At 38.8% G+C, this 118861-nt stretch overlaps 3 protein-coding genes and 1 pseudogene across 9 annotated transcripts; 2 read left to right on the forward strand and 2 right to left on the reverse strand.

Annotated features, from left to right (window-relative positions):
• The first annotated feature begins 4433 nt into the window (after positions 1 to 4433).
• Positions 4434 to 71231, forward strand: CCDC158 (coiled-coil domain containing 158). 6 transcript variants are annotated; one of them, XM_019623478.1, is made up of 24 exons: positions 4434 to 4709; positions 10110 to 10152; positions 17431 to 17572; positions 22534 to 22751; positions 26171 to 26280; positions 26395 to 26722; positions 27601 to 27677; positions 28517 to 28627; positions 29325 to 29439; positions 35199 to 35318; positions 37265 to 37462; positions 38608 to 39090; positions 42418 to 42607; positions 44520 to 44672; positions 47035 to 47147; positions 49138 to 49296; positions 50259 to 50351; positions 52765 to 52890; positions 58506 to 58666; positions 61183 to 61242; positions 64890 to 64957; positions 67374 to 67532; positions 68727 to 68834; positions 70969 to 71231. In XM_019623478.1, exons 3-24 carry the CDS (start codon positions 17503 to 17505, stop codon positions 71043 to 71045), a joined length of 3297 nt encoding a protein of 1098 aa, XP_019479023.1. In that variant the 5' UTR covers positions 4434 to 4709; positions 10110 to 10152; positions 17431 to 17502; the 3' UTR covers positions 71046 to 71231. The 6 variants fall into 6 exon arrangements, with proteins under 6 accessions (XP_019479023.1, XP_019479028.1, XP_019479024.1 ...); XM_019623483.1 differs by having other exon boundaries at positions 68735 to 68834; XM_019623479.1 differs by having other exon boundaries at positions 50271 to 50351.
• A 4666-nt stretch (positions 71232 to 75897) lies between these two features.
• STBD1 (starch binding domain 1) lies at positions 75898 to 79003 on the reverse strand. 2 transcript variants are annotated; one of them, XM_019623477.1, is made up of 2 exons: positions 78809 to 79003; positions 75898 to 76853 (listed from the first exon to the last, which is right to left on the reverse strand). In XM_019623477.1, exons 1-2 carry the CDS (start codon positions 78927 to 78929, stop codon positions 76003 to 76005), a joined length of 972 nt encoding a protein of 323 aa, XP_019479022.1. In that variant the 5' UTR covers positions 78930 to 79003; the 3' UTR covers positions 75898 to 76002. The 2 variants fall into 2 exon arrangements, with proteins under 2 accessions (XP_019479022.1, XP_019479021.1); XM_019623476.1 differs by having other exon boundaries at positions 78749 to 79003.
• A 20375-nt stretch (positions 79004 to 99378) lies between these two features.
• Positions 99379 to 118858, reverse strand: FAM47E (family with sequence similarity 47 member E). The gene is made up of 7 exons (XM_019623485.1): positions 118475 to 118858; positions 115786 to 115925; positions 113593 to 113740; positions 111448 to 111648; positions 104743 to 104898; positions 101977 to 102051; positions 99379 to 99796 (listed from the first exon to the last, which is right to left on the reverse strand). The coding sequence occupies exons 1-7, from the start codon at positions 118856 to 118858 to the stop codon at positions 99734 to 99736; spliced, it is 1167 nt and encodes a 388-aa protein (XP_019479030.1). The 3' UTR covers positions 99379 to 99733.
• On the forward strand, positions 106413 to 107654 carry LOC109371152 (histone acetyltransferase type B catalytic subunit pseudogene; annotated as a pseudogene).
• Positions 118859 to 118861: the final 3 nt, after the last annotated feature.

Here is a 118861-nt window from a genome sequence, read left to right on the forward strand (position 1 = left end):
ATCATTGCGCTCTTCTCTGGCGAGGCAGATCAGTCGCCGGCTTCTGGACGGCCGCTCACTGCGGCTGCTGGCCGCTCACGCTGGCTGCTGGCCACAAACGGTAGCCCATGGCAATCCACTGCCACAGGGACTGCAGCCCACGCCGTCGCCGGCGACTCACGGCAGCCCAGCTCCAAGAACTTATATTTTTAAAAGCTCAACTCATATCACTATTGGGGGAGATTGCAAAGGGATGCAAAGGAACTTTCTAGGTAGACAGAAATGTTCTACATCTTGATGGAGCGCTGGTTAATAGGTGTATACATTTCTCAAAAGTCATCAGTCTGTACACTTAAAATGAATGAATTTTATTGTAAGTGAAGTATACACCAATAAAGTTGATTTTAAAACCTCAATCAACTCTAAAGAGTAGAAACAGTCCTGCACTTAGGATGGTACATGAAAGTCTTCTTGTAAAACTAGTTTCAGAAATAACCTCAAATCATTAATAGAAATTGCTCATTTTCTTAGTCCACCCTGCCAGGGAATATTCCTAGAAATCTAAACACAACTGCTTCTGGAAAGCAGGTGGGTCCTTTCCTGCTCTATTTAAATTTCCATACATCCCACACTCCTTCCCTACTTCATTTGTCACCATAGCACTTACCACCTGAACGTTTAGACAGTTAATTAGGTCATAACGATTATAATCTGTCTTCTCCAAATAGAATATAAGTTCCATGAGGGCAGTATTTGATCTGTTTTGTTCACTGATGTTCCTGTATATAGCTGGTATTTAATAAATATTTGTTGAATGAATTAAAACTTTCTCATTAAATATACTGTATTTCGCTTCTTATGTCCTTTGTGGAGAGAAGAATGTCAGAACACGAACTATATGGTCTTTATTATTTCCTATCCTATCTATTTGCAAAAATTACTGGAGATGATTTGTCATTTGTTTCCTCTACAATATTTATTGAGTCACTTTTATATGTCTACTTTGTACCAGGCATTGGAAATATGGCTGTCATGTAAGACATAAAATAGAAAATTTTAAACCATAGTCAGAAGAAAAAGTATACCAAAAATACAAGCTACTTTGTAACTCTGGTTTAGTTTTGAAGATCTTTGGTAAAAGATCTTTAAGGTCAAAGTTATAAAAGAAACACAGTGGTTAAAAACATATTACAGGGCCGGCCGAGTGGCGCGATGGTTAAGAACTGGCTTGGGATGCCAGAGGACCCCGGTTCGGAGAGCACATATGAGGGCCAGTGACACTGCCCTCTGCAGCTGAGATGCTGAACAGCAGCTCAAACTGGAGCTGGGCAGCTGTGAGTCGCCAGCAATGGCGGAGGCTGCAGCCCCTGTGGTAGTGGGTTGCCATTGGCTACCGTGTATAGCCAGCCAGCAGCCAGCAGCCGCAGTGAGCAGCCATCCAGAAGCCGGCGACTGATCTGCCTCGCCCGGGAAGAGTGCAATGATGGTGCCAACTTGGGCCAGTGGGGCGACGTCCTCCACAACTAGACTGAAGAAGAAAATGACAGCAACTTGTCTGTTCCCCTTCCCCCAATTCCCCAGCACTGTTCCCATCCCCCCAATTCCCCAATAAAAATCTTAAAAAAGAAACAAAAACATATTACATAATCTATATGTTAAATGAAAATGTTTTTTCTAACATTTACAAAATTGATTGCATCCAGTGAAATAATATATTTTTTTAATTAAGCAAATCATGAATTAAATTTTAAGTAATCCTACACATATATTTTCTACATGATGTCTAAAGTGATTTTCTGGTACAATTTTAATATATTTTTGTACTAAGATTAAGTTCTATTCTTTGATTTTATAGAACCATAGTTTGTTTTTTTTCAGTTAGGAAAAACCCTTGAGATAATTTCTACATCTACCATTTTGCAGATGAAAATGTTAATGCTCCTAAAGATTTAATGGTTTACTCTAGGTCGTAAAGCTAATGCCAAACTTCAGACCAGATCTGTGTTTCTTATTCCTGAACCATCCACAAATCAACTGACTCTTCTTGATTGCATCCCCATAAAGGCCAGCAACATTTGAATTGACAACACTAAGGACACTGGATCCTAGCACAGGGCCTGGTCCATGGTAGGCATCCAATGAAGGGATACAAATAACGACCCTGGACCTAGGCATGGGCTCTTACTAAAAAGCTCTTGGCAACTTGGGCTCCCAACCTCCTCTTAGTGGTCCACTCTGCTCTGGCCTCACTAGCCTTTTGGCTGATTCTCAAAACACACGAAGGACATGCTTGGGAAGCTCTGCCCCAACAATGTCTTCACGGCTTTCTCCCTCTCGTCCTGAAGGTCTCTGCTTCATGTCTCTTTATCCATGAGGCCTTTTCCGACCACCTTATGAAACAGCACCCCATATTCCCTAACCTCCTTACCTTGTCTCCATAGAACTTATCCCATCTGACATATTTGAACTTGTTTCTTTCTACATTGCTCATTTTCCTCTACAAGAATGTCAGCTCCAATGGTGCACGCCTATATTTTCAACGCCTACACATGGCAGGTGCTCTATGAATATTTGTGAAATGACTGAATCAATGGTAAAGGAACTGTGGACCCCTTTATTAATTCTAAATCCCTTATCTCTACATTCTTTATTTTAATAGCTAAAAAGCTCTTTTAAATTCAATATAAAAAGAAATATCATGAAAATGTCAAGACACTGAAAATGCAAAGGATTTTATAATAAAATTAATTGCACATAACTTGCATACATATATGTGGATTTAAATAGGTTTATAGTGTCTTAAGTGATACATTATTTTAATTAAAGACTTCAAAAACTAAAGAAAAGGAATTTTCTTTTTATTTTATTTTATTTTATTAAAGATTTTTATTGGGGAATTGGGGGGATGGGAACAGTGCTGGGGAATTGGGGGAAGGGGAACAGACAAGTTACTGTTTTTTTGTTCTTCAGTCTAGTTGCTTCACTGGCCCAAGTTGGCACCATCATCTAGCTCTTCCTGGGTGAGGCAGTTCAGTCGCCAGCTTCTGGACGTCCGCTCACTGCGGCTGCTGGCTACACACGGTAGCCCATGGCAACCCACTGCCACAGGGGCTGCAGCCTACGCCGTCGCCGGCAACTCACGGCAACCCAGCTCCAGGTTGAGCTGTTGTTCAGCATCTTAGCTGTGGAGGGCAGTGTCACTGGCCCTCATATGTGCTATCTGAACCGGGGCCCTCTGGCGTCCCAAGCCAGCTCTTAACCATCGTGCCACTCGGCCGGCCCGAAAAGGAATTTTCTTAGTATCTAGGGTCCAGGGTACAAATGCAAACATGAGATACCAATGGAAACTTCATATTAGGTAACCAAAATATTTTCTTACCATAGGACCACACTCAAGATTTGGTAGAGTTAAAGAATAAAACAAAATAATCAGAAATTGTTTTCTGTCTAGCCACAAAACTTAAGCCATGTACCTTTTCGTTTAATACTGATGGTTTCATTCCCTCTTAAAATGCTTGATTCCATAAGCAACCTTAGATCTCGCCAAGTCAGTAAATGGAATAAATTAAATTATAGTATGATAAAAAAGCAAACTTTTGTGGCATTTAATACTATTTTTATTAAAATTTATAACAACATTATATAATGTAGGATTTATCAGTATTTCTAATCAATTTAATACGTAGTCATTTGCTGTGTCTTTATAATGTGACTGCTAATAGTATTAACGCCAAAGGTTGCATCTGTCATACTCAGGCCTTTCTGCATTCCTTCCATTTCAGCACTAATTTGGGCAGCACCGAGAGGTGTGAGTGTGTAATCACATAATCTGATAAATTCTATATCAGAGATGACGACAGAGAGCAACTGAAGTACAGCAGAGGAAGCAACTCTCCGGAGGCAAGAGGCCAGCTATCCTGAGAAGAGCATATTTAAACCTTGAAAGACATTCGGACAGAGGATCAGCATAATCAAAGGCAGAGCTGCAAAATGTGAATTCTGGTAATTTGAAATGGTCAAACGGTAATTCAAGGGGTGGCGGTAGAAGTGTCAGCAAGTGAGGCAGGTTGAAGGTCTGACGGGCGACAAGATTGGGCCAGACTCTTAAGGAGCAGGTGGAGAGATAGGACTGGTGCTGTTCCGTGAGAATTTGGGAAGATCATTTGGGGGACAACTTCGAGAATTGCTTGGGGGTTCGATACGGGGCAAGAGTATAACAGGAAGACCGGTTAGGAGGCTGTAGAAAAAGTGAGAAGCGTTGAGTGGCAGTGTACGGGGAGGCCCGAATCCAGGGTCGCTTCTGGGGTAGGGCTGGCAGGATTTGATGCCTGGCTGAGTGCAAGCAGCCCTGTTAGTCAGAGCTCCTAGCGGTGGGGGCGGGGAAGGACAGGTTCCCGGTTGCCCGGGCGACGGCGTCTGGTGGGCGGAGTCGAGGGTGGAAGCGATCCTGACGGCGTGGCAGCCCACCACTGCTCACCCCTACCACGACGCCTTGCAGAGGTGCCCAACTGTCGCCAGTGCGGCTCGCGTGGAGCGGGCGGCGGCCGGAGACCGAGCGCCGCGAGGAGGAGGTGCGGGGGTGGGCGGAGCGTCCCGCGCCATCGCCTACCTGGAGGAGGCGACCCTGCCGCTGCCGCCGTCAGGTCAACGCAGGTGCGGCCGCCTCGGCCGCCGGCCGGCCCCCCGCGGGCATGCGGCTGGTCGCCTAGGATGAGAGGTGTTGGTTGCAGGTACAAAGGCGGGGCTCGGCCCCGGGGACTGGGTAAGGGCTGGGCCATCCCCCGGAGGATCCGGAGCAGCGCGCCTTTATTTCTGGAACCTCCCATATCTTTGTGTTTTGCACATGGTAGATGTCCAATAAATTGTTTCTTTACTGGAATGGACTGCTGTTGTTTTCGGGGATCGTAAGACCTCCGGGGACGGTGACTGTAACTCTGGGACCACAGGACCCTGTGCAGAGCATTCGGTTTGGGGGAAATAACCGCGGATCCTGTCCCAATATTATGGCTAACTCCTGTTCCTACCCTGCTTCCGGAGAACAGGGTAAAGGGATGGGAGAAGACAGGAGATAAAGAGGATGTCTAGCCTTGGACAGAAACCAACCTCTCATCCAAAATGAGATTTTATTAAATGTTGTGAAAGGACCCTTTCAGTTGGAGCCTTCCCTGTTAGTGACATTAAGAGTTTGGCTCTGTCCCATTATCAGCATCAATCAGAAATGAGTTCTCAAATGAGTTCTTCCTTTTCCACAAAGCTCTGCTCCAAGCCCCCCATTCAGGTTGTTCCAGGTTTTGTAGGTGTACCTTAAGGTCAGGGAAAAGTAGAAGAGATGTGAGGTTGGCCATTTCTCAGGGCTTTTGAGTGGCAACCACTTCTGGCTTCCTCTTTCAGCAGCTGATTCAGGAAAGACAGGGCCAGCGCCAGCTCCACGTATCCCCAAGACCAGCCAGGCAGGACTGTTTCTCTGTAAAGTCATGGGGTTGGGGTTGGGGAATGGTGGAAGAGGTCTGGTCCCACCTCTGTACAACACTTTTTGTTTTTAATCTTATACAGTTTTCTATTTGTGTTGTGGATAAAACAGTTTTTATGCTATAATGATATTATTATACTCCGAAAATAAAATGAGGATAGAAATTGACAATTTATTCTATATGTGCAAAGCCCTTACTATTGTGTTTTACAAAGAGGACACATTGTTGTCTAGTATGTTTGGGTCACTCACTTTAAAACTCCACGATTTATTAAATAGAGCTACTTGTGAACCTGTTCCCAAACTAAATGACCCCAAATTATATGGTATGTAGTAGGTTGAATAAAGGCCACCCCAAAATATCAGGTCCTAAACTCTGGAAGCTGTAAATGTTATAACGAAAAGGGGTCTTTGCATGTATGTTTAAGGCAAAGATCTTAATGGCGAGATTATACTGGATTATCTGGGTGGGCTCTAAATGCAAACACAAGGGTCCTTAGCGGGGCAGAAGGAGATTTGACAGAAGAGGAGAATACAGTGTGACCACAGAGGCAGAGAGTAAGAGTGATGAGGCCACGTATCAAGTAATGCCAGCAGCCAATAGAAGCTGAAAGAGGCAAAGAATGGGTTTTCTAGAGCCTCTGGAGGGAGTGCAGCCCTGCCAACACCTTGATTCCATCCCTGTGAGACTGATTTTGAACTTCTGGCCTCCAGAACTGTTAAGAGAATAAATGGCTGTTTGTTTTAAGTCACCAAGCTTGTGGTAATTTGTTATAGCAACTACAGGAAAGTAATACATATGGTCATGTATATAAATCATAAAGTCAACCCTGTATTGATGAATGTTTTAAAGCTCTCCAGTTGGGGCAGTGGCAGGTGTAATAGTGGAGACTGCTAAATATTTTCCTGAACCCTGTAAATCCTAAGGAAAAGATTTGAAGAAGGGATTTGGTAAGAAGAAAGAAAATAAGTGCTTAGGAAAGAGGTGGTCTAGCACTTAGAGCAATTTTTAAACTTTCAAATGTATTTCTTTTAACATATGACTGTTTGCCCTGATTAAAAGAATAAAGGTACAAAGTGACTTAGGCTTGGTCCTTAGCTAACATTATTGGATATCCATCTTATGTGTGTCAAATAAGAGTTGCAGACACCTGGGAATGGAGTTCCAGGCCTGGGGAAAAGAGGCAAAGCTGAAGTGCTTACATGTGAGGGGATGTTAAAATCTGGGTAAAGCAACCTCTAGTTATCTCGAAATGAAGATACTTTGGAGTTTTCAGGGTGCAGGAAAAGAAAAACCAGTCTGCAGGTTAACTGATTGACTTCGGGGACCCAGGCGGCTAATTTGCACCCCCATTCTTACCCCACAAAACATCAGGAAAATGTACATACAAAGAGTAGCCAATCCACTTTCTTTTTGAGCTGCTTTTTTTGAGGTATAATTTACATACCATAACAATCACCAATTTTAAGCATAAAATCCAATGATTTTTAGCAAAAATACAGAGTTGTGCAATCATCACCACAGTTCAGTTTTAGAACATTTCCATCACCAAAAAAGTCCCTCACGCCTATTTGCAGTCAATACCCGAGCTCCAATTCACTTTTGATCACTGGCCTACTATAGAGTAACGCTCTAGTCCCTCAGCTGGGCTACTCCAATGGCCTTATAATTGGCCTCTTCTACTCGGTTTATTTTTCCACCCAGCTTCTGGAGGAATATATGCCCCTCATTAAAATCCTCCAATGGCTTTCCATTGCAATTAGAAAAAATTCGAAAGTCCTTAGTATGGCCTTTTCAAGGCCTCATGAGCTCTACCCTCTTCTGCCAACCTCACCAACAACTTCTCAGGATAATTTAGGAAAGGAAGTGATAACAAGCACAATGTTGCTTTGGGCACGCGACAGTAAGCTGTCCATAAGCAGGCCTCTCCTCCTTTCTTGATGACATGCAGCCTCACTAGCCTCCTTCCTCGTCAGTCAGTGAACACTGAGCCCTTCTCATCTCAGGGCCTTTGTTTGTGGTGTTTCTTCTTAGGATCTCCAGTCTTCTGCGGGGCTGACTCCTTTTGTCATTCATTTCAAATATCACCTCCTGAGAAAGTCCTTCCCTGATTTATCCTAACTAAGCCTCAACTCCATCACTGTGCACGGCTGACCTGCATTATTCTCATTATTGCACTTAGCCATGCTCCAAAATTATGTTTTTGTTTCTTTTGTGTCTCTCTTCCACCATTAGAATATAAGATCCAAGAGGATAGAAACTTGATTGGTCTTGATCTTAGCTCGAACTCTAGTATTTATAGAAGCATTAATCATAGTAGCAATATATTGTAAGCCAGCAGAATGCCATAAACAGTAATTAATAATTATCAAATGCTTACTATGGGCCAGGCCTTATGCCAAGTGCCTTATCTGTATGAATGATTTAATTGAAGCTTACTACTTTTGTGGTGGGAAGAGTAAGGGGAGCGTGTTTTCAGAGGCATTGAGCAGTTTTCTTTTTTGTTTTATTATTAGAATGTTGATTTTAAAGACTGGGTCATTGTGCATTGCTACCAGTAATATAGTGTTGAACCTCTTTGTCCACATCCCTAAATACTGAACCGAAGAGGTTTTGCAAGGAAGGAAAGGAGGAACAGAAAGAAGAGTGTAGATAACAGCAGAGTCCTAACAGAGCAGGACACACTCAGGACACAACAAGTAGACCTCGATTGGGGCACAGTGTGTGTCAGGAGAGAGAAGGTGAAGGAGATGAAGCTGAGAGGTTGGTGAAGCCAGATCATAAAGGGCTTTGAGTGCTAGTCTTAGTTCAAACCTTAGTCTTTGAGCAAGATATGACAAAATGGCTCTGATTTGAAAGGAAACTCTTACAGATTGTAAGAAACTGAAGATGCGAAGATCATTTTGAGTTATTTTGTAGTAGGTCTGACAAGAGTTGGCTAAAGCATGAAAGAATATGGTGGGACCAAAATTAACTAAATTTCATATTCAAGGATTTCTTCATTATGAATTATGACCATACTTAAGTCTCCTTCACTGAGTTAAAAGATATTACAGAGATTGACTCAACAGAATGTGGCAACAAATTGGATACGGAGCTTGAATAGCTGAAGAGTAGATGAAGACACTGAAATATCTAACTTGGGAAGTTGGGTTTATGATGTCATTATCTGAGAACACCCTAAAAGCATGTTTGGTGGGAATGCAAAAAGACCAGATTTGGGATAAGACGAATTTAAAATGACTGCAAACATAATGTGCAGAGGTGTTAAAGGAACATATATTTATTAAAATTTATCTAGAGCCAATTGTTTTTAATAGCATGAAACTCGATGGAAGCAGTGGAATTGTCCCTATCTGGCTTTGCTGTTGACCGAAATCACCTGTGAGAAGTCATCATATTTTTGGTCATCTTTTTGCTAAATGTTTTCCATTGGAAATTATAGAATGTCAAAGTTAGAAACAATTTTAGAGATCTTTTAGTCTAACATTCTACCCAAGAGAGGACAACCAGTGACAGTTGTCATCCCAACAAATACTCATTCACTCTCAACTTGAACACCTCACAAGGAGGCCCACCATGTATATATTCAAGGTGCTCTAGTTTTTAGAAAGCCTATCACCCTGAACTAGAACCTACCTCCCTTTACTTCTGTCTGTTAGCCCTAATTCTGCACATAGAATGTTGTCAGCCATTTTTCCAATGTGACAACTGCTCCCTTAGAGTCCACTGGGATATTCCAAAAACCCTAGTTGTTTATAATTTCAGCTCCACTGCTTAAAATTTACAGACCTATTTCTGACCTACCAGCAAAAGTTCCTCTACCTAGTAACTTTTCTAACTAAACACGAATTGCTGCCTGGTCAAAACATCTCCAAGCATGAAAACCAGTTTAAATGGTCAGAAGACATTCAGGTGGTCTATTTATGTCCATTTGGACTGTACCTAGAGAAATGTCAGTTCTGGGAATGGACACATGGGAAGTCAGGGGCATGGGGGGAGGCATGTGCCTATAGATTTACTTGCTGTGTTATCTTGATAATGCCAATAAGGTCTGTACCAAAAAAATTAGCATTGAACCAACAGGGAGCATATAACTGAATATATTCTGTTGTACAAACATAGCATAGATAAATGCTTGACAATTTATTCTGTATGTGCAAAGCCCTTACTGTTGTGTTTTACAAAGAGGGCTCAGTGTTCTCTAGTATGTTTGGATCACTCACTTTAAAACTCCATGATTTATTACTTTTTATTTATTATTTATTTTTATTTTATTTATTTATTTTTTTAGCTGAGCCATCCTGCCACCTGTTGGCAGCTCAGCAGCAGCTCAGCTCGGGCCAGGACTCGAACCATTGTTGCTCAGCGCTCTCCATGATTTATTAAATAGAGCCTCTTGTGAACCTGTTCTCTCATATATAAGATAAACCCAATGGAAAAAAATGTAAAGGTTTATGTTGCTGGTGTGTGTGTTTGTGTGTGTGTGTGTGTGTGTGTGTGTGTGTGTGTGTGTGTGTGTGTGTGTTTCAGGTATTGACAAGATCTTAAGGGATGAAAATTAACTTGTGAATTAAACTTTTTGAAAATAATAAATTTTAGATTATGAAGTATTAATATATTAATAAACAGATTTTAAAGTATTTTATTTTGTTTCAGGTGTAAATAGGATAAGTGAAAATAAGAATATCCAGATATTAAGGTATCTCTTGTTTTACTTTGACTTATATTTAAGAATTGTGAACGTATACTAATTTATTATACCTACATCTATATCTAATCCACTTTAGAAACTGAAACCTTCAACTTGATGAATGCCTAGGCTGGAATAGCTAAGATAATAAAGTTACAAGGGCTTTATCTGTGGTATTCAAACTCTGCTGAGTCGAGCCTTGTGTACTCCAAAAAGGTGTCTCGGGGTAGAGATGAGGGTGAGTAGTTGGGGCTCTGAAGATTTAAAGAAAGGCTTCTACTTCTTAAAAAAGAGTTTGGAAAACACAACTGTAATCTTATTTAGTAATGGTGGAAATTGAGGCTCAGAGCTATGAAAAGATTTACCTGTGCTCTCACAAGTAACCAATGACAGAATTAAGTCCCCTGATGCTAAGTTCTGTGCTTCTTTCGTTCTGCCTCCCTACAAGATGATATTATGTACTGGTGAAGTATGATCTTAAATAGCTTAATTCTATATTACATTATAATAGTCCCTATGTTTACTCAGTGCAGCCTAAACCCGCTTTCTTTCCTCTTAGTGGACCTATATGAAACTTGCATCTTCTTTCTAGATAAATAGAAAGATATAGCCACTTGTTATGGGAAAGTGAGTTAGTATACACTGCTTAAATTATAAAGACATTATTGTTCATGTTTTACTATCCTATTATATATCCATATTATATATGTGTGGTATTATACACCTATAGATTGAGGCAAGTACTATATGTTAAGGCTATGCCTGAGTTATCTCAGTTAACTCTTATTCTTTTGAGGTATAGACTCTTTATCTCGATCTTATAGTCTTATAAACATTAAATTTTGTTCTCAAGGTCATATAGCTAGCAAATCACAGAGGTAGGATTCGAACCCTAGCAGCCAATGACAACATCTAGAGAGAAAGAATGTGATGGAGAAAGCAGACACTAAGAACCACAGGAATAAGCAGTTAATTAACAGTAACTCAGGCAGTGAAGTGCTGTTCAACATTAACTGTTCTCATTCTGTTCCTGAGACTGTACCAGCCCAGTTATATTATATTGGGATCAGTTATGGGGAACCCTAGAACTTCTGAAGGAAAACATACCTGCAGACTGGTTCTAAGAGAGTCTGGACCAGCTTTTTTTTTTTTTTAGCTGAGCCATCCTGCTACCTGTTGGCAGCTCAGCGGCTGCTCAGCTCGGGCCGGGAATCAAACCGCTGTTGCTCAGAGCTCAAACTCTTGAGCGAGCTCTTAACCAACTGANCTCCTCCTTCCAGCCCCTCGCAACCACCATTTGACTTTCTGTTTCTATCAGCTTGACTACTTTATTTTTCTATTTATTTTTTATTTATATATTTTTTAGCTGAGCCATCCTGCCACCTGTTGGCAGCTCAGCGGCTGCTCAGCTCGGGCCGGGAATCAAACCGCTGTTGCTCAGAGCTCAAACTCTTGAGCGAGCTCTTAACCAACTGAGCCACTCGGCCGGCCCTTGAACCAGCTTTATAAAATCCCCAGTCTCAGGCGTCTGTGGAAGATAGAATAGTTTGGCATCCTAGAGGCTTGAGTCATTAGTTGATGAATCCAGGAATCCAGTTATAATCTGTACCCAAACGAAATAGAGCATAGATTCTAAATCAGCTTACTATGGAGACAGTCATGGGAGAGGTCCACTTAAGTAGCCACAAGAAAAGAAATTGGGGTAAAGGCTGTTCCCATTAGGAAAAGTATAGGCACACAGCCACCATGGCCTTTTGGAAGCCAAAGAGCAGGAATAAGCACCCAGGAGATGCTTTAAAGCCCTTTAGCTCAACTGTATAACAAAAACTAAAGACTATAAACTGTTATCCTCCAAAAGCCCTCTTTCTGTGGTTTGTGGTTTTTAAGGCCTTTTCTGCAGCATTCCAATCAAATAGCCAGAGTAGAGTCTTTACCTAGCTATTACTTGTCAGAAATGTGAGGCTCCTTTCTGTGTGAACATGTTTGTAATTTTAAATCAGGCAGAATTGTTCATAATAAATCTTATGCTTACCAGAAAAGGCCAAGATCTCATCTTTGTACTTTACTCAGAGATTTAAATCAAGCACACGTAAGTTCATGTTATGATTCCCATTTCAACAAAGTACAATGTTTTAACAATTTATGATCTACTGAGGCAAAAAAACAAAAACAAAAACAAAAACAACTTCATTTTACCAGAAATCCTTAATAATTTATAAGCTTTATGCCTGAAAATAGGAATAATGTTCCAATTTTTTTTTTTAATTGGGGAATTCGGGGAGGGGATCAGTGTTGGGGAATTGGGGAGGGGGACCAGCCAAGTTGTTGTTCTTCAATCTTAGTTGTGGAGGGCGCCAGTCGCCATCTGGCTTCCGGTCAGCAGCTTGTGGTCTCTAAGTTCAAGGCGCTGTGTTACAATCTTTGTTGCAGGTGGGTGTAGCCACCATCCCGTGTGGGAGTTGAACTGGCAGCCTCGTTGTTAAGAGCACATGCTCTATATCCACTGAGCCATCCAGGTGGCAGCTCAGCTCAAGGTGCTGTATTCAGTCTTAGTTATGGGTGGGCATAGCCACCATCCCATGTGGGAGTTGAACTGGTAGCCTCGTTGTTAAGAGCACATGCTCTATCCACTGAGCCATCCAGGTGGCAGCTCAGCTCAAGGTGTCAAGTTCAGTCTTAGTTGCAGGCCGGCATAGCCCACCATCGAACAGGCTGTCTTGTTAGGAGCATGTGATCTCACCAGCTGAGTCATCCTGCCACCTGTAGGCAGCTCAGTAGCAGCGCAGCTTGGGCAGTGTCACTGGCCGATATGGAAATCGAACCGGCGGTCGTGTTGCTCAGAGCTCACGCTCTTAATATAACTCTTAACCAACTGAGCCACTCAGCCGGACCTGTTCCAATTCTTAAAGTGTCATGAAAGTAGAGGAACGCTGAATGATTTGATCAGAGTGAATATATGGTTAATCTAAAATAGAGAAAAATCTGAATTCAAGTACTTTGTTAAAGACAGATTTCATTACTCTAAATTTCACAAAATAACTAGAGGCAATGGCAAGTACAATTACTAAGTATCTCCTTTCAAAATAAATTCTTAAGTAAATAAACCTATACTGTCTTCTTTAAACTATTAATTTTCTATGAAAAAAATTTCCCTCTGAAGGACTGCCACTCTTCAATGGCCTACCACCTATTAGTGGATACTGAATTAATGAGTCTATTGCATTCATCATCTTATGCTGGAGTAAACTAACATTTTTATATCAGAATATTTTCAAGTCAAACCTTCTTTCTTCTTTTCTCTCTTTTCCAACTTCTAGTCCCAGTTCTGCTTCCCTTGCTCGTAGGTTCTGTTTTCTGCTTGATACAAAAACGTTGGTACTAAGCAGAGTGGGCTCACATGTGATTGCCCAACACTGAGCTGTGATTCTACCTGCCCTGCCCATTCCTTCATGCTTTTGATCTGTAATTTACGATCATTTGAATTTTCTTAGTGTCTCTCATCATCCTGAAGAACCCCCAAATGCATCCTTTTAGTGTGTAAGTTAAATTATACAGCAAACATTCATGATAAAACTTGTTTAAATAATGGGGTGTTTTTTTTTTCCAAATAACAATCTCTTCTATTTAGAACATTTAAATTGCCTAGCAATCTTGACTAACATTCCATTTGTTATAATTCTTTATGGAATGTCTCTATACCTACTACTTATTTCTTAAAGTTAATAGCACAAAATATTAAGGTAGAATTTATCTAATTATAGTTTTGACAGATGACACCTCAATAATCAAAAGGGAGAAACTGTGAGTGAAATAAAAAGGAATTCTGTTCAATACAATTTTCTTTAGTTCACAGGTTTTTTAAAAAACCAAAAAACTTTTAACACTATGCTTATAATCATGAATTAATGTAAAAAATGATAAGCTCTGTGTTATATGTGATATTCCTCTTTCCATCATGTTGATGGTTCTTGCATATATATATATATATGTTTTAATCATGATTCTGATTTATTAATCTAGTTTTCTTTTTTCCACCTTATTAATTTCTGCTTTTTATTATTTCCTACCATGTGCTTTCTTTTATTTTACTTTTTTTCCTACCTTTTTGGGTTAGAAATTAAATAATTTATTTTCATTATTTCATTTTTATTGAAATAGATATTTAAGGCTAAGAACTTTCCTCTTTTCACTGCTTTAATATATCTCAGATTCTGATGTGTAGTGTTTTCATTGTCATTTTTCAGAAATTCTTTAATTTGTGTTATATTTCCCTTATCATACAATCCATGTTTAATCTAAGTGGTTGCTATGTTACATGGTACATAATGTTAGGAGTATTATATCTTTATTGTGGAATGTGGCTTTTATCTTCTAAGTGCCCTATTTCTTATTTAATACTCTTTGGATTGAACACTTCTTGGGCTGGTATCAGGATTTTAACCTGTGCTTTCTTATTGTTTTCATTTGCCTGGTAAATCTTTGTCCATCACTTTATTTTTATCAGTGCCTTTTAAATGTCTTTTTGTGTACAATACAGAGTTGAAATTTTTAGAGTCAATTTGAAAATCCTTTTCTTTGAATAGGCAAGTTAAGTCCCTTCACATTTTTTGACATGACTATATGTTTGGTCTAAATTCTGTCATATTATTATTACATGATTATCTTATGGTATAATTATTGTATTATATTATGGTGCTCATTTGGTGTTTCTTCCTTTTTCTTTTTAAAATTATTTTGCCACTTAAGAAGGCTTGTATTTTTATTCTGGTGGTTACCTTGGCATTAATACTTTTTATAGTGCACCTATAACCCCCTTTTTTCCTTAATTTTTTGCTTTTTGTCAGTTTTAAATGGTATCTTTTGACAACCAGTGGTCTTCTACTTTCCCCCTTTTTTCTCTCCTCTTCGCATTTTTAGTTAACATCTTTTCTCCTTGGTCACATATATATTTATATATTATTCATCAATGCTATTAACCCAGCCAAATGTTAGTCTCAACTCTACAATTGAATATTTAAATGTTCACCATCAGTCCATTTGCAAAGTTTTCCCAATCATCTTTTTTTTAATGTCCGTCTTTACCTTTTCCCCCAAATTTTATTTTGAAAAATGTAAAACCTACAGAAAAACCAAAAGACGTTCACCAGTAGTAGTTAACACTTTGCCACATTTGCCAGTTATCTTTTGGTTGGATGAAACTTCACTCTCTCTAGTAGATTCCTTAGAAGGGACACATGTGTACAGTGTTCATTCAAAACTGTTTTTCTCTGGCTTTGAACCTTTTGAAAGAGATCTTGGCTGGATATAATATCCTTGGTTTATACTTTCTTTCCTATTTCTTGAAAATGCTCTATTGTTGCCTTGCTTTGTATCTTGTTTTCGAATAATCTGATGCCATTCTAATCCTCTTGCCTTTGTAAATTAGTTCATCTTTTTTGCCTGAAGATCCTGAGAGTGTTTTAAATAATCTTTAAAGTCTTAATATTCTTTTGTTAGGACATGTTTCAGAGTTGATCATTCTTGGTCAATTTTCCCTAGTATGAAAAATGTGTGGATTCAGGTCTTTCTTCATTTCTAGGAAACTTTCTTGAATTATAGCTTTAAATAATAGTTCTGTTTCATTGTTTTGATTTTTTTTTCTTCAAAGACACTGGTGGTGTTCAACCTCCTTGTCTGTCTTCCATTTATTTCATTTCCTTACCCATTTTACTTTTTTATCTCAGTTTTCATTCTTTTGGTTGTTCCTGGTCTTCTTCATGCCTTTTTAAAGTTTTTATTGCAATCTATCTTCCTTGTGTACTTTGTAATTTGTTCTTCATTTCTGATATACTTTTGTCTTTTTCTTCTCTTTTTGTCCTGACTTCAACCAACTCTCATTTCATTTCTTCCTGTTTATTGGCTTATTTTATGTTTCTGGTCCATTTCTGTTCTTATGTTTTACATTTCTGATTCAAGAGTGATTTTTTTTCATAGCCCCCAAAATGCTTGTTTGAGACTATTTAGTTCAATTTGCAGTGTTGTGTTACAGTTTTCTTTGAATTAATGTTTTTCAGTGGGGCAGCAGAGGGTAAGGTGGTGGGGACAACTTTTCATAAGCAGAAAAGATTTTATTCACATTTTCTGACATTTTGTAGTAGTTTTGTATAGGTATGGTCTGCTTTTATCTATCTTTATTTCTAGTTGGAGAGTGCCCTCTTCTGGGCAGTTTCCATTATGATGGTGATGGTGTTGGAGTGGGAGGGGTGGAAGGAGAGTTGGCATATCTTGCTCCTTTTTGTTTCTTCTGGTTCCTGAATTTTCCGTATTTCCTCCTTTCCCTTTACTACCCTGTCTCTAGTGGAGATCACATCCTTACTCCATATCTGAGTCTCACCCAGAAACACTGCTTCTCTGAGGCTGCTACTTCTGGCCCCCACACACTTTGAAGCCATTTAAGGCATAACCAGGGCTATTGGATTATCAAGTTCCAACCTGTGCTTCATATCTTGGCTTTTATTTGTCACTTTCTGGGGTGAATTTGTCGTCCTTCCTCTCAGCTCTCCTCTCCTTTTCAGCCTGAGCTCTCCCGTTCTCCATACCCACAGGCTTGCAGTGCTGGTAGGTAGACTGAGGGAGAAACTTTGGAAAAAATTTTCCTTCTGTTTATAGATAATTTGAAGTTTGTGGCATTTTCTGTCTTCTAGGGATACTGGAGGTGTAGAGTCTATGTGGTTTTATTTATTTATCTCCTTGTTGATTTTATGGTTATTTACAGAGAACGAGAGGGAGATTTGGAATCAGGCCATGGCCATTGTTCTCTAAACCAAGACATCCCCTGTTGGCCTAATGTAAAATTATGGTCACTATTTGATAGCAAAGAAGTTTTTCAACTTTTGTTAATGATTTCCAATTTGCTGATTTGTGGGGGTTTTTTCCTTTCTTTACTAATTGGTGACTTTTTTACTAAGGAGATAATTTTCTTCCATTACTTGACAATGTAACTTTATGAGAAAGACTTGAAAAGAGAAGAAAACTCTGCTCCAAATCAAGAATTTTAATTATAATAATAATTAAAGTATTTTTTATTTTAAGGTTGTTTTTAATAAGCCAGTTGGCCATCAAAATCAATAACTTTTACAATAAGATTGTATTCACTTATTTTATATAATAATGAAATATTTCTGTATAAATTTTTTCCTGGTGAAAAATTATTACTACATTTCAAATATGAACAAAGTCAGTTCCTCTTCACTGAATTTTTTTCACAAAATACATTGTTATTAAAGATTGACTCCCTATCTTTTATAGATAAGAACTAGAAGGACCAAACAGGGAAGTATTCATATTTTGAGACTCTGAGAAGAGGTAGCAATATTTAATATGGAACAAAAACCTTCTGAATCAAATAATGAAGATCATTTATCAAGTAGTGGCGTCACATCCAATGGAGGTATGTGTTCTTTATAAAACAAAATGGGAAAAAATTAGAATTAAGCAGTCTTCCTAATATTCATTCAAGCTGCTGTTTTTTAGTATGTTTTGGTTTTAAGTGTGCAGGGTACAGATCTTGGCCATGAATGTTTACCATGTTGTTTATAATTTTACTTTTTGAAGAAGAAATTGTTTAGTCTTTTAAAATTTACCTACTTGGTTTTTTTAAAGCATATGTTTACAATACTTTTTTGGCTTAAAAATTGTTTTCATGGGCCGGCCGAGTGGCGCGACGGTTAAGAACTCGCTTGGGATGCCAGAGGGCCCTGGTTCGGATCCCACATATGAGGGCCAGTGACACTGCCCTCTACAGCTAAGATGCTGAACAACAGCTCAACCTGGAGCTGGGCTGCCGGGAGTCGCCGGCGACGGCGGGCTGCAGTACCTGTGGCAGTGGGTTGCCATGGGCTACCGTATGTAGCCAGCAGCCAGCGTGAGCGGCCAGCAGCCACAGTGAGCGGCCGTCCAGAAGCCGGCGACTGATCTGCCTCGCCAGAGAAGAGCGCGATGATGGTGCCAACTTGGGCCAGTGAAGCGACATCCTCCACAACTAGATTGAAGAACAAAACGACAGCAACTTGTCTGTTCCCCTTACCCCAATTCCCCAGCACTGTTCCTATCCCCCTAATTCCCCAATAAAAATCTTTAAAAAAAATAAATAAAATAAAATAAAAAAATTGTTTTCATGTTCAGGCACTTTAACACATTCCATGTTTTCCTACAAGCCTTCTCTCCCTTCGTCTACACTAAGCCAGAATTCTGTATCACTCTGACTTCTTTTCCCTTATCCACCCCACACCCACCGGGTACTAAGTCCCGCTCCTCCTATTCTCAGAAATACCTCTTGAATCCATTTCCCTTCTCCATTCCCATCACTACCATCCTAGTTCAGGCCCCCATCACCTCTGACTGAAATTATTCCAATCCAAAGATAGCAGTCAGGGAAACAGAACCAGGTGGAGCTTAATACAGGGACTTGGTAAGCAGGATATTGAAAGAGCTGAGAAGCCTAATGGGATGAGACAACCCAGAGATTAGCAACAGCAGGAAGCTGCTACCAGTCTTAGGGCGAGAAAGACCGTGAAAAAAGGAACTGCTGTTAGAGCACAGAAGCGGGAGCTAGAACCTGTACAGGTCTGTTGTCTTACTGATCCGCTTAAAAACCTTTATTTTGTAAAATCTTCTGCTGCTTAGGATGCTCATGCCATCCTAAAACATTATTGTCACCTCTATCATGCTATACCTATCACCACTGCCCACTTTCACGAGTGCACTGCATATCTCTGTATCCCTCCAACTCAGCATGGACACTTAGCTCTTGGGGTATCTCTCCCTCTTCAGGTACATCGTCATCCTGTAATATCATTGTCCTCATGGATCATCCATTTAACATCTTCGACTCACAGCTTCTTATCATTTTGACCTTTACTCTAGCCACCCACTTCCCTATGCTGCTTTTACCAAGAACTGTTGGACTTTTGCTGTCCAGCCTCCTTCCTATGTTCTAGGGCTATCATTCCCTTATTTCTCCCATGCCTATATTTCTGCCTTATTGAAGGTAGTAATTCTCAACCATGGCCCCATGTCAAAATCATTTTTTGATATTTTTAAACATTTAAGTGGCTTAGATCCATGCCTGGAGATTCTGATTCAGTAGGTCTGGAAGGGGGCTCAGGCACCACTGTTCTTTTTAAAAACTCCCAGGTGACCCTGATTTACAACAAAGATTGAGAACAACTGCTTTAGATTCTGCCTTTTTCTGCTGAATTACCAACTTCTTCCTATCTTCACTTTCTTTTGTATCATTCATTATTCCAGCCAGTCATTTGCCAGTGTCCTCAGCTTCCTTTTTCTCTTCTGTTTTCTCTTACAGGAAACCCCCAATCCTTTTCAGGCAGACTGTCTTCTCTGTTTTTTATACTGGGTGGTGGGAGAGTCTGCTAGAGAAAATACACAAACGTGGATTCCACTGATTTGCCACCTCAAAGTCATAGTCTCCCATCTCATCTGGGTCTTTGATGCTGCTGAGGAATCTTTCTCATGATCTTAGCCAGTTCTCTCTCCATTTTCCCACAATATTTATTTCAAAATAATACCATTCTGAAGTCCTTTACTCTCCCACCTTCTTTCTTACTTTCAGATACCATCATTTCCTAATTGCCAGAGAAAATAAAGCTGTTAGGCTCATACTCCCGTACCTTCTCATATCCTGCCCCTAAGAGCCACTGTTTTTCACAGTCCATGCCTCTTTCCTTCATAGCTCAATGGACGAGGCAGCTTCTCAATTTGCTATCCAGGCTTTATTTCCCATTCCTGCTCTCGCCTCCTCAGCCTCATGGATTTGGCTCCAGAATCTCTGCAAAATCTTTCGCCCCACTCACTCTGATATCTTCAGCCTCTTCCGCCATTTGTATTTATCCATCAATGTAAACATGTTAAATCTCTCCCAACCTAACAACACTAACAAGTAAATATAACAAAACAAAAATAAAATCTTTTCCTCAACCTATGCTTTTCTCATTTCTTTTTTCCTTCATAGCCATGCCTTCTGAAAGACAAGTCTGTAGTCACTGTCTTCATAATTCACCAGCCATTCACTCTGCAAACTACTGCCTTATGACTTTTGAACCCAATATTCCAATGAAGTCACCCTGGCCAACGTGACTAGATTTTTCCCTTTTTAGCTAAATCCAGTGAACTGTTTCCTTCCAACATTTTATTTTGAATTTTTCCATAATGGTAGAAAAATTGAAAAAATAGTACATCAAATAACTTATATACCCTTTGCTTGGATGTACCAATTGCCAGCATTTTATCACATTTGCTTTATCTCTATACCTATAATTTATATTTTGGTGAAGTTGAAGGTATCATGATTCTTGCCTCAAAACCTGAACATACATCTCCTTAGACTAAGGTTCATTTCCTACATTCCCATATTATTGTATCTAAGTCACAAATTACTTACATTTCTCTCACTTGAAAAATACATTTACTCTCTCCCAAGAAGTCTCCTAATAGTCTGATCCCATTACAGCATCTGCTTAAATCCAGAATCACGTTATCTGAATGAGATTCAGGTATGGATGAAACTCTTAATTGTAATTCTTTAAATGCAGTTTCATGAGTAGAGTCCCGCTTAACATAAGCCCTGTGATACCCAACATTCAATGGTAGGAAGACATAGGATAACCACTATCCACAATCCAATTCAAAAAAGGGGAAAACAGGAAGTATATGTGTCCATTGCAATTCTGAAATCCAGCTAGGCACAGGTTGACCATTCCCTCAATTAGGACTCAGGCCTGGGAATTATTCTCCATGGTTCTTGGCTCTATCCTCTGGACTCTTGGGTCTGACTGTGAGTCCTTCCTTTTGTATGAAAGGTAGCATATATTTTCAGCTGAGCAGTTTTCTCAGACTGCTTATGGAAAGGCCTCTTTTCATTTCACACTGTCTCTCTCCCTCAGTCCAAGCTGATGTGTCTTGAATATAATTTTCTAAAATCTGTGTGGGTCTTCTGTGAATCTTCCTGGGTTTCACTTCTTTTGTCTTTCCTTTAAATATTGATATTTCCTCAGAGTATACTTCTTTTTTTTTTAAGATTTTACTGGGGAACTGGGGGAGAGGAACAACATTGGGGAATCTGGGAAGGGGAACAGACAAGTTGCTATCCTTTTGTTCTTCTGTCTAGTTGTGGAGGACGTTGCTTCACTGGCCCATGTTGGTATTACCATTGCACTCTTCCCGGATGAGGCAGATCACTTGCTGGCCATTGGACGGCCACTCACGGCGGCTCATGGCAGCTCACGCCGCCTGCCAGCCACTCACGGTAGCTTACGGCAGCCCACTGCCACCCCACTGCAGCCTATGCTGTCACCAGTGACTCACGGCAGCCCAGCCCCAGGTCGAGCTGTTGTTCACCATCTTAGCTGTAGAGGGCTCAGCATCACTGGCCCTCATGTGGGATCCAAACTGGGGCCCTGCTCAGAGCTGGCGTCCCAAGCCAACTCTTAACCAACGCGCCACTCGGCGGCCCAAGAGTACACTTCTTGATCCTCCTCTCTATACATTGCCCCTAAGTGATCCCATTGATTCCAAAGATTCACTGGAATTTATATGCTGAAAATTTCCAAATGCTAATCTCTGAAGCAAAACACACTCCTGAACTTCAAGTCCCTGTACGGTATTTGTAAATCAAACATCATTACTTGGATATTGCTGAAGCCCAACACTTTGCACATATATTTCTCAAATCCATGCCCTTATGGCCATCACCACTGCCTCTGATTTAGGGCACACTCTTGTTGTTTCTTGCCTAATTTGTTGAAAACCGTCTCCTACTTGGATTCTCTACCTTCAGCTTTATCCCCATCAAATGCATTCTCCACACCAAAGCCAGAGAGCCTTTTCAAAACACAAACCTAGTTATGTATATTAATCCCCTACTTTCAAATCCTTTAATGGTTCTCCAGAGCTTTCAAGATGAAATCCAAACTCCTTGGCATGACCACAGTGCTCTTCATGAACTGTCCTGCAGTTTCCTTCTTATATATGGCCACTGCTTTCCTTTCACCCAGAATATATGCGATGCTGTCTCAAGCCTCCTTGTCAATAAATAATTACGGTGCTCTTACTACCTGGAATACCTACCTTTCCTCTTCTTCTGTCCCAAGACTAGCTATTTTTATTCATGGATACTTCAAGGCTCATTCAGCCCAAGTGTCACTTGATCACTATCAAGTATAATTCCCTTGTCTCTAATCTGCTACTCCTGTTTATGTGGTGAGACCTTCACTTGTCTATTTGCCCTATGAGACCTTGAGCTCCTTCTTGGTTCAATAAGGGAATCACCTCAGATAATGTTTGCCACAAAATTATTTTATCAATAAGTTAATTAAGTAACTCTTTAATATTTAGGTTCTTCAAGTCCATTTTTTATGTCATCTGTTCGTGGTACAATAATTGAAAACACATCTTCAACTGGGACTTTCACACAAATCCCTTGTTTCCCTAAATATGAAGTAGAACTTGATTCTCCCAGGAAAGTCATCCCTTACCCTGGAAAAGAACACATTGAACGTGTTTTGGAAGAATATTCACATCAAGTCAAAGATTTGCAGAAAAGACTAAATGAAGTGAGTTGCATTCTTTTCTTTCTGTACCTGGTGCCATTTTGGAAAGACAGTGAGGCACAGTGCCTTGGAATAGAACCCAAACTTTCTGGAAGAAAACCCTAACAATGGGTTTATTGGTTAAACTTGTTAATTTGGCCTATGCCTTCTATTTCAGTATTAAAAATGTAGCTGATGAAAAGTCTACATACTATTTTCTTTTTTAGTCATAATGCCTTGCTTTAATGGTATATATTTTTTTCAATTTTATTGAGATATAATCGACATTACAGCATTGTATAGGGTATACAGCACAATGATTTGACTTATCTATATCACAAAATGATTACCACAATAAGATTAGTTAATATCTATCATCTCATGTAGGTACAAAAGAAAAAGAATAATTTTTTTTCCTTGTGATGAGAACTCGTAGGATTTACTGTTTCAACAACTTTCATATATACTATATAGCAGTATTAACTATAGTCATCATGTTGTATATTACATCTCTAGCTCTTATTTACCTTTTAACTTGAAGTTTGTACCTTTTGACCACTTTCTTCTAATTCCCCCTCTCCCCACCCTCCTGCCTCTGATAGCCACAAATCTGATCTCTTTTTCTATGAGTTTGGTTGTTTTGTCTTCTGTGTTTTTAGATTCCACATATAAGTGAGATGATACAGTATTTGTGTTTCTCTGTTTGACTTATTTTACCTAAAATAATGCTCTCAAGGTCCATCCATGTTGTCAGAAATGGCAGAATTTCCTCCTTTTTATAGCTGAATAATATTCTAATATATATATATATGAATGAAACTTCTTTATTCATTCATCCATCAATGGACAGTCAGGTTGTTTCCATGTTTTTGGCTATTGTAAATAATGCTGCTATGAACATGGGGGCGCACATACCTCTTTGCTATAGTGTTTTCATTTATTTTGGATATATTGCCAGATGTGGAATTGCTAGATCATATGGCAACAATTTTTAATTTTTAAAATTACTTCTAATTTTTTGAGGAACCTCTACTAGTAGCTATACCTGTTTATAATTCCACCAACAGTGCACAGGGGTTCCCTCTTCTCCACACCCTGGAGAGGATTCCAGCAGACTCATAGATGTGTGTTAAATTAGATGCCTACCCCTCAGGCTGATGCTTTAATATAAGCAGGTGAGCCTCCTTCATTTTAAGTCTGGGCATGATGGGCTGCCTCTGAGCTGTGACCTGGCGTGGGTGAGTTTGAGCACACCAGCCCTTTAAGAGGTTTCTTAGAAGGTCTCAGGACTTGAGCCTCGCTGGTTTTCAAAGTTAGATGTTTTAGGGATTTGTCTCTCAAGCGTATGTCTAAAGAGTTGGGATGCCCAATGTGGGGTTTGAACCCTTCACTCCCTAGGCAGAAGCCCTGGGTTTTGAGTTCCCTCCTGGCATGTGACACTGTGCCAGGGGTGGGGTTTATGGCCAGGCTGTGTCCCAGCCTCTTCTACCCGCTTCGATGTAGGTTTCTTCTCATTTGCACAATGTGTAGTCTTTATTCAGCCAGGCTTTAGGTTTTTTAAGAGGAAATTATTCCATATGTAGCTGTAGACTCAGTGTGTTCATGAGAGGAGGTGAGGTCAGTATGTCGCCATCTTGAATGGGAACCTGTACCCTCTTGTCTTGTTGATGATAGCTATTCTAATAGGTGTGAGGTGCTATCTCATCGTGGTTTTGATTTGCTTTTCCCTAATGATTAGTATGTTGAGCATCTCTTCATGTACCTATTTGCCATCTGTATGTCTTCTTTGGAAAAATGTTTATTCAAGTACTTTGCCCAATTTTTAATTGGATTATTTATTTGTTTGTTTTTTGCTATTGAATTGTATGAGTTCTTTGTATATTTTGTACATTAACCCCTTATCAGATATATGATAAGCAAATATTTTTTTCCCATTCCATGGGTTGTCTTTTCATTTTGTTGATCATTTCTTTTGCTGTGCTCATGGTGTAATTTTAATGAAACTTGAATATTTCAAAATGTTATAATTAATGACATTCATCTGTAATTATAATTAATAATTGGTTTAGGTCTGCTATCATGATACCTGGTTTTTCTTTACAAAGCAGTTGTTGGGGGTAGGTTTTTAGATGTATACATGATAGTTAACTAGGGTATAGAAGTGGTTTGCTAAAATCTTCAAGTGGATCTTATGTAGAGTCAAGCTGGTTTTAGTCAGCTATACAATTGCATTTTGGGTCCTAGTAGTCTGTAGTCTGAAAGTCAAATTTACCATCTTCTACAAAGGCAGTGATCTAACTTCTCCCTGTACATTGCAGCCTCTTCTGCTTTCTGTCCCCATCTGTACCCTCCATTCCAGCAATATCAAGCTACTCACTCTTCCGGAGATGTATCATACTATTCTAGCCTTCATGCATTTGCCCAGGTTATTTCCTCTCTTCTACCTTGACTGCCTGGCAAATTCTTATTATCCATCAAGACTCAGCTCAAGCATTTCCTTCTCTGAAGCCTTTCCTCTAGACAGTAGTAGATGTGTTTTCCTTTGTACAGTTATTGCCCTTTGTGCACATGTCTGTTGTAGTATTTATTGTAGTACATTTTATTGTATTCATTAACACGTTGTTCTACCTCATCAGTCTGTGTGAGCATTTTTAGAAAAAAAACCATACAACTTTAATAAAGTGCTGAAAAAAGAAATCCTGTTCTTTATAGCTGTAATATCAAATTTTTCTGCAATACAAATTTTTGGAAGTGTTCTATTGCTGCATTATCTGTATTTGTTTCTTTGGGTCTTTATTTCTGGTGTTTTCTTATTTGTTTAATTTTGGTCTCTTATTTATTTTATAATCTTTCTGTTCAGTGGTTTTGGCTTTTTGTTCACACCCAAGGATGAACAATAAAAAAACCCTGATGGCAAGAACTTCAGGGCTTCGCTTTGGGATGATTAGACGGGCATCAACTGTTATGCTGGGAGATCCCTCAGTGCCTGATTTTAGAAATCTTTGTGAGTTTCTTTGTAGTAGAACACTGATTTTTGGGTGGTAGTTGTCTGCTGTCAAGTATTTTAAGTGGGTTGGAGTGGGGGTTGACTTCTCCATACAGAATTTCAACCAATTCTCCTGTTCCTAGGAATGAAACTTATTTATTTCTATCTTTGTCTTGAGCCAGAAGTAAGATTTGTTTTAGAAATAAATCACACACAAAAATGTTTTGGTTGTAAAGTAGAGAATGAATTGAAAAAGGGCAAGCTTGAGACAGTGAGACTAGTTACCATATTCCAGTAATCTAGGTGAGGAATGATTAATCAGGCCCTGAACAATGGTGAAGAGGGAAGGAAGCACACATAAAAATAAATTAATAATATATAGTTTTTGGAAATTATTCGCTATAAGGCAATATGTTCCTCTAATGAAGACTAATTTGCATGGCTTTTTTTTTTTCAGAGCAATGAATTGCATGAGAAGCAAAAGTTTTACTTGAGACAGTCAGTCATTGATTTGCAAACAAAACTTCAAGAGATGCAAATGGAGAGAGATGCCATGGCCGACATCAGGTTGGGATTTGTTACCTGAAATCAATTTAAAACTTTACTCTTTGTAGTATAAAACTACTTGTGTGAATATGAGTTTTATTAATATATTTTTTTTCTCTTTCATTTGTTTCATAGACGAAGGGAGAGTCAGTCCCAGGAGGATTTAAGAAATCAGCTTCAAAATACAGTTCATGAGCTGGAATCTGCCAAATGTCTTAAGGAGGACATGCTGAAAGATAGCAACTCACAGATAGAGCAGCTGAGAAAGATGATGCTTAGTCATGAGGGAGTGCTTCAAGATATCCGATCAATCCTAGTTGACTTCGAAGAAGCCTCAGGCAAGAAAATATGTGAACACGACAGCATGTCTACTATCCACTTCCGCAACATGGGCTCAGCTATTAGTAAAATCCTAAGAGAATTAGACACAGAGATTTCTTATCTTAAAGGGAGGATATTTCCAGTAAGTGGTGAGAACACTACTTCAATTTTATATTAGAATTCATTAAGACAATAGTATTAGGTGTATAATTTAAATTTTTTTTTAAAGTTCTCATTTTTGTTCTCTAAAATAATAGAAGTTATTTCCACAATGATCTCTCTTAATAAAGGGAACTAACTTGATTGGCCTGTATAGCTTCATGAGCGAATATAGCCAAAGTAAAAGTGTTGCTGACATTAGGATTCTTGGGTTTCCCAAGATAGAAGTCAAGAAAAAAATCCCAGAAAAATTTCCAGACAAATTGTATTAAGCTTATGCTTGAGCACAAGGGAGGCAGCACAGAGGAAAGGAAGGTTCATGGGTGGCTCTGCTTGGCTGCCTCTATAAACTGGGGACAAAGCAGGTTTGAATGAAAAGGTGGGGTTTTTGAAAAAAGGTGGGTTTACCTGTTACATTGCTTGGTAACTATGTTGGCACCTGTGCTGTGGGGGCAAGATGGCAGACTGCTCATTACTGCCACCCCAGAAGGTTGTGTAGCTGTCAAACCTTGATCAGCTGCACGTGCGGAACAGTGGTTTTCGACATCCGCAAAGGAGTAAGTGGTTAGAAGGGAGATGATAATCAGCTAGTTTTTAACTTTTGTGTAGGGAGTGAAGGGGTGGTGGCATTCTTGTGGTCAGCTTATCCCATGTTCCTCCTGTCTATTGGACATTCCTTCCACCCTGGGCCCGAGTCTCCATGCTGTCTCAAAAGATCTAATAAATACAGTGGTAGAATGTATCTGATTTAAATGTTCTGTTTGCATCTTTCTAAAGCATTCCCTTGGTTGGAAAATCTCTAAATTTCCCAAGCTTTGGCTTTCCTAGTTCCTAAATCAACATCTCTTTTTTTATAACAAGGTAGAGGATCAGCTTGAAGCACTGAAAACTGAATCACAGAACAAAATAGAACTGCTTCTCCAACAACATCAAGACAGGTAAATTTCAGACTTTTGGAGACCAAAAGTCTCCAATCTCTCAGCAATTTCAAAATCTAAAAAGCTCTGAAACACAGTTTGTTCATTGTTTTCCACCATAGGTTTGTGGCAAATTCTTAAAGAAAAAAATTATCTGACGCTTGTTAAAACAGTAGGAAAGGCTTTATTCAAGACTATTGAAATAGGGGTTTGCATTAGAGAGAGATCAGGCTCGACTTCCCAGTATAACAAGGACAAGCCAGGATTCATAACAAGGAGCAGGGTGAGGGGATCATTGGATGGAAAATTACAAAGAGGAAACATCAAAGATGGGAGGGTTTTCACTGAATTGACTTAGCAAGGTTTTTACAAAGCCTAGGCTGTTTATGAAGGGGTTGGAGGAAGAGCACCAAGGTCAAGGCCTAGTTGAGAAGAGGGCTCAGAGGAGCCTGACCAAAGTTTGGTCCAGAGGGTCTTTGTCATTCGTTTATTGGCAAAACCTGACCTGGGCTAATGTAAAAAGCTTTTTACAGTCTGTATGATTTAGTGTGCATATTTTAAAACCTATTGTTACATTAATAATATGTTTGGCTTAAGGACACTTCCCTACATCTCTCTGAGGGGTGTCATATAATACATAGTACCTATAAATTATGAATTCCAAAATCTAACTGGCCCCCAGAGGATTTGGATAAAGGACTCTGGACCTAAGATAGACACTTGTGAAACAAAGAGGAGCATATTCAAAGCCAAAACAAAATGCTAAATTTGAGAGTGTTGAAAATCATTAATTTTTGGAATAATTCATAGTGAGGCAAAAATCTTCTGTATCAAATAACAATCACCACATTTTTTTATAGGATTGAGCAGTTAATAAGTGAACATGAAATTGAAATAACAGGACTGACCGAGAAAGCTAGCAGTGCTCGAAGCCAAGCCAGTAGTATCCAAAGTCAACTGGAAATCATTCAGTATGTGTGTCCTGGGGGGTTTGAAATTGATAATCATTAGTCTTCATTTTATTTTTTATTAATTTCTGTTCTAAGATCTTTTGTAAATTGCTTAATAATTGATTTTACAAAAAAAGTAAAGCTTTCCTAACATTTAAATGAATAGAAAAGATTACTTAACATATAGATAATATTATATGACCATGTCAGAAATATTATTGCAAGTATTTGGGCCTCTTGGGATTGGATATTTTAAATATTGTTTGTATTTCAACTGATAGGTTAAAACAGACCCACACACTATATATATGTGTATGTATAAGTATGTATATGCATATAAATTTTATTATTTGAGCTTGTGTGTTGAAGCTTTTTAGATGGACATTTTTAATCATACACAAAAGGAGAGAGAAAATAGTATGATGAACTCACGTGTACACATTGCATAGCTTTAACAGCTAACTTTCTTAAATTAAAATTTGTTGGGGTGACAATAGTTAGAAAAATTGCATAGGTTTCAAGTATGCTATTCTGTAATACATCATCTAGCTAACATTTTTGAGCTTTAAAGAAGCAATTTTGAAAAAGAAAAGACTATTGACCTAATTAATGCCATGTAAAATAACAGGTGGAAATATCTAAAAGCGAGAGTACCCTTAGTGTCACACTTATTCTTAGTTTGCTATTTGCTTTTACTCCCCCTTTAACCCCTTCTTAGAGAACAAGCAAGAAACCAAAATTCAATGTATATGCGTCAACTCAGTGAACTGGAATCTACTGTTTCTCAGTTACGTTCTGAATTAAGGGAAGCCAAAAGGATGTATGAAGACAAGGTGAGTTTAGATTTTGCTGCTCTGCTTCCAGAGCTTGTTATGCACAGAATCAGTTATACAGTTTTTAATACTTTATTCGAAAATGAGGAATCAAAGTAATCATTTCAATATAAAGCAGTTTATAAGATGGATGCCAAATAATTTTTGTTTAAATTATTTGTTCGAATTAATTCATTCTTAGAAAAAGTTTTCTGCATACTTTAAGTTTCTAAAAAATGAAGAATGAGGCCATTTAAATTCTTTTTACAATGCTTAGCTTTAGCAAATACTTCAGTATCAACTGGTCTCCTCCTACCTCTCAATACTTTAGGAGCCTTCCTCCTCTCTTACTTCAACTCCTACTTATAAATCATTGTACAAACAGCAAAGTGAATTAACTTTAAGATCAGTTTAAATACAAAAATTAGGAAGCTAAATCTTTATCTCTCATAATTTCTCTTAAAACCAGATATTAATTAATATTTCATATTCTGTTGCTTTTTTTGTTCTTTAACTTTCCATAGCTAAAGAAAAGCTGTTATCATTATCATTATCAACTATTTTTCTAGAGCTTAGGTTTTTGTTAGAGTTTCAAGCATTTATAAAACAATAGAGACCCTAAGAAACAAGCAAAGAGCTACCATTCAGAGGAACTCGGCTTCCTTTTTCCCTGTGAAAAGGATGACCAAATTCATGCCTGTTTGCTTGAGACAGACTAGTTTACACCTGCTATCCCAGTGTCCTGTTTTGTGGATGCCACCTTCATATCCAAAGGGTCCCAGTTTGGAAGATAAGTTCCATACATAGTCATCCTACCTATAAGAGAACCTACAGTTCCAACTATCACATTTAGCCTATATATATATTTTTAATTTTATTGGGAAACAGCCATGGTCATTGGTTATACATTGTTTTCATGCTACAATGGCATAGTTGACTCTTTTAGGGAGGGTGCAGCCCACAGTGGCCCATGGGGGATCAAACCGGCAACCTTGGTGTTGTCAGCACCATGCTCAAGCCAAATGAGCTAACCAATCACCTCCACTTTTAGCCAATTTCTGACACCCTAGCTTATTGGGAAGAAATAGAGATAAGGAAGCTGCCAGATTTCAAAATGAGCTTTTTCCCTTAAAGATTGATAGCAGAAATGTCCACCCCATTCTGGGCAGACCAAGCCTACACAAAAGTTCTTGACCTCACCCTACAGGATGGTCATGATTTCAGTGCAGCATGGGGTGGAAGGATGTTCTATTATTACCCATGTCTAGTTTAGGCAGGAACATTTGCAGAAGTGAGCACTGACAACCTGACAGCAAGAAAGGAAATAGAAGAGCTGTTGTTTTCTAGTCTAATACAATAACTGATATTCATAATTACTCAAACCATTTTGAAAAGGTTAAATATTCACTGTTTATTGACAAATTAAACCTTTTGAAAAGCCATGAAGTACTAAATAAAACTCAACTCACCTATTTGTCTTACATAATTTGAAAGTGTTATAGCTTTCTATTGTAATGTTGCTTGGAAAAAATGATCCCTTCATAAGCTATTGTTTGTTAATTTGCCTGTAGTGTGTTTTATAACATCATACAGATCAACTCTAAATTTGGGCATGGTGGGCAATTTTAACAAACACTGAAATATCCATCTAAGCAATACAAAAATAGTTTTTGAGTTTTTATAAACATTTATCTCTTTGGCATTGTAGAAGTGTATGCACCAGATGAATGACTGCAAACTTTTTGTATGAATGTTTTGAGTTCATATAAATACACAGTATTAGAATTATTGTCTTAATTTGCTCTGATGTAAACAGTGGATCATCAAAAATTTTGACAATCTTGAGAGAGAGCGTCGAATCCTAACCACTAGACAACCAGGGAAGCGAATTTTGACAATCTTAAACAGTCAACATTAATAGAAATAAGGGGGGGCATATCTGATTAATTAATTTCAGTCCAGATCACTGAAATTTATAACAGCATATTGAACCTAATCAACTTGGCACCCAGTTGGTGGTTAGCTAGGTTCTCCTAATAGTAACTCCCTTTACTCAGGGAACACCGAGAGATGATTGTCCTGTCATGTTAATACAGATTTGAATATATTCTGGCCTGAAAGGCATTAATATGTGGTATAACTGAGCAAGGAAGATCAAGCAAGTTATCAACAGGATTGCATTTTGGGGTCATGAAAAATTCCATTGTTATGAAATGTTTTTGTTGTAATGAGTATAGAATCTAAAAAATGCAGATTCTTCTGTTTAATGTCTTTCATTTTCATGTACCTTGACTTTACATTGCTAAAGCCTGTTAAAACTTTAAAATCTATTTTATCTTCTACTGTTTCAGTGCATATTTTAGTATATACTGTCCAAATAACAAAAAGGATAAAAGCATCAAAGAAAATAATACATAAAAGCTATGATCTGAAGTGAGATTTGTGGGAAAAGAAACTTATAAGGGTGTGTTGATATTACACATCAACATATTTTATGAGAGGTGGCATTACTATTTTCTCCTGATACTAGATTCCTTCAGAAAAAAGTATTTATTCTCTTTAAAAAGTTGATGATATGACAGGCCTGAACAAAACTTTTCCAACTATAATGAATAAATTAAGGGAAAACTCATTTAGGTGGGCAGTATTTCTCTTCAGATTAACAAAAGTATTTTCATATTGATGAAAACAGAAATTGTGTTTCAAAGAAAATTTTAGTCATAGCTTTTATAGCTTATAAAAGTGTTATACTGTAATACTTTTTTCTATTCTTCTTTTTCCATTTTAGGAGAACCTCCAGAATTCCCCTTTAAGAATTTGGACCAGTAGAAGCTGTCACTATTGGCTCTGTAGATTTGGCTTTACTCTTAACTTTCGCTTTTTGACAACAAAAATATCTCATGCTCTTGATTATAAGTTGATTTTTCCTACTTTGAAAGCATTTGGGGCTGAATTGCATACTCAAAGCGTGAAGATTTAGTAGCACTGGCTGGAGCTATATACTGTGCAGGAAGATTCTGTGCAAACCTCTTTGCATAGTTCTGCCAATGCACCTCATGCTGACCTGCAGCATCCCTTGTTAGCCCACATCTGTGTCTTTCTGAGCACAGAAAACAAAGGATACAATTTGGTATGATTGGTAATATCTCTAAAACATCTCTAATCTGTAAGATTAGAATGAGATCCCAGTACTTACTTGTACAGTGATCCAAAACACAAAGTAGATTTATAAATGGTGAAAGGGAAAACCAGTGCTGCTATTTAAAAAGAAAAGAAAAAGAAAAAACCTTTAATATATCTCAGATGTCAGTATTTTATTCTGGACATTTTAAAAGGCTTTTCTTTATAGTGTTTTTTTACAGCTGTTTATATCAGCTCAGCTGCTACTTCAATGGTTTTCCCTTTCACTCTCCATTTATCTTTTCGATTGATTGATTATTTTAAATATTTTTACTCCAAAATGTGAAAGGTAAAAGCAGAGCTATAGCAGCTGAGTCAATACTGACAACTACAAAACAAATGTTCCTGCAGGGGTTTGGAGGAACTTCTGATACTTAAACTTAGATGGCAAGATAAGACTTGGCTCTTTTTTCTTTTTCTTTCTTTCTTTTTCTATTATTTTTTAAAATTTTGGTCTCATAGATTTTACCATCAAATTTGATGTTATCAAATGGTCATCCAGAGTTTTTTACAAAATGAAAACAGACAAAATAGCAAGTCTTCATTTAAGCTTTTAACGCATGCATACAAATATTTTGCTTAACAATAGAAATGGTTTCATTCCATGCTAGCAATAGAAGATGTTTTAGTCACATGAGTAACTTTTCTAATGGAAAGTGTTCTTGTTAAATTTATAGCTCAAAATATGGTTTCTTTGATCATATTTTGTTTCCAGAGACAGGTGGAAAATAAATAGTTTCAGCTTTGTTAATACTGTTCTCATGTAAAAATGTATTAGAAACAGAATTGAAAGGAATTCAAATCATTATTGAGAATACTCTTCAAATTGTAGATGAAAAAAAAATGAGACGCAAAGAAGTTATATGGCAGAACCTGGACTAGAACCTAAGGTGTTTGACTCTTAGCCTGATTATCACATTTGTCTACCCAAAGTACAAGTTTGTGGGGTTTTTCTCTAAGTATTCCTAATGTCTTTACTGTATGCTGCCTTAGTCTTGCCCAATAATAATAGGGCTGAAAAGATTATATCAACTGATATTATTCATTCATTTTCCTGAGGAAGCTACTTGTGCTACAGAGGTTGAGCTGTGTGGGGCTTTTTTCTATATGTGCTCCCTAAGGAGCAAAAGAGTGAAAGTACTTCTTTAAAGTATTCTTAGAATCTATGAACACATTTCTATTGGTAACCTAATGTTTTATGTATATCTAATTACTTTTTAAATGTATATCTAATTCTTGTGAAATACTTTTTTATATATATATCATACAAAGTTAAAACAAAGTTGCTTTTAAAATATATCCAATGTAAATTTATATTTGGATCCAGATAGGCTGTGATACTACTCTGTAGGTAAATGTGAAACTGTTTGATAGTCTTATATTAGTATTTTCTTAAGTCATATATGTATGTGTAGGTAGAGATATATAAGTTCTATGTATTCACACTTATCAAAGAGATACTTGCATGTATGTGTGTATAGAATATGATTAATTACTATGTGTAGAACTCATAAACGAATATCTTAAATGAACCTATTCCAGGTAAAAGTAGTCATCATGAAAAAGTCTTGCTCCTCATATGCTCTCTACAAAGATTTAATCACAGCTCATCACCCAAACCAATTAAATTGTATTCTTGACATAGAAGTTTTGGAAGCCTGTTTAGTAAATGCTTTAGAAGTAAGAAGGAATATGTAGCATTCGTGCAGACATGAAAGATTTCTTATTACTGGAAAGTAGATGATGAAATAGTATTGTAGGTATCACATTAAAGATCAGATATCACTACATAACACTCAGTATCAGCATGTTCTCATTAGTGTGATATTTCAATATCTAGATTATGAATTTGTGTGGTTCAGCAAAAATCTAAACCCAGAGTCTCCATTGTCTGAGATCTTAACCTCTTTGCCTACACTGCACCTACTGGTTAGGGTTTAGGAATGCTATTAAGAGAGGTGGCTCTTCTGGCATATGTCATGGAAATGCATAGTCACACAGCTCTAACAGCTGCCCTGTCTGTGAGAGAAAAATACATCTATAAAAATCCTTTAAAATCTTTAAAAATCCTTTAAACAGTTAAAGAAAATGAGGATTGGAATATATAATATGTATATAAATATATTGATATATTTAATACACATATAGTCACTCATCCTTTCAAAATAGTGACTGTATAATAATGACAGTAACTAAAAACTTGTCCTTACCATTCTTTTATAGTCAAAGCCTTTTATTATTGAAACTCTGATATTCAGAGACAAAAATACCTCATCTAAGTATAATACAGTTTGTTTGTAAAGGCTCTGCAGAACGTATTTATGCCACATCAGACTTCCTTAAGTACCAAATTATAGAACACATATTCAAAGAAGATAAATCTTTAATAGTTTAAAAATGAGAGAGATGTATTACAAACAATGCCTAAATTTAACAGCACCAAACATTTTGTTTGGCTAATTTCATTTGGCTAAGGTTCTACATAGATCTCAAGTTTAGAAAACTTTTCAAAACACATCATAATAAAGTTTTATTTTTACCCCCAAATAATATTATATTACCCACTGACATAGTCAGACTGATCTGTGCTTTCATTTTAGATAGAAGAGCTGGAGAAGCAGTTAGTCCTTGCCAACTCAGAGCTAAGTGAAGCACGGACAGAACGTGATCAGTTCAGTCAGGAATCTGGAAATTTGGATGATCAACTTCAAAAGCTGTTGGTAAGATCATGCTCTAAAATATAAATGACATTCATTCTGGGAAGTTTTTCACCAAAATACTTCACAAAATTAGTTTCATTTATAAAATTACAAATTTTACAAAATATTTGTGCATACATACACAATAGAATACCCTAGACATTGCTCAAGTTTTGCACATAAAATATAACATTCTGTACCTGTTTTTTTTTTCCTTAAGCAGAACTCTTATGGCGTAAAAGTTAGGTGAAGCCAACCTTCAAGGAGCCATAGTCTTTCAGTTAGATACTGTATTTTGCTAAATGGAAGTAGTGTTGAGTGTTCATTTCAAAGCAAAAGAACATTGAAAACACATATAAATTAAGTGTATAGAAAATCTGAATGGAAGTTTAGGTAAAATTTTTTTTGAAAGAAAGAAAATAGGATTCTGATAATCATGGACCAGCCTCTGCCCTCTGTTAGAGGTACTACAGGCTGAGAAATTTAGGAAAAGGAAATATTGGGTACTTCTTTTTGTGATATTACTGGTATAGTAGAATAAATTTCTCAGTACCAAATCCCATTCTCGGGTATAGCGTCCTCTGCTGGTAGTTAGCGCCATCCGTTATAGGCTGACCAGAGCCTTAAGGAGGATGCACTGAAGGTAAAGCGGGCAACTCCGTGTGAGAAGCGCCAAACCTGGGGGTAATCCTTCACTTCTTTCCCTCCCATTGCAAGTTTCCCAATGTTTCATTCTGATTTGAAAATGTTGGCGATTAAATGTCTGAAAGATCCTCAAACCCATTCCCTCCTTTTCATCCTTACCACCACTACCCCTTCATCCAAGCCCCTCGTTCACCTGGAGCACGACACCGTCTCGTCTCCTTACTAGGATTCCTCGCTGCAGTTTCTTTCCTCCTCATTGTAGTCCATAAGTGCTGCCGTGTTTATCTTTCTAAAATATAGCTCTGATTGTGTCACTCTTTGACTGAAAAATTATTTTCCCTATAGTCAGACTCCCTAACTTTCAAGAATGTTCATGATTCGGCCCTAGCTTACTTTTCCAATCCTTCCTCTACACATACCCAGCGCTCCAAGCAAACCACACGCCCCTTCCAGTCCCTTCTTCCTAATCTCTGCATCTCGGGGGCCAACTCAAATGCCTTCCCGAAGCATTTTTATCTCCTTCGTGATTTCTCTCTGCTATTCCTTAGCTCTGTCTCTTTAGCGAAAAACCACTTCCGGTTATTTGAGTCTGTGTCTTCTTTCTCTCTTTGGGTAAGTCCTCTGAAGACCTGTCTTTGTTTCTCCTACTCTATCAAGTTTTTACTAACAATAAACACTCACTACAATATGTTGTTTTTTTGTTTTTTGTTTTTTTTAGTGACTGAAGAGGGAGGTAAATCTCTTCACAGCCCAACTGCTACTCCAATCCCAATATTGGCCACTATTCTGCCTTTCTGAAGCAGTAAAACAAACTACTATTGCTATTCCTTCAACCCTTTGAGCATTGCTTAAGGAGACACACTTGATGTGAAACATAATGCCTTTGTTAGGAAATTCAAAACTTAAAAAAAGCATGACTTTAAAAATCTACTGGATTTTCCTTTTCATTGTATATTCTTTGGGGACTAGCCCATTGAGATTTACTTGTAATGCTAGAAATTACACGTAAGCAAAAGGTTAGTTTATTTTTCTAGGAAACAATTGTATTTTTTTGTTTTTTTGTTTTGTTTTGTTTTGTTTTGTTTTTTAGCTGAGCCATCCTGCCACCTGTTGCAGCTCAGCGGCAGCTCAGCTCGGGCTGGACTTGAACCGCTGTTGCTCAGAAGGAAACAATTGTTTTTAATCAAGCCATTAAAAAGGAATCAAATTCCAAAATCAAAACCTTCTCAAATCACACAAAAATTCCAAAGATGATATAAGGAAAATAAAGTTTTATGTTAACTATTTAATACTAAGGGGTAAACATACCACACTTCTTATAGGCTGATCTACATAAAAGAGAGAAGGAGCTGAGTCTGGAGAAGGAGCAGAACAAGCGTCTGTGGGACCGGGACACTGGCAACAGCATCACCATTGACCACCTGCGGCGGGAGCTCGACGACAGGAACATGGAGGTGCAGCGCCTGGAAGCCCTCCTCAAGGCCATGAAGAGCGAGTGTCAAGGCCAGATGGAGCGGCAGGTCAGCCAGGACACAGGGCAGCTTCTCCACGTGGTCTCTTGAGGGGAGATGTGTTTTATATCTTATTGGTAGAACTTTTTTTTTTAACATGTATGGGCCTAAAATAGCTCTGAAGTAGAACTATGGGTTCTATGAGCAAGTTATAAAAGCATGTTATTGATTTCTATATTTTTGACCACTTATTAAATTAAAAATGTTAAGCTTTATCTCATTTTTGTACATTGTTAAGTAATGAAACTCCCATTCAATAGCCTGTTCATTTTCACCTAGAAATTGGTAACCTAATAATTGCTTATTTCAGAAAAGAATCAAACCATAGGGAGACCTGAGGGAACAGCAGGGTCGAAGGTTTCCAAGAGATGTTTCTTTGGTTTTGTTTTTCCCCCAAAAGGGTTGAGATTGACCTATACACTGGATGGATGCACTCCATTTCAGTGCACCAGTTGTGAAATGTGGAACACTCTGTTAAGAGCAGTGTGCCTTTAGCACTGGAAGGGCATGGTTCCATTGCCACTAACTGCCACAGAGACATAAAAAGCATCCACAAAAGAGTAAGCTTCCTAAATGTGAAAACAAACCAAAGGGACCAACCAGTTTTGGCTTAGACCCAGGCAAAGCCATTTTCCTGTTCTCTGGCTCAAACTGGGAAGGAAGGAAGATAAAAGGATCAATTGCAAGTTAGAATCTTACTCTCTTCCTAACAAGGATGAGAGAATGTGAATGTATGTTGGATAAAAGCCATTACTCACTTTTCCCTCAGATGTAGAATTAAGGAACAGATTGGAGGGATATAGAGAGAAAGGGCAGTTGTCTCTAATCCTGCCACACTTCCCCCTATTGCCAGTGTTATCCTAATTTAAATTGGTACAGAAAACATCCTTAGAGGACTCTTCCTAAGATCCCCACACTAGAAAACCATTTTGGAGAAGTATTATTGTTTAATAAAGCCTCTCCACCTTGGTCTAATTAACACATGTTAATCTATGATCTATATAGAGTTCTGACAGCAAAACTATTTGAGTCAGTCTAAGTAGATATTATTCGATTAATGATTGTTATGTTTTTGAGCTAACTTGTTATATGTCTTGAGGTTGTCTCTACCTATCTGCCCAAATCCATCAGATTCTTTTTTCTGTAACAAGCAGATGGCAGCCATTCAGGGAAAGAACGAAAGCCTAGAAAAAGTGTCCTCCTTGACGGCTCAGCTTGAATCTACCAAAGAGATGCTCCGTAAAGTAGTGGAAGAGTTGACAGCCAAGAAAATGACTCTGGAGAGCTCAGAGAGGACTGTATCGGACCTGACAGCTTCCCTGCAGGAAAAAGAGAGAGCCATCGAGGCCACCAATACAGAGATCACGAAACTCCGCTCCCGGGTAGACTTGAAGCTGCAAGAGTTGCAGCACTTGAAAAATGAAGGGGATCACCTCAGAAACATGCAGACAGAATGTGAGGCCCTCAAGCTACAGATGGCTGAGAAGGACAAGGTGATCGAGATCTTGCGACAACAGATTGAAAACATGACGCAGTTGGTGGGCCAGCATGGACGAACTGCTGGTGCTATGCAAGTAGAAAAAGCTCAGCTCGAGAAAGAAATTAATGATAGGAGACTGGAAATACAGGAATTTAAGGTCTGTAGTGTTGTGGGGTTTTTTTGTTTGTTTGTTTGTTTGTTGTTGTTTTTGTGGTTTAACTTCTGAAATATCTTTTCCCCATAAATATGACATCATTTACTGAAAAGAAGTTTTGTAAAGAGGCTCTGTGGACACTCTGAAATTGTTTGAAAGTATTTGTATCTATGTTCATATTATATTTTTGTGAGAAAGCATCCATACTTTTATTAGATTCCAAAAGGAGTGGCCCAACAATGGTTTAGAACTATCGATACAAAAGAGAAAAAAGAATCAGAAAATCCACAGCTTCTTTATGAAGCCTTTCCTGGTCCCATAGTTTGAAGTATGTTCTCCCTCTTCAGACAGACCTAAATTTGAACCCCATCTCTCACCACTGAATAACTGAAAAACACTGGACTGTTTGCTGAATTTGGCTTCTACGTCTGTAGGAAAAAAAACAAAAACAAAAACAAAACCCAACAACCTTATTGGGTTACTTGAGGCTTAAAAGAGAAATTAAATATCAAGGACTTAGCCTAGTGCCTGGCCTGTAGAAGATGTTTACAAAATATTAGCTCCCTTCCCCCATTCCATTCTCTGTCTAAACCTTCTCCTGCTTATGTGTACCTGATAGAAGATGAAGATGGATCCCATTCTGTATTGCAGTGTGTGTGTGTGTGTGTGTGTGTGTGTGTGTGTGTTTAAACGGGACTGTCTCCTCTGCCCTATAAGGCTGCAGACTTCTTCAAGCAGAGTACACATCTTACTCATTTTTGTACCCCTATACTATGTTTTTGTGCCTTTCACCCAGCGGGTACTCAATAAATATTTATCAAAATTTCAAAAACTACTGAATGAATTTTTTAAAAATTTGATTTCCCAAGTGTTATGTCACCTGTATCTCTGCCTTGGTAACTAATAGGAGATGAATCACATACAATTTAGTTTTTTTTTCTTTCAGTGTTATTGAGATATAAGTGACATAAAGCACTGTATAAGTTTAAGGTATACAGCATAATGACTTGACATATATATATATATATATATATATATATATATATATATATATATATATAGTGCAGTGATTTCCACACTAAATTTAGTTAACATCCATCATCTCATATAGATCCAAAAAACAAAAAACAAAAAAAACATAAAAAGAAAGAAGACAATGTTTTTTTCCTTGTGATAAGAACTTTTAGGATCTATCCTCCTAGTAACTTTCAAATATACCACACAGCAGTGTTAACTATAGTCATCATGATGTACATTACATCCCAGTACTTATTTATTTTATAACTGGAAGTTTGTACCTTTAGACCACCTTCACCCAATTCCCCCTCCCCCATCCTCTGCCTCTGATAATCACAAATCTCATGAAAATGTTAGATGCCTGAGTTTCCTCATTCTAAAAATAGGGCCAACTATAGATTATTATCCATCTTCTGGAGACATACAAGTTTATTGCATAAAGAACTACAATATTCTAGTACTCAAGTTTTTACTTGATTGTATCATAATGATGTTTTTTTAATGGTCAAACTCTCTATGAAAGAGACTTTCAAAGGCTTCCCAATGCCAACCCTTGCAATGAAAACCTTAGAATAGGTTTACAGAACATATTAGAGGAGAAAAGATGACTGTTTCATCTTGTTAAAGGAAAGAGATGGATTTCTAGTATTGTTAGGAATACAAATAAATTGAGTCTTACACTTTAAAATTTAAGTCAATTTAATCTTCACAAAAACCTTACAAGGTGGGTAAGTTATTATCCCATTATATAGATGAGGAAACTGAGAGGAGAGACATTAAATAACTTGCCTGAGAGCAACAGTACCTTGGGATTTGATCCTAAGTAGTGTATGAGTAAATATGACAGCCATACCTTGAAGATATTGTGGGTTTGGTTCCAGGCCACCACAATAACGCAAGTACCACAATGAAGTGAGCTGTTATCTTCTTGCTGGTGGAGGTTCTCCTCTTCAATTTGTAAAAAATGCAACTTCTGTGAAGTGCAGTAACGTGGGCTTTAACGCCACCCGTGTCCACTTCCCTCCACAATGCAGCGAGGAAGAAGGAGGGGAGTCCTAGTGCTGCAAGATAGGGTTTCTCCCACTTCCTTAGACCGGGTCCTGCACACACTGACAGCAGAGAAGCATGGTGAGCTTTCTCCCATTAACGCAGGTCTTTAAAGCTGCCCGTCAGCTGGCCCCATGAGGTGGGACAGGAGTAGCACATGCCCTGTATATGCTATGAGGCCTCATGCTTTCCCAGGGAAAGCCTGTTTGAAACAGCTAAAGGCTTGTCACATGTTTACAGTTCAAATATCGCATTGGTCTGTACATTTAAACTGCCATTATAGAGTCAAACAGCTAGGACAGGCATACCTCAGAGATGTTGCAGGTTCAGTTCCAGACCACCACAATAAAGCACATTACTCAATAAAGTGAGTTGGAGTCTTTATGCTGGTGGAGGCTATAGCCTTCAATTTGTAAAAAATGCAACCTCTGTGAGGTGCAATAAAGCGAAGTGCCTTAAAATGTCTATATTATATTTAAGGCCAACAGGCCTTAATTTGAAAGGACTATCTGATAACCAAAAAAGTAAGTTTGCTTTCAAATAGTATTTGCTTGGAAGAGTCTAGGCTGGCTCCATTAGAAAATGTAATGTGAACCACATATGTAATTCTAAATTTTCTAGTAGACATGTAAAAAGAAACAGATGAAATTAAGAACATATTTTACTTAACATATCAAAAATATGGTGATATTTTTACATTGTAATCAATATAACAACTGGGATATTTTACATTTTAAAAAAATATAAAGTCTTTAGGGCTGGCCGGGTGGCTCAGTTGGTTAAGAGCTCGCTCAAGAGTGCAAGCTCTGAGCAACAGAGGTTCAATTTCTGGCCCAAGCTGAGCTGCTGCTGAGCTGCGAACAGGTGGCAGGATGGCTCAGCTAAAAAAAAAAAAATAATTAAAAAAATAAAAAATAAATAAAAATATAAAGTCTTTTAAAACTGGTGTATTTTATACTTTATAGCACATCTCCACTTAGATTGGCCACCTTTCAGGTACTCAATAGTCACATGTGGCTAGTGGCATGACTATATGGCATGACATTTAAGCTTAAAAGAAAGATCAAATATTCCTTTTGTTTTCCCACTTACTCTATTGATGCTTTTTATAATAAAATACAAATTTAATATCCTGGGAAATAGTGAAAAGACATTTATATAGAATACACAGAAACAGATAGGATACTAAGACAACATCAATTATAACTATATATGTACATAATTTGTATTTCTTACTCTACCCTTTGTATTTATCCCTATATTTAGATTTTAAAAGATAAAAAAGATGCAAAGATACGAGAACTTGAGGCCAGAGTGAGTGACCTGGAGCTGGAAAAGGTGAAGCTGGTGAATGCGGGCTCTGAGCGGCTCCGTGCAGTAAAGGACATCAAACAAGAGAGAGATCAATTATTAAGTGAGGTGAAAGCTAGTAGAAGTGAGTTAAACAGTCTTACAGGTATGTTACTTCCGTTCAAATTTTGCTAAAAATAACTAGTGTTATCACTGAAGCTCAACGTGGATACTAGGACTATTGCAAAAGAATGCTTCCCCATCCCACATTACAAATAAGGATTGATTATGCTGCCCCAGTGGAGATATTTCACCTGAAATCCTGGTACTTCTACTTGAAGAGCTTCCATATCTTGCATTTAGTCACTGTCAATTTTAGTCAGCCCTCAGAGTCCATGAAATTCTTTACCAAGTTTCCAAGAGAAGGGTGAGGGAAACCTTAAGTCCTTTGAGTCAAATACCTTGATTAGAGGTTTAAGAACGAAGCAACATGTGCAAACAGAGTTATGCAAATTTCTTGAAAGGAAAAACCCAAGGCCTTAAATTTAAAAGTGAAATACTTCTTGTTTACCATTAGCATGGTACAGGCATCATTTGCTTCAAGCACACCCTACACACACCACATAAACACACCACATGCACACAGTCAATGGTTCCTGAGCATTTACTATGTCGGATAGTGAGACGGGTCCTTGAAACACAACAGTGAGACTCCTCGCTAGTTGGGAGCCAGACTATACAGAAAGGTTTGCAGTACAGTGAGCAAGGCCCAGTAGACATATATGCTGGATGCAGATGTAAGCGAGGGTAGAGAATCAGCCTCCTACAGGAGGTGACATCTGTATGAGGTTTGAAGGAGAACAAGGAATTTGGCAGGTGGAAACGAGGTGGAAGGGCAATCCAGGCAGAGAAAACGCAGGCAAGACCATGAAGCCATGAAAATAACATAGTGTGACCTCAAAAGTGCTTGCTGGAGTAAAAGTGCAAAGGAATGAGGACTAAGAAATGAGGCAGAATAGATAGGCAGAGCCAGACAATGTGGAGCCAGCCAAAGATACTAAGTAAGAGATTGTTATCAAATTTACGTTTTAGAAGGACAGTATCAGCAGATGAATAGAGAAAGGCAAAACTAAAGGGACAGAGGCCAACCAGTTAAAGAGTATTTTGCAGGGTCCCAGGGAAATGTGATAAGAACTTGAACTAAGGAAGTGGTAGTGAGAATGAGAGGAAAAGGAAGAATTCAAAGTATTTTTGGAGATTGAATCAACAGTACTTAGTGATTGGGGGGTGGGGGGAGGTTGATTATAGGTTTCAGGTTTTAAGTTTGAAGTATTGGAAGAACAATGATAGCAGCAACTGAGAGAGGGAAACAGGAAGGAGGGGAAGGTTTAAGGGCAGGAGGGTGAGTTACAATCTGTATGAGACAATTGGTTTTGGTGGCACTGGGGCACCCACATGGGAATGTCTGGATAGACAGTTAGATCTCAGCAAAGAGGTGTTGGCTGTTTGTTCCCTTTAAAACCTATCTATCATATATAAATGTGAATCAATAGATAGTTGTGTGTGTGTGTGTGTGTGTGTGTGTGTGTGTGCGTGCGTGTGTGCGTGCGTGCGCACGCGCACGCGCACGTATGTGAGTGTGTGCTCATTCCTGTATACTAATAATGAATATGTGCCAGGTATTTTGAGATAAAAAGTCAGAAAAGACACATGGCAGCTTCAGGTTACTTATCGTATCATAGAGATTCATCTACCTACAGATGGTGGTTAACTCCATTTTAGTGAGTGTGATCATCCAAGAAGGTTTAAGATGAAATAGAATATGAGCCAATTACACTGGCTGGGAAAAAAGCGATGAGTAATAAATGAGTAGAGGAGGAGGGTCCATTCATGCAGATTAAAAACAAAGATCCCTGCGGATGCATATGTACATATATCTAATTCCTGTAACAAACGATGATGTAACTATATGACGTCTCTTCCAGCCCTAAAATTCTGTGATCATTAATTACAAATAAAATATACTTTATAACAATGGGATAGAAAAAGTAACCATCTATTATTATTACATTGCACAGAAGACTATGAAGTCTTAAAGAGAAACTTTCGAAACAAAAGTGAAGAAATGGAAACTACTACAAATAAGCTGAAAATGCAATTAAAATCTGCGCAGTCTGAGCTAGAACAAACAAGAAATACATTAAAGTCAATGGAAGGATCTGATGGTCATGGTAGGCTTTATTAGGTTTTTCCTTCTGTTTTTAATCCCATTGGCCTAGATTTATTAAAACACAAACCTGGGCACATGGCCTGCTACCTCTTCACAGTGCCACGTGATATGAGAGAGATACACAGTAATTGGTATCCATGAGTGTTATATAGCAGTAGTTCTACACAGTTTATTTTGGGGAAATTGCCATGTGCTTAATTTAATCCCTCAAGTATCTGAATCTTTCTTTTCCTATAGCTATTTCAATAATTTCCAACAGACTTCAATATCTATAAACACTAAAAAAAATATTTTTAAAGAAGTGTTAATATAAATACAAGTTACTGATAATTTTCATTGAACCTCTTATTTTTCAAATCTTCATTATCTACATAAACTATACAGTTGACCCTGGAACAACATGTGGGTTAGGGGCACCAAACCCTGAGCAGTCAAAAATCTACATATAAATTTTGATTTTCCAAAACCTAACTACTAATAGCCTACTGTTGACCAAAAGCCTTACTGATAACATATACAGTCAATTAATGCATATTTTGTATGTTATATGTATTATATACTGTATTCTAATAATAAAGTAAGCTAGAGAAAAGAAAGTGTTACTAGGAAAATCATAAGGAAGGGAAAATATATTTACCAGTATTTATTGAAAAAAATTCATGTGTAAGTTGACCCACAGAGTTCAAACCCATGTTGTTCAAGGTTTAACTGTATATCTATAGCTAATTGTCAATTCATGATTCCCTCTCTGTGATAAAAATGGGAAGGAACCCTGGAATTGAACTGCTAGGATGAGGGGTCCCTTCTCCCCACTTAGACAATTTTTACCTTGCTCTCCATATTAATTCAGAGAGAAAAAGTTATTTCCTGTTTCATGTTATTCATATCATTGTTGGTATGGATTTATTAGCTGACTTTAAGAATCAATATGTGAGTAAAGTCAACATTTTTCTATTTGTCAATATTTTTTAATGTCAGATTTATTTTTGTGCTCGCTTCAGCAGCACATATGCCTAAACTGGAACAATACAGAGAAGATCATCATGGCCCTGCACAAAAGTGGCATGCAAATTCTGGAAATAATCCATATTTTGTGTGGTTCTTGGAGGTTTAGCTCTTTCTTTGCTGGTCAATACCAAGAAAATAGTGGGGTTTGAAGAGGTCATTCCAGAGGCCCCTGTGGGGTTTGTCTCCCCCTTCTCCCTCCACCAGTCAGGGTCCCTTCCTCAGTGCCCTCCAGGCATCTCCACAACTGCCTCAGTCATATTACAATGATTATATTAACTAGAGTAATTATATATTTGCATCTATTCAAATGCTTATTTTCATTGATTAAAATCATCTTAAAATAAAAAAGATTTATTTAAGAAAATGACTTTTGAAGGCCAACTATGAGCCACTTAATCAGACCAGAATTCTTCTGAGTGGTCAGCAAATGGTGTCAGACTTTTGATCTATTAATATATCAATGTACTGTGCCTGTATTAACTTTGTTTTTGACAGTTTGGCTCTAGGACCTATATCTTGTTAGCAAAAAGTCAGACCTTTCATCCTCTCTGATAGTTTGTTTTTAAAGAATGGTACATTTTCTTTTTACTTTTTGACCTCTAAGTTATAGCTGGACATGACTCAAAGCTATTAGAAACAGCATAGGGTCTCTGACTTTGAATCTCCAAGCAAGGATGAGCTTCATGTATCCTTTTCATGGCCTGCCATGTCTTAAATAGTCAGTGTCCACTACCTATCTAGAACATTCTCATCCTGTCACTAGATTTACTAAAATAATCACATATATGCTAATGCTGCCTATTTAACTATTGAAACAGTAATGAATTCTAAGCACATGACAATCAATGACCACGAAAATGAAAATCAAATGGTTTGTGATATCACTAGAATCTTTAAAAAGATCACTAACAGTAAGTGTGAGGTATTTTAAATATGAGTTTCTAGAAAAATTATTTTTGTAAAAATATATATATTATTCATTATTATGACTATGTATTTTTATGTATATATTTCCTATATGTGTGAGTCTGAATTTAGTCAGTATTACTTATTACCATGCCATATTAGAGATATGCTAAATTACAGTGGTCAATGAAATTTATTCTAGTAGCACAAAACATCGCAAATACATATATCAGCTGAAAATATCTGAGTAATTGCTGAAAATTGTTATATCCAAATATTATGAAATCTCAAGACCTGTTTCCGTGATTACTCCCTTACCACTGTCTGGGTATCTTGGCGAATCTTACTTGTCACCTTCTTATAATGTTTAACCATCGAATTATAGTAGCCTCTCAAAATTCATTAACTCAAAAAACTGAGGCACAGGTTACTTCCTTTTGTTTTTCCAGCTATGAAAGTGGCAATGGGAATGCAAAAGCAAATCACAGCTAAAAGAGGTCAGATAGATGCCCTTCAGAGCAAGATACAGTTTTTGGAAGAGGCAATGACAACTGCAAATAAGGTGAGTCCATGTCCTCAGGATGGGGGAAGCCAATATGGTCACTCGTTAGTATACTGAAAGACAAAATAAGACAGAGCAGAGATAAAAAGGACAATGGAGAAATGAGCAGAGGAAAGGTTCCTGAAGGAACTTATGAGCAGGATCTCAAAAGAGCTAGTTAACTGCAGGAAATGGGCAAAAGGACATTCCCGATAGAGACAGGGAGTGATTATAAACAAAGCACAGTTTCACTATAATGCAACATATGTCTTCCTAAAATCACTGTGCTACACAAAATTGTGTAGTAAAAACCAAAGTGCTTATGGGAACAATGGGTTAGGAGCACCGCACTAATAAATTTTATCAGTGACATACACACACACACACACACAAATAGGAACCTAATGAAAATGGTAGCACAGTTTTACACATGTTCAATGGTTTAAGTAGTATATAAACACTACAATAACTATGGCCCCTTATCTTTAAAAAGACCTGAAGTTTGCTTATGGAAGTGTGCATGGAAGGTTTGCAGGTGAGTTATGGAGGGGTAGAAGGTGCGTTTTCTGTAACACCAGATATGCTTGGATATGGCTCATAACACAGGGTAAGCTGAGGTAGCTGATAGGTAGTTGTTAGAAGAATGCATGTATGCTTTTTGTGTATTCCTGTGCAGCTCTGTTTAGCTGGATGCAGTTTTCTGTATTGATCTAGTATTTCTCAGAAATGAAACTGCACATAAGTAAATGAAATTTGTGTTATGCTCAAATGCTTCTTAATATATCAATCACTTTGGAACAAACTTGCATTTTTGAAAGAAGTTAGAACTGACTGTAATGGGGTGAGAAAGTAAAGAGCATAAGTAGAAAATGAGTGCAACTACAGTAATTGCTTTTCCCATACCCAAAATGAGCTGCTGAAATAGTTTTTTAGAATGAGTCTAAAGATTAACAAGTACGTGCTTATATTTGTGCATACCCCTCATCATATGGATTCACGTATTTCCTCTTTCTTTGTTCCTTCCCATTTTTTCTTCATCCATTATTTGCCTGTGTGGAACCCAAAGCAGTGCTTATGCTCATCCTCCCTGAGGGTACTTAGGGCATTAAGAGGTAGTGCCTGCTATCACCAGAGGTGCCTGTCCCCGCTAAAGGAAGATATTCATCAAAGCTCAAGGACATTCCCTTCATTCACAAGCGGGAAAGGAGGCCGCTTGTGAAATTAATGCCTCTTTCTTTTTGAAGTCTTTTTTGCCTAACTAATCAGAAAAGGAAAAATTATTTACATCCAAAATGTGTATTACAGTGGCGATACTTTCTGCCTTGTTTACATTAAACATTTACTCTATGAAAAAATATATTTAAATAAATTGAGGTCTATATTTTAACTTGACTACTATTCATTTGTTTTTGTCTACCTATTCGATGGTAGTTTTTGAAGGACTGAACTAATTCTGATGAAATTTTGTTGAATACCAAAGACTATAAGTATATCAGTAAGCTCATTCTCATCACTGGACCATAAGTGATTTGAGGGCAGGAACTGTGTGTCCCATTTCTTTTTATGTCAGAGGGACTGCAGTAGGCATTTGTGAAATGAATATTCAACCTTGAAACAAAATAGAAATCCAGAAAGCTTTCAAATAAATGCATCTTCTTTAAATCTCTTCTGTCATTTTAAACAAGTGTCAATAAAATTTGGTATATGATTACTCGATCTCAATTCACCATACACTGTTTCTTTGTATGACAACATAGTTATTACATATTTTATAGGTTTTATCAAAGATTTATTAAGCCTAGAAAAAAGTAATAATACCAGCAGTGATAAAAATGAGAGTACATGGTAATATAGTTCTAGCAGCTCCCAACTCCAACACAGAAGCGATGAAATGGCATACGAATTAAACTATAGTTCAGATTGATCTTTATATAACAGTTTTATATTTTTATCACATCTCGGCATCTACATTAGCATATTATTTCCGTTATGTTCTCCTCTATAATTGTAGGAAAAACATTTTCTAAAAGAAGAAAAGAATAAACTAAGCCAGGAATTGAGTACTGTTGCAACAGAGAAAAATAAGATGGCTGGAGAACTAGAAGTCTTGAGATCTCAGGAACGCCGTTTGAAAGAAAAGGTTGCTAATATGGAAGTTGCTCTCGACAAGGTAGTTATTAATTAAATATATAAAGCAGTTATCAACCAAATAGCTATTAACTAAGTAGAACTGTTCTGAATGAAAGCTCTACGTTGATAGGAACCAAATCTATGTTTTATTCCAATCACCTAGCACAAGGAAAAATCATATCCTGTGGGAGAAGGCTCTTCTGAGATTTAAAAACATGGTTTATAATGTGTACTTTTTACAAAATTATCTTCTTCAGGCCAACACAGTCACAGGAGCAGTAAGATATAAGATGTAAGATGCTCTGGTATCCTTAATGAACGGAATAAATAAAAATGTCTCCAATCTAACTTACTACCAAAGAATGACTTGAACACTAGGTAGAATACAGTCTGTTAATAATATCAATAAAATTATGAAGTAATGCTAATATCTGGCACTTTGTCGGGTCCAGAAGATACAGGTAGAAAACACAAAAAATAAGAAAAATCAATGACACTCTATTTGTCATTGCCATTTATTATGGCAGAATAAACATCTTTTCCTGTCACCTGAAAACTCTGGAAGGCTAAAAATTTACTGAAACTAGTCCTTGATGCTTAAGAAACCAGAGCCTTCATGGTTAGATAAAATTTGTGATCCCACCTATCCAACTTGATCTTAAAATGTGATATATTGACTCAATGAATTTCAGTTGTGGTTATTTTTGTGTAATTTTTTTACATTGCTAAAGCTGTTTGCTCATTTCATCCTTAGTTCGTTCTTTTGCGTGCCCTTCACATATTAAATCGGCTACGTAGATGCTGGGGATACAGAGGATAAAGACAGTGGCTTCCGATTGTTCTCTTTACTGAATAAGACTGATAAATAAGCAGATCAATGTAATGCAGTGTGCTAAGAGTGGGGAAGTTTCCTTGAAGAGATGGCAGCTCTGCATTTATAGGCTAATAAAATAAAGTTGCATAAAAATTAAGGATAAACCATACGTGGTTTCTTGATTGTAGGCATCTTTGCAGTTTGCAGAATGTCAAGATATAATACAACGTCAGGAACAAGAATCTGTGCGCCTAAAACTTCAGCACACTTTGGATGTAAAAGTAAGGTCTTTTTTTCCATCATAAATAGTAGTGTAAGCAAAATAATGTTTGTGTTTGATATATTTTACTTATTACCTTAGGTATATTCAAGCAAAATTTTCAGCATTATCGGATACTAACCGTTATAAAATCTGTACAAACTTTGTTACATGCTATACCTACCCTTTTCATGTATAGTACAAATTGAAGCACCATGCTTGATGTTAAGTTTACAATAAGTAGGGGAAACACAAATATGCTTCCCTTGGGGATACCTGAGGGAAGAATTTTGCATAGAGAAGGGTCAATCAAGCAAGTGCAAAGGCCTCAAAATGCAAGTGTGTTTGGCTTGTTTGGAGAATAGCAAAAATGTTGTAATCTGCATGCCAAAAACATTTACTCTTTAAAAATAGTACATTTTTCACTGAAATAAATGTCTATTTTCCACGTATTTTTTTAAAGTTGCAGACATACTTTAAAGTCTCAGTAATGATACTGTCACAAGCTGGAGCACTCCATAGTTGTAGACGATCTTTCTCAGTAGTATGCCAGCACTAGCGTGGCGTCTTTGGCAAAAGCTAGGAACCAATGTAGTGACATACCATCCTAGGTATATTTTCACATCTGGAATGCTTTTATCTTTTTAAAAAATTTTTATTAAATTTACTGGAGCGACATTGGTTAATAAAATTATATAGGTTTCTAGTGTACAATTCCATAATATCCTAAAGTCATCTGTATATTGCATTGTGTGTTCACCACCCAGAATCAGTTCTCCTTCTATCACCATATATTTGACCCCCTTTACCCTTTTCTACCTTCCTCTCCTCCCCCTTGCCTTCTGGTGACCACCATACCGTTGTCTGTCTGTATGAGTTTTTGTTTGTTTCTTTAATTGTTGCTTTCAATTTTATACCCCACGTACGAGTGAACTCATATGGTTCTTGACTTTTTCCATCTGACTTATTTCACTCAGCATGATACTCTCAAGATCCATCATGTTGTTGCAAATGGCAGTATTCCATCTTTTCTTATGGCTGGGGAATATTTCGTTGTATATACGTACCACATCTTCTTTATCAATCATCTGTCAATGGACACCTACAATTCTTCCATATCTTGGCTAATGTAAACAATGCTGCAATGAACATAGAGGTACCTATATCTTTACAAGTAAATGTTTTCAGATTTTTGGGGTAGATATCCAGAAAAGGGATTGCTGGGTCATATGATAACTCCATTCTTAATGTTTTCTATAATGGCTGTACCAGGTTACATTCTCACCAGCAATGTAGGAGGGTTTCTTTTTTTCCACAACCTCTCCAACACTTGTTATTACTTGTCTTGTTGATACTATCCATTCTAAGAGGTGTGAGGTAGCATCTCATTGTGGCTTTGGTTTGTGATTTTTCCCTAATAGCTAGTGAAGTTGAATATCTTTTCATATATCTGTTGGCCATTTGTATGTCTTCTTGGGGGAAGTATCTGTTCACATCCTCTGCCCATTTTTTAATTGGATTGTTTGGTTTTTTGTTGTTGAGTTATATGAGTTCTTTATATATGAGTATTTTGGATATTAACCCCTTATCAGAGGTGTTGTTTGCAAATATCCTCTCTCATTCGATTGGTTGCCTTTTTGTTTTGTTGATGGTTTTTTTCGCTGTGTAGAAGCCTTTTAGTTTCATATAGTCCCATTCATTTATTTTTGCTTGTATCTCCCTTGCCTTTGAGGTTAAATTCATAAAATCCTGTTTAAGACCAAGGTCCATAAGTTTGACACCTAAGTTTTCATCTATGTGTTTTGTTGTTTCAGGTCTTACATTTAGGTATTTGATCCATTTTGAGTTAATTTTTGTGTATGGTAGCAAACAAGTCTAGTTTCATTCTTTTGCATGTGACTTTTCAATTTTCCCAGCATCATTTATTGAAGAGGCTTTCTTTTCTACATTGTATGTTTTTGGCTCCTTTGCAAAATTATTTGCCTATACATGTTGATTTATTTCTGAGTCCGGTTTTTCTGCCAATACCATGCCATTTTGACTATTGCCACTTTGTAGTATAATATGAAGTCAGGGAATGTGATACCTCTGACTTTGTTCTGTTTTCTCAGGATTGCTTTGTCTATTCAGGGTCTCTTGTGGTTCCATATAAATCTGATTTTTTTTGTTCTATTTCTTTTAAAAATGTCATTGGGATTTTGATGGGGATTGCTTTATCACTCAGCAGTGTGAAGGCATCTTCCTAAACACATGCTTAGTCCTCAAAGAGTAACTTAGATACGCAAAATCATTCTGCTTCATATAATACTTTGGTTTATAACTTTGTAGAAGTTCAACATGTAAGACTGAAATTATGTTTGCAAAAATACATTTTAATTTCAAAATTCTAATTGTAGGTTGACAATTTTTTTCCTCACATCTATATTGTTTTCCAGGAACTTCAGGGCCCTGGATACACCTCCAATGCTAATGTGAAACCACGCCTTCTACAGTCAGCATCGGCTGCCCATTCTCACTCTAATGTACCATCTTCCCAGTCTACTGCCAGCTTCCTGTCTCATGTAAGGAACTAGTCCTACAATTCATGATGCAAATGACATAATATGTAAATAATTTTAAATTGAGAGGAATTTTATTTTAAAAATATATCTATTGTTATGACATTTTCAATTAATAGATTTTAGATATATTAATATATAGACCAGATGAATGAGAATGTTTTCTTCACTATTTGGTGTTTCTTCTGGGGAAAACAAACATGAAATATTTAGTGGGATTAATGTTAACAATAATTGTTTAAGAAATTATTAATAACCTATATTCAGTCTTTCCCATCACAAGTATTTCCTGAAAACAAGCAAATGTTGAGATGGCTAAAATAAACATCACTTCAAATGCCAAAAGCAAGTTAGTGGTATATTTAATACTCTACCAAGATGAAAATGATTTGCTGTATATTGTTTCTTCGTGAACTATATGTGAACTTATTTATAATCATAAAATGTTTTTATCCCTTTAGTTAAAATGTTAGAGACTTTAGAAATTTTTTAGTTTAACCTCTCATACTTTTAAAGCTCAGGATTTATCTCTTCTGAAAATACATATTTATGGTACCACTAATCTCCTGCAACCAGTATTCAGCTTCAACTCTAAAGAAATTAGACTTATTCCATAAATCACACATGAAAATCAATTTCATTAATTAATAGCCCTAATATATGTATAGCGATAGGATCACCAGTGACCTACCACTTATTCCACCTGTGCCATTTAAATGAGAAGTATATACTTGTGAAATGCCTAAAAGTTGAAGTGGACTTTTACACATAAGATGTGTGCACTGAAAAACAATTTATCACATGACAAATAATAGAACATTCTATCAAGCAATAGAATAATAATATTAGAAGTTAAGGTTCTCTCTGGAGACTAAATTTGGAGATGGGCCAAAGGAAGGGCGAGAGACTGCTGCTGCTTGGTTTAAGTGTTATAAAATCATTTTACCTTTAAAACTATGTATGTTACATTGATAAAAATTAACTTACCCCCTTCCCACCCTCACCCCCCCACAAATAACCTCACAAACCAAACAAAAATAACAAAAGACATTTGCCCAGGAGCCACTGGGACCCAAGATATGTTTGTCATTACCTTGTGTGACCTTGGAAAGCCAGTTAAATATATTGTGCCCTGCCCTTTTCATCTCTTATGAGGCATCTGGACTAGACGATCTCTCCTGTCATCTAGAAAGATCAGCTCTGAAATTCCGTATCTTTGCATTATCCTAAAACCAGTATGGTAGATTTTGCCTAGCTGCTTAATACATAGATTCTGCTTGATCATAAAGACTCTCATCCATTGCTGAAAAAGTACCAGTCAAATCTATTAAGTCAAAATTTAAAATAATAACTCTAACAGCAAAAATGAACTATATTTTCTAAATAGACCATTAAGCATGTTTTATACAATTAATTTCTTCTCTTAAAAAGTTTAGTATATAATTTTACACAATAAAAGCATACATTCTTCATGTTGTTCATTGATGTGGGTATCCCAAGAACCTAGAATAGTGTCAAGTTTATAGTAGGTATTTAATAAATTTTTGTCTAATAGCTCAACGAATTAAATTTATTGTAGTACATTGCATTCAGGTTTCCATTGTTTCTACTGATAAAACAGTTTTAAGTCACATTGTTGCTCTTTTGGAGGTAATTTTTTCTCTGACCACTTTTGAGATTTTCTCTTTGTCTTGGTTTATAGCAGCTTGACCATGTGTGCCTAGGTGTGGTCTTCTTTGTATTTATCTTTCTTGGGCTTTACTGATCCTCCTGGATGTGTGGATTGATATCTTTCATTGATTTTGGAAAATTTTTATTCCTTACCCTCTCAATAATTTTTTCTGCTCCATTCTCTTGTTTCTTTCTGGGACTCGTAATATTAAGTAAATTCTTTTTAAAATTGGTGTTTGATAACTTTGCTGTCTGAATCACCTATGGTCCTGTAACCATTGTTTCTCTTGGTTTCTGGTCATGTTGTTGTCTGGTCTCTTTGCTTTTTTTTTTTTTTAATACTTCCCTGACCCCACACATGCACAGCCTCCCCCATTATCAACATCACTCACTGAAATGGTACAACTGCTACCAAGGATGAACCTACGAGGTCTGACAATTAAGTTTACGAACTTGTTGCAATGATGTTACTAACCTTTTTTTGATATCAGAGGGACTATTTACTATGAATTTGTACCAACTGGACAAACAGTTGACCAAGTTTACGATTTGGAAATGCTGAAAAGGCTGCATGAAAAAGTTAGACGGCCTGAACTTTTTGTCAACAATTCATGGCTTTTGCATCACAACAATGCACCAGCTCATGTGGCACAGTCTGTGAGGGAGTTTTTAGTCAGTAAGAAAATAGCTGTATTGGAACACCCTCTCTACTCATCTGATCTGGCCCCCAGTGACTTCTTTCTTTACCCAAAGATAAAGGAAATATTGAAAGGAAGACATTTTGATAACATTCAGGACATCAAGGGTAATATGACAATAACTCTGATGGCCATTCCAGAAAAAGAGTTCCAAAATTGCTTTGAAGGGTGGACCAGGCATTGGTGTGAGTACATAGCTTCTCAAGGGGAGTACTTTGAAGGTGACCATAGTGGTATTCAGCAATGAGGTATGTAGCACTTTTTCTAGGATGAGTTCGCAAACTTAATTGTCTGACCTCGCATGTCTTTTGGGGTTAGTGTTTTAGATTTCTTCGGATAAATTCCAGAAGTGGAATTACTGAGTCTTTCTTTGTCGCTTGATATAGCCTTTGTTTTAAAGTCTATTTTGTTGGTTATAAGCATTGCTACTCAGCTTTTTCCTTTTTTTTTTCCATAAAATATCTTTTTCTATCCTTTTACTTTCAGTTTGTGTGTGTCTTTCGATCTGAAGTAAGTCTCTTGTAGGCAGCTTATGTATAGGTCTTGTTTTCTTATCAATTCAGCCACCCTGTATCTTCTGATTGGAGCACTTAATCCATTTATATTTAAAGTAAGTTATTGCCATTTTATTATTTATATTTTTGGTCTTTTTTTTTTTTCATCTTAAAGAAGTCCATCTAACATTCCTTGTAATACTGTTTTGGTGTTGATGAACTCTTTAGGTTTTTCTTCTTTGGGAAACTCTTTATTATTTGATTCTAAATGATAGCTTTGCTGGGTAAAGCAATCTTGGTTGTAGGTCCTTGCTCTTCATCACTTTGAATATTTCATGCCAATTTCTTCTGGCCTACAAACTTTCTGTTGAGAAATCAGCTGACAGTCTTATGGGAGCTCCCTTGTAGGTAACTAACTGCTTTTCTCTTGCTGCTTTTAAGATTCTCTCTTTGTCTTTAACATTTGGCATTTTTATTATGATGTGTCTTGGTGTTAGCTTCTTTGGTTTCATCTTGTTTGGGACTCTCTGCATTTGCTGGGCTTGTATGTCTATGAAAGTTAGGGGAGTTTTTCATTATTTTTTCCTCAAATATGTTTTCTATTTCTTGCTTTCTCTCTTCTCTTTCTGGTACAAATGTTGGTATGCCCAGAGGCCCCTTAAACTATCTCCATTATTTTGGATTCTTTTTTTCTTTTTGCTGATCTGATTGGGAGTTTTCTGCTGCCTTATCTTCTAAATTGCTGATTTGATCCTCTGCTTCATTTAAGCTACTGTTGATTCCCTTTAATGTATTTTTCATTTTAGTTATTCTTTATTTCTGACTGGTTCTTCTTTATGTTTTCTACCTCCATTTTAATGTTTCCTATCTCTTTGTTGAAGTTCACCCTGAGATCGTTAAGCAGCTTTTATAACCAGTGTTTTAAACTCTGCATTTGGTAGATTGCTTGTTTCCATTTTGGTTTTTTTTTTCTGGAGCTTTGTCCTGTTCTTTTATTTGGGACATGTTTGTCTCCCCATTTTGGTTACCTCCTTGTGTTAGTTTCTATGTATTAGGTAGGGCTACTATGCCTCCCAGTCTTTGTAGAGTGGCTTTATGTAGTAGGTGTTCTGTGGGGCCCAGTGGTGCAGTCTTCCTGGTCACCTGAGCCTGGTGCTCCAGGTGTGTGTCTTGTGTGGGTTGTGTGTACCCTCCTTTTGTAGTTGAGCCTTGGTTGCTGTTTGCACATCAGTAGGAGGGATTTACTCTGGGGCTGATCAGTTGTGAGGACTGGCCTTGACTACAGTGGAAGAGCTGTTGTGCAAGGTCTGATGCTACGGAGCAAGATTTGCTTTAGTTTGGCTCTGGTGCCTGCTGAGTCTGCCCTTTGGGTGTGTCATTAGGTGGTGCTCTGGTGTGATCTAAAGCTGCCTACTGGGTTTGCTGATTCTGGGGCCTCTTGGAGAGGCTCTGGTGCAGGCCAAGGTCAACTGCTGCCTGTTCCCTGCCTGGGGCCATTTGGTATGAGCTACAAAGTGATCTGCAGATGGTTGCCACTTGTGCTGGGCTTGGAGGTGCCTGGGAGAGGCTAAGCTCCAAACTAAGGCTGGCTGCTGATAGTGCCAGGCTTGGAGCTGCTTAAAAGATATGGGACATGCCAACACCAGGTGCTGCTTGTTTGGGGTTTGTGAACCTTTGAGAGGTTTTAGGAAAGTCCACAGTATGAGCCAAGGCAGGCCATTTGTATGGAAAAACCACTGGAAGCAGCTTGGGTGGGCCCACAAGTTGGGTGGGCAGGGTCTCAGGAATCACCAAAGTGGGCCAAACAGTGTTAGCCAGGTTGATGGAGACTCAGATATGGTGCCTGCCTGCATCTGCACACCCAGTGCTGGGAGGGCTCAACAAAGAAACAATAGATCCTGCCAGTGCTTATATCTGGGAGAAAGCTGCTTGCTCCTCCAGCCCTCACCTTGAAGCCAGACAATTCATTTTCTCCCTGTATGTCTCTGGTGCCTTTCAAGCTGCTATCCCGGTGCTGGAGGTCAGACTGAGTGAGTCCATCATCAAGTAAGTCTGTGCATGAGCCCTTTAAGAGGAATGCCTGGGGCTCCAGCCACTTTCCATCTCACTCACCCACAATTTCCACTGGTTTTCACAGCCAGAAGTTATGGGAACTTCTCTTCCTGGCACTGGAACCCTGGGCTGGGGAGCCTGGTGTGGGGCTGGGACCCCTCACTCCTCTGGGAGGACCTCTGCAGCCAAGATATCTTCCTGGTTTTTAACCACTACACATGGGTGTGAGACCCACATTCTGCATTTCTGCCCCTCCTACCAGTCTCCATGTGGCGCCTTTTGTATGTCCATAGCCATAGGACTTCTCTTTAGCTGGACTTCAGGTGATTCTCAATGATGGTTCTTCTGTAATTTTGTTGTAATTTTAGTTGTAATTTTGTTGTGGTCATGACTGGAGGCTAGCACAGCATTTAGCTACTCCACTATCTTGACTGGAAGATCTCCCATACTCTAATTTATAAATATGCATGCATGTATGTATAAATAATTATACACATATTTATAAATTATATATGACACTATGTTGATTGATTGGTTATTATTGATTATCCCCCTTAGTAATAAGATTACAGGCGATTTTTGTTTTCCTCTTCTTTCGCCTTCATAATTTTTATTTACCAGTTGAATTGATTTTATAATATGAAATAGTATATGAATCTGAAAAAACAAAGTGCCTTTTTAAAAATAAATTGTTTTAATTCAGCACTCTGTGAAACATAACACAGTGAAGGAAGATCCAACAAGAGACCTGAAACAGCTTCTCCAAGAATTGAGAAGTGTGATCAACGAGGAACCACCTGTGCCTCTGGGCAAGACTGAGGAAGATGGGAGAACACCATCTCTGGGAGTCTCATATGTAGCTATGTAAGACTGAGTGTACTTCAGAATGAGAGAGCTTCTCTCATCAGTGATTTGCCTTTAAGTTGTCTATGTGTTACTCTCTGGGATGCTGAGATTTACCTAACTTTGAAGAGTATCTAACATTACCAGGGAAAATAATATGAAAGTAGAGGAGTTAAACAAAAGTAAAACCACTTGACATTAAGAGAAAAATAATACAGTTCTGTTGAGAAAGTGGCAGGGCAAGACATCACCCAAAGTTACATTCATATAGTAGTTTATAGTTCCCAACAAAGTTCACATCCATAATCTTATTTGATTATCACAATGACTATTTGAGATAGGATGGGGCAGGATTTATTTATCCCATTGTATAAATGAGAAAAACACAAGTTTCAAAAGGTTGACTTGCCTGTAGCCTCATAGTTCAATGGAGGAGCTAAAACTAGAACCCTGAGGACTACATATCTCTTCAGGTGTGAGCTAATAGGGAGGGATTTGGTTCTGTCATGTTACTCATGCCAATGGCTTATATCAAATTAATAAAAGATCAGATCCAAAAAGGATTCAACCAATTCACCAACCCTTCCTTACACATACCTACAGAAATCAATGAGGTTCTCATATTCTTTTCAAATAGTGTTTAAAATTTAATTGTGTGTTATTATTAGATTAACTTAAAACATTTTAATATGATATATACATATTTTTAGTATTATAATACTAATTGTATACTAGTTGTTAGTATTATCACAACCCATTATTGTAATAATCATTTTCTGGTTATATGGGAAATATCTAAAAGTAATACCTCCTGAAATAATATTTATATGTAAACAATATCTAGTTTCTTAAGATGTTCAATTAATATAGATTAACCCAAAGAAGCAAAATATTAGCTGGATTTATCTAATTTTTATTAATGATTTTATTAATAGTAATAGTAAAATACTAGTAACAGACCAGTTACCTAGCATAACATTGCATATACTGAACCACATGTCAGAAATATTCCATTGGCCATTGCATCAAAGACTACTTATGCATGCAGAGCACTTTTATTTTTGTCATAACTCTATAATGTGCCCTCTAAGCCAGGGCAGTATTTTTAAGTTCATTTGTCAGACAAGTAAATGTAAGCATAGACTGAGTTGTCTCCTACAATGAAGCAAACAGGCAAAGCCAGAAGTAAAAGTTAGAACCCCTGGCCCCTAGCACTAATCATTTCACAGATTGCTGTGACTTCCCTGATCACATTTCCATCACTTCAGCCATGATGGACTTGAGCTACATTGGACTGTATTGGCTATAAATATACTCAGTCCATGCCTTTAGAGAGTTTTTGTTAATTTGCTCTAATCCTACAAATGGTTTTGTCACCAAAGACTAAACTTAACATAATGCTGTTAAGTGTCCATGGAACGAGAAAGCATTTCTGAGTTTTGTGAGTTTATAAACTCTATGTATAGCCTTTTGCAAAATTTGTTTAGAGAACTAAAATCTACTGTTGTGCCTTGAAGAGTTAAATATAGGTGAAGAATTGATTATTCTAAAAATACATAGAATCTGGAAATTGTTCGTTGTATAGTCAACTGAGTTATATTTATCTGTACAGAGATGATAGAGTAAGAAATTGCAATACTGAATCAAGCCTGAGATTAGAGATATGCTATAGGTAAGAAGAATCTGAGATTCTGAATCTAAGTGTGCAAGAATTTTATATGTGACCAGGCAATTTGGGAAGTCTGGGCAGTTTACCTGGGAATCAACGGGCATTTTGAGTTCATTGAAGGAAAGTTGTTATACGGGTTAGCTGAAACCAAAAAGGATTTCAAGGAAATGTACTAAAGTAATCTACTTTTTAGAAATCAAGTTAATAGGCATTCTTTTGCTTATTTTAAATTTTGCTGCTGTTTACCCAGATGAAGATATGTATATGATACATCATGCCAAAAGTGAAAGACTTTTTCTACACTTACACATATTTGTAGTGGCTTATATAACTTGAGAGGAAGGTAGTCTGGAAGGAAATTATAACAACCTCAATTTAGGATTATAAGACCCTCACTGGAAATTCTATTTTTATCAATAATTGAATTTTTAAATGAAATCCTAAAAAGAGCATAAAAAATGAAACCCATAAGCCCTAAACAAAGACAACTTCTGGGAACTGATTTTAGCCAAAAAAGAAAAAAAAGGCTCATATTAACGTGTTACTCATGTAAGACTCCGAGGCCATTGCCTACGGGTCTTTAGTAGCTCCTCACTATCTGTTGCCTTAAGTATTTGGTCCCTAACTTGTCACCAGCCAGCTTTACTCCTATGTTATGATCTAATCTAAACAGACTACTCTTGATTCCCAAAAGGAGTTCATTTCTTTTTGTCTTCCAGCTTTCCTCCACCTGGAAGAGCCAGTACCCATCTCACTCTTTTGAATCTGTGTTTGTCTAAAAGTGATGTTTAGAGGAACAATTTTGTTTTATCGTTAAGTTAAAATAACATGGTGTAGTCTTTAATTTCCCCCATCCCTCTCCCAACAGAAGCAATAACTCATTAAGGGACTCCACAGAAGGTAGCAAATCAAGCGAAACTCTGAGCAGGTAAGAAATGATCATACCAGCCCCCGATTTTTAAAGTACCCCCTTTACTACTCTTCCTTTATTCATTCCAAAGAGCGTTAACTGTGCATGACGTGCTACACTCTGTGCCAGGGCTTAGAGTATAACAGTAAGTGAGACAGACGTGAGCCTGTCCTCGAGTTACTTACACTGTAAGGGCTGTTTATTGACTGACTGCCTAGAAAAAAGTTTCCTTTTTCTTATTTTATACCACCTATAAAAAAAAATTTTTTTTGAGGTTAAGAGCTCACTCGAGAGTGCGAGCTCTGAACAACAGGGTCGCCAGTCGATTCCCGGCCTGAGCTGAGCTGCTGCTGAGCTGCTAACAGGTGGCAGGATGGCTCAGCTAAAACAAACAAACAAAAAATAGAGCTATTAGAACCCTTTTTATATCATAAGAATATGAAAATGAATGCTACTCTTTAAATTCCAGTTAGACAGAGGCTTATTCATTGCTTGACCTTCGGCATGGAACATGTTGCCTGGTGCTACATGTTGCCACATACATAGCCGTTCGGCAAACATTTGTTTAGTGAATGAATTAAGACAGTATTATACCTTCTTACTGTCCATGCTACTAGACCAATACACAGTGAACTTGAATCGTTCTAAATATATCTTTCTTTTAACCTAAATGAAGTGAATTTTGATTTTTTTCTCACTAGATATGTAACGCTACCTTGTACCTATTCATAATATCTGGAGCTACCTACTGCATGTTTTTATTTTTCTATTTTCTGGGTGTTTTAGACTTGAGTCTATCTAATCTATGACATAGTTTAATGTATCACAATGGACATTATTATCCCCATGTATAGGTTAGAAATGAAGACTCAAGTTTGCTTAAACAACTTGCCAAGGTCATACAGCTTGTAAACAGTGGGTCAGATTTGAAGTCAGGTCCAGCCGGCTCCTGAGCTCAGGCTGTGACCCGCTCCTGAGTTCTGCCTCTGGGCACCTGGGCTGAGGCACCAGGGGAAGAGCCCAATCCTAGGCCTGGGACACAGAGGAGCTGCTTCCCTGAGATAAATAAAGCTCTGCTATAGTTTTTCTATGACTAAAAAATCTGCTTCCTGCAGCAGTAATGTGTTTGTGAAGAAGAGAGAATGGTGAGGAAACAATGGGACCTAGACCTAGCCACGTACTGTGTTCAAATGGGAAGAAGAGATTTTTAAGTATTTAATAGAAGCTCTGAAAAGTATGACGCATACTAGAAAATGAAAAATGCATTCGAATGCTCTATGCCATGGCAAATTGGCCATTTTTAAAAACTCGCACTTCAATAAATGAAAATATCACAACTGCTATTTTACCTCAACATTTCACTGTAATTACAGCACCTCTGCTTTAATCAACATCTTACAGCAATGTTTCTTAATCTAGAAACTTCTGCAGCCATATAAGCTAAATCAATATAGTCTGTACCCAGAACAGAATAAAAAAGAAATAAGTAATCTGGTATGTGGATTTGTGCTTGAATTATTCTGAAAGCCACATCTCTCCAAAGTTTTGTGGAGAATTGACTTTTCTTATTCTTTTTATGTTGCTATAATTTAATAAGCAACCACATGCCCTAAGGAAGTTTTCCAATAAAGGCCTCATAATACTTAGCTCCCTTTTACACATCTCCACATGGATGTTTCAGGAGATGAAACGTAATGACTAAAGAAATGACCGATCCTCAAAAGCATTCCCCTCTATCTTACACGTCTATTTTACACCACTGCTTCCCAGGGCACTTGTGCTTAAACCTTAACATTCATTATCTTTGATTCTTGTTTCTCTCTTGTCTCAATTCTCTAGTCACCAAATATTATTAATTCTGACTCTAATAAAATAGTTCTTAAATCTGTTTTCTTCTTTGCACATCCCCTCGAACTACCAATATTAATTTCCCGTGGCTGCTGTAACAAAATTAGTGGTTTAAAACAATACAGATTTATCTCTTAACAGTTCAGGAGGCCTGAATTCCTAAGTCAGTTTCACTGAGCTGTTGTTAGGGCCACACTCCCTCCAGCTCTTGGAGTTAATCCATTTACTTACCTTTTTCCAGCTTCTAGAGTTTCCTTCCTTGCTTTTCGTCCACCTCCACAGCCCACACAGCATAACATCCTCAAATCTTTCTCTGCTGAGATTGTCATATCATGTACTTTCTTCTTTGTGAAATCTCTCCCACTTCCCTCTTAGAAAGACACTTATGATGGCATTTAGGGTCCATCTGGATAACCCAGGCTAATCTCCCCATCTCAAAGTCATTGATGTAATCACATCTGCAAAGCCTTTAGTGCCATATAAGGTAACATTCTATAAGGTAACATTCATAGGTTCTTGACATTCGGATACAGATCTATTTGGCAGCTATTATTCAGCCTGCCACACTGCTGTAGGCCTCTTACCTTTGTTAGGCGCTACTGTGGTGGCCTTTCCAGTGTTTAGCGTGGATGTTTTTTAATCTTTTTTCTTGCATGTTCCAGTCAGTTCTATGCATCAATGTCAAATTGATCTGCCTAAAGCACAATTCAGACTGTATTTGTTTCTCAGCCCCCAAACCTTCAAAGACTCCCCATTGCCTACTGCAGCAAGAACAAACTTTTTGCCCTGAGGATTAAGGCTATCCACAATATAGCTACAACCTTCCCTTCCAGGACCTTTCCCTGAATACAGCTATTCTCAAACTTCTTGGTCTCAGGACACCTTTGCACTCACAAATATCATTAAAGATTGCAAAGAGCTTTTGTTGATATGAGCCATTTCCAGTGCTATTTTAAGTATTGGAAAGTAAATTTTTAATTTTTAATTAAATTTTAATTTTAATAGCAAACGTTTTGATATTTATTGATTAAAAAATAACAGTGTATTATTACATGTTATCATAATAATGTATTTTATTATGAAAATAGCTATAATTTTCAAATAAAAATCATGAGAAGGCATTGTATAATTTAATGCATGGCTTAATAAAAGATTGCTGGATTCTCATATCTGTATCTGCATTTAATCTGTTGTGATATCAGATATCCTGGAGCCTCTGGGAAACTCTGCTCCACACTTGTGAGAGACTGAGAGTTTAAAAAGCAAATAATATCTTAGCATCATAATAAAATCGTGTTGGCCTCACAAGCTGCCTGAAAGGGAACCACCTTGAGAACGGCTCCCATAATATTCCCACACTGGTACCCAACACACAAAGCTATTTCAACTTACTGATTTAAATAAGTCTGATAGTTTCATAAAGTAATACTACCATTGCTAAGAGAGGTTTCTTTCTTTTATTTTTGTCTTAGTTATTTCATTTTTAAATAAGTCATTAAGATTGCATCTCTTAGAATCCATAAGAGAAATATTTAAAGTTTAAAACTATTATTACAGAAAAATGAATTTTCTAACCAAGATTATTATGCATTATTACATTTTCATTCTGCAAAATGTTCATGGCACTAAATGCATAAAGATAATGCAACTTTGGATTTCCCTTCTGGGGTATTTTAGGACTTACGCAGTTTAAGGTTAGGACTGCCATCTTAAGTTTGTATTTTAAGCCATCACTTTTGCCTGCATTAGCTTGCTTCTGTCCATAAAATGCTGTTTTGTGAAATGGAATATTTGCATGACCATTTTTATGCTTCCAGAGAGCCAGTCACATTACACACAGGAGACCTAGAAGATCCGTCTAGTTGCTTCACATTCCCATGTACAGGTGAGTTTTCAATGAAAGCACAGAAACGGGCTTCAAAACCCTGCAGTGGCTCCCCATTTCCATGGGAATGAAAGCTAACGTTGTTATAGTAGCCTGTAAGTCCCCATTAACCCTCTGTTCTCATCTCCTACTGCTCCCCCTTCATTCCCTCAGCCTCATCCACCCATCAATTGTTCCCTGAACATTCCAGGCAGCTTCTGTTTCAGGCCCTTCAGACCCACTGCTCCCTCCACATTGCTCACCCCTCACCTCCTTTAAAGCCTTTGCTCAGGTGTCACTTTCCCAGGGAGACTTACGCTCACAACCTTATTTAAAAATTATAATTCTGCCACACTCCCGGTTTCCCTCACCATTTTCTTTTTGTATTAGATCTATCTTTTAATATACTATGTAACTTATTAATGTATGTTGTTCATTGTGTGTCGCCTCCTGCTAGACAGAAGCTGCACAAGGGCAGATGTCTTTAAGGGTTTGGTTCCCTGATATATCCCAGATACTTAGAACCTTCCTGATACATAGCCGGTGCTCGATAAATATTTACAGCATGGATGAAAGGAAAAGGAGAATTGAGACAGATGGTTCTTCATATACTTTCCAAAGACTTACAGACAAAATGCTCTCTACAGAAACAAGGAGGTCAAGGGTGAGACTAAAAGATAACAGAATCTGTTGAAAAGTAAAATGGCATAACACAGACTAAAAATGGAAGAGAAAAATAAAAATGTTACAAAGGAAAGCCTTAGAAAAATAAACAGGATAGGCATGACTAAAATCATAGTCATGGATGTGATGGGCCCTCTAGAGAAATTTACACAAAAGGATTTTTTAAAACTAAGAAAGACGAAAAATAATTATAAAGAATATGTTAGATTTGGGAGGCAAGGACAAACCAACAGACACATAATGGTCTCTCAATGGAAGAGAACAAAATAAATGGGGAAAGTGAAAATGTGAACAGGTGGTCATTCAACAAATGTTTAGCTATAAAGCTGGACAGTAATCCTGTAAATAGGGAAGACTGAGATATGAGGTGAAAGAGATAGGAGAAAGGTAAGCTTCCAAATTTTCTCTTCTTTTATAGAAGAGTGTCAATATATATGTATATCTAAAATCAAAACATAATATTCTTAAATACAGATCTTCATTTTTAAATAATCTTTAACTTGTGAGGAATCTTTTAAGAACCAATTTTGAAGTAAAGAGCATTTACTTGAAGTTAAACAGTTCCTTCAGTTTACTTTACTTATGTTTGTATTGTTTTAATGATTATACAAGAAAATAGAAGGTATATCCTTACCTCATTAGATTAATATAAATGAGGGCTTTTACTTTTTCTCATACATTGTGGGTACCTTGTTAACTTCATTCACTATCCTTCAATTTACATACAATTGTTGTCATGTATTTTAATTATAAATGTAAATGCCACAATGGATTATTTGCATTGTTTTGTACAGTTAATATTAATTTAGATATACTCACATATTTATACTTTACCTTCTATTTAGTATCATTTTACTTATGCCTTTAATGTTTCCTTTAATATAAGGGCGAGGGACATATTCTCTCAGTTTCTGTTTTTCTGCACTTGTCTTTATTTTAGGCTCATTTTTGAAGACTATTTTTGCTGAGTATAGAATTCTAGGGTTGACATTTTTCCTTCACTTTGAAAATATCCCATTATTTTCTGGCTTCCATTGTTTCTACTAAGAAGTCAGCTCTAAGTTTAATTATTGCTCATTTAAATATATTCTGTCTGTTTTTACCCCTTCTGGTAGCTTTAAGATTGTTTTTGTCTTTGGTTTGGTTTGTTTTTTTGCAGTTTTTGTTGATATGTCCAGTTATGATTTTCTTTATATAAGAAGAGCCTCTTTGAAGTTTGAGTAATGCTGCTTGAATCTGTGGTCATCTGTGCCTCCATTATCCAGACCTTATGGGTGCATATCTATTGTCTGTACTTTTTTCTCTAGATTTTCCACCATGTTATTTTGTCTCAGATGCCTGGTTATTTTTATGGTACAACAAACATACGTGAAAAATTGTACAGCTGCTTTGAGGCTTAGAATGAGGTTATCTTCCTCAGGAGAGCATTCATGCTTATTTGTAGTAGACAACCAAAGACACCAGCGGTCCCAGATCAGTTTAATTTGATCAACAATTAAAATGATTTGAAGCTGGACCTTGGGTCCCCAAGCACAGGTCTTGTTTCAGTTCATCTTTATTTCTAAGACACAGTGCTCTTCAGTGCAGAGTCCTTTTCAGTTCCAGCCCAGAGTCTTGGGTATTTACCAGAATGTCCTTTCTCCTCCCTGCAGTCACTGGGAACATTTTCTTATGAAAGTTTGACTTTTTGAGAGGTGTAGTGCACTGTATTTAATTAATCCTGTTATTTTACTTTGTTCTTGCAAAATTTTAGTAAGTCCATCTGTGAAAAATTCAGCTTCTCGTTCATTCCATTCCTCTCCTAAGAAGTCTCCAGTTCATTCACTCCTAACTAGTTCGGCTGAAGATTCAGTTGGTTCCGCATCACAATATAGATCCGCTAAACCTGTTCATTCACCTGATTCTGTTAAAGGTAAGAATCATCTGATGTCACTAATGAGATTAATTTATTTCTTACTCTGGTGAATTGAAAATTCTTTTCTATAATCAGAATAAGATTTTACATGGCATTTTCATTTTCAAGTTCTAACTGATGCTGTGTAACTTAAGTGGGTCTGATTTAAACAGAATAGCTATTGTGCACACACACACCCCTTAGTAAATATACATAGATATTATGTGTAAATATTATCTCTGTTATGTATAATGAACTTTTTTTCTCTGTTTATTATAAGATTTTTGGTCTTCTTTTAAATGCTGTGAGTGACTTTTGTTTCTTAATAACATTCTCTGAAATCATGGCTTTCTTCAGTCTCTGCCTTTGTAAGTGCAAATATCTATTATACGTGTCAAAATGTTTTCATTTTTTAAGTTGATTTTTCTTTCTAAGACAGATGAGGAAAACAGTTTGATTTAGAATGTGTGCCTGATAAATAAGTGGGCATTAAATATATAGATGTTGAATTGAACTTGAAATGTTTTTCATCATATGTGACAGTGACTCAAATAGCCCCAGTACTCTAGGGCATCATTCCTTTTGATAAGGGGTAAACTAAGTAAGTTATTGCATCAGGGACTAAAATCAAAATGGAAATCTTGAGATTGCCAATCAAATATTTTTTAGAGGTTGACAAAACTTAGCATACATATTAGAGACTAGCTTACATGCTCCTAGCCCCTCTTCTGTTGCTACTGCCACATTTATTCTAGGTTCACTGTCACCATGTCAGCATCCATACCACCCTCTCCCATTATATAACACCATCCTCACTCAGGTGACAGCAACTGAATTGGACACTTGGCCTCACACACATTGAAGAATGTTGCCAGTGTCAATATTAAATCTTGCTCTTTCATACCCTAACTTCATGGAACTACTCAGGTTTGGTATGAAAAGCTGTCACTTATAATGCAGAATGTATCATTAAACTTAAAATATTCCTCTCACTCATTCCATTTAATGCTATGTAGTTAAATAATAGTAAATCAATTGGTTTGTAACAAAATCAAATAAGCTAGTATGGCAATATTTAAGTAAGACATTCTTTGTTTTAAAGTAGTATTTTAAAATTTCCATAATTTTAAAGAAAATGTTGTGTAATTGGAAAATTTCTTTAAAAAATATTGACTAGACTTTTAATATCACATCTAAGCAATTTTCTAATAGCTTCACAGTCTCAGCCAATAGAAACAACAGGAAAAACATGCAGGAAGCTTCAGAACAGACTGGAAAGCTTGCAAACTCTGGTAGAAGATTTACAGATGAAGAACCAAGGTACAGTGTACATTTTGGCAAGATCTTCCTTGCTCAAAAAAGTACTGACCTTTCTTTCAGGTTAAGCCTCCTATCTGTAGATGCACTACAAGGGATTTTGAATAAGCCAGTCAGAAACCTTAGTCAAAATACAAGGGTCTTAACCATGACTAACCCCTGGATTAATTGTGTGGTCTTACGCAGGTCACTTTAGCCCTGCTCTGCTATAGACAAGGATGTATACGATGGTAACCTGTATTCGATTGCAGTTGATAGCCAGAAACAAAATAATGGTATTTAGCCTTACACAGGATTTTAATCAGTATGGGCTATAAGAGACTATGCCACACAATGAATCATTACATGAAAAAAAATTAACTACTTATAAATATACTAAAGCTATTTGAGAAACTGCTATGCTGTACAGATGATAGGCAAGTTTTGGGCGTACATTCTAACTAGATGATCCCATGAATGTGGGAGGATATGGATACGTTCTCATGGGTTTGGGAGGGCTATCATGTTTTAGGATTTTCTGAAATAAATTCATGAATCCAGGAGCCTTTGTCAGAGAGAAATTAATTTTGGATTATACACGTTATTTCATCTTTCCATCTCTAGAGAATATAAATTGCTAGATGAAGGATAATAAATATTTTAAGAACAAATTCTTATAAAATAAATTTAACCTTATTAATTATAATAGTTGCTATTAGCCTTTACTGAGCACTTACCAGCTCTGTGCCAGGCCCTATGCTCAGTGCTTTACTTTTGTTTTCTTCATGTGAGCCTCACAACCACCGTGGGAGGTGAGCACTAATATTATGTCATTTGAAAATGAGGAAACTGAGGATATGATCACAGTCATTCAATAAATACCAAGTCACATGAGTAGTAGAGCTGAGACTTAATCTCTGCAATTTCTGAGTACAAAATCCACATTTTTTTACCATGCTAAGATTATACTAAATTGTTATTAAAGAAAATTTCAAGTCCCTATGATAACCTCAGATCCCTATGTTTATAAATGTCAAGAAAAATGTTTAGGGCTGGCTGAGTGGTTCAGTTGGTTAAAAGCTTGCTCAAGAGTTTGAGCTCTGAGCAACAGTGGTTTGATTCCTGGCCCGAGCTGAGCAGCCACTGAGCTGCCAACAGGTGGCAGGATGGCTCAGCTTAAAAAAAAAAAGAAAAAAGAAAAATGTTTGATTTTAAGTTTATTGTGAGTTTTTAAAGGAGGATGCATTATTTATTGACCCTATTTTTATCACATTTTGACTTGTGTTTCTAAGTTTATCTGAGTAATGCCACCATGTAATAGTCCAAATGGAAGACAAGTTGTGTTTGTTTAAAAAATAAAAAGATCTTTATATTGAATTCATCATCTGGATGGACGGTCTCTTGGAAATTATGAAACAAATATTTTGGAGTACATTTTGGGAGCATTTATCAAAATTTGAAATGCAACATATGCTTTGACCCAGAAATTCCACTTCTAGCAATTTATTCTACAGGAAGTAACAAAAGTATTTTCTATAGCAGTGTTTATAAATGAAAATAAGCAACTTTTAAAAATTTATTTACTAACATGTTGGTACATCATATAATGGAATATTGTGTAGTCATAACAAAACACGAGATGAACTGGAAATACGTTGACATTTTGTTAAGTGACTAAAGCAAGCTACAGAACAATTTATACCACATATTTCCATTTATGTGAAGAAGGAAACACCTGTGTGTGTGTGTGTGTGTGTGTGTGTGTGTGTGTGTGTGTGTGTGTACATGAAGATATTCAGGAAACTGTTTACAGGGATGACCTCTGAGGGGTGTTCAGTAGATGGAGGGAACAGAGACAAAAACTGACTTTCTTTTTATACACTTCTGATGGATTCAAATTATTTAGTTAGTATGTATTACTTCTATAATAATAATTATCATGCTCATTTAAAACAACTGAAAGAGTAAAGTTTTATCCTTAACTCTGTTCCATAACATCAGTCTTTTAAAAAATATTCTACTTTGCAATTTTTAAGAACTTCTTGAGCTCAGAATGTATCTATTCTATAGTAGTGAGCTGACCTTTCAAGATGCACATAATAGAATTAAAGCCTGAGTAAATGTTGCTGTTCTAACTTTGTTTTATCAACATTTTCAGCAATGTCTTCAATGATCAGAAATCAAGAAAAGAGGATACAGAAAGTGAAAGACCAGGAAAAAATGTTACTAAAATGATAAATTGCTTGCCTATTTATGGAGGAATGATGCCCAATTAATTGTGGTATTACTTATAAGTAGTGCCCTGTGAACTTTTTCTTTTTATGTGAAAATTTAATAAAAGATACCCTGTCCTATAAACTGTATTTTGAAATAAACTATTCTTGAATGCTGTCACAGTAAAATTTCAAGCAGTACTAACTAGATGTGGAAGTATTCATAACTTATAAGGTATTAATTTGTGCTACTAATGGCCTGTTGATATAGTTATGTTTTTTTATTATGTTTACTGGTGCTGAGGCAATAGTTGTTTCTTTTGTTTGTTTGTTTGTTTTGTTTTGTTTTCCCCCCAGCTTAAAAAAAAGCAAAAAACTTTCACATGAAAATGAAAGATATGACATAATGCCTGGAACAGAAAGACAAATTCCAGCATACTGACAAGGATTCCTTTTGTGACCCTGAACTCACCGTTCTGTCAATATCAGTGAACATAATCAGATAACACAACATTGGGACCGCTAATCAACAATTTTGAAAAAGTTTCTTTTTTACGTATTAGTAACTATAAAGAAAGAAAAAATGTGTTATTTTTCAGTCAGTGGGTAACTTCTACAGATTAAATGGATTCAGTCTACCTTAATTAGATGTTAATAAATTAGACGGTTTTGTATGTCGAGTGCTTTCTAACACCAATAACCAATTCTGTGGACACCAACTGGGTGTCCTATTAGTCAATTCAGTCCTGACATTATCTGGAGTTAGTGTCAGATTCTACACATGTAAGGGCTGAGTCCCACAAAACTGCCCCTCTTTGGATGCTAATCACAAGCCCCGGGCCGCTTGTACTTTTTTAATTGACAGGTTATAAAGTGGGGGTTCCCATAACCTCCTCCTGAGTTTCAGTAATTTGCTAGAATGGACCATGGAATTCAGGAAAGCGCTTTAGTTCCTATGACTGGTTTATTATTAAGGAAACAACTGAGAAACAGCCAAATGTAAGAGATGCATAAGGCAAGGGATGGTGTTCAGGTGCATGAAGCTTCCATGCTCTCAGAGTGTGCCACCTTCTTAGCACCATGATGTGTTCACCCGAAGCTCATTAAATCTCATTACAGTCATTCACTGTTGAACAATGGGGACATGTTCTGAGAAATGCGATATTAGGTGATTTTTGTCATTGTGTGAATATCATAGAGTGCACTTACACACACCTAGATGGCATAGTCCACTACACCCCTAAGCTATATGCTATAGCCTATTGCTCCTAGGTTTACAAGTCTGTGCAGCATGTTACTGTACTGAATACTGTAGGCAACTGTAACACAGTGGCAAGTATTTGTGTATCTAAACGTCTTTAAACATAGTAAAGGTATAGGAAAAATACAAAAAAAATACTATATAAAAGATAAAAAAATGGTACACCTGTATAGAGCACTTACATGAGTGGAGTTTGCAGGACTGGAAATGAGTGAGTGGCGAGTGAATGTGAAGGCCCAGGACATTCCTGTCCACTACGGTAGACTTTATAAACACTGTACACTTAGACTACACTCAATTGATAAAACACGAGATTAAATGAAGCACAAGGGGACATGATGCTATAAAGAGACACAGTAAACATGAGATGAGGCTGCTGCCAGTGTAACACAGCATACTGTTTTACAGCAAACTTTTTTTATAAGCAGAAAGAATACACTCTAAAATAACAATGAACATATAGTATATGAATACATAAGCTAGTAACATAGCTTATTATCATTATCAAATACCATGTACTGTACATAACTGTATGTGCTATACTTTTGTATGACTGGCAGTGCAGTAGGTTTGTTCACACCCTCATCACAACAAACATGTAAGTAATGCATTGAACTAATGTTAGGATAGCTACCACATTACTAGATGATAGGAATTTTTCAGCTCCATTGTAATCTTATGCAGTCCTTGGTCAACCGTTGACCAAATCATCATTATCGAGCACATGATTGTATTCAAGAGGTTTTATATGATTAATCTCACCCTCTTCCTCTTCCCAGAGGTTGGTGAGTGGGGCTGAGAGTGCCAGTCCTCTAATCACTTGGTCTTTGTGGTGACCAGCTCCACTGGGGGAGCCAACTCCCCCCCCCCCAATCACCTCATTAGCATTAACTTGTGTGATCTAAAGGGCCTCATTAGGAATAACAAAAGACATTCCAATCTCTCAAGAAATTCCAAGGGTTTGAGGAGCTCTGTGTCAGAAACCTGGGACAAAGATGAAATATATTTATTATACCATGTTATACCACAGTATGTGAACCAAATAAAACGAGATAAGAAGAACATACACAAAAGTGTTTCAATTATGCCAAAGGCAATAGGGACAACGTGGCAGGCTAGCTTCCCAAAGAAGTCTGCACTCCCATTGCATAGCACAGATGTCAGAGAAACAGCTGCCCAGCTAAAGGCTGTTTCCCAGCCCCACCTCCATCTAGGTGTGGCCACCTGACCAGTTCTCACTAATGCGTGTGCACAGAGCAGGATGTGGCACTTTCTGGCCAAGTCTTAGTAAGCATTTGTGGTTTCCCCTCACTTTATTTCTTCTTCCATGGACTTACAGAGGACAGTGAGGTCCTAGGAGACGGTCACTGGACAGAAGAAGCCTGGGAGACAATCTCTGCAAGGGGAAGAACTGCCCTACTTGCCAGGAATACCCACTTGTGTTAATAAGAAATAACTGTTGTTGCAGCCTTCTTCCATGCATGGTGTCTGTGACAGCAGCTAGAGGTAGCCCTAACCAGTACAGATAATAAACTAAGAAGGACATACAGACTCCCACAAGAAAATCCTCATGTTTCACCTCTAAATGACTGTATTAGCACTCAAAGAACATTTAATTTTAAATGACAAATTTTTAAATATATAAAGTTTAGTATTATATGTATCTCTCTTAAATCAATTGGCTTTACTGATTTTTATTGCATCAGGCTAGTGATAGAACTCTAAAAAGATTTTTATTGTAAACTTTTTACCTTTAATTTTACATAATAGAAAATTGCTTGGGCCTTCTGGGTAGAAATACTAAATAGGCCTTCTGAAGACCTCACTGGGAGAATATTAAATTCATTATGAAATATGTGAGAAGTATATGTGAATTTTACATAAAAATGCTGAGTCAGAAAGTATCAAACATAGTTCTTTTAAGCACTTTCTAACACTACCTTCAGTTGGGTTTAAGCTATTTTCAGCAAAGACCATCATCTGAAACCAAAATTAATGTTTCACCAAAAAATGTTATGCTTGGTTTGGCAGAGTGGCTCAGTTGGTTAAGCGCACAAGCTCTGAGCAACAGGGTCGCCAGTTCGATTCCCACATGGGCCAGTGACACTGCACCCAAGCTGAGCTGCCGCTTAGCTGCCAACAGGTGGCAGGATGGCTCAGCTGGTGAGAGCACATACTCCTAACAACAAGGTTGCCGGATCGACTCTTGCATGGAATGGTGGGCTATATCCGCCCGCAACTAAGATTGAACATGGCACCTTGAGCTGAGCAGCTGGGAGCTGCCAATGGGAGGCTGAATGGCGACTGAACTTGGAACTGAGCTAGCTGCGCCCTCCACAGCTAAGACTGAAGGACAACAACTTGGCTGTTCCCCTTCCCCAATTCCTCAACACTGTTCCCCTTCTCCAATTCCCCAATAAAATATTTTTTTAAAAATGTTACGCTTATTAAAAATTGTTTTAACATATAAGAATTCATTTTCAAGTACAGGCATGTATAATATCTTTCCAAAATTAGTTTTAAAAGAAATATTTTAAAACTTTGTCTCCAAAGGGAAAACAAAAACAGACTTCTTGCCTCCTAATGTTTGCTTTTATTCTGTATCTGTTATTAGTGGAGGAGAACACTAGTATTTTATATCTAAGATACAATGGTACTAAGATTTAGAGACACCAGACATTTAATAACGATATTAAAACTTGGGTTTTATTTTGTCAGTTATAATAGCAAAGTTTAAGTATTTATTTCTTCTCAGAGCAAAGATGTACTTCTCTATCACTGTCCTGTTACGATTTGGTCACCCAAGATAGCTACTGGGATGAAAGGAGAGGGAAGAGGATGAAACAATTGCTATGGGACAGCTCGTCTGTTGGAGTCCATCCGGCTGGTGGGTAGAGATGGTCCTACAAAGGCCCAGGAGTAAATAATGGGTGTGCCCTTCCTGCAGTCAGGTAGATGTATCTATACCTCCCAGCTCTCTCAGAGCTATCGTTCAGACCACCTGGCTCAGCCCACACCTTAACGCCATTCCTGTTCCCCTTGCTCATGGGCTGCTCCCAGTGACTGACTGATTAGGCCCCTTGTTTCTATACCAGCCTTCGATCACAAGACAAAGACATACTGGCTACCTTCAAACCATACCAGGCAGGTAAAACCAAGCCAAAAACATCAGGAAGTCTTAATGTATTACCTCCCAGCCTTGCTAATCACATCTAGTGACCAGATCTTTTCTGATCACAGTCCCATATGAGGTTAACTATTTTTAAACATAAAATGCACATGTAGTAAAGAGAGTGTTTCTCCAGCTGTACCAATAGGAAACCAGCTTTTTTTAAAGGCAGCTTGTTTTATGCTCTTGGTTTCAGGATCACCCAAAGGCTCAAACTTGAACCCTGTGCAGCTGGTTAGTTTTTATACTCCCTGACCAGGCCACACCCGAAGCTGTACCAAGTCACTCCCCAAGAGGGCGAAGCCCCAAAGTAATGATGGATCAGCATAAATCCGTCCATCGACGCCACAGGAAAATAAGTCCATGCTTGCCGGAAGCATTATCTACATATATATCTGCACATTAGACAAAAGCCACTAGCAAATTTGAAACAACTCTGATGGCTAAATTTGGAGTTCTACTTCCTTTATTTTAAATTATTCAGTGTGCGCCACAACCTTAGCCTCTCCCACAGTCTGCAGCAGCCTCTTCAGTCCTTTGCAAACTGAATCAGTGAATCCCCCAGCACTTGTGAACCATTTTATCCTTGTGGCCAGTCTCTAGTAACCTATTGCTGCATTCTTCCCAGCGAGTAACTTCCCCATTCTCTACCACCACAAACTTCCATTCCACCACCACATTTGCTGGCAGGGACACAGAACGAGACCAGAGCCCATCCTTGCTCTTCTGGAGAGGAATGTAAGTGTTCCATCTCCCAAGCCGCTCATGGTCTCCAGTTACTGCAATGAATTGCATACCCTTGCTGGTGATGTAATGGACCTGGAACCTGACACTAACTTGCTGAGACTCTGAAGACATTGCAGCTCCCCTCTTTGTGTTCACATCCACTTCCTGACCTCTTGTGTCCACAAGAGTGCTTCCGCCATAGTTCATGCCTTGGTTTGGGCTTAACACTGGAGCCTCAAGACTGCCACCCAAACCAATGTCTCCCCAAGACGAGTGCCTGGACACCATTTCCCAGTCTTCTTGGTCAGCTGAGTCCTGACTATTCAACCTTTCAAGGCTCCCTTCTTCTTTAGCTTTGTCCATAAACAGGTTGCTAGAAGGCAACTTCTCTGCAAAACATGGAGCTGCTTGAGCAGGTGTCTCTTGTCCTTTTTGGAATCCCCACTCTCCTATACGAGATTCACAACTTTCATTTCTTAAAACTTCAGAGTTACCAGTTGCAGATGGAGCTCGAGATTCTGTGTCTGGAAGCCATGCAAAAGGAGCATGCTTTCTGGACTCGCCATAGTCACCATCTTCTCCAGGAGGGCTCTGCATTCTCCATGCTGCCTCCTGCACTTTACCAGGGACTTTGGTCTCTGAAACCAAACATCCATTGCTTTCTTGAAGATGCTCTAAAAAATATACAAAATGTAATAGGCAGTTTTCATGAGAAAAAAAAAGTAAAAGCCTGAGAAAATAGGTTTAGTTATTGAAGACTTTTTATCACTAATCCATCTGCAGTTCACAAAATCTACCCCTATTAAAATCAAGTACTTAATTACCTAGTTCAAACACTAACTGAAACAGTACTGTGCTCTATGCATGTATATACATGTGTATCCAACAATAAAAGGCACATCCAGGAGTGTCAATGACGTGGCGAGTTGTAGAGGCAGAAATAACCTGTCATGGTCCTTCATCTCCACAATCTGGGCCATACTTGGCATGTAATCAAGTCAAGTTCATTGGCTTCTATCATCAAAAAATGTTATGCAGCCTGTGGGGTGACTGGCTGCATAGCTACCCTACAAACCAATAGAGTATACTTGTGCTCTAAGAAACTGCTTGCAGCCCAGAGATTGGCTCTCACAGATGTGGGCGGATCAGCAGCAGCTGTCGCTGTGGGAGAATAAAGACAGCAGTGCATCACTGGGCAAGAGTTGGGGCAAGGGTGCCAGGAGAGGGCTGGTTTTTCCTTGCCAACCCTATGTGTATCAGGAAGCTCTTCCACAAACTCTAGACTTCTTACATGCCGTCCCACAGTACACTTTAAAAAATGTTCTTAAGAAAAAACAATCCAAGCTTTCTAAAGACTCCATTTCTTTCTTGGCCACCTCATTGATAGTCGTAGCTTCCTATCAGATCAAAATCTCCAAAATCATACAATGAACACTGATGAGTTTTTTGAGGGGTGGGGGGAGAAGGAGTCTTGTTTCAGCTCCTTAATGGTGGGGTTGGAAGTGAGACATAAACAAATATTACTCTGAATTCCCAATCTTTCAACCTAAAACATAAGTCTGGCTTTCAGATAAATGATCTTTCTGCTCATCTCAAACCAATCGCAAGAAATGCACAGGGGCAGATTTTCAAGTGGCTACAAATGAACACTCCACTAAAAATAAAGTTCACAGATGTCATTTTCAACCAGGAGGCTGGATCCAGGCCTGAGCCACTTGCCACGGGAGGGCGCCCGGAAGTGCGGTTTTCTGCCAGTGCTCTTACTTTGCCTAGCAACCCGTCTCTAAAATGTAGAGATTTTAAACCGAGATGTCAATTCTACACATAGAAGTGGGGTCCCCTATTAAGTACCCTTATTAAGCACATCCCTTCCTGCGGATGAGACATCATGCGCTGTTCAGAGTGAGCATGGGGGAAGGCCAATACATCTGAAACGGGCGGCCAGTGGACAGCCCCAGGGCTTCAACCGAGGCCTTCATGGCCAGAGTCCAGCCTGAACTTTGCCTTCCTGACAGAAGCGTCCATGTAGCTGGAGGTGCTCACTGATTGGGTGTTCTCCAAAACCAGCTCTTCGATGGGGTGAGGGATAGGAGGACATGAGGCTATGAGATTGGGACTGAGGAAGTGTCCCTGCTCTGACAGAGATTCAAGAGGGTTGTAGGGTCCTCTTAAACCTCAGCACTCCTTTCCAAAAGCCCCAGAGGGGTGCCGCCGCTGCAGCCGCCCGCACTGCACCATGCGCCGCCTGGCGGAGAGCCCATCCCCGCTGGAGGGGCAGGTCCTCAGGGGCGGGAGTTGGGGGCAGAGGCTCAGCGGGAAATGGCCCTTGGGTCCACCAGGGCATCTCCAGGGCCTCCGTGGAGCTCAAGAAACTTGCCTGGAGTGTACTGGGGAAATTGAGGGGCGTGCGGAGGGTCCTGCCCCGCAGAGGGGAAGCTCGCCGGCCCGGAATGGGCCATTAGGAAGGCTCCAGGTGGCATTCCTCCCCTCCCCCCCTCCCCCCACCTCTGTGAACTTGAAGTTTTTTTTTCTAGCAGATCTGCTCTCGGGACGCGGGGAGGAAGAATACCTGGCTTGGTAATCAGTCCTCCGCTGCCACCCTGATCACCTCCCGCAGCCACAGCCTCACCGAGAGAGGCGTCCCTCTCCTGCTTCGCGTCCCGCTTCTTTCCCGTGTCCCGCAGCAGCCAGACAAAAAGCGCTCCGGCCAGACCCCCTCCGACCAGCAGGGCGGACCACACGGCGCCCATGACTGCGAGGCCGCAGCTGCGGGAGACGACAGCGGCGACAGGGACAGGGGCTCAGGTCACTCAGGCAGAGCCACACCTACCCCACCAGCTCCAGCCTTTTACGGTCCCAGTTGGCAGGCGCTCCCTAGCAGAGCCCGGCCCTCCGCAACTAATGCTCAACTTTCTCAGCCCCGCCCCGGGGCTGCAGCGCCAGGCTCAGTCCAGGCGAGACTCGGGCGCCCTCCTTTACCAACATTTTCCAAGGCCAGCCCCGCCCGTCACCGGCGACCCAGTGCACCGTGTTCCTGGTTCCACGTGTGTCCTGCACGCCTAAAGAGCCCAAGTGCGCACAGCCGCCGCGCGCAAAACCAGTCCAGCACCACCGCCTTTCCTTCTCACTCTACTGCTGGCCAAAACCCAGCCCTGGCTCAGCCTGCGTCCAGCGCCCCCATCCCATGGACACTCAGCAGCAGCAGCGCGGCCAGCTAGAGGCAGGCGCTTCCCAGAACTATGACGCGGGAGAGGTTGCTGTGCGTCGGTGACGCGCCGGGCTGGGTCTTGGGCTCGAGAGGTAGCTCGGCCGGGTAGGTAGGCCCGGCGCATCGCGGGTGCGGTGCCGGGAAATCGGGAGACCTAGTGGAAGCTCCATTCGGCTGCCAGTTAGGGGCGCTCAGCTTCCCAAGCCTCTGTCTCCAGCCTGTAAAATGAAAGGACTGGACTGAGAGACATCCATCTATAAATGCCAATCATGTCAGCCACTTCCAGTCCCTGCTTCTTCCTCAACTTCTTTTTGGGATGTTTCGTTGTTTCAAAATGTGCGCCCTCTTGTCTGGACTGGACGTTGCCCAGGAACAAGCTCCTGCAGATGGATTTATTAATAAAAATAGAAACCCTCTTTGTAAAGCTCTGTGTGCCAGGTGTATAATGTATGCATTTAATTTTATCCTCACAAAACCACCACCAACCTGTGAGCTAAGAATTATACACATCTCTTTTGTTAAGAACCAAAATTCAACCGAGTAAATGTGAAGCTTTAATTGGCTTTATTAAGCATTCATGAATGTAGCAGCATTCCATCTAGCAACTAGAAGGGCACTCTGAGGCAGTTTACAAAATGGAAGGATTTTATAGGAAGAAGGGTGGAGCAAGGGAGCTATTAGCCAAAGAAAAGAAAAGATTATTTGGGGGCTGGGACATCTTTGGGGAAAGAGCAAGGGAAGGGTTTTTACTATGTAGATCGTCTCATTTTAGCATTGGGGAGAGGACCTATGTGGCAGATTCCCTTACTGGTGCCTGACCATCCTGGTTGATTAAGTTTACATTTCTGGGAGAGTTTGAAACTGCAATTAGATCAGATGTTAAATCTCAGTTTGGTATCATGGGCTTTTAGCAAGGGTGACGTCATTTGGGGCCTGTGGGTTTTTTTCTTTAACACTTTCTACATGCACTCCTCTGCTGACTCATGGCTTTACACACCAGCTTCAACCTAATGAAAGATTCCCACATTTGTATCTGCAGGGGGAGACTTTCCTTTGAACAACACATCCCTACATCCAACTGTAAGGCCACAGCTGGCAAATATCTGCCTGGGAATAATTACTAAAATGGCTCCCTCCAAGTAAAACAAATTATTCAATGTGCCCCGTGCTCTAAGGGACAGCAGTCCCTGATGGGGTGCAAGGCTCAGCCAGTGGAGTTACTGGAGGGCTGATGCGAAGGTTACAACCCCTACAGTCATCAGAGAGGGAGAGAGGGAGTATGGGGGACGAAATGACCAAATGGACATCTCATCCTGGATGCTCATAAATATCTCAAACCCACTCCCTCAAATCTGAACTCCTGAACTTCCTGTCCAAACCTGCAGCTTGCCCTGTCTTCCTCATCTCCAGAAGCAGCAGCCTCATCCTTTCCCATTCCTGAAAAAATATAACTTAGAGTCATTCTTGACTCTATATTTTCTCCTCAGTAGGCAGTAGAAAATTCCGCCACTCTTTCTTCAAAACGTATACAGAATTCTACTTCCGTCCACAGCAAGTGCCACCCTGGTCCACCACCATCATCTCTCACCTGGATTATTGCTGTCGTCTCTCACTGTTCTTCCTGCTTCCATCTTTGAACCCCTACAGGCTACTGTCAGGCTACTGTCTAAATGATCCTGTTAAAACACTCCCATCATCTGCTACTCTCTCTGCCTCCCCCTCCAATTGCTTTATGGCAAAAACCTTTAAGATCCTAAGGACCTGTCTCCTGTGACCCCTCTCAGCTTATCTCCCTCTCTCCCTCCTCCTGCTTCACTGGCTTCCTGGCCGAGATGCATCTTTTTGTCAGATAGCCGTCCAGATATCTGTCCTCTTTCCCTCACCCTCTTCAGGTCTTGGTGCAAGTGTCATTTGCCCTGTGAGCCCTTCCCTGATAATCCAATTTTAATTACAATCCCCTACTCCATATACCCTTCCCTTGCTTTATTTTTCTCCTTAACATTTAGGGCATCACTTCTAATATACCATACAATCTATGAATTTATTCTGTTTATCTTTCCTCTTTTTAGAATGTAAATTATATGAAAGCAGGGTTTATTGTCTTTGTTCTCTGCTGAATTCCTGGCACCTAAACATTCCCAGAGTGGTCCTTAAAAAAATACAGTTTGAATGAATTAATTAAAAGGTCCATGTATTCCCAGTCTAGAGCATTATTGTCATCTTCTTTGTATTGATTCTATGTGCATTTTTTAACATAATGTATGTAGATGTTACTTTTTGCTCAAGTAGTTTTTCATGTCAAACTAATTAGGGACTCAATGATGGACTTTTTAAAGACCTTGAAGTTTAAAACCACTGACAACTACTCATACATCTCAATTTAGGCAGCCTTAAGATAACAAAACCAATCTTGAGATGAGTATGAAAACGATTAAAAAAAGTAGTGGCAAAGCTGTATATTTTTTAAAAAGTGAATATCGCTATATAAAACAACATTCTCTTTATAGACTCTGTCTTCTATGTACTCTATCTTACTAACTTACTCTTTTATGGACTCTAACTCTATTATGGACTCTGTCTTATTAATTGGTTCTTAAATTATAAGATATGATAGATCTAATTTTTTTATGTTAGACTTTTGTAGAAAATATTAGAATTACTCTATTATATCTCCTTTTGTCAAAGTAAAACTTGATGTCATAGAATATCCTTGAATTTTACAAACTCTAAAGCCAATAGAGCAATTTTATTAAAAATATGAAAACCCTCTAACATTTTCCTTTTATTTCCTCACTGATAACTTCAGTTGCTGCTTCATTGGTCAAAGTTTTTTTTTGTTGTTGTTGTTGTTTTGTTATTATTAATGTGCTAATGAATGAAACCCCAGAGCATCTGTAAAATCTTAGAATGCAAGTCCCACTATTTATTTCTGATACCTAGAAGACTCTTAATAAAGGTTTAGTGTCATCAATTGCTATTGCATCATTAAAAATATAACAAAAAGACATAATTCTTCCTAACCCATAGAATTATTTTAACATTGCATCAGATTTATCATGCAGCATTTTTAAAGAACATTATTTATTTGGCTTTCCTAAACTTAAACGTAGACTCAATAATTTCAGTGTTGCTGCTTTAAAAAAACTACCCCACTCACTACCATATTTATTAAAAGTGTATAGTCTCATATTCTAAAAACATTCTTAAAGCACTAATGATACTGTGTTTATCACTGTACAACTGCAAAATAATGTTTTTTGCCTCTATATAGAAGATTTTTGAACCTAGGGAGATGGGAACCATAAAGGGAAGCAGAGTGGGGAGAAAGATAATGAATTCTGTTGGATGGGTGGGTTAAATTTGAGGCACTAGCAGGAAGTTGGAACTAGGGGTCTACAGTTTAGGAAGATATACTGGAAATTCCTCACAGAGAGGTAGCAATTAAATCCATGTTAGAGATTAATGTTCTGAAGGGAAATCAAGAATGAGGCTAACTGCAGCTCTTGGCATAATTTCAATAAGAAAGATCGGAAAGCTGCCTCCATGTTGCTAGTTATGCTGCAATTGTGTCGTGATGTTATATTTTAGAGGCCATAATGCAGTGCCCATTTTCTAACTGATTATTATTATATTAAATAGAGTATACATAGATATAGATATTGATGGATATTTTTAAGTGATGCACGCGCACACACACACACACACACACACACACGAGGTCTGACAATTGTAAGTTCGCGAACTTGTTGCAATGATGTTGCTAACCTTTTTTGATATCAGAGAGATTATTCATTATGAATTTGTACCAACTGGACAGTTAACCAAGTTTACTATTTGGAAGTGCTGAAAAGGCTGCATAAAAAAGCTAGACAACCTGAACTTTTCACCAACAATTCATGGCTCTTGCATCACGACAATGCACCAGCTCACACAGCACTGTCTGTGAGGGAGTTTTTAGTCAGTAAACAAATAACTGTATTGGAACACCCTCCCTACTCACCTGATCTGACCCCCAATGACTTCTTTTTTTACCCAAAGTTAAAGGAAATATTGAAAGGAAGACATTTTGATGACATTCAGGACATCAAGGGTAACACAATGAGAGCTCTGATGGCCATTGCAGAAAAAGAGTTCCAAAATTGCTTTTAAGGGTGGACTAGGCACTGGCATCAGTGCATAGCTTCCCAAGGGGAGTACTTCAAAGATAACTGTAGTGATATTCAGCAATGAGGTATGTAGCACTTTCTCTAGGATGAGTTTGCAAACTTCATTGTACAACCTTGTGTGTGTGTGTGTGTGTGTGTTTGTGTGTGTGTGTGTGTGTGTGTGTACACACACATTTCTTCTTCTTCTTTAACCTCATGCAAGCCAAGATTGCTCTTTCCTGGTGTAGAGGGATGAAGACAAAACAATGAAAAGCAGCTTTGTTTGCAGGGCCACAGGCATCAAGGAGAGTGGGAAGGAAGAGCTACGGGACAGAGAGAATTAGGACAGTTGTTTCCAAGTCAGGTACAGAAGGTGGTGGGGAGGAGGCAACCGGATTGTCACGCAACAGAGTTGAAATGGATAGAGGACGGAGAAAACGTGGTTGGAATTGACCTACAATAGGTCTTGGGTGATTCTGCTGTGTTTGTGGGGATGGGAGTTCGATTTTGGAAGGCTGAGGTGTAAATGTGGTGCAAGACTGTGAAATCCAACACTGAGTTAGCTCTCTCTTGAGAAATTTGGAGGCAAAAGGTAGGAAAGAAGTTCAAGTGTCGTTTAAGAATAAAGCAAAGCCCAGGGGGAAGTTCTTTTAGACAGAGAGAGGCTTGGGCAAGTTTGTAAGCAGGAAAGAGCCAGTGGAGACATAGCCTGAAGATATAAGAGGAAAGGAAACACTTGCTGGGAATTCCATAAGGCAAAGGCAGTGATGAGTCAAGAACACCAGTGGAAGGGTTGGCCTCGGATGAAAAAGGAGAGGAGACAGATATGAAAAAAGAAAAGAATGAACATAAGAAACATTTTGAGGTACAGAGGAGGTGGGCATGAGGTTATCTATCAGCTGAGTGAGAGAAAGGAAACCTGGTGGAGGTTTTGAGGAAAGCAGAGGAGGTAGGAAACAGCCACTGGAAGAAGAGGTCGGCCATTGGGAGACCTCTCCCTCATGGAGTCCTGTTGATTCTTCAGTCATGGGCCTCTTGCATTGCTCCCTTGCCTGTCATTCCCAATACTCTCACCCCATTAAGGTCCCACTAACTCTGTCCAAGTAACACGATCACTTTCTAATTCTTCTCTGCACCTCACACCCCTCTGGCTGTGATCCATTCTGCAACACTCCTGGTTTAATCTTCCTAAAATACAGCCCCAAGCAGGGCATCTCCTGTGTCCACCACATTAAATTCAACACCATATCTGCCTTCAAGGTTTCTAGGACACAGTCCCAATGACCTCTCCAGGCCTTTCTCTTACCATTTATCTGCACTCCAGCCAAACTGGGACTCTCCCACTGGAACCCTCACTCATTGGTCAAGACATTTCCTAAAAGTCACTTCTTTCTGTGAAACTTTTCCCCAACCCCTAATCTCACCCCATAGTCCCAGGCCTCAAATTGATATGTCATTATTTTCCTTGAACTCTGACCAGGTATTGTAACTCTCTTGGAGCAAAATATGAGGTTTTCTTTTATGGTATAATTATTTTTGTAGTTTATCTTATCCCCATATTAGATCATAAATTTCTTGAGGGCTAGAGTTTGTTTATTCTTTGCATTCACTGGAACTATAAAGTCTATTATCTAATAGCCCTTTTAATTATCTGTGTTCATTGAATACCTAGTACTATATACTAACACTAGGTTAAGTGCTTTATAAGGATTATCTCATATAATGCTCTGAGAGAAGTAATCTGCCATACAGCTGATAAGTGACAGAGCTGGGATTTGAACCCAGTTTTCTGACCTCCCAGGACCCATGCTTAAAACTCTAGTTACACTAATAGCCATTAAACCATGTCCAAATAGCTATTAAACCATGTCCAAATTTTAAAGCACAAATTTTACAAGTGAGCATACAAATTTGGATGTGTGACACCAGAGAACCCCTCTGGTAGTATTCCAACATTTATGGTGAATTTCAGCCCTCCTCTTCATTTGTAATTCCTCTGTCCGCAAGCCCTGGCCTCATTGGAAAAATGTGCTCACCACCAGCAGCACCTGTCTGCTGCTATCAAGCCTCTGGCTCTTGGCCTCTGGCCCTTGTTAACTCCACATTAACATTAGCCACAAGTGAAACCTTTCTGCAAAGCAGTCACATGGAGCTGCCCTGCCTCAGGTTTCAGAGTCATTTTCTCACTGCAACTGTTTGCAAACCTCTGACTCATCTTAGTTCCAGAATAGACTCAAGGCTGAGGTCTCTTATGCTAAATGGTAAAACCTGTAGAGAGAAGCAAATCTGTGTTGGGAGAACGTGCTCATTTTATAGAGAAAAATAAGGTTAGATTACTACCTGTACCACATAAAATGGAGGACTCCAGATGGAATGAAGTCCTAAATGTAAATGGTAAACTACAAAGCTAATAGAACAAATTCCAGGAGACTATCACTGTCATATTTTATAACATAGGAGGCAAAAAAATGTCTTGACATCATCAAAATAAGGCTATCTAGAGGATGCCATAGACAAAGTTAGCAGGTAGATCCATCTGGGGAGATGATTTGTGTTTATTAAAACTGACAATGGAGTCATATGTAAATATACAATGAACTATTATAAACTGACACACGCACAACAAAAGAGACATGAGATCCACTACAAAATGGACAGGGGACACTTTTCCCTGGTGCCTAGAGTAATGCCTGTAACATAATAAACATGGTAATTTTGATTGAATATATGAATGGCTAGCAGAAAGATGCAGAAATGCTCAAATTCACTGGTAATCGGATAAATGTAAATGAAAACAATGACATTACAACATTTTACATCCAACACAAAGGCAAATATTGGAAAAAAGATGTGATGCTGTTGGTGGGAGAGTAACAGCTACAAACAATCTGGAAAAAAAGTTATGAAATTAGGTATGCATATACCCCATGACCCAGCAATCCCACTCCTGAACATGTATGGCCCAGAGAATATTGTGCACAAGACTAAGGGAAACAGGGTGCAATCTGGACCAACCATAAGTTCAAGGTCACCTAGCTGCCCATCAGGGGGAAATAGCTAAGTAAAACATGGTAGGTGCCTATGAATTACTACACAGTAGTTAGAACAATAAACTAGATTTACACATAGTAATGTAACTAAATGTGAAATATATGATAGTGACTAAAAGGTAAGAAACAATACGATTTAAGTACAATAGCATTTATATAAATTGAAAATACATATAATTCAAAATAGCACCATTTAACATTTCAAAGATACATACATATTTAAGGCCAATTCTTAAACAGATTAAAGAGGGTGTCTTCACTGGGAAAAAGGATAGAAATGGGCATTGGAATAATGGGGGGATGAATAAATAGCCAGAGAAATGTCTTACACAGACCAGTGAGGATAACAGTTCTAGGGCTTCTCAAACTTAAATGATCAGAGGAGGCATTGGAGATATTGCTAAGTGCAGATTCCTATTCAGTAGGTCTGGGGCGGGGCCTGGAATTCTGCTTTTCCAATAAGCTGACAGTTGATAATGTTGCTGCTGGTCTGGGGACCTCGCTTTAAGCAGCAAGGACACTAAGAAGCAAGGTTAACTCAGATCTGGAAGGTTTAAGGAGGGAAGAAGGAAGGAATGAAAGGAATGAGGAAGGGAAAAATGGAAATCATTTCAGGGTGCTGTGGGGCGGGGGGAGCAGAGTGGCGGGGGAGACATCCGGAGCAGGGGCAGCCCGTCTAGAACATACAAATGGGAAGAACCAGTGATTCAGCTCTCTCTGCATCTTGGAAGCAGTCGTACCAGGCCATGCCACACACGCCAACTCTCCACCCAAGTGGAAACAATTAAAATTATAGTAAGGAGCTAATGACTCCCTGTTCCCACCAGGAGCAAACCTTTACTGAAGAGACTATGGGTCAGAATTCTCCTCAGAGAGGTCTTCCCCAACTTCCCTATCCAAAGCCATCCCTCACCACCATACCCAGCTCGCCTGTGGCCTGTTATTCTCTGTCCCACACCCCACTGATCACTGTTATAACTCACAGCCCTCACCATGTTATCTTCTTTGATTACTCTTTAATGGTGTGTTTTCCTCACCAGAGTATAGTTCGTGAGGGCAGAGAATTTATAGGTTTTTCTTAGTGTCCTATAGCATGCCTGGAGTCCTACATAGTAACGGCTCCAAATATATATATTGAATGAAATAATGAATGAATGAATGAATGAATGAATGAATATCAGGAATGGTGAAGCACTAGACTGGATATAGGGGGTAAATGTCCAGAAAAAAATTTTTTTTTAAAGAATTGAGTTATCTTCTTGGGAGAGAATGAGGTACATTAGACAAGGATGGACCTAAGCAAAACCACGATGAGGGCAAAGTTTGGGTGGTCCTTTGTCCCCTGCTTCTTGTCTTAGTCTTCTTTTTAGTGTTATTTTTTAACTGTTCCCTGATCCCTCTCACCCACCCAACAATGGCACTGTGAGTATTGTTATCTGTTAACATGTGTCCAAAAGAAATTTGATGTGTCACCAACACTTTTGAGGGAATTTGCTTGATATTTTAAAGTAAATCTAGAGGGAAAGCAAGCTAAGAGAATGAATTTCTAATGGAAGAATTTCACACACGGGCACCTGCCTGGAAGGGATACTGAGGAAAACAGGGCTTCTCCAGCTCTCCACACCAGAATGTGCTGAATAGCCTGTTCTGCTCAAATAGAAAGTAGGTAGTATAGTGCGGGAGTGGAGTCAATGGTATTGTGATAGATATGTATGACATCAGGGGGAGGGGGGAGTGGGGCGGCAGATTGGGGGAGGGGGCTTTTCACTTTGAGGGGTAAAAAATATAACTTATTGCACTGTGTTGTACACCTGAAACTAATTTTAAAAAGAAAGAAAGAAAGAAAGTCCTGTGAGTGCACCATTGCTCATGCCCAGGAAAAAAATGGGCTATGTTACAAAGAAATACAACACACCAAAATCATTTATTTAATGCACAAAAAGTAAAACTAAATATCAATTTTTGTCTATCAAATTGGCTTTTTTTTTTAAAGACAAAACTCAGTGTTGGCAAAGATACTTAGAAAAAGACATTCATATTTAACTTGTGAAAGTGGAAAAAGAGACACACTTTTTGGAAGGCAATTTGATGCTCTATATCAAAAACCTTAAAAAACAGAGAGATCCAAGATGGTGGAGTAGATAAACACCATGCTTGTGTGTTTCCATGAACACATTAAAATTACAACTGAATTATAGAATAATCAACCTGGAGAACCATCTGAAGTTTGACCTAACAGAAGTCCTATAACTAAAAATATAAAGAAGTCGCAACTGCTAGGAGGGGCAGAGATGCAAAATGGGCCCCAAGTTCCCTGTGGCGGTTGAGAATCAGGAGGGATAGCTTGGCTGCAGAGTTCACCCTGGAGGAGCGAGGGACCCTGACCCTAACACCAGGCTCCTCCTGCCTGGAGTACTGGTGCTGGAGAGAAGAACTCCCACAATATCTGGCTGTGAAAAACTGGGGATTCTGACTGTCCAGTGGGACAGAAGGCTGTAGGAAACCCAGACATTCTCTTAAACAGCCTGCACACAGACTCGCTTGCAAGCACTCACCTTGGGCTCCAGCGAAGGGATGGTGACTCAGGGGGGCCTCAGAGACATACAGGAGGTAGACTGAGGTGTATGGCTTCAGGAGGAGAACTGGAAAACACCCAGCATTTTCCCAGCAGGCGCCATTTTTCCTATGTTGAGCTCGCCCCCACAGGCCAAATCTAAATCTGATTGGTCTGGTGAGCTCTGCTGCTCCACCCTGCTGACTCAGCTGAAACCCCTCCACACTCAACTCACACACCACCGGAGGCACATTTTCCAAGAGCAGCCAGCTCCTCCCCCACTGTACTAGTTCTTGGAAAATTATAGGAGTCCACCATCCCCAGGTGGACAGCACCTGGCCTTGGTGTGCTTTGAGGCTTTTGCTGAGTTGCTCCAGGCTCAGCACTGGCACAAAACTAGAGTCTACATTAACCTGGAGACCACAACTATTCCGACTCCTTGAGACCCTGCCTCATCCAACTCGCATACCAAGGCTTTATCAGTGGCTGAGTCTTAAAGGAGCCGGCAAGTGCAGTGAGTCTCCAGGTGTCCTGGCTTTTTGCAGAGTTACCCCAGGCCTGGTACTAATGGCAGCCAGTCTCTATTCACGGCGTGGCCTCTCCCACATGCCTCCAGGTTTAGCACAAGCAGTGAAAAACTGGATTGCTTTGTAGCCCCTACCAGGTAGCCACCAGCCAGTCACAGGCAGTGGCTGACCTTGGCCTGCACTGGAGCCCCTCCCAAGAGGCCCCAGAACCACCATACTTGGAGGTTGGCTTCAGATCACAGCACAGCATTGCTCAATTAGCCTCACAAGTGGCACACAAAAAGGGTGGTCTCAACAGGCACCAGAGCCCACTGGGGCGAATCCCACTCAGTGAGGTAAGCCTCCACACTGCAGCCTATAAGTTGTGGATGTGGCCAAACTCCACAGTCAATCAGCCTGAGGGTCAATCCCACCCACTGACATGCCAAAAGAAATCAAGGTTCAATCATAACAGGAGGGCACACACAACCCACACAAACGAAACTACTGGAGCACCCAGAGCAGGTCACCAGGGAGACTGTGCCACTGGGCCCCACAGGGCACCTACTACATAAGGCCACCCCACCAAAATTGGGAGACATAGCAGAGCTACCTAATAAATAGAAACAAACACAGAGAGGCAGCCACAATGAGGAAACAAAGAAATATGCCCCAAATGAAAGACAGGAGAAACCTCCAGAAACATAACTAAACAAAATGGAGGCAAGCAACCTACCAGAGACAGAATTCAAAACAATGGTTATAAGGATGCTCAAGGAGCTTAGTGAGAACTTCAACAGAGAGATAGCAAGCATAAAAAAGTACATATTGTAGAAACCATAAAAGAACCAGTCAGAAGTGAAGAATACAATAACTTAAATGAAGAATGAACTAGAAGGACTCACCAGCAGACTAGATGATGCAGAGGATCAAATCAGCTATCTGGAAGACAAGGTAACAGAAAACACCCAATTGGAACAGCAAAAAGAAAAGAATCCAAAAAAATGAGGACAGTTTAACAGACCTCTGGGACAACATCAAGCGTAACAACATTTGCATCATAGAGTTACCAGGAGAGGAGAGAAAACAATGGGTTGAAAACCTATCTGAAGAAATATTGACTGAAAACTTTCCTAACCTGATGAAGGAAATAGACATACAAGTCCAGAAAGTGCAGAGAGTCCCAAACAGGATGAACCCAAATGGCCCAACACCAAGACATATTATTATTAAAATTGCAAAGATTAAAGACAAAGAGAGCATCTTAAAAGCAGGAAGAGAAGTGCAACTAGTAACTTATAAGGGAGCTCCCACAAGACTGTCAGCTGATTTGCTAACAGAAAATTTGCAGGCCAGAAGGGATTGGCAAGAAATATTCAATGTGATGAAAAACAAGGACCTACAACCAAGGACCTATCCAGCAAGGCTATCATTTAAAATCAAAGGACAGATAAAGAGCTTCCCAGACAAGAAAAAGCTAAAGGAGTTCATCACCACCAAACAAGTATTACAAAGAATATTAGAGGGACTTCTTTAAGATGGAAAAAAAAAATCAAAATTATGAATAACAAAATGGCAATAGCTACATATCTATCAACAATGACTTTCAATGTAAATGGATTAAATGCTCCAATCAAAAGACATAGGAGGGCTGAATGGATAAGAAAACAAAATCCTCACATATGCTGCCTACAAGAGACTCACTTCAGAGTGGGAGACATACACAAGACAGAAAGTAAAGGGACGGAAAAAGATATTTCATGAAAATGGAAATGAAAAGAAAAAAAAATCTGGAGTAGCAATACTTATACCAGACAAAATAGATTTTATTTATTTTTTATTTTTTATTTTTCATTGTCAGTTTCAGGTGTACAGAACAATGCAATAGTTACCCTTTTCACCCTCACAAAGTAACAACCCCCCTCCCCCCATCCATTACCCTCCCACCCCCGATATCATGCTTATCTATTACAATTCCATTGAATCCGTTCCCGCACTCTACTCCATGTCCCGAGGTTATATGTATATATAATTATAGTTGACATACAGTATTATTCAACATCAGTTTCAGAAATACAATGCGGTGGTCAGGCCTCTACATCAACTATGAAGTGGACTCCCCAAAAGGACATGGGTCCATCTGGTCCCCTAAGAAATGCTTACAACACAGACAAAATAGATTTTAAAACAAAGGTTATAAGAAGAGACAATAAAGGACCCAGTAATCCCAACTCAGGGTATTTATCTGAAGAAACCCAAAATGCTACTTCAAAGGGACGTTTACATCCATGTGTTCATTGCAGCATTGTTTACAATGGCCAAGATGTGGAGGCAGCCTGGGTGTCCGTCAATGGAAGGATGGATAAAGAAAAGGTGGTACATGTACAATGGAATATTGTTCAACCAGGGAAGGGAATTAATTCTTGCCGTCTGCAGTGGCATGGATGGACCTGAAGGGTATTGTGCTGAGTGGTGTATGTCAGACAGAGAAAGACAGATGCAGTGTGATTTCACTTAAATGTGGAACCTAAGAACAAAATTAACAAACAAAACAGAAACAAACTCATATATAACAAAAACATCTTGGTGGTTGCCAGATGGAAGGGGAATTTTGGGGTGTGGGTGAAAAAAGGGAAAGCAATTAAGAAATACACTTTGGTTGTTACAAAGTAGTTGTAGGGGTGCAGTTATAGCATCAAAAATATAGTCAATAATATTTTAATAACTATATATGGTGTCAGATGGGTACTAGATTTGTTGGGGTGATAGATGGGAGGGGATTAGGGGACAGGGTGAAAAGATGAAGGGATTAAGAAGTACAAATTGGTACTTAAAAAAATAGTCATGGGGATGTAAAGTAAAGCATAGGGAATATAGTCAATGATATGATAATAGCTATGCATATGTATAGTGCTAGGTGGGTACTAGATTAGTCAGGGGGATCACTTCTTAAATGATATAAATGTCTAACCACTATGCTGTGCACCTGAAATTAATATAAAATAATATTGAATGTCAAAAAAACCTTAAAAAACATAAAACAGAGTAAATAAGCAATTGTGTGTGTGATGTGTGTGTGCACATCAAAAACCACAGTGAATGTTTATATTAAAAATAAAATCATGGGCCGGCCGAGTGGTGCGATGGTTAAGAACTGGCTTGGGACGCCAGAGGGCCCCGGTTCGGATCCCACATATGAGGGCCAGCGACACTGCCCTCCACAGCTAAGATGCTGAACAACAGCTCAACCTGGAGCTGGCCTGCCATGAGTTGCTGGCAATTGCGTAGGATGCAGCCCCTGTGGCAGGGGGTCACCATGGGCTACCGTGTGTAGCCAGCAGCCAGCGTGAGTGGCCGTTTAGATGCCGGAGACTTGATCTGCCTCGCCCTGGAAGAGCACAATGATGGTGCCAACTTGGGCCAGTGAAGCAACGTCCTCCACAGCTAGACTGAAGAACAAAACGACAGCAACTTGTCTGTTCCCCTTCCCCCAATTCCCCAGCACTGTTCCCATCCCCTCAATTCCCCAATAAAAAATAAATAAATAAATAAAAGTAAAATCAAATCAAATCATTACAGTAAAAGACACATTGCCATTAATCTCCCTCAAAATATTTCCCCTCTCTTGGAACACACTTATCCCATCACTCTTGCCACTTCCTGAAGCATTTCTGGAAGTCCTCAGTTGTGCTGTTGTGGCTGCCTTGATGTCCTGAATTGATTCAAAACGTTTACCTTTCATGGTCATTTTTTACTTTGGGGAAGAGCCAGAAGTCACACAGTGCCAGATCTGATGAATAAGGTGGATGAAGATAGACTGTAATGTTTTTATTTGACAGAAATTGCCATATACCAGAAGCAATGTGTGACACGGAATGTTGTCACGATGGAGGGTGATTTATGGCATACTTTAAAACACACTTTCTGTCAATAGTAGCTCACACCTGACTCCACCAAACAAGTTGAAACTTATCACATACTGTTACTAAGGTTCGACGCGCTGCTTCCCATATTGAAGATCCCTGACTTTCCGTAGGATGGCACTCGGCAGCAGCATTCACCATATTTTTTTTTATCACACCTTATATACCCTTTGACACAGCAATTCAAGTTCTGGGAATTTTGAGTGGGTTGAGGCCAGGGATTCTGCGAAACATCCTATAATCCATATGACAGACCCTTACAGCAAAGAATAACCCCGTTTACAACATCAATAGTGCCAAGGTTGAGAAACTCTGCCCTAGAGCATGTGATCTAAGAGAAAGCAAAGAAGAAGCACAAAGCTCTTCAAGCTTTCCCTAATACTGTCTTCAAAGTTCTTCCAGTTCCAACCCGCTACCCAATCTTCCTGCTCCCTTCCATATTTTAGGTTCTTGTTATAGCAGCATCCCACTTCCAGGCACCAAAACCTGTGTAGCTATCTATTGCTGCATAACAAGTAATCCCTAAAACTAATGGTTTAAAACAACAAATATTAGTTTGTGTGGGTCAGGAATTCAGCAGCAAGTTAGCTGGGTGGCTCTGGCTCAGGATGTCTCATGTGGTTGCAGTCTCATCTGAAGGCTTAATCGGGGCTGCAGGAGCCACCTCCAAGATGGTTTACTCATGTGGCTGTTTGCAGAAGGCTTCAGTTCCTCACCATGTGGGCCTCTCCAACTTGAATATCTTCACAACATGCAGCTCGTTTCTCCCAGAGCAAATGATCCAACTGAGAACAGGGAGGAAGCCGCGATACCTCTTATGATTTAGTCTTGTAAATCACATCTCATCACTTCTCCCACATTCTTATTCCTTACAATCAAGTCTAGGTGCATCCCACACTCCAGGGAAAAGGGACTAGACAGGAAATTTTGAAGAGAGGAGTATTAAATAATATGTGGACATTTAAAAAAAATAAACACAGACTCCCCACTTTCTCAAATCAGGAATGCTTTAGGACTTTTAAAAGAAATCTCTTTGTGGGACCGGCCGAGTGGCTCAGTTGGTTAAGAGTTGGCTTAAGAGTGCGGGCTCTGAGCAATGGAGTCACCAGTTTGATTCCAACATGGGCCAGTGATGCTGTGCCCGAGCTGAGCTGTCACTGAGCTGCCAACAGGTGGCAGGATGGCTCAGCTGGTGTAACAACAAGATTGCCCATTCGATGGTGTGCTATACCCACCCGCAAGTGAGACTGAACTTGGCACCTTGAGCTGAGCTGCCACCCAGATGGCTCAGTGTATAGAACATGCACTCTTAACAATGCTTCTTGTTCGACTCCCACATAGGATGATGGCTCCACCCACCTGCAACTAAGACTGAACACAGCACCTTGAGCTTAGAGGCCACGAGCTGCAGTCGGGAAGGCAGATGGTGAATGGCGCCCTCCACAACGAAGATTGAAGAACAACAACTTGGCTGGTCTCCTTCCTCAATTCCCCAACACTGTTCCCTCCCCTAGTTCCCCAATAAAATCTTTAAAAAAAAAAACCAAGAAATCTCATTGCAGTAGAACTGAGAGAAAAAGGGGGAAAATAATCCTTTAATTTGCTGAGTTAAAATATCATTGAGCCATAAAAAAGAATGAAACCTTGCCATTTGTGACAACATGGATGGATGTAGAAGGTATTACGCTAAATAAGATAAGTCAAATAGAGAAAGACAAATATTGTATTATCTCACTTAAATGTAGAATCTAAAGAACAAAATAAATGAACAAACAAAACAGAAATAGACTCATACATACAGAGAATAAACTGATGGTTGCCAGATAGGAGGGGGGGGGTAAGAGGGGTGAGTGAAAATGGTGAAGGGATTAAGAAGTACAAATTGGTAGTTATGAAATAGTCTAGGGGATGTAAAGAACAGCATAAGTAATACAGTCAATAATATGGTAATAACTATGTATAGTGCCAGGTGAGTACTAGACTAATTGGGAGGATCACTTCATAAATTACATAAATGTCTAACCACTACACTGTGTACCTGAAACTAATATAATATTAAATGTCAATGGTAATTGATAAAAAGACAAGAATAGGCTTATGTAAAGTCAAATAGCCAGATAAGTGAGAAAGCCAGACAGTCAACCAGGTATTTCAGACAACCCAGTTAGTTCATGCAGTGTAGATCATACATCTAGATGAGTGGGTTTAGTTTTAAACTTTTATTTAGAATATTAAAATTGTTCAGGAGCCTCATTATTTTCCAAAATGCAACACAGATATATGGCAAAGATATAATATTTAGTCCAAGAACATTTTGGTAATTTTGAACTACTTACCATTCACTCAATTTAAAGACAAAATTGAGTTAAATAATGTTGCATGTTGTTTCAAACTAATAAAAGTTTTTTAAAAGTTAAAGGATTTACATTAATTGATATCTTTTATAGTGAGATGATCTTGACTAAACTGAAGTAAAAAATACAAGAAAATGGAAATACGGCTATAAAGTGAACTATTAGTAATAACTTTGAAAATGCAGACTTTTTTCATTTCAAATTATGATTTGTATGTAAATTCAGGATGAACTTATCACCTTCTTTTGAATTAAGATAATTTCAAGGTGAAGAGAAAAGCTGGGTACTATTTTAAACCATCAATATGTGCTTTAAAAGAGACAATTCAAATTAAAAGTAAATGGACTTTTATTAATGTAAGTTTGAAACATGTACATAAACAATTCACTTACGATGATACAAAAGTTCTCCACCTTCACCTCACCTTAATAATGGAAACACAGCTTACCAAAACTTTGAGTGAAATGAATATCTCAATTAAAAAAAAATGTTCTGAATAGAAAATCCTGCCACAAAGAACAACTATATTGAATTTCTCTAGGGTCAGTATTAGAGCTGACTACCTTTCAAAGAATATTTAGCAGGAGCTAATTGGAAGAGTCGTATGTAATTCACAACTAGGGCCATCTGAACTCTTCAGGAGCTGAGAAAAATAAATATAAAATAGTGGTAGATAACACTTATTGAAAGTTTCCGGTTTGCCAAGTACTATTTTGTATAATTTGTGTATGTCAGTGGGAGGCATCCTCATAACAGTTCAAGGAAAAAGACAGTATTGGTTTTCATATTCTACAGATGAGAAAACTGGGGCACATGTACAAGTTAAGTAATTTGTCCAAGGTCAAACAGTTAAGCTCAGACCCAAGTTATGACCCCAGAGAATTTGATCTCATAGTTTACACTATACAAATCACCAGGGTTGATGACTTAGGGTATATGTAAAGATTGTAAGATTATGAAATTATTGGATATCAGCAAATATCATAAATATTTGGTAGAATTTATGCATTCCTTCATTTCTCTTTTCTTTCATCATATTAGTTGAGTTCATTAGATTCTTACATGAAATTAATACCTTATTAAGAAGCAGAGCCCAGCTCCATCTCAAAGAGCTAAAGGACTAACAATTGGAAGAAATGGGTCTTTCTTCCCCTATAACATTTTTTCTTTGCCTGAAAACTAAATATCCATCAGTTCCTTCTACTAAAAACTACCAAAAGGATATTTAGGGGAAAAAATGGGACCCAGAAATGTATAGTGCAGTTGGGAACACAAATATTAACGCAGCATTCATAATTCTGTATCACTAAGGGCTACTGTGGTGGAAGTAGTGGAAGTCAGGGGAGCAAATAGGAGTGTTGGGTTAGGCAGGGAGGTGGAGGCTGGACCTGGAACTGTGGCTTCCAGGTCGTGCAATTCTAAGCACACTGCATCACAGTCTGTCAGAGAGCACCACCTGACTACAGCCATATGTGATGACCTGAGTTCTTCAAAGAATTGACTGGAAAACTGTGAGTCAAAGAAAATGCTCTATAAGCGGTAATGTGCTACATAAAAACAAAACATTGTAGTGATTGTTTTTTTTAAGTTAACTATTAATAAATGAAGAAAATATCATTTGAATTCACAGTTTTGTCAGATCTCCTCTGTGAAAATAGAGCATTGACAGGAAAAGAGTAAGAGCCTGAATGCTGAAATGGAACCTATGGGAAAATTCAGATGGTGTAAAGCTCCCTAAACTCCCAGCCATATGGAAATATGATACTCAGATCTCCTGCTGCAGGGAGAATAATTGACTGCTGGACCCAGCTGCTACCCCTCTGGAACTTCTACCCTCGCACTGAGGCCATGCCCCCTTGCACTGCTCCCAGCCAATGACTAAGCAAGCAGAAGTACCAAGGCAGGCCCATTTTGGCTAAATATAAGACTCCTGCTCTTGACTTGAGGGCACCCCCACCCTCATTGGATTGGCCAAACTTTTATGTGAATTGTGCTGCAGCTCACCATTTTCCCATTTTCCTTCCTTCCCTTTTCCCATCCATAGGGATCACAGGTGCGTCATAACTTAAAAGCTCTCGGTATCTTCTGCTTCCTCCCCCAGCGAACCTCTTGACACCTAATCCCATTTTGCCATCTGCTTCTTGAGAAACCCAATAAAATGCAGCCTTCCTTGTCAAAGAAATTCTCCCTACTACTCTGTGATCTGAGGTTTTTCCCATCTTGTGTAAAGACTCTGTAACGACCTTTGTGGAAGTAACCTGGCAGAAAGTTGGGGAAACCAATTCTCTTCATTGCCTCAAATCCTACCATCAGTAATGTGCTAGAGACAGCTTGTATCAGCTCACAAAAAACAACTGTTAATTTTTCAGGAACTTAGTAAGTTGGTTGGTAAACCTAGTAATTAAAACTTATATATATTATAGGTAAATAAATTATATTAAAACCAAAGGTGATAAAACCTTAAAAACTCATCACTCCTAATGAACAACTTTTTATTATTATCTATGCTGTTGAGGTTATTTACATCTCTTATATCTGGGCATTGGAAATAATATATAACAATGTGCTACTTGTGCTTCTCTTTGGATTTTGGAGGCCAGATTTAGATGTGCTATTTTAGCTCATTTCTTTAGTAATCTGAGAAGGTGCCTGTTTTGAGGGCAGCTTGAAGCAAGAGAAGGCTTTTATTTTAGCTGGTCCAGAAAGCTCTGCCCTCTTATCCAGTGAATCCAGGGGGCTTGAAGCACCTGTGGCTCACAGGCTGCTTGGACACATCCAGAAAGGTGAATCATAGCACAGGCCCCTGAGGGTTTGCAGCCGAGCCATGAACTCTGTGTCATGGAACTGTTCTCCTTTTGGGAAACCAATCTTGGTTTGTTGCTTGGCACTAGTAAATACAGCAGTCTGATCATGAGACATTAGGTAACCAAGCAACCTGTGCCCATCATAAACTGGGGTCACCTGATCCACCAAGCCATAAAGCCAGCTAACATTTAATGTGCGTGCTCAATGTGCCAGGCTCTGTTCTAAGGACTTTACTTGTAATATTTCCATTAATCCTCCCCACAATTCTGGGAGACAGTACTGTTATTATTGCTATCATCGCTACTTGGAAGAGAAAACTGAAACACAGTGGGGATAAGCAATTTGCCCCATAGTCATATAGCTCGTATGTAGCAGAGCGTGGTTTGAACCCAGCCCTCCGGCTCCACTGTCCACATGTTTAATTACCAAATTATGTTGCTTCTCATGATCAAGTGGAAGTTTTCTTTATAGGACTGGGTTCGATCAGAAACAACAAATGACCTTATGTTATAGGTACATGTTTATTATTAAAACTAAAATGCCTGAAAAGGGGGGAAAAAATCTGAGTAAGCTTAATTCAAAATGAAAGAAAATTATATTCTAAAGAAAGAATAAAGAAAAAAACAGGAAAAATAATACTCAGGGAAAGTGTAATAGAGTAGTTCTGCTTTTATTTATGGTTTTATTTATTTTTATAAATAGTTGCTATTGACTGTGCTACAAAAATGTGAGACTATATGTGAATATTGATCTCATAGTTGATAAAATATATAAAATATTGATTAACTGAAGCAGAAAGCCATTGTGAAATGTTTGTAAGTATTAGGTATAAAGTTTACGGATGTTGCCAAGTCAAAGTTGTACGCCCATAGTGGTACACTCATTATAAATTTTGTTTAACGTTTAATGAGACAGAGAAATCTCCAAGTAATACAGAGTAAATAAAATTTAATTTTAATAAATTAAATAAAACCTGTCTAATCATCTTCCCAAACTCTTCTATGCTGAGTTATTTTATAGGAGTCTTACACTCACTTTTACATTTCTTCCTGACATACATCTTCTCAAGGAACTAAAAAAAAAAGGAGAGAAGAGAAATTTCATTAGAATGGCAAGCATAAACTGTATAGTCGTGCCCACAACAAGTGTCATACCCAAATTCACAATCTCATACTATGACATATATCTTCATAGTACTCAAAATCTCATGTTGATAATTAGACCGTGACAGATGTTGGACTTTAGAAGGTAGTTGACAATAGCAGAAATACCTAGATCTGTTTCACACTTGTTCCGGGCCCAAGTCCAGTCAGGCCCAGCTCAGAACAGCCTTGTGCTTCTCATCGCTGCTGTTGAAGGCCTGGTTCCCATCTGTGTAGCAGATGGAATGAAGCTATGGGTTATACATAGAGTAGATAATCCAGCCGTAGATACTGGAATGTGTATAAGTACCTATGATCATGTAACATATATGAATGTGTATATACACGGTGTACACAGACATTATGGGGGTAAAAAGAGAATGAATGTTTGAAATTTTTAATTTTATGTTTAAAATTAATGTTAAAATAAATGACAGTTTATATATAGTATATATGTGTATATATACATATATACATGATTTACTGTAATAGATTCCTTCCTTTCTTTTAGTTAAAATTTTATTGATAAAATAGAGAATCTCAGATGTAAGCATAAAGGGCTTTGAGTGACAGGTCTTCTCAGAGGACTCAGATGGAGCCAGGAACACCATCTCTCTTTAGTTAATGCAGCTAAAAGAGTAAAGCCACCAGGCATGCATCAGGCATGCTTCCTTTTGCCCAATATTGAATTAAATGTTCTTCAACAGAATGGATTAAACCAACAGGGGTCAAATCAAAATGAAAAAAAAAAAGTGTTTTGCCACTAAAAACATTAAGACTATGAGTCATTATAACATCAAGAGCAAATAAGGATTATGTGTGTGTGTGTGTGTATGCACACACACATATACACACACATATATATGTCTTTTGCAAGAAGATATATATACAACCATATATATTTACATATATAGATATACATCATATATAGAATTATGTAATCACATAAAATAGCATATTTCATATATTATACATACAAATAAATGAAAATATACTGACCCTTATATACAGATTAGGTAGTTTCTATAAGTATGTAAATGTATATAAGTATATTAAGTATACCTAGCAGGCCTATTATTGATGCTCAAAGCTAAAGGAGAAATTTCATCCCAGTTATGCAGTAGTGTTTTAGCCCCATCTCTACCTCCTACTCTAGACTTCCCCTCACCTTGCCTAATTTCACTTTGAAACCAGTCTGGATCTGAGGTTGGTCAACATATTTATTTGCCAGTAAGTATAAGCTATTGTTAGTTGTATCACTCTTGGAAAAAAAGGAATCCAGTATTCTATTTCCAAGAACTTTGCCCATCTTGGCTGCATGGCCTCCTAAAGATGCCAAGAGATGTATACACAGAGGACACTGGACACGCAAGCATATGACTTATTATTAGCGACGATTTTGGCCCCATGCCTCGCTGGCTTCCTGCTGTGGTGACAGGGCTGGTTTGGGTGCAGAACTTGCTGCTAAATGGTTCGCTCTGCCAACCTCCCACCCCACCCCTATTACATGTGGTCTTCCAAGGGGGTCACTCCATGTGGGAGGCAGTTTCGAAAATTAAGGGAGGGGAAACTAGAAGGGGGGAAAGAGAAAGTGAAAAGAAAATACTAGTAGGCCCCCCAGGAAGTGAACTTTTGCCTTAGTCTGTTTCCACATGAGGCCTACTCCATAGTACAATGATGATATTGTGAATTCCAACTCCATTTTGTCCTGACCCCAGCCACAGTTCTTTGTCCTTAGATGTGGCAGTAAAAGAGACTTAAATACTTTCTAGAGAATTCGGAGTGTTTTAGTGTCACAGTTTGCAAGGCACATGCCCTGTATACAGATCCCTTTCACTCTGGTCCCATTAAGGCCAAGCCCAAGGCAGGTGCACCAGCAGGGAGACGGCACCTCTGACGCAGCGGAAACCAAACAGGCAGAATAAACAGAACCAAATGCCAGATCCTATCTCTGGCCCCTGTCTGGGGAAAAGCATGCCCTTTCTCCAGGGACCTGAGGGCTGCTGTATGCCTGTAAGAGAAGTGTTTTGATTTTGTCAGGGTACTGATCCTTTCCCATCAACAACTGTGGACCCCTCAGCGAGTCTTCCGGAAATGACCCTTTACTTACATTTGGCATCTTGTAGCCCCTGCTTAGAATGAAATCTTTAAAGGCAACTGTTCCATGAAGGTTTGCAAGTAACTCCTAAAAGAGGGTCCACATTTTAAAAAAACAAGTCAGAAGCTTGATTTCATACTTGTCTTAATTAAAAGCATTTAGCTCTTTATAAAGTACCTCATTTTAAACCACTGCCTTATTTGGGAATATGTGGATAGGTAACATTCACAAGTTTATGAATATAAAGGCTTTCAAAAGATGTAAGCTTTTCTCTCCTTCCCTTCCTTTTTTTCTAACCCTTATAATTAAGGATAAGCCATACATTTTAGCAATTCGACAATTATTGACCTAGCATGTCTGGAATCTAACCAATTTAAGATGAATAATTTTGATACTATGCTTTATAATACAAAATATATATTTTCTCTTATTCCTGGTCCTGGCACAGAGCTCCTAGAACCCTAGAATTTTGATAAGAGCCACAAAGGCAAAAAAAGTCTTTTGTTATTTATAACAGAAACCTTTCAAGCACAAAGGAGTTTATGTTAATGAGGTGATTTGGAAAAGCACTTAGATAGTCACATGATGGGGGCAGGTTGCCAGAGGAACCAACCATGTGATGAGAGGGTTGTCCCTTTCAGCTCCACCACCAAACAAACCTCCAGGGAGAAGAGGGCTGGATGTTGAGTTAATCACCCATGGCCAATGATTTACTCAATCATGGCTATGTAATGAAGCCTCTGAAAAAACCCACATGGATGAGGTTAGAGAGCTTCCAGGTTGGTGAGCGTGTGGAAGTGCTGGGAGTATGGTGCAGCTGCAGAAGGCATAGGCGCCCCACGCATGCCGCTTGCTGCACATCTTGCCTTATGTATCTCTTTTGTCTGGCTGCTCCGGAGTGTATCCTTTTATAATAAAATGGTAATCTTGGTGTGGGGGAAAAAAAATCCCTGACACATTCAGATACCAGAATTAAGAGTGGTAGAGGAAGAAACAGGAGTGTTCTCCCTACTCAGCAATATATCCACAATTTTTAGATCTTAATTCTAAAGGACATGATAATCTAAAAAGACTTGATCCAGCCCCAGTATCTTTGGGGTATTCATGCAATTGTTTGTTTTTCTTTCCTTTCATTTATTTGAATTTTAAATTTGAAGGTATAATTTTATATCATTGCAATTCAGTTCTTTATTTCACCTTCCAAATGAACTCAATCAAGAACAGACCAAAACTCTTGTGTTCCCAGAAAGACAGCCATGCCATCACAGTGACTGTCCCTTACCAGCACACCACTGTGACTGTGTCTTGTGAAATGGGATGCCATAGCCAAGTGGCACCACCTAAAATACACAGGTAAATCAATCTTCAGGTATTATAAAAGCAAGATTTATAAAAATCATAGAACAACTCTATTGATTTGAATCCTTCCTGGGTCTAAACTTCCTGATAAACAGTCTTTTACTGTAATAGTTCTATCAACCATATTTCCAAAATTTAAATGTTACTTCTTTTTCACGAGCTAACCTTAATCATTTTGGCAAATATCTTTGCTAGCTTTTGCCATCAAAATGAAATATTTTTGAAAAACTATTTAAGTCTTTAAGTTTAAGAATTAGTCTTTAAAAATAGATTTCTAAAATGAGAGCTCCTAAATACCATATTAAAACAAAAGTTTTGTAACTATTTTTGTTTCTAAATATTTAATTGAGAAGATTTTGTTATTTTTAAAAAGTACAACTGGAATAGTTTTAAGTTATGTATTAAATTCACATAAATTTACATAGGCATCTCCTAAAACCGTACACCAAGAAACTCTGCTGAATATTATTTACATTATTTTTCAGCTTATATATAAGCAGCTTGTGTTCATAAATTTGTGTCATGTCTCACATCTAAAAATTAGCATTTCATACCCAGTACTAGAAAAGATAAAAATGACCATCCTTCCTGCAATCTAAAGGAGGCAGCTGATGAGTGATTTCTGAATGAATAAGTAGCCATATTTGTACAGCATTTTACTTTTTTTGAAGTGTTTTCACACTGAGATCTGAGAGAATAGTTGGATCTGTTGAAAAAGGGAAGAGTTTCACAAATATTCTCATCAGAGTCCTGCGTAAGTATTGCATCAATATTTCCAAGTTTTCAGGACTACAATAAAGATCTCATTCCTTCAGAGATTTGTACACAAGAGACAGCACGCACAGGGGTTATTTGCAGTAGAATCAGAGCACATCCTTGTTGTGAGTTTGCCGCTTTGTATCAACCAGTGCTTAACCTTTGTTCCTTTTTTTCTCAGAAAGATCCTGCAACTCTGCTGAATTGCATAAAAGAAGTTCCCTGATTGCAATTCTGAAATTCTTTTAACATTCACCCATTGCTGATAAAAAACCAAACAAACAAAAAACAAGCTTTACAGGTAACTATTCAATAAGAACCTATGACGTTATATCCATTCTGAGTAGTGAGGCGGTCCTACCAGATCACTCCAGCCTTGGGACCACCAATTTATCCATGGAACCAAGAGTGGTAGGAGTACAATAAATGGTTGTCCAATCTTTGGAGACACTGTGCCTACCATGAAGCCAGGAGATTTGAAGACTTGCTTATTACACTTTCCCCATTTAATAACTTGGCCTTCTCAGTGCTGGATTCAATATGCAAGGTTGTAAGACTCTTGGGAGCCTCTCTATTACTCTAGAGGCTCTGGCTTCAATAAGAGGTAGTTACATTATGATAATCTTTAGTTCAGGATGATCAAATCTCAGCATATACACATACCTGTTCCTGAAGCTCTTTTTTAAAATTCTCACCTTGAGCATTATGTGAGACCTTGGGGTCAACCAAAGGTTCATCTGCTCTTTGCTTTTTCCACAATTTGGTGTTCAGATACCATGCTCCATACCTCATCTTCATCCACTTTGGTTTATAAGGATTCTATAGAAAATAACATAATTCCCAATTTCATTAGTTTTTTTTTTTGGTTTGTCATTTCAATAAATCTAAGCTTTAGCTTATGAAAGTATCATTTATTTTGAATTAATGATTGATCCTTGCCAAAGTATTATGTATCATTCATTATATATGAAGTTTCAGTATGCCTCGATTTGTAAAGGTAACATGAAAAGTTCATGATTGAGAAAATAATGTGGTGGTTAAGCATGGTCTTTGGATTTAGACAGATCTGGGCTCAAGTCCAGCCTCCCCCACTTAGGAGATATGAGTCCATGGGCAAGTTACTTAAATTCTTCCTCTGTAAAATAAGATAATAGTATCTACCCCATAGGGTTGTTGGGAAGATTAAAAGAGAGGATTATGTAATGCAGCTAGAATTCATGTAAAAATTACATATTTCACCAAAGAGTAATAGCCTTAAACTATACTAATCAACCAAAAGGATAAATTATGAGCCTTATTATGAGCCCAGCACTATACTCAGCCTTGTAAATGCTACACTACTTTTGATCAAAATGCTATCCATCACCAATCTCTTGTTTCTTTAACTGGAAGAGAGAAAGAGGAGGAAAAATAGATGTCATTCCTTTGTTTCTCCCATGCTTCAGTAGTGCATCTTTTGGTTCATAATCCTGATACTATAGATGCAACCCCCACACATTGTCTCATTACAAAGTAGGGTCTAATGCTTGGGTGGGACAAAGAAACATGAAACACAAAGATTCTGCCCTTCTCCCTTCTCACTCACATTTAAACAATGAAGTGGAATGTGTGGGGGCATTCTAATATCAAGCTAGATATACCTATTTGAAGCAGAGAAGATGGGACACAGCAGAGGGGATGGAAATCCCTTCTCAGAGCTGGATTCTGCATTGTAATCCCTCTATTTCAAGCATACTGACCTCCTTGCTATTTTTAGAACACATCCATCATGCTTCTGCCTCAGAGACTTTGCATTCACTGTTCCCTCTGCCACAATGTTGTTCCTCAATATACCCACATGAGGGTATTTTGTCATCTTATCTATTTCATGTCATCTTCTCAGTAGCATCTTTCCCTACCACCCAATTTAAAAATTGTAATCCCCTCACAACAGTCTTTGTCTTCTTTCCCTCCCTCAGTTTTCTTAACAGCACTTATCACCATTCCACATGTTACATATTTTTCTGCTGTTTTTCTCTCCTCTCACCCTCTAAAATGTAATCTTGTGAGATTGTCCCCTGCTACCTCCCCCAGGCATCAAAAACAATATCTAGGCACAATAGGTGCTCCATAAATATTTACTGAATTAAAGTCAGGTTTCTTAACTTTGGCATTATTGACATTTTGAACTGAATAATTCTTTTTTGGGGGGAGGGGGGGACCATCCTATGCATTGTAGGATTTTAGCAGCATTTCTAGCCTCTACCCACTAGATGCCAGTAGCACCAAGTTGTAACAACCAAAAATGTCATCTCCATTGTCCTTCCTGGGCCGCTGGTGCTCACAGCTCAGACATGGCGGGACTTGGTGCTATGGAGAAATTTTTGGTTGAAACAAGAGTACACTGGAGAGGAAATTGGCAGAGTACAAATGTAACACCAACATAGGAACTGAACTAAAAATAGTTTGTTTTCCTGAAGATCTTGAGAACGGCATTAGAACTTTCTTTCCTGAATATATTCATCAACTCTCTGGGGTGATGAAACTGCTTTTGGTTACAAGGATCTGAAGATCCTGTTATACTATATCACTGGTAGCCTGGCAACAATGTTCCATGTTGAATATGCATCGAAAGTTGATGAGAACTTTGACGTTGGAGAGGCAGATGATGTTGAGGGCAAAATTAAACAAACCATTCCACCTAGATTTTGCACAAACACAAATGATTTTCTTTCTTTGCTGCAAAAAGAAGTTGATTTCAAGCCATTTGGAACCCTATTCCATACGTACTCTGTTCTAAGTCCAAAAGGGGGCAGAAACTTTACCTTTCATATAAACAAGGCTGACATGACATGAGGCTTTCCAGAATATCCTGAAAGGCTTCAGACCTTTTGATGTGGTTTATCGAAACTGCTAGCTTTATCGACATGGATGGTGAAAGATGGTACTACTTTCTAGTATTTGAGAAGTATAATAAGGATGGAGCTATGCTCTTTGTGACATTAGGGTACATGACAGTTTATAATTACTGAGTACTCAGACAAAACCCAGCCACGTATAAGTCAAATGCTGATATTGACTCTATTTAAAGGTCAAGGCCATGGTGCTCAACTTCTTGAAATGCTTCATAGATACTACATTGCATCTCCTTCTGCACTTGGTATTACAGAGGAAGATCTATCCAAAAGCTATGTGTGAAATTAAGAGATTTTGTGCTTGTGAAGCTTTGTCAAGATCTGCCCTATTTTTCCCGGGAAAATTAATGCAAGGATTCAATGAAGATATGGCAATAAATGCATAACAAAAGTTCAAAATAAATAAGCAATGGGTTTATGAAATTCTTTGACTACTGGTATCTGATATGAGTGATGTTAAACAATACAGAAACTATAGACTGGATATTAAAAGAATAATTAGCCCATATAAGGAAAAAGCAGAGAGATCTTGTGAAAATGAGAAAATGTCTCAGACCAGAAGAACTGAAAAACCATATGAACCAAATCGAAATAAGCATGCAACATGAACAGCTGGAAGAAAGCTTTCAGGAACTTGTGGAAGATTACTGACATGCTATTGAATGTCTTGCTCAACAGTAAGGATTATATTGCTCTGTACAGGATGTCTGCAAATTTCTGTACATTGTGCTGTGAAAAACCTAATGACTACTTTAATTTTAAAATCTTGTATCATTTAATTACATTGAGTTATCTATCTTATCTTCAGCTGAACATTTTCTTTTGGAGAGATTATATATTTTAAAATACTGTTTACAATCTATGAGCATATATTACATTTTTTAAAAAAAGATACAGCTTCTGAAACACCACTGCAACTGTTTCACTTCTTAACCAGTATAATAAATGCTTAGTTGTGCTGTGTTAAAAAAAAAAAGTCATCTCCAGACATTATCATATATCCCTGGGTGGGTAGTTGGGGGAAAAGGGCAAAATTGCCCTTGGTTGAGAACCACTGAATTAAAGGAAGGAAGAAAGCAAAGAGAAGAGAAAGAAAGGAAGGGGGAGGAATGGAAACTACACCACTGCTCTACTAAAGAACTTGAGTTCTGGAATATATTATGTTGCTGGGTAACCGGTGTTCTCTCAAGACTCAGCACAAATATAATTTCTTCTGTGATGTCTTAACTGTGTACCTAATCTCACTCCATGCTTGGTGAAATTGATAACGCCCTCCTATGTCCTATGTACAAACCACAACATCATTTCATTACAGTTCATCATTTACTTGTTGATCCTACTAGACTTTCCTTAAGTGCAGAAAACAGTCCTTTGTTTGCCTCCAGCACTTTTTGGCACATAGTAGTAGATGCTCAGAAAGGTTTCTTGAATGAATTTACAAACAAATGAATGAATGAATATACAGAGAATATGTTACAATAGACATACAGAAGGTTGTGAGAAATTAGAAGTAGAATAAATTAATGTCAACCTGAAAACCTGGAGAAAACCTAAGGAAAAATTTTCATATGGCCTGTGTCTAAAGGAAGGTATGTAGACATGGGAAGCACGTAGACACGGGAAGAGAGGCACTTCAGGCAGAGAGAGTATTGTGAGCAAAGGTAAGGTAATAGGAAAGTTCAGAGTTTTAAAGAACACCAAACAGCAGAGTGCAGCAGGACTGAGAGCATGTAGGGTAAAAAAAAAAAAAAAATGAAGACGGGGACTTCCACTTCCAGAACAGGGAGCAGATTCACCCTCCCACCTGCAACAACCAAAAACCAGAAAAACATATATATGAAATAATGGCTTGTAAGACACTGTACATCAAATAACAAAGGATAGCGATCCCTGAGAGACAAGAAACGAACAAGGTAAGCCCACAATTGCTCCAGCTCAGTGCCTTGTGAGAGGTGCCATATCACAGTGCAGGGAGGGCCCAGTGGACTCCCTGCGTGGAGGAGACAGAACTGAGAGTCCAGCAAGACCAAGGCAGCTAAAGTTTGCAGCACAGAGAAACAGAAAGAAGAGGTCTGAACAGAGAGAGCACTCCAGAGGTCGGCACAGTCTTCCTCTGTGTATGTGTGGGAGGAAACTACCTGAGGTCTGGGAAAGAGCCAGCCGAAAGGATTAGAGGGAACAGTGCCTGGCGCGCACCTGAGGCCAGGGGCAGCGCTTGTTCTCTCCTAGGAAACCTAAAGGTTCACTGGGTAGAATACACAGAACGGTCTTGACCCTTAGATTGAACATTACTTTGGTCCTTCCCAACAGATCTTAGAAGCAAGACCCAACAGGATCAAACGTTTCCAAGTAACTTTAACTACATCGCAGAAGAAAACTCCTGTGTATAGGAATACAAAAATACCCAGCATCCAATAAGGTAAAATTCGCCATGCCTGGCATCTATTCAGAACTCACCAGGCATGCAGAAAGGCAAGAAAACATGATCCACAATGAGGAGAAAAAAGTCAATGACTAGAAACACACACGGACCTTTTACAGATGTTAGAATTAAGCAGACAAGAACATCAAAACAGTTATTATAACTGTATTCCATATGTTCAAAAGATTGAGACATGGAAAATATATATAAACCAAGTCAAACTTCTAGAGATGAAAATTATAAAGTACGAGATGAAAAATACACTGGATGGGATTAACATTAGATTAGACAATTCAGAGGGGAAAAGATTCGAGAATTTTAAGACATAGCAATAGAAACAGAGAGAAAAAAGAATAAAAGCTGAACAGAGCAGCAGTGAGTTGTGCGATAATGTCACACAGCTCTTAATTATATGTAATTAGAGTCCTGGGAAAGAGGCTGAGGAATAAAAAAAAAAACTTGGAAAAATAACGGTCAAAATTTTTCCAGATGGGATGAAAACTATAAATCCATGGTTGAAAAGGCTCAGCAATCCCTAAGCACAAGAAACATGAAGAAATATACACCAAGGTGTGTAATAATCACACTACTCAAAATCAGTGACAAAGAGAACATGTTAAAAGCAGCCAAGGAAAAAAACATACCCAGAAAAACAAAGATAAAGATGACACAAGATTTCTCATCAGAAACAACACAATCATGAAAACAGTGAAGTAACATCTTTAAAGCTCTGAAAACAAACAAATAAATCAAACACTGTGAACCTAGAATTCTACACCCACAAAAATATCTTTAAAAATGAAGGCAGAATAAGGATATTTTCAGACATACAAAAGCTGGAAGAATTCATCACCAGCAGATCTATACCAGGAGACATGTTAAAGGAAGTCCTTCAGGCAGAAGGACCACGTGGAAATACATTTTGAACTTTTGCCTAGTGACCCTCCGTCTGCTAGTCAAAAGTTCAATTTTGGCAATAACTACAGTGGCTTTATAAAGCAGTGTTTGTGCAATTCTTTATATAAGTACAGGGAATTGAGCAATTTCATTCTGCCCAATTCAGGACACGCAGTGGTTCAGGCCCCACCTGTGATGGACATAATCTGCCTGTCCAGCATCAGTTTGCAGTTTACCCTTTAGAAAGATGAGCATAAAACGGAAAATCTAAAGTGCTGATATTAGTCATGGAATGCATAATTTTCATAAACCTTATGCAACAGAGTCAAGGATGGAAAACATCATGTATGTAAAAACAGGTCAGTTGATTGCGTTCAATTGTAAAGGACAGAGTTAATAAGTCCAAAGTATTGGAAATATAGTATCAAAGATTATGTGTAAAAGGCAGGGAGTAATTAGAGATAATATGCTGTTTTTCATTTTCAGAGAAAGGAACTCTCTCCCCCTCTACACTCACCAACTCCCACTTAGGCATTTAAGCCTGCTGTTGGACTGACATATTTGACTTATGTATATATTTGCAGTAACGCATGTTAAAAAGTGGAAAAGTACTTAGGAGCCCGTAGTATTTCCCTTTGGAACATATCATGTTATCTCTCCCCTCTGTTACCTTGTTCTATCTTCACGGGAAGTTGGTACCGGGAAACTGAATGAGTTATTAATGATCAGGCAAGCATGTAGTCAAGAATAATGGTTTGTGGTCAGTAAGACTCCCCTAAAAATTCAAGAATTCTTTGAATATAAACTGAACAGCATTCACAATCATCAATTACAGCACTTTACTCTTGCAATGATATATTTCCACTGTTAGGATTTCGACCTATAAAATGCATAAAGAGACTGTCTCAACATACAAAGCACATAGAGTAATAATCACTATTCAGGTATTAACAATAATGCTGAATGACATGCCTTGTTTGTATAATTGACGTTGTTATATTATTAAACACTCATTCATTTAACAAATATTTATTAAACATCAAAAATATTCAAGAATTCTACTGAAAAAGGTTGGTGCCAGAATTCAAGAACATTTAAGACTTTAATACAACTTAATTTTCTTTGACTTTCAGTCTTCCCCCCTTTTGCAATTACCTGCAGTTTCTGGCATTTCTGCTCATGGCCTAGTTTCTGGAAAAATTCTGGCTCTCGAAGTTTATTGAGCCCCACACTCTTCTTTAGTTCCAAAGGAACCTGGTTGAGTCTCATCGCGTGGGACACATCACAGCTTGGTTTGTTCTCATAGTCAATGTCAAACTGTTTCAGGATGAAGTCTTCATCAATGTCTGAGCTTCCCTGGAAGAATTTCACATTGTATGCGTCAAGGACAAATGGTGAAATGCTCCTTGCTTTCTTCTTTAATCTAAGGGAGGCATTTGACCATGGCTGGAGCGGAGTCATGAAATAGTCAGGGGCATAAAGGGAGGAATAGAGTCAAAGCTAGGCTGAAATAATAATGAAGTAGAAAAAGGGCAAGCAGAATCAATGAGGTAAAACAATAAACAGCATGAAGGAAAGTATAAGCTGGGGATAGAGAAACCACCACCGGGTAATGTGAGAGGGACCAAGGTGGCATAACCGATGTAAAGATGGGACCTGGGTCACAAGAGGCTGAGAATAAGACTGGTCACCAGAGCAGCTAAATTATTATCCTACAGCTTCTTAAATTTCCTGCCTAGACAGAGTAGTCTGCAGCAGTAGGAATGGCAGAAGTGGAAGGACTGGACTCCAGGCAATCCATTCCAGCCAGATCACAGACAAGCAGTGGTTCAAGTGCCAGGCGGGATGGGCATCATCTGCCTTGGCCGGCATTCTTACTCCAATCACCCTCTAGGAAGCCTCCCAAGGCCGCTCAGTCAGTCTGCTGCAGCTGGCCTGCACGTGCCCACCTCTTTGCTTCAGGATTAGACGTGTGACCTGACCTCGTAATGAGCATATTCCATTTCCCCACGTATAGTGGATAATCAGACATAAGGCTATGACCCAGGTAAGCTCAGGGAGAATGAGCCCTTGACTTTTTCCTATTGGGAAGGGCTGTTTTTTTCCCCATTTAGGTTGCTATCTGATAGGATGTAAGCTTGGAAATTTTAGTGACTACTTTTGTCATCTCTTGGGGAAAGACTGATGGACAATGGAGTCAGATAGAGGAGAGCATCCAAGAGGTAGGAAAAGCACCTAAAAACATTTTTGCACCTAGATCCAGATGTGCCTACAGCTCGTAAGACGTCTGGACAATTCCCTTTCCTCCTGTATACAGTCTGAATTATATTTCAGTCACTTGCCAATGAAATAATCCTAAATAATACACTGACGAGAACCGACTAATACACTCAAAAAATGGGGGAGGAGGAGCTTACAAATCCTGGAAGGTCTCAAATCCAGGAAAAACGGGGAATCTAAACATGTAAGGGCTTGGGAACAGGAATATGTAACTAATAGGTTCTTGGAAGGAGGACTAGGGAAGACCTTGCTAACTGAGTCAATACTCTCTCCACGTCAGAAAAACCTTTGTAAAGGTTGTAGTCAAGTATACCTACCCAATAAATATAACTGAGAAAAATTAATTGAAGGAGTGAAGCAAAGAGAGAAAAGAAGATCCTGACATTGAAATGGAAAATAAAAACATGAAATAGGGTGGGGGAATGGGAAGATGTTGGCCAAAGGATACAAAATCCAGTTATAAGATGAATAAATTCTGGGGATGTCATGTACAGCATGGTGACTATAATTTATAATACTGCATTACATACTTGAAAGTTGCAAAGTTGTTAAGCAAGTAGATCTTAAATGTTCTCGCCATACACACACACACACACACACACACACACACACACACACACAAAGGTAATTATGTGAGGTGATAGATATAGTAACTAACCCTATTGTGGTAATCATTTTGCAATATGTACTTGTATCACATCATTACTTGTACACCTTAAACTTACACCATGTTATATGTCAACTATATCTCACCAAAGTTGGGGAGGGCAGGGAAGAGATAGCTACTCAAAAAATAAGAAACAACAGCAATGAGATATAAACAATAAACAAATTGCAAACTCGCAAACTTTCCAGAAATTTTATCTACAAAAAACATTTCTATTATAAATGGCAGGAGAGTCACAAAGATTCCTTTATGGCTTTGATTACTTGACTTTGATTATATTCAAACTTCTTTTTAAGTAAAAGTAACTGAGCTTGAATTTAACAAGTAAGTTGCAATTATTACTAGTAACTTACAATACTAGTAGCCCAGTTGCAGAAGTCACTAACTTCTTTGCGCACATTTTCGTAAGGAAAAGGACCCTCTTCACGGAGCAAATCCACTTCGCTTGGCTTCTCTTCGTAAAGCAATCGGCCTGGATGTGACAGAGGAGTCTTCTGGAGACTAAAGATAATAGGATCATCAAATTACAATTTGAGCCACCATGAATCCAAGTGGATTTCAAACAGTGTCTTGGGGAAAGATCATAAAACAAGTGTTTCCAATAGTTTCTTGCAAGCTCACACTAATTATGTTAATTATTCAAAGATTACATTCCTGTTACCAGTATCATAAAGACAAGCATATCATGATTAGTTATAACAATTAAAAATTATATGGCATTTTACCATTATAAGTTGATTTTTAAGGCTGTGAGTACCATTTATTAAGACACGTGCCAGGTAAAAGCCCAAATTATGTGCTTGGGAGTCTGCCGAAGCCTCAGACAATCTTGACAAGAAGGAGACATCCGTGACCTCACTCTCCCCCCATCCCTAAAATCCAGCCCATTAATAAGCCTGGTCGATTTTAACCCTGTTTTCTTCTCTGGACTGTTGTGAAAGGTCACCACTGCTCGCTGGTGTCTCTGCATCTTCTCTTAGGACCTCCAACCCCCAATCCCTAACCCATTCTCTACACTGCAGCCAAAATGGTCGTTTCAAAATGTGAACCTGATCATGTCAAATGCAGCTGCCCTTCATCCTCAATTAAGCCCTCTTCAACAGCTTCATTTTAAAAATTGAGATAAAGTCACATGCCATAATAATTAGCTAAAGGTTTGCTGAGGGTCAAGAATTGAAAGATGCTCACAGGGCCACACTGGCCCATGGTGTTGGAGTCTCCACGGGTATCCCCTCATATAGCACTCCTCCCCCTCTTCCCCATCCTGGTTCTGAGCAACTTGAAAAATAATACAAAAAGCAAAGATGAAAGCCAAAATATCACCTTTAGTACTGACAGCAGCCATGTTGGAAGACATGGGTTTAGGTGCAAAAGTGCTTGCTCACTGAAACCCAGAAGTGGGCAGACTGTCCAAAGCAGGCCCAGCATGGTAGACCAGGATGGGTCTCCCTTCAAAAAAGGAGGAACATAGGAGAACTTGTGCTTCTCATGGGCTATCTTGCTTCCCAGGGGAAGAAGGGCAGAGCTGAGATGAGCATGCCTAGTTGTTCTCCCCAAATTTACCAGGAGGTACAGTGAGGAGTCTCAGGTGTCACAACAGTGGCGTTCCTGTCACCTTGTGTCTCACCCTAAGTAACACTTATAATTTAACACAATGGATTCTCTCTCACTCCACCTCCATGTAGGTAACTTATGTGACTAGCAAAGCTCTACACAGCCTCTTCCAAATACCCCGACTGTGGCTCTGCGCCCTCCGTAGTGGTCCGGGTGCTGTGGACAGATGGGCTTCTCTCTAGTTTACCTACACTTCTCAGTGCCTGCCAGTGATGTCATTTAACTTCAAAAGTCAAAAGGATATCCCAACTTTATTCATGTCAGGTATACTGATCATTGCATTTACATTTTTAATTAAATATCATATGAGATGAGAAAACAAGAGTGTGGTACAAAAGAGGGCTGTTTCTATGAAAATCAAGTTCAGTGCTTTGGAAACATTCAATAAAGGTGGCATTACTAGTGTAATGTATGCAAAAAAGATGACTTGGAAATCCAAGCAGCAGACCCATACTCAAAAAAGGGTTTTACCTTAAAAGACTAGCAAGAGAAGTAAAGTTATGTTTTAGAGTAACATAAAATGTTCTAAGTACTTAAGTGTCACCTTTTATAATTCCCTGTGTTAACATTTTATTCTGGTTATCCAACCAACTACTTTTCCCAGCCATGTTGAATAAAAGAACTTCTGCCAGAGAGAATTCAGAAAGCCATTATGGGCCCGTTAATCAGGTCTCCTGCAGTTTTCCTCTTCTCTAAAAGCTCTCCTACAGCCATGTAGACACATACCTTTGCTCCATTGCTGGATAAGTCACATCCATTTATGAAATAAGCACTATGTAGAGCAGGACTCAAGGCTCCTTTCCCTCGTCCTCGGGAACTTAGTTACTTTTGCTTCGCTAAATTATTCTAAAGATGAGGAGCTTTGAGAGAGGAACTCCTAGAATGTTTCATCAGGTGACAGGAATGAGCGAGGGGTTAAGAACAATACTTACAGTCCCAAGGAGACTTGGGTGGAACGTTTTTTTAAAAGTTTTATGGGTTCCTTTGCTCTTTTCCTGAGGCCCTGACAATAAGCCCACGTGTCTTCCAGTTTCCTGTCAGGATCCAGCACTTCCAGCACCTCTAATAAAAGCTTCAAACAGAAAACAGTTATGGAGGAAAGAAAAATGTGTTGAAAAATGGGACCCCTTGGTTCTAAGCCAGAAACAGGCCCATTGGCCCCCTTGCTTTTCCTTCCCAGTTGGTCAGTGCTGTTCATTAGGTTCCGTGCAAGTCCTGTGCTGGGTGCTCTGGGTAAACTTCCATCACCTGGACATTCGGCAGGCAACCTCTGTACTGAAGTTCCATCTTCTCTAGATGGAATAGTGCCACTGGGTCTACCCTGGTCCCCAGCGGTCCCCCTGAGCCAAGTACCTCTAAAGGATTTCTATGGCTTCTGACTGTCCAGCATCCATTCTTCCTCCTCCGAATGACAGTATCTAGGTTTTTCTTTGGAGAACCACCTCTCCTTCCACTCTTTCCTCATGATCTGAACTGGCCTGACCCCATTCTCACTCTACAGGCAGACCAGGCCAATGAGGACCACACTGAACAGGCACATAACCCAAGTTGGACCCATGAGAGTTAGGTTCTGGCCTTTTGCTGTGACCATGCAAAAAGAGGTGTTCTTTTTCTGGGTAGAATTTAAATCTTGAGCTGCTAGTGGCCATCGCAGCACCATAAAGAGACCCGGCCTCAAAACTAAAGCTAACATACTTAGTTGGGAGGTCAGACAGGGAAGTAAAGGCCTCACATCCTATGTGCCATCTAAGGGTAAGTGGGAACAACTTGTTTGTCATGGACTCAGCAGCTCTGGCCTGCAGGAGGCAGTGCAGGAAAGCCCTAGGTGGAAAATAATGGATTAGAAATTCCAGTTGTCCTGTCTATAGACTTCTCTGCCACTGATCATTCATTCGTTCTGCATCAAAATTTATTGAGTATCTACCATATGCTAGGCATTGGTGGCACACAGTGAAAGGCACAGATAAAGTCCCTGCTCTTGTAGAGCTCTTATTCTAGTAAGGAGCCCAGTGTGACAAGTGCTATGCTGAAAAATACATCACGGTAAGGACAGAGAATGAGAGTGAAAGGGAAGTATTAATTGGTCTCTCCAATCAGGGGACATTTGAGCAAAGAGCTGAAGGAAGGGAAAAAGTGAGCCATGCAGACATATGGGTCAAGTGCCCCAGGTCCAGGGACAGAGATCTGAATTGGACATGCTTGTAATGCTCACAGAGCGGGTAGGAAGCCAGAGTGGCTGCAGCGAGGTGACAGCAGAGGGGTAGGTGGTGGAGTTGAAGCAGGAGCAGGGGAGGGAAGGGGTGGAGAGCAGAACACACTGGGCCTTTCAATGGCAAGGACGTTACTCTGATAAGAAGGGGCCGCTGGAGGGCTCTGCACAGGAGTTCACCTTTCTGAACAACTATCATGCTCAGCTCACTGTGTGGGGAACAGATAGCAGGGGTGGGGTGGGGTAGTAGGCGCTGCTAGTTCCCTGCCCAATATCCATTCTGCCCATTTTCCTTAAATCTAACAATTTTGTTCCATATTGCATTCAGTGTTGCGATGTCCAAACAAGAAACTCAAGTTATAATTCCCTAGCAGCTAGGAATGGTCAGATGGACGAACTGTTTCCTAGGAAAGCTATTACAGTTGACCCTTGAACAACACAGGGTTTGGTAGGTGCTGACCCCTGCACAGTCGCAAATCCATGTTAACTTTTGACTCTATAGTCGACCCTTCGCATTTGCGGATTCAACCTACCACAGATCAAAAACAGTTATTTTCCATCCGCAGATGGGCATCTGCAGTTGGGAATGTGAAAATATTGTTTTCCATCTGTGGTTGGTTGAATCTACCTATGCAAAAATCACAGATAGAAAGGGCTGGCTGTATTTATTTAAAAAAACAACAAAAAACAAAAAAACATTTCAGTGGACCTGTGCAGTTCAATCCCGTGTTGTTCAAGGGTCAACTATATTTGCCTAATTAGAAGACAGAGTCAGCTAGCATGCACCCTTTAACCTTTGCCCCTTTCTTCTTCTTGTTTGAAAGACAGACTTGATGCCAGTAGATGTGGAAGCCATTATGAGTTAAGAGAACAAGAGACATGTGCTAAGGAGTATGGAGCTGAAAGTCAAAAGACGCCTGGGACCTTGGTGACATAATAGAGCTGTTGCCCAAACCTCGCCTGACAATTTGTTGAATTTTCCCTGTGACCTTTCAGGTTCTCATATGATTTCTACCCATCAGTTTGTAAGTACTTATCACAGGTTAAAGTGACAGAAGCAAAACTGAACAACTCCCCCCACAAAAAAGTCACAGGCAAAGCAGACTGGTAGGACTTCAGGGGAGAAGAATTCTAATGTTTCTGGTGTGCTGGACCTTTACAAGTTGTGTGGCGTCCTAGGAAGCAAAGGGAGATGGGTGTAATGGGTGTCTGTTGCTGCTGATTGTGTTCCTCAGGGCAGAAAAGAAAGCCTGCTCCAACTGCCACGAGAACTCTCACTCTAGGGAGACATTCCTCTTCCTTTCCTCCTTATAAACATTTCATGACCTCACGGAAACTCCCCAGGGATCTAAGGAGAATTCTTTTCAAGGTCCCAGTGGAGGCCCTCCCACAACCCCAGCACAGGAGATCACCTCCACAGGCATATCTTCTTCCAGATTTGGGTAGAGAGCCAAGGGGTGCAGGGTCAGCTGGGCTTCTGTGTCCTCCAGGAGTGTCTTTCGTGCCTGCTGGGCTGGCGAGAGCTTGGAAAACAGGGCTGCTTCCTTGGGCAGTTTGTTCTGCCTCTTTTCGGGGGCAGGTCGGGGAGCTCTGTGATAAATCTGAGGAAGAAAGTGCTCCTGAGGACCCTGAATGATCAGACCATCACAAGGTGGGCAGCCTTTCCTGAAGTCATCCAGTCCCTTTCTGACAAATATCCACCGCTGGCTGTTCAGGGAGGTGGGGAACGTCAGCCTGTTCTTGGGCTTTGCAAAATACTCAGAAGGCAGATTCTCTTTGTACCTGGAAGACAACATGCC

Source organism: Hipposideros armiger, unplaced genomic scaffold (assembly GCF_001890085.2).
Source record: "Hipposideros armiger isolate ML-2016 unplaced genomic scaffold, ASM189008v1 scaffold_552, whole genome shotgun sequence".
Taxonomy (NCBI): domain Eukaryota; kingdom Metazoa; phylum Chordata; class Mammalia; order Chiroptera; family Hipposideridae; genus Hipposideros; species Hipposideros armiger.

Excerpts from the sequence above, each read along its gene's own strand:
- CCDC158 (XM_019623483.1), top strand. The coding sequence starts at position 17,503 with ATGGAACAAAAACCTTCTGAATCAAATAATGAAGATCATTTATCAAGT. Across the intron at positions 52,891-58,505 it reads CTGCCAGCTTCCTGTCTCAT|CACTCTGTGAAACATAACAC; the intron begins GTAAGGAACTAG and ends GTTTTAATTCAG. Across the intron at positions 58,667-61,182 it reads GGAGTCTCATATGTAGCTAT|AAGCAATAACTCATTAAGGG; the intron begins GTAAGACTGAGT and ends CTCTCCCAACAG.
- STBD1 (XM_019623476.1), bottom strand. The coding sequence starts at position 78,929 with ATGGGCGCCGTGTGGTCCGCCCTGCTGGTCGGAGGGGGTCTGGCCGGA. Across the intron at positions 76,854-78,748 it reads AGGACTGATTACCAAGCCAG|AGCATCTTCAAGAAAGCAAT; the intron begins GTATTCTTCCTC and ends TATATTTTTTAG.
- FAM47E (XM_019623485.1), bottom strand. The coding sequence starts at position 118,858 with ATGTTGTCTTCCAGGTACAAAGAGAATCTGCCTTCTGAGTATTTTGCA. Across the intron at positions 113,741-115,785 it reads ACCCAAGTCTCCTTGGGACT|TCTCCAGAAGACTCCTCTGT; the intron begins GTAAGTATTGTT and ends TATTATCTTTAG. Across the intron at positions 111,649-113,592 it reads GCAACTGGGCTACTAGTATT|GGAAGCTCAGACATTGATGA; the intron begins GTAAGTTACTAG and ends AAATTCTTCCAG.